This window comes from Neomonachus schauinslandi, chromosome 8 (assembly GCF_002201575.2).
Source record: "Neomonachus schauinslandi chromosome 8, ASM220157v2, whole genome shotgun sequence".
Classification (NCBI taxonomy): domain Eukaryota; kingdom Metazoa; phylum Chordata; class Mammalia; order Carnivora; family Phocidae; genus Neomonachus; species Neomonachus schauinslandi.
In genome coordinates, this window is record NC_058410.1 from 113163015 (window position 1) to 113307193 (window position 144179).

At 41.3% G+C, this 144179-nt stretch overlaps 3 protein-coding genes across 7 annotated transcripts; 2 read left to right on the forward strand and 1 right to left on the reverse strand.

The window, feature by feature from the left end:
* The first annotated feature begins 13013 nt into the window (after window positions 1-13013).
* Window positions 13014-53675, forward strand: STK38 (serine/threonine kinase 38). 3 transcript variants are annotated; one of them, XM_021684688.1, is made up of 14 exons: window positions 13014-13288; window positions 17824-17959; window positions 29345-29396; window positions 30288-30410; window positions 32166-32249; window positions 35902-36025; window positions 38310-38464; window positions 42804-42906; window positions 43734-43795; window positions 48551-48668; window positions 49723-49846; window positions 50057-50152; window positions 51110-51204; window positions 51672-53675. In XM_021684688.1, the coding sequence occupies exons 2-14, from the start codon at window positions 17829-17831 to the stop codon at window positions 51800-51802; spliced, it is 1398 nt and encodes a 465-aa protein (XP_021540363.1). In that variant the 5' UTR covers window positions 13014-13288; window positions 17824-17828; the 3' UTR covers window positions 51803-53675. The 3 variants fall into 3 exon arrangements, with proteins under 3 accessions (XP_021540363.1, XP_044773400.1, XP_021540362.1); XM_044917465.1 differs by having other exon boundaries at window positions 30291-30410; XM_021684687.1 differs by having other exon boundaries at window positions 17827-17959.
* Window positions 53676-57939: 4264 nt separating this feature from the next.
* KCTD20 (potassium channel tetramerization domain containing 20) lies at window positions 57940-73051 on the reverse strand. Of its 3 annotated transcripts, XM_021684684.1 has the most exons (7): window positions 72328-73051; window positions 69537-69810; window positions 66378-66480; window positions 65896-66016; window positions 64416-64613; window positions 62876-62986; window positions 57940-61579 (listed from the first exon to the last, which is right to left on the reverse strand). In XM_021684684.1, the coding sequence occupies exons 1-7, from the start codon at window positions 72485-72487 to the stop codon at window positions 61287-61289; spliced, it is 1260 nt and encodes a 419-aa protein (XP_021540359.1). In that variant the 5' UTR covers window positions 72488-73051; the 3' UTR covers window positions 57940-61286. The 3 variants fall into 3 exon arrangements, with proteins under 3 accessions (XP_021540359.1, XP_021540361.1, XP_044773319.1); XM_021684686.1 differs by lacking the exon at window positions 69537-69810 and having other exon boundaries at window positions 72328-72415; XM_044917384.1 differs by lacking the exons at window positions 65896-66016; window positions 66378-66480; window positions 69537-69810 and having other exon boundaries at window positions 72328-72528.
* Window positions 73052-118100: 45049 nt separating this feature from the next.
* Window positions 118101-142784, forward strand: PXT1 (peroxisomal testis enriched protein 1). The gene is made up of 3 exons (XM_021684607.1): window positions 118101-118269; window positions 136046-136176; window positions 142680-142784. Exons 1-3 carry the CDS (start codon window positions 118101-118103, stop codon window positions 142782-142784), a joined length of 405 nt encoding a protein of 134 aa, XP_021540282.1.
* The last annotated feature ends 1395 nt before the right edge of the window (window positions 142785-144179 follow it).

A 144179-nucleotide genomic window follows, 5' to 3' on the forward strand; every position in this document is an offset into this window, starting at 1 on the left:
GGCTGTGTGGCCACCATCAGGCCACTCTCAGGGATGGCTGCTTTAATCATATCCAGTGATCACTTTGGACAAAGTCTGGAAGAACATAGGAAAAACAATTTCAATGTGTGAGGAGCATGAAGGAGGGCATTCAGATCCTTTTATTTATTTTTTATTTTTTTATTTTTTATTTTTCCACTTCTTTTTTTTTAATTTTTTTTAAGATTTTATTTATTTATTTGAGACAGAGAGAACGAGAGACAGAGAGCATGAGAGGGAGGAGGGTCAGAGGGAGAAGCAGACTCCCTACCAAGCAGGGAGCCCGATGCGGGACTCGATCCAGGGACTCCAGGATCATGACCTGAGCCGAAGGCAGTCGCTTAACCAACTGAGCCACCCAGGCGCCCCATTCAGATCCTTTTAAACTAGTATTCGAACTCTTGGTACATTTGGCTGGATAGCACAATGGGTGATATACAGGAGCAGAAAGGCCCCTCCCCTGTGTCTTGCCACCACAGCAGTCCCCGGATATTAGATACAGCTCAGGGGAAAAGCTAGGGGTGTAGAATGACCCTAACATATCTAATTGCAATCTGTGATAATTGCTACTCAGGCAAAACACGGGAGACCGTGCAGACAGGTCTGGGGGAAAAAGGGAAGGGTGCCTGGGGCTGAGACTTGAAGGGTGAGTTAGAGATAACAAGGTGTTTGTGAAGGTAGAAAGCAAATATAGTCCCTGGGCTGGCATTGACTTGGTGAGCCACCCAGAACCATTTGTGAAATGTCAAGAGGAAAAGAGCAACAAAACAAGGAGAAGGGACTGGTCGGTAGTGGTGAACCCTGCAGAGAGGTCAGGCAACGTGAAGACCACTGGATTTAAAGAATACAGAAGACGCTGATGTTGACTTTGTCAAGGATAGTCTCAGCAGATGGCGGGGGATAAAAAGCAAAATTGCAGGAGGCTGAGACATGTGGGAGGTGTAGAACTAAAGATGGTAAACAGAGACAACTCTTTCATGAAATTCGGCTGCGAAAGGAATAGTAAAAGGCAGTAGGTGGGAACCAGATATGGGGTCAAAGGAAGAGGCTTTTAAGTTGGGGAGCCTTTGAATATGCATAAACATTCCTAGGAAGCAGCAAGAAGAGCAGGTAGGAGAGCAGGGATAGGGGGGTGGACACAGAAGTAAAGGACCCCTGAGGAACTAGAAGTGACATAAGCCAAAGCCCCCGTAGGAAATTGGCCTTAGTAGGAAGAGAAATGGTTGAGAGGTAGGTATCTGAAGATTTGATGGCAAAAGGTGAGGGAGCTCTCTAATGGTCTCTGTGAAGTGGGAATTGATAGGATCTGCTCATTGGGATGGGTTGCTGGGTGGGAAGGTTGGTAAAATCAAAGAATTGAAGAAGGTGGAAAAGATGTGAAATAGCTAGTAGAGTGGGTACAAATTTTAGATGCACACAAAAACCCTTCTATTTTAGTACTTTTATTCCTATTTTGAGCTCTCATTCCTCTAGGTGGCAGACGCTTCACCTCGGTCAATTCGAGAAGGGCTGACAGAGAGGCAGTCAGATTCATGGGTCTGGAGCTTAGAGAAGGGGTATGAGCTGAAAACATCAATTTGGAGTTCCTCAGAACACAGTTTGCCCAGGAGTCATTGACATGGCTCAGGGAGAGAGAAGAGGAGAAAGAGCCAAACTTGGAAGAGCTCCAACATGTAAAGGCCCAGAAGAGGAAGAAGAATCAGCAGAGGAGATGCAGAGGTAGGAAGCAAAGCAGAAGAATGTCATATCACAGAACTAAGGGAAGTGAATATTTTAAGTAAGTGAAATAAGAGGTCAACTAGGATCAGGATTATAAAATATCTGCGGGTGTCATGTCTTCTTTCTTAGGGTTGGGGCACAAAAAAAGTGAGAAGATATATAATAATCATAATGCCCACTCTTTATTGAGTCCCCAGTGCCTGATTATATTATTAAACCAAGTAATCAATCAATCAGATTCACCAGAACACACCATGTGCCAAACTGTACTGAGGACAGTGTTTCCTCTTGTGCTCATCAGGGCTCCTCAATCATTCTCATGGTCACACATTAAAAAAAAAAATATTTGGGGGCCTGAATGGCTCAGTTGGTTAAGTGTTTGCCTTGGCTTCAGCTTAGGTCATGGTCTTGGGGTCCTGAGACCCCACCCCACCCCTGCCGCCCCACTGTCAGGCTCCACGCATTCTTCACCCTGGGATCGTGACCTGAGTGGAAGACAGATGCTTAACCGACTGAGCCACCCAGGCGCCCCAGGAAAATCTTATCCTAAAAATTAGGAAGATTAAGCTTTAAGGTCTTGAAACAATCTGAGATTCAACCTTAGGAGTTAGGAGGTGAAAACACTTGTGAGTTTCTGTTTGGCATAAGTTGGCCCATAGGCCTTGATGCCTGCCCTGAATGTACCTCCTGAACAAAAGGAACCGCCCTGAGGGAATTCTGTTCCTACGATACAGTGCAACTGAAAATAGGGCTTCAGGGATGAAATCAGATTGTCAGTGGAATAATAGAGTTCACTATTGAAAAGAACCCCTTTTAGATTAATTCATTTTGCTGTATCGGTCATTGGAACATTCTAATAATCCTTAAAAAATGAGGCAGTTTTATTTGTCCTGATAGGAGAGGATTTCCAAGATGTTTCTTTCAGTGAAAAAGTACAAGGTGCAAAACAGTGTGTTTAGAATGCTGTTTTCAAAAAAGGATATATGTGGATATATGTTTGCATACGCAAAAACTATGGAAAGATACACAAGAAACGGACAATAGAGGTGACCCATGGGGAGGAGAGCTTGGTAACCAGGGATGAAGGTGGGGCATTTTCATTGTGCACTCTTTTGTATTTTGTACCAAGTATAAGTATTATTTATTTAATTAATAAAATATATGTAAATATATAAAAGATGCCTTTGGTGAATCATTTTGCAAGGTTCATTTGTAATACAAACAGCCACTCCCTCATTTGCTTTGGAAATGTTGACATTTGTGTCCTGGATTTTCTTAAAGCATGAAATACCAGAGTCTATAAACCACACCCGAAGTGTTCTAAATTTGAGGTCAACTGACAAAACCAGCCATGCAAGTGTGACTTTCCAAAAGGCCAAATATTGTCAAGAGGGGGCGAGTGAGAAGCAGGGGGCTTAATTCATGGCCAGCATGTGAGAATGTCAGAGGGTGGAGGGAGAGAGTTGGTATAATAACCTTTCTTTATAAATGGGGAAACTAAGGCTTGAATGGGAAGAGACTTGCCTGATAAAGAGATCATGCCATTTGTGTAAATAAGGGAGAAGAATGACTCTCTATCCATATCTGCATAAAGAACTCTGGAAGGAGGGGCACCTGGCTGGCTCAGTTCAAGGAACATTTGACTCTTGATCTCAGGGTTGCCCCATGTTGGATGGAGAGATTACTAAAAATAAATAAATACATAAATGAACAAGCTTAAAAAAAAAAGAACTCTTGGGGCGCCTGGGTGGCTCAGCAGTTGAGCATCTGACTCTTGATTTCAGCTCAGGTCTTGATCTCAGGGTGATGAGTTCGAGTCCCACGTTGGGCTCCACACCCAAAACCCTATTTTAAAACTTTATAAGGAGAGGTCACGTGGCCGGTATGTGGTAGAGTTGAAGTATGAACCCAGGCAGTTATTAGGGTTAGAAGTGTCTGCTGTTGGGGCGCCTGGGTGGCTCTGTTGGTTAGGTGTCTGCCTTCGGCTCAGGTCATGATCCCAGGGTCCTGGGATGGAGCCCCGCATTGCATTGGGCTCCCTGCTTAGCCAGGAATCTGCTTCTCCCTCTCCCTTTGCCTTTCCCCCTGCTTGTGCTCTCTCTTTCTCTCTCTGTCAAATAAATAAATAAAATCTTAAAAAAAAAAAACTTTATAAGGAGAGATGGGCCATGACATCCACATGACTTAAAATTCAGTTTTCAAGGAAGACATCATGATGCTATGGCCTCAGAGATAAATGAAGAATCTGGTGTTGAAACCACAGGTCAAATTCTGCTGCTTCAAATGCCAATGACTGTGACTCTCTGAATTATTTTATCACACTAAGGTTTGTTAGAGATCGTATGGGCCATCAGCTGGCTTAGATCTCATTTTTTTTTAAAGATTTTATTTATTTATTTGAGAGAGAGAAGGAAAGAGAGAGAGCACACGAGAGGGGGGAGGGTCAGAGGGAGAAGCAGACTCCCCGCTGAGCAGGGAGCCCGATGCGGGACTCGATCCCGGGACTCCAGGATCATGACCTGAGCTGAAGGCAGTCGCTTAACCAACTGAGCCACCCAGGCGCCCCTCATTTTTGATAATAAGCAGATTTGTCAGAATTGTGCAATGACAGCCCATTGCTAGTCTGTGGATTCAGTCATATGGAGAGGCACCAGAGAGCAGGAGAAAGATCAGTGGACAGGAAGTCAGGAAACCTGGCTCCAGCCAAACTGCAATTTAATGTACCCATGATTTTGGGCAACTTAATTCTTGTCCATAGTCCTGTTTCACATCTGTAAAATGGAAGGATTAGTTGAAGTGATCTCTAGGTACCCTTTTAGCTTAGATGTTGGATTCTAAAACAGTTGTTAGCAATTTAGAACTAAAGGGGAATTTATGAGATCATATTTCAAAGCCAGGAGGTGGTAACAGGCCGTTGGGTCTCCTTTTACTCCTTTGATCAGAAGCTACACAAGAACTAGCAGGTGATCTTGGCCCTTCTCTCCTATAACCACACACACACACCCTGGTGGTAACTATCTAGTTCTGTGTTCCTCAGAGCACTAGTTAAGGAAATGTTAATTAGAGCTCTATGAAATATCTCAAATACATCTATGGAATCTTGCATAATAAATGTTCCCGATGGAGAGTCACAATGCTATTAAAGGTCCTGAGAAGGCCTGCCATAAAGAAACTCACATAATTATACTTAACCCAGCATGTTTCAAACTTATGGATATAGAACATTTTGGTGTGTCCTCTCTATTTGGAACAAATGGGATTCACACGCCTTCATTTTTAGGGAATGTATGACAGTTAGGACAGTTCCGGGGCCTCTGCGAATATGGGAATATTTAGTACATCCTAAGGGAGCCTGAGAGTCTTGACTCTTGAAGCTCTCCACCCCACCAATTAAAAGAAAACCTTTCAACAGTGGAAACCTCAGGAACTGCCTTGTTTTACAGGAAGGCTCCCATCTAAGCACAATGAGGTCAGTGACATCTTATCCCTTTCACTTCTGGTTTTGATTTATTTTTGCTTTGGGGATTGCTTCTCAGCCTTTTGGCTAAGATCATGTGTATTTTTTCTTTGGGGAACTTGTTTTCATCACTCTTTTTGTTCGGCAATTATTGTTCTCTTTCTTTCCTTGCTCCATAAGGTTTGTATAAGGTCTTCCCTCCTAATATTTTCACTACCAGATGGGTAGGTGGGAAAAGTTTATGCATCATTTGGTTACTGGACCTGCCATGCTTTGCATCCTTCATTTGTTTTTGAGATTTTTCACCCTCGATTCCCAAAGAAACATTGACTCATCATGACGCACATCCACACACATACACGGGTGTGCACAGTCATTTGGAAAAAATTAATTTAAAATTTGTATTTCTTAAGACTTCTCAATTATTTTGACCCCATCATTAAGCAGTTTAAAGAAAATAAAAATCTCTAAGCAGGCAAAGCCATATGATCAAAGCTATTATTGTACTATGCATTAGCATACTTGTAAGTCTGCATTCAAGAAACAATATGAAAAGCTACGTTTGCCTTTAGTGCTTTCTTCACGTTGAGGTTTTCAGGTTTGAAGCCTAAGCATTGGGATAAAAAAGATCAGACAGCTGTGGCAGGCCCAGTCAATTTTACTAATGCTTCCTGAAGGACTGCAGCTACAAATAAATTCTCTTTCTCCTGGCTATGCATGGTTATTGGCAGTTACCACAGATTGTATGCTGTGTGAGCTCAGCACTGTCCCTTCTGCTCTCCTAGGACCGTGGGAAAGAAATGGAGATGAGAAGGCAGCTGGATGGGGCTGGAGGAGGTGCCCACTGACTCTCCTAATATTTAAATGTTATGATTGATATTTAAAGGGGAGGGGCTATGAAATTGAGTGGGAGGGGAACACTAATGGTAAACTATAAACTATGGTAAGAGAGAGATTACTTAGAAGGATGGTTAATTTCATGGGTCAACTTGGCCAGGCTATGGTGTTCAATTTGGTCAAACACTAGTCTAAATGCTGTTGTGACTGTATATTTTAGATACGATTAACACTTATAATCCTCTGACTTTATTTTTTTTAAAGATTGATTTATTTATTTGACAAAGAGAGAGCACGTGCATGAGCACAAGCAGGGGGAGCTGCAGGCGGAGGGAGAAGCAGGCTTCCTGCTGAGCAAGGAGTCCAATGCGGGGCTTGATCCCAGAACCCTGGGATCGTGTCCTGAGCTGAAGGCAGACGCTTTACTGACTGAGCCACCCAGGCGCCCCTAATCCTTCGACTTTAAATTAAGCAGATTACTTTCTCTAAGGTAGGTGGGTCTCATCTAGTCAGGCCTAGAAGCAAAGGCTGAGGTGTCCAAAGGAAGAAGCAATTCTGCCTCAAGATGACAACATAGAAATCCTGCCTGAGTTTCCAGCCTGCTGGCCTACCCTGTGGATTTCAGACTCAAGGCTGCCACATCAACTCTTGCCTGGGTTTCCTGCCTGCCAGCCTGCCCTACCGATTTAGAACTTGCCAGCTCCCACAATCATGTGAGCCAGTTCCTTAAAACAAATCTCTCTCTTTCTATCCTATTTCTTCTGTCTCTCTGGAGAATGCTGACTAACACACAGAGCTCCAGGAAGATGACCCTAGAGAAAAAAACTGGAGCTGATAAACTATGAGTTTGACCATAATCCAAGAAAAGTTTTCCAGTTTTGACAGAGAGCTTGCAGATAAATCAGTGATGGGGATTTTATTATTTTTTATTTTTTGAGAGGGAGAGAATGAGCACAAGGGGGAAGGGGAAGGGGCAGGGGCAGAGGGAGAGAGAGGATCTTAAGCAGGCTCCACGCCCAGAGTGGAGCCTGAGGCAGGGCTTGATCTCATGATCCTAAGAATCATGACCTGAGCCAAAATTAAGAGTCAGATGCTTAAGCAACTGAGCCACCCAGGCAGGCCGGTGATAGATATTTTAAAATAAAACTGTGCAAGGGGGGAAAAAACTGAGGCGATTGTTAACTTCAGGGAAAACAAAAGTGGTACAAAAAGGCAGAGTAATTATTCTGCCTTGTTTAGGTCAGTTGTAAACACTAAATATTGATTTAAGGAGAACAGCAGTGGTGGAAGTTGTGTTGAGTTCAATCGTGAGGAAAATTGAAAAATATCTTCACTGAGGAAATTAAAAAATATCTAAGACTGAGAATTGGTTATTGGCAGTTACAAAGTATATGCTGTGTAAGCTCAGCATTGTCCCTAAATAACAGCAATGTTATTTAGAAGCAAGGAGGTAAATAGCAGAAGAACAACTATGTGTTGAAAACAGCTGCTTTTCTTTTTTTTTAAAGATTTATTTATTTGAGAGAGAGAGGGAGGGAGTGAGCGGAGGGGAGAGGGAGAGAGAAAATGTCAAGCAGATTCTGTGCAGAGCTCAGAGCCCGACCTGAGATCATGACCTGGGCCTAAATCAAGAGCTGGATGCTCAACCGACTGTGCCACCCAGGTTCCTGAAAGCAGCTGCTTCTGCTGAGTGAATCTGATAGGAGTGGATGGGGCAAGGAACTGTTGTTTATCATTATAAGTCTTGTAGACCTCTTTTCTTCCCCCCCCCACGTCTATATGTGCATTACTTTGATAAAAATAAATTAAAAGTTGGGCACCTGGGTGGCTCAGTCGTTAAGCATCTGCCTTCAGCTCAGGTCATGATCCCGGGGTCCTGGGATCAAGCCCCACATCGGGCTCCCTGCTCGGCGGGAAGCCTGCTTCTCCCTCTCCCACTCCCCCTGCTTGTGTTCCCTCTCTTGCCGTGTCTCTCTGTCAAATAAATAAATAAAATCTTTTAAAAAAAATAAAATAAATTAAAAGTTATATGGGTACAATATGGAAAATTTGGAAAGTAGAGAAAAGTAAAAAGAAAATAATTGTCATTCATAATTCTTCCATTCAGAGAAAGCAACAATGTACATTTTAGAGGAACAGGATTATTAAATGAATTTGAAATTAAATTGTCAGAGCTTGAGGTTTTCAAAATATCACAACACAGATGTAAATGAACAAATAAGAACAGTATTGTGTATGTGTAATATCATAGGTATAATTACACACAGTATAATCATACACTGTATGATCCCCATTTGTTTATATGTGTATTAGAAAGTAGTCTAGAGGGACTTTGTAGTGACTAGGGCAGGCAAACAAGGTGTCTTGTGTGCACAATATAAGGAGGTGCTCACTCTCAGGTCAAGCAACTCTCAGTTGCTTCACCTGAGCTTGAGAGCCTCCTTCAATGTTGAGCCTAGGTGCCTTACTTGCCTCACCTGAGTCTGGCCATGGTAGGGACCTAGGGCTGCTGGATCATGGGCACTTTCCCTTTCTTATTTTTCACTTGGGTATATGTTCAAGTTCCTTCCGACCCCAAATGTGGTACATGGACCATCAGCATTACCATCACCTGGAAGCTTTTTTGATATGCAGAATCTCAGCTCTGCCCAGACCTTCTAAATCAGAATCTGTATTTTGTTTGAATCCTAGGGAATTCGTGTGCATGTTAAAGTTGGAGAAACACTGGGCTAGCAGGCACCAAGAACAGTTCCTGTCTTCTTACAGAAGGAATATTCAGAGACAGCTGTTGTCATTGCCCCCACTGGGTGAGACACACACTGCCAGGGAGTAAGATGCCTGTTCTTTGTGGTCTTTGACAAGAGGATGAGCTTCAGCCAGTGAAGCAATCAAAGGTCAGGCTGATGGACGAGAAACTGGTGATTTCCTTGGAACAAAGAACAATTTGGGGCAAACTTTTATTATTTTTTAAACATTTATTTATTTTTTTTAGAGATTGAGAGAGAGTGGGCTTGCTCTCACTCAGTGTGGGGAGGGGCAAAGGGAAAAGGAGAGAGAGAATCTCAAGCAGACTCCCTGCTGAGTGTGGAGCCTGAGGCAGGGCTCATCTCCTGATCATGAGATTCTGACCTGAGATCCTGACCTGAGCTGAATTCAAGAGTTGCTCAACCGACTGAGCCACCCAGGCACCCCTGTGGCAACGTTTAAAGAGAAGGAAAAGTTTAGTGGGTCTGAAACTGGGGAAAAGAGCAAGACAAAAGTGTTAATATTTGCAGTGCCTGGCTGGCTCAGTTGGCAGAGCATGCAACTCTTGATCTTGGGGTTGTAAGTTTGAATTCCCGCTTTGAGTATAGAGCTTACTTTAAAAAAAAAAGTGTGGGGTACCTGGGTGGCTCAGTCGGTTAAGTGTCTGCCTTCCCCTTGGGTCATGATCTCAGGGTCTTGGGATTGAACCCTGTGTCTAGCTCCCTGCTCAGCAGGGAGTCTGCTTCTCCCTCTCCCGCTCTCCCTGCTTGTGCTCTCTCTCTCTTTCTCTCTCCCTCTCTCTCAAATAAGTAAATAAATAAATAATCTTAGGGGAAAAAAGTGCTAATATTTTGACCAAGTAACTCAAGTCCCATGGGGATGAAGAATAACTTAGTATACTATAAGGTTGTTGGTTTTCCAACAGTTTTTTAAGATTATCTGTAATAAAACTGAGTATCTTGGGGGTGCCTGGTTGTCTCAGTTGGTGGAGCATATGACTCTAGATCTGGGGGTTGTAAGTTCGAGGCCCCTACTTTGGGTGTAGTGATTACTTAAAAATAAAATCTTAGAAAAAAAACAAAAACAAAATGGAGGTCTCTTGCTCCAGCAACAGGAGTGGGGGCACCAGACACAGGGCTTGAAGGGAAACTCCACGGATGGCTTTAAGAAAATGGCAGACAAGCCGGGCATGGGGGAAATCCCTAGCTTCCATAAGGCCAAGCTGAAGAAAACAGAGACCAGAATACCGTGTCGACCCAACAGACCATTGAGCAGGAGATATGGAGTGAAATTTCCCAAGAACTTGGAGGATCCTCCACCCCCGTCATCTTTGAGACACTCTAGTCATGATATGGATGAAGAAGAGCCACCTGCAAGATGGACTCGAGTGAGCGACAAGCTGCACTGTGAACCCGGGCACTCTGTGCGGATGCTACTGGCCTGTGGGTCTCTCAGGAGACCCCCAATTGGACTGCCAAATTCTCCAGTTTGCCCTGGGATAGTACAGCAAATTATTTGTATGATTAATGAAAAGAACACATACTTTGTGGCAAAAAAAAAAAAAAAAAAAAAGACACACACACAAAACCCACCAAACTGAGAACCTTGATTAGGTGAATTATATTGTAGTTATAACTATATGAGGACAGAGATAATACAGAATAGAAAATATAAAGGGATTGACTGTTTAGTGTTCCCATTAACCAGAAGTCAATTAATAAGGGCCCTGGATGGCTCAGTTGGAAGAGTGTGTGACTTTGGTCCTTGAGGTCTTGAGTTCAAGCCCCACATTGGGTGTGGAGATTACTAAAGAAAATAAATAAACTTAAAGAAAAAAGCATCCTGCAATATGCTATTCTCCATTTAGATTAAGAAGTTAGATTAAAAGAGAACAGCAAAGTAATATATACTCCATGGTAGACATTATTGGCTGGATCACCCAATATCCATTTCACTCCCTTTCTTTTTTGCCTGCTTCCATTACAGAATATAAAAAAAAGCTGAGTACTTGCTCTCCCAGGAAGGGTGGCCATGTGACACAATTCTGGTTTGAGACCTCTGTGAAGGTCTCTAGAAGCTGTATGGAGCAGCTACACTCTGACCAGAATGGATTCAGAGTGATTTTTCCAGGGTCTGGAGTAGGGTAAGGTGAGCAAGACACTTCCCTTGATATAAGATTTATGAGGGTGGCAAAAGACTCAGTAATCGAAATAATATTTTAATGCAGTTTAAAAAAATAAAAATTAATGCAAAAGATGCATGATGAACAAAATATCAGCATTTAGAATAAAGGCAGGATCCAACACCACCAGTAGTAGAGGGAGGCAAATAAGGCCCATTCCCGTGGGTGTAGGGTCAGATCACACTCACTTCTTCCAACTCACAGTCTGGGGTGGGTATAAGTGACTGGTGGCATTTAGGTTTTGTGCCTACTTCCTGGCCACAGGGGAGTCTACAAGAGAAAAGTAGCATATTCTGGCTGAGCTATTTTGAGGAAAACCTTAGTGTTTATTAGGGTCAGGGTACAGATAAATTAATATTGAACTATAGAGAATAGAGAATGAGATACTTCTTGTGAACCTGGGAATGCTCCAAGGAAAAGATAAGGCTTCAGCTGGGGAAAGGGGAAAGCAGAAAGAACACTGGATTTGCAATCAGAAAACGGGACTCCTCTCTTTGCTGCTTGCTTTACTAGCTGTGATAATTCAGGCAAGTCACTTTGCTTCTCTAAGTGTTAGTTACTTTATGTGTAAAAACTCATCCTATGTGACCTGCCAAAGACTTGTGAGGATGAACTGAGATTAAATGAGTGAATGGGGTTTCTAAACTGAAAAGCACTATGCAAACATCTTGCACTGTTACTAAGTCATTAAGGACCGGTAAGACTTTAACAAAAGGCATTGGGGGAGAAGGGCCTTTGGGCAGAGAATGAAGGGTGAAGTGGTTTTTGTATGAGGCGAGACAAAAGGAAACTGGGCTTTGAAGTCTAGGAAGATGAAAGCAGTCAAGGAATGCCTATGTTTTTAAGACCATTAAGGAAACAAAGCCCAGGACCCCAAGCTTGAAGGGTAAAACCAAGCTCTATAGTATTCTTTTTTTTTTTTTTTTTAAGATTTTATTTATTTATTTGACAGAGAGAGACACAGCGAGAGAGGGAACACAAGCAGGGGGAGTGGGAGAGGGAGAAGCAGGCTTCCCACGGAGCAGGGAGCCCGATCCGGGTTGGATCCCAGGACCCTGGGATCATGACCTGAGCTGAAAGCAGACGCTTAACGACTGAGCCACCCAGGCGCCCCCAAGCTCTGTAGTCTTAAAATTACTCAAGAGTGAGGCACCAAACTAGCACAAAACACCATAATGAATGACTTGCACATTTTGCTTCCTACATAGTCTTTTTGAAGGCAGGCAACCACCATATCTTACTCATCTTTGTTTCCAGGAGCCTGACACTTTCTGGTCAAGAGCACTGTGCTCCATTCTCAAGGAAAGAATGAGTGTCCAAAGGCTTGGGACCTTTTACCCGGGGTTGTACAGACTAAGCAGGTGCATAGCTTTGAAAAGCAGGTTCTTCTGTGCACACTGGGATGCCCTCCTGATGGCCTGATGTTATGAGAGCTCTCCAGATCCCAAGTAAGGTGTGTTTGTCCTTACTTTAAGGAAGAGTAAGATGGGACCAAGGGCTCTAGCCGATTTATTGCTACGATAATCAAAAATCAGGGAGATGGGGGATGACGACTATACTAGTGATACAATTTAATAGAACGGATGAGTGCGAGAATGCAAGCACACACAGATGAACAAATGAGTGCATGGCAAACTGGTTAAATCTGAGTAAGGTCTGTAATCTAGTCATTTGTATTGGTCTAGTTGGTTGTACTGTGCCAATGTCAATTTCCTGGTTTTGATATTGTAGTATAGTTACGTAAGATGGTGAGGGAAGCTGGGTGGGTGATGGGTACACCGCACTTCCTTGTATTAATTTTGCAGCTTTTTGTGAGTCTATAATTATTTCCAAATAAAGCAAACACACAAAGAAACCAGAAAACAACGGGCACCTTCCCCGAACCCAGCCTAGCCCTCCCAGAATCCGCGCCACAGCTCACACTTCTGCCCTCCATATGGCCTCCGCCGCTCAGGTAAAGCGGGGAGAGTGGGTGTGGCGGGACCGCGCACGCGCAGTCCTGAAATCCCCCGCCGCGGCGCTGGGAAGTCACGCTTGCGCAGTCTTGGCCCTTGGCCGCCGCGCCAGCCCTTCTACGCGGCGGGGGACTCGGCTACCTTGGCCCCTTCGCGCTGCCGTCTTTTCCGGCAGTTGGAGCGCTTCCTGTTGTCCTTACCCGCACCCGCCCCTCGGCCCCTGCCTCAGAGACCCTAACGCGTCCCTATCCTCTTTTCTGGTCGGCGGGGTGCTGCCGCTGGGGTTTCGCCTGTCCGCCCGTCGAGAGAGGTCGCTGGCCCGGCCGGCGTCTGCGGCTGTCCGCCGCCCCCAGCTCTTCCTCCCCCGGGGCTCTGGTGAGTGTCTTGCTGCCGCTGTCTTCGGTCCATCCCAGTCTCTCCCCCTCATGTCCGCCCGTCTCTTTTTGGGGTTCTCCCTTCCCGCCGGCGCCCTCTTACGAGCCCTGTCTTGACGGCCCCTCGGCCGCTCTCCTCAGCCTACTGACAGCCCCCGTCCTCCCGGTTTTCAGAGGCTCCGCTGTCGGTCCTCGCCACACTTCCCCAGTCTCAGGCTCCCCACCCCATTCTTTCTTTCTTTTTGTGCAGTTGGGGCGGGGAGCCGGGCTCTCTTCTCTTTTCCATGTTGCCAGCTTTGTCTGCTCGCCGCAGCCGCTTAAGTCTCCTCAGGGATCTCAGTCGTACTGGTTTCCATCTCTTTTCTTTTTTTCTGGGGTCTGAGAACCTAAGAGCTGTTGTGTGAGGCAGAGACGTGGAAAGCCCGTCTTGGGGTGTGGTTCCTTTGAGTCGGCCCCCTTCCCCATGGCTAGTCTTAGAGTACTGGGCTTCAAATAATCTTAAAATCACAGGAAAATTGAGTGACGATTTTTTTTTTTTTAAGAAAAGAGTGGAAAAGGAAAGTCGATAAGGACTTAGAGGAAGTCTGTCAGAAAGTGTGCAGAAACAGCTAGTAGGGAGATCAGATCTCCCAGTTTGCACTTTGAATTGACTAAAAGACACAAAGAGAAACTTGTTGGTTTTGAAATGTAGAGAGGAAAGTTGAAGTGAGGTAAACCTTGTGCTTCCTCTCCCTTTCAGCTCACCTTGGCTCCGAATTAGAATTAGCTAGGCAGTAGATGTCGTTTCCCTAAATATAAAACAAACACCACGATAACAGGCTCCACTCATAAGAGGACCAGAACTCTATCCTCCAACTTTGTATAGAAAACCACTTCACCTCCCAGCTCTGTCCCAATCATACATACATATTCTCAGTTCCTAGTAATGGTCAGGAAAGATGAGTGCTTTCTCAGTAAATCTTTTATAAGGTCCTTACTACGTGCATAGCATTGTGCATGAGATGGGAAAAGGATATTAAAAGTAGTGTAAGACAGGTGCTTGCTTTCCCATGGCTTACAGCTCAGGAGGAGAAATTAAGATATGTGATTTTTAAGGAATGATATCCGTGTTCATTTACCCAAATGAAAGATACTGGATTGTCAGTCACAAAGACATAAATAATTGGTGAGGGAAGGAGTATTCATAGAGATAACAGTACCATTGTAAAGTCAGTCAATCAAGGATAACCATCTAGGTTGAATAAAACAATGGTTTTCATTTAATCTACTTTTATGTTTGCAGTACCTTTGAAGATCACATTCTTTTGTTAAATTTTTAGAACTTTTTAAGATTTTCTTACCTACCTATTCCCTTATTCTGCAGAGATGGAGAATGAAATGAATAGGGAGGGGGCCTCCGGTGGCCTGTAGGTCAGGGCATGAAGGCTTGAATTATCAAAAGTGTGAGGAAAGCCCTGTGTTATAAAAAGTACTTGGTTGACCCGGTAAAACTCTAAATTGCTATAGGGCAATAGTAATTTTATCTTTTGATGAAAGGTTATTAGAATAGGCTAAGCCTTTTATGAGTGGAGGAAGGGAAGGAGGAGGAAGTTTTGAAGAAAGGTCAAAGGGAAGGATAGTGCAACCTTTGCCATTACATTAGAGACTATGTGAAGGTTGAAAATCATTCTGCTAGGAAATTTGTTGGTCTGTTACGTGAGCATCTTTGAGTACACTTAATATCCTGTTGATCTTTTTAAAAGCTTAGAAAGCCATGACAGTGACTTAAATGAGTAAAAACGTTCCACACCTCAGTATTTATATACTTATCAATGTAAATATAATTTTGTTCTTTAGTTGACAACTAAAAAATCATTAACTTGCTCAACTTACATTTATTAACCACCTATTATATGAAAGGCACCGTTTGTCTTAGGTTTAAATACTTGCATTTTTATGTTGAATAATTTCAGTTGTTAAAATGTAACCACATATATGTATATAAAAAAGGTCTCTAGAAGTGTTCAGACAAGGGAGGAGTACAAAGCACTCCCTTGCTTCAGACTTGTTTTTAAATCTGGTTTGAAAATTTCTTCACCAGACTTAGAGTGCATGTGGTTTTCATTGTGGGTGGAGGGGGTACAGGCTGACAAATAAGGAACCACACCCAAGCTTCATAAACCAGAGGTCTTTAAACAATTCTACTGATATCCTAAAAATATTTGGGTTTGCTTTGGTATCAGCAGAAACTTCCTCATAAAAAATAACATTGTAACAAATAACATAGGTAGAGCTGGGTTCACTTTCTTGAATTTGTTATTACTTACAATTTTGGCACTTCATGAATAAAAATGTTTGAGGTAGAGCCTTGATTTTGAATCTCTTTGCTCTGAAAGGATTATTCTTTACATGATTTTCCCCTGAATATCTTTTAATAAAATTGCTTAATGTTAAGCCTTTTGTCTTAGTAATAATAAGTGTTTGCTCGTTCCTTAATAGCCCTAATCTATGAGAAAATTTAAAAAGCTGCTAAGTATTAAGGGGAGAACCTTAAGGAAACTTTCATAAAGTGTACTATCTTTGAAAATAGCCCCTGGCCCCTCCTGATTTTTACTCAGCTTTATATTGGGATGAAAGGACAGACTTAGAGGCAGGTCATGTTGGAGGAAGGCATGATAAGGATAAAATATTGAGCATTATTGCCAATGCTGGAGCAAGTCTAGATTGGTGAATGGTCTGGCCAACTGTAACAGTATGGGCTGGCAAAAATATTTGGGGGAAAATGAGATTTAAATCTATGAAAAAAATGTTTTATAAGCTATTTAAACCTTGTTGGTATCAGTTTTCTCATATGTAAAACGAGGAAGTCAGGGTATTTTGTTTTTAAGATATCTTCCATCACCAAAATTATGATTCAGGTTTTTTCTTTGTAACATTGTTTTTATCAGTTTTTTGTTTTAACTTGTAAATCCAAATAACATATATTTATCAAATACTGTAAGACATGTCAGAGTACATATATACTTGTAGATGAGCATTTTAGTTACAGATTTTTTTTTAACTCTAGAAATGGTATAAATTTAAAAGTTATTGGTAATTTGGGGCATCTGGCTGGCTCAGTCAGTAGAGCATGCAGCTCTTGATCTTGGGTTTGTAAGTTCGAGCCCCACATTGGGTGGAGAGATTACTTAAAAATAAAATCTTTAAAAGTTATTGGTGGGGCGCCTTGGTGGCTCAGTTGGTTAAGCGACTGCCTTCGGCTCAGGTCATGATCCTGGAGTCCCTGGATCGAGTCCCGCATCGGGCTCCCTGCTCAGCGGGGAGTCTGCTTCTCCCTCTGACCCTCTCCCCTGTCATGTGCTCTCTCTCATTCTCTCTCTCTCAAATAAATAAATAAAATCTTAAAAATAAATAAATAAAAGTTATTGGTAATTTAATAGTAATAGTACATGCTCATTGAAGAAAATATATAAAATGTGGAAAAGCCCAAACAAGAGTAAAATGATCTATTGCATTCTTACTGCCTAGAGTTATGCCATTAGTAACATTTTGATACATATTTCAAATAATCTGTGCACATCTAGTAAACATAAATAAAATTGAAATCATGGTATATATTCTGTTTTGTAACCTTTTCCTGCGTAGATTGGAAACCTTTCCCCTGACATTAAATATTTGAACATATTTTAATTGTGCATTACTCAATTATAGGACTTTTTATAATTTAATCAGTTCTATTGTTATGTATTCAAGTTTTATCATTACAGTGCTACATTGAACCCCCTGTGTATGAATCCTTATGGGTCTTTGATTTCTTCAAGGTAGATTTTTGGATGACAAAAAATTTTACTGTGTCTGTATTATATATTCTTAATTTATGTTTATATTATGATCTTGTTCTCTTCCTTTTTAAAATTATAACATATGTATTAAAGATATATTCATGTCACTTTTAGGTACAGATAGATTTGCTTCTGACTGATGCATGTTATTTCTTTTTTTTTTTTTTAAAGATTTTATTTATTTATTTGACAGAGAGAGACAGCGAGAGGGGAACACAAGCAGGGGGAGGGGGAGAGGGAGAAGCAGGCTTCCCGCGGAGCAGGGAGCCTGATGCGGGGCTCCATCCCAAGACCCTGAGATCATGACCTGAGCCAAAGGCAGACGCTTAACGACTGAGCCACCCAGGCGCCCCACATGTTATTTCTTTATGTGCACCCACAGCATTTTATTTCCTTACTGAATTGGCTTCAACTTCCTATAACACAAATGATGGCATAATAAACATCTCCTGTAATGCACAAGTTTGTGCATTTCTTAAGAGCCTATGAGACAATTTCTTTAGGCCTAATACCTAGAGATGGTATTTCTGGGTCATAGGACATTAATATATACTTATTTTCATCAAGTATTCTGTTTGTCTGGCTTTTGTTGTATATTATATGTTTGTCCTCCAGAATACTTGTACCAATTTACTTTCCTACCAGTAGGTGAGGAGAGTGTATGATTGGTGGATTCTAACTCCAAAACTGATACCTCTTCTTTTTTTGTTTCTAGCAGCCATGGCAATGACAGGCTCAACGCCTTGCTCCTCCATGAGTAATCACACAAAGGAAAGGGTGACCATGACCAAAGTGACACTGGAGAATTTTTATAGCAACCTTATCGCTCAACATGAAGAACGAGAAATGAGGTAAAGAACTGTGTTTGAGAAAATTGTGTCATGGTTTTGGCATTCGTGTCTAGTATCATAAGACACATTCATAATATCGTTGAAAGGAGATAAGAATAGCAGCAGCAGTGTAATAGCCTATCCCATTACAATTGCTATTAACCCACTTATTTCTACTACTAGTCAATAGCACAGGGGCACCTGGCTGGCTTAGTTGGTAGAGCATGCGGCTCTTGATCTTGGGGTTGTGAGTTTGAGCCCCACGCTGGGTTTAGAGGTTACTTAAAAATGAACTCTTAGGAAAAAAAAAATAACATGGAATTCCATAGTAGTATAAAAAAATAAATTAGGCCAAATCCTTGGATTCATTGTTAAGGCAGTATGACGTAACAGAAAGAACAGCCCTTATGGAATCAGACCTGGGTTTAGAATCCTGCCTTTATTGTTTGGTAGCTATCTGAGGCCGGAGTAAGTTTCTTAGTCTTTTTGTGTATCAGTTCCCTATCTGGAAAATGGGGATAATACTTGCCTTGCAGGATTGCTGTGGGGATTATATATATAACGGATGTGAGTAACCACCATAGTGCTTCTCATATAGTAATCACTCAATCACTTGGCACTTGACCCGGTGTACACTGTTCATGTAGTAACTTGTAATTAAAATTTTATTACCCACATTTTATTATGAAAATATTCAGAAGTGCAGAAAAGTTGAAGGATTAATATGCTGAATACCCTTATATACATCATCTAGATTCTATAATTGTCATTCATTGTTGTGTTACATATTCATCCTTCTATCCATTCATTAAACCATCTTAATTTTTTGCTATGCTTCAAAGCGTGTTGGAGATTTCAGTGTTTTACTTCTGAATATGTCTCCTTGTATAACAAACAAGTTCAATATGTGTATATATATATATATACACATATATATACATGTGTATATATATACATATATATTTAAGAGAGTGTAAATTTTGCATATGGTAAAATGCACAGTCTTCCTCTAGGTGTGTTTCTTTCTTTCTTTCTTTTTTTTTTTTAAAGTAATCTCTGCACCCAGTGTGGGGTTCCAACCGAAATGCACAATCTGAAGGGTACCATTCAATGAGTTTTGACAAATGTATATACCTGTAGAACTTAAACTCTTATCAAGACATAGAACATTACCATTATCCCAGAAAGTTCTTTGATTCCTGGAGATGTTCCTTTAAACCCAGGCAACCACTGTTGTAATTTTGTTTCTATCATAGATTAGTCTTGCCTATTCCATACAAATGGAGCATGTAAACGGATTCATATAGTAAGTACTCATTTGAGTAAGGCATCTTTCACTCAGCCTGATGTTTTCAAAGCTCATACATGTTTCTGTTGTATCAATAGTTTGTTCCTTTATAGTGCTGAGTACCATTCTGTTTTCTGACTATACCTCTGTTTTTACATTCTTCTGTTGATGAACATCTGGGCTTTTTTCAGTTTTGGGCTGTTTTGAATATGTTTCTATGAACATTTGTGTACAGATCTTTTTGTGAACATTTGTTTTCAATTCCTGGGTAAATATTTAGGAGTGGAATTGCTGGATCATAAATATACATAAGTATAGGGCGCCTGGGTGGCTCAGATGGTTAAGCGTCTGCCTTCGGCTCGGGTCATGGTCCCGGAGTCCCTGGATCGAGTCCCGCATCGGGCTCCCTGCTCGGCGGGGAGTCTGCTTCTCCCTCTGCCTCTCTCTCTCTCATGAATAAATAAATAAAATCTTTAAAAAAAAAAAAAGAGTCTTAAAAAAAATATATATATATACATAAGTATATGTTTAGTTTCATAAGAAACTCCTAGCCCTTTTTCCAGAATATTATCAGCATTGTGTGAGAGTTCCAGTTGCTTTACATTTTTGCTAACAAAATGTCTGTTTGTATGTCAGCATTTTTTTTTTTTTTGAGATTTTATTTATCTGAGAGAGAGAATGAGAGAGCACGCGCGCGCGAGAGAGAACTGGGTGGGGGAGGAGAAGGGGGGGGGGGAGAGGGAGGGGAAAGAATCTCCAGCAGACTGCTGAGCACGGAGCCCAACACAGGGCTCGATCCCACAACCCTGAGGTCATGACCTGAGCTGAAATTAAGAGTCAGAGGCTTAACCGACTGAGCCACCCAGGTGCCCCTCCTGTTCATTTTCTTTATAGTGACTTTAGATGAGCAGAAGTTTTAAATTTAGGTGAAATCTAATTTGGCATTTTTTTTCTTTTGTAGTAAAACTTTGCTGCCCCCAAGTAAAAAAGATATTCTTCTATATCTTCTTTGGGAAGTTTTATAATTTAGTTTTTACATTTAGTTCTATGATCCATCTTGAATTAATAAGTGTATGAGATGGGGGTTGAGATTTATTTTTTTTTCCTTATGGATATCCAGTTGTTTTAGCACCCTTTGTTGCAAAGATTTCCTTTTCCCCATCAGATTCTTTGGCACTTTTGTCAAAAATGAAATACCCTGTAGTATGTGTGTATTTCTGGGTTTTCTTTTTTCTTTCTTTAAAGATTTTATTTTTAGGTAATCTCCACACCCACTGTGGGTCTTGAACCTACTACCCCTAGATCAAGAGTCACATGCTCTACTGACTGAACCAACCAGGTGCCCTGATTTCTGGGTTTTCTCTTCTGTTTCATTGATCTGTTTGTCCCTATGCCAGTATCACACTGGCTTCGTTACTGTAGTATTGTAAGTTTTGAAGTCCTCTAGTTAGTGTAAGTCTTCAGCTTCGTTGTTCTGCTTTGTTTTCCCCCAAGATTGTTTTGGCTGTTCTAGGTTCTTTGCATTTTTTTTTAAAGGTTTTATTTATTTATTTGACAGAGAGAGAGAGATAGCGAGAGCAGGAACAGAAGCAGGGGGAGTGGGAGAGGGAGAAGCAGGCCTCCCGCCGAGCAGGGAGCCCGATGTGGGACTTGATCCCAGGACCCTGGGATCGTGACCTGAGCCGAAGGCAGACGCTTAATGACTGAGCCACCTAGGCTCCCGGTTCTTTGCATTTTTATATAGATTTTAGAATCGGCTTGTCAATTTCTAGAGGAAAGCTTGATGGAATTATGATTATAATTGTATTGAATCTATAGATCAGTTTGGGGGAGAATTGACATCTTAACAGTATTGAATCTCTGATGCATGGACATACTGTATCTCTCCATTCTCTTAGGTCTTTAATTTTTTCCAGCAGTGTTTTATAGTGTTTAGTGTGGGGGTCTTACATGTTATTTTGTTCTTCTGTTACTAGTATTTTGGGTTTTTTTTTTTGATGCTGTTTTAAGTGGATATTTAAAAATTTTTTTTTCCAATTGTTTGCTTCTAGCATGTGGAAATATAACTGAATTTTGTATATTGACCTTATATCCTGAAACTTACTAATTTATTTATTCTACTAACTTTTTTGTAGATTCCTTAGGATTTTCTGTGTACACAATCATGTCATATTCAAATAGAGAGTTTTACTTCTTCTTTTCCAATCTATACACCTTTTTTTTCTTTTTCTTGCCTTATCGTATTGGCTGGGGTATCAGATACAATGTTGAATGTAACTGGTGAGAGTAGACATTTTCGTTTTCTTCCTGATTTAAGGGTGAAAGCACTCACTATTTCACTGTTGTGATGTTACCTGTAGGTTATTCAAGGATGCCTTTTGTAGGTTGGGGAAGTTTTCTTATGTTCCTAGTTGGCTGAGAGTTTTTTATTAGAGTGGGTGTTGAATTTTGTCAAATGATTTTTCTGCATCTTCTGCATCATTGTTTATTCTTTTAATATGATGAATTCAATGGACTGATTTTTTGCATGTTAAACTAACCTTGCATTCCTGGGGTAAAACCCTCTTGATCATAATATATTATTATTTTTGTATGTTGCTAGATTTGATATGCTAATATTTTGATAAGGGCTTTTGCAAGCACATTCTTCAGGAGGGTGTAAATCATGTTTAGACTTTAAATATGCAGATCTATATGTGGAATAGCAAAATATTTTATAGCTAGCTGCTGCTCTTTGAAATAGACAAATGCCTGCAGAGTGCCCTATGTTAGGATGATGGGGAATTCAAAGATAAATTTGCACAATATATCTCTAGGCATGCTGTTGGAAGTAGATAGTTCTTTTTAATACAACCACTGTATTGAAATCAGAGTTTCTGGTGTTGTAGTTTCAAAATAAATACTATGAATTCTGATTAAGTTCCTTGTTTTGTTTATTTACTTGAAGATTTATTTTTATTTTAGAGAGCACACACATGAACAGGGAGAGGGGCAGAGAGAGAGGGCAAGAATCAGACTGCTTAGTGTGGAGTCTGATGTGGGGCTTGATCTCAAGAACCTGAGATCGTGGGCGCCTGGGTGGCTCAGTTGGTTGAGCGACTGCCTTCGGCTCAGGTCATGATCCTGGAGTCCTGGGATCGAGTCCCGCATCGGGCTCCCTGCTTGGCGGGGAGTCTGCTTCTCCCTCTGACCCTCCCCCCTCTCATGCTCTATCTCATTCTCTCTCAAATAAATAAATAAATAAATTAATTAAAAAAAAAAAAAAAGAACCTGAGATCGTGACCTGAGTCGAAACCAAGGGTCAGACACTTAACCATCTGAGCCACCCAGGCACCCCAATTTATTTCTTTATTTTAAAAATATTTTATTTATTTATTTGAGAGAGAGAGCGAGCAACCATGCAAGCGAGTGGGAGGGAGAGGGAGAGAGAATCTGAAGCAGACTCTGCGCTGAGCACAGAGCCTGATGTGGGCTCAGTCCCATGACCGTGATATCATGACCTGAGCTGAAACCCAGAGTTGGATGCTCAACCGACTGAACCTTGTTTTGTTTAATAATAGTTGATTTTAATCCTACTGGCTCTGCCTTATGGTTCATTATTAATATATATCACATTCTCTAGGAATAGTATGACATACGGTTTTGTTTATGTTTTATTAATAAGTGTTACATTGTGGGGGCGCCTGGGTGGCTCCGTTGGTTAAGCATCTGATTTCAGCTCAGGTAATGATCTCAGTTATTAGACTGAGCCCTGTGTGGGGCTCTGTGATCAGCTGGGAGTCTGCTTGTCCCTCTCCCTCTGCCCCTCCCCCTGCTCATGTTCTCTCTGTCTTTGAAATAAATAAATAAAAATCTTTATTTTATTTTTTAAAAAGATTTTATTATTTATTTATTTGCCAAAGTGAGAGGGGGAGAGAGAGAGAGAGAGAGAGTGAGCACAAGCAGGGGGAGTGGCAGGCAGAGGGAAAAGCAGGCTCCCCGCTGAGCGGAGCCCAGTGAGGGACTCGATCCCAGGACCCTGGGACCATGACCTGAGCCGGAGGGAGACGCCTAACAGCTGAGCCACCCAGGTGTCCCAATAAATAAAATCTTAAAAAAAATAAGTGTTACATTGTGATTTACGCTAAAATTGAACCCAAAAATGAGTTGAAATCAGTGCTTTTTTGTTTTGGATTCTTAAGATGGAAACACCTTCCTAAAGCATTGGTGGTTTTGCTTTTCTTAAAGACCAAATTAATCAAAAGACAGGTGTTAGAAGAGAATGTTAAACATTTAAGAGGATTAGAATGTTTGTTTTTGGTAATTTTTGTTGTTATCAAATCATCATTATTTTTCATTAAAAAAAAAAAAGCAGTAGGGGTGCCTGGGCGGCTCAGTTGGTTAAGCATCTGCCTTTGGCTCAGATCATGAGCCCAGGTTCCTGGGATTGAGTCCCACATCAGGCTCTCTGCTCAGTGGGGAGCCTGCTGCTCCCTCTCCCTGCCACTGCCTATTTCTGCACATGCTCTCTTTGTAAAAAAAAATAAAATTAAATTAAAAAAAAAAAGAACTGTTAGATGTGGTGCCTGGGTGGCTCAGTTGATTTAAGTGTCTGACTCTTGATTTCAGCTCAGGTCTTGATCTCAGGGTTCTGAGTTTAAGCCCTGAATTGGGCTCCATGCTGGGTGTGGAGCCTATTTTAAAAAAAACAACAAAAAAAACCAAACCTGTCAGAAATGGATTTTCAGGGGCGCCTGGGTGGCTCAGTCCTTAAGCGTCTGCCTTTGGCTCAGGTCATGATCCCAGGGTCCTGGGATTGAGCTCCACATCAGGCTTCCTGCTTGGCGGGGAGCCTGTTTCTCCCTCTCCCTCTGCTGTTCCCCCTGCTTGTGCTCTCTCGCTCTCTCTGTCAAAAAAAAAAAAAAAAAAAAAAAAAAAATCTTAAAAAGAAAATGGATTTTCAGGCTTTTTCATGTTATGGGTGGAAATGTCATAGAACCTTGATAAATAAGCAGAGTTTAAATAATATGAGACAATGATAAAGAAACATTTTATTATGAGTATATAACTAGTATGTGATGAGTGGTTTGAAATAAGTATTGGGCTAGTAAATTTTGAGATCAGGTTGTAATAACTTTTCAATGTAAATACCTTGTCTGGATGCCTTTAAAATCTCTAGTATTTCTTCCACACATATGTACCTTTTGCATTGTTCTATTTATGGTAGAAATGCACTAGGTTATATCTGAAACAAAGTACTTAACAACAGGGGAGATGAAACCAAAGCCTAGAAGTAGAAGAAGGAATAAAAATCATTTAGGAATGGTTTCCTGTATGAAAGTAGAATATGAGAACATTAGGTGGGTTTAGAAACATTACAGCAAGTTCTACTGATTGATTTAAAAACAGTTAAACCCCTTGAGTCTGGTTCTGTTTGATGGTCTCCTGTTAATGCTAGTGGTAGACTATAAACTGAACCCACTCAAGAGTGCAAGTTCATCTTCTTTATTTAATCTTTGTTTTGCCTCTGATGGTATGGTTATTTAGGAATAGCAGTTCTCCTATTCTCTCTCTTACGTGATCCTAGGTACCCAGTAAATATTGATGATTGCCTAGTTATTCATACAAAAAATAATTTATAGCAGCCTGAAATCAAAACCAAGGAAGCCGACATTTTTTTTTAATAAAGATTTTATTTATTTATTTGACAGAGAGAGATACAGCGAGAGAGGGAACACAAGCAGGGGGAGTGGGAGAGGGAGAAGCAGGCTTCCCGCGGAGCAGGGAGCCCGATGCGGGGCTCGATCCCAGGACCCTGGGATCATGACCTGAGCCGAAGGCAGTCGCTTAACGACTGAGCCACCCAGGCTCCCCCGACGTTTTTTCTTATAAAATATTCTGTGTTGGTTTTGTTCTTCATGAATACTATTTTGGTGGATTAATTAAAGCCACAAAAATCCAATTTAATAGGAAGTAATGGTATGCTTCCCTCCCCTCCTGCCCCCAAATCAAATCAGAACTTTCCTACATTTTACCCTTTGAGAACCAGCACTGTCTGCTACTCCTTTTAGGTATTCTTACTCAGGTTTTCCTGTGGCTGTGTTTGGTCTGATCTGGTACTGAGTTGTAATATGTGATTATTATTAGTGAGCAAGTGTCAGTTTTACTTAAGTCCCAGAGATGAGTAAGTCTTGACCTTTGAATGTTATTCACTGACTAGATGTATCAGTCAAACCAAAGTAATTTGTTGAGATTTTTTTTTTAAGAGAGTAGTGGGGAGGAGCAGAAGAAGAGGGACAAGCAGACTCAGCTCCAAGCACGGAGCTGACCCAGGGCATGATCTCACGACCTTGAGATCATGACCTGAGCCAAAACCAAGAGTCGGACACTTGACCTATGGTACCACCCACGCACCCCCATTTGTTGAGATTTTTAAAAAATCTGTGTAAAACTCTTTTTAGGGTATTTGAGATTTTTCTCAGTTTTGATCATGGAAATAACAGCTAGTGCTTATTTCTATACTGTTTTTCCTGGTTTTAAATGTCTCATCAACAGAAATAAGAAATATTGTCTAGTCAGCTCTCGTAGAATGGACTAGCCCTTTTCTCCCATCCCTGAAACCTCTGAATCAAGTTGTGCTGTGAGATGAACGTAAATTATGGTTAGCAAAGGGAGCTAATTACACATAGTCATGAATGTGTCTTGCACATTGTTACAAACTCTGATTTTCTTTTTCCCCCCATTTGGCAACATGCATTTTATAAAGTTGCTGTGTACAAAGCACTATTCTTAGTGGAGAAGGAGGATTCAGATATGGGCCCTGCCTTCCAAAGATCTTACTGTCTTCTATGAGAAGTGGGCTCACATGCAAATAAATAGAATAGAGCGCATGGAAGGCCTTGATGGGGTGAGGTTGGGTGTGGCCTCTACGTGTGAAAGTGGCCAGTCTCTCTCCCAGAGTACTGCTCTGGAACATTGGAGTTGAGTGGAAGAATGGCTTCACCAAAGGCTGGAGTGTTAGCCAAACTGGTCTTTGATCAGAGACATACCAGTGGAGGGGCCTGCTTTTCTTTTTCATTATGAACACTTTTTTTGTTTTTTAAAAGATTTTATTTATTTATTTGGCAGAGAGAGACACAGCGAGAGAGGGAACACAAGGACGGGGAGTGGGAGAGGGAGAAGCAGGCTTCCCGCTGAGCAGGGAGCCCGATGCGGGGCTCGATCCCAGGACCCTGGGACCATGACCTCAGCCAAAGGCAGACACTTAACGACTAAGCCACCCAGGTGCCCCCATTATGAACACTTTTAAACACACACACAGGAAGACTAATACAGTGAACTCCCATATATTCATCCCTCAGATTCAGTAATTATCAAGATTTTGTTAAATTTGTTCCATTTTATTTTTTCTTGCTGTTGTGTTTTAAAGCAAATTTCAAACATCTGTCTTTTCAATCCTATGTAGTTCAGTGTACATCTCTAAAAATATGGCCATTTGCTTGTATAACTGCAGTGCCACCATGAATCTAACAAAGCAGTAATTTCTTAGTGTCATCTCACAGAGGATGTCACTTGTAAGCCTCATTTTGGGCTGTGCTTGCCATTTTGGGTGTCTTTAAGGTCTTCTTTGGCTTGGACCCAATAAATCATTACTGTGGATAATTCTGCATGATAGGTTTTTTCTGGATACTTTTTTCTAATGAAAGAATCTGATTGTGTTCAAGGAGTTGATTCTGATTACTTTCGGGTAGGTACAGAAACCAATTTAATTACACTTGCAGTCAAGCTATGGAAAACTTCTTAGTTTGAATTGAGATTTAAAATATAGTCAGAAGCAGCCATCTCTGGGACACATTGGGCACATTGTTCTAGCCCAGTCTGGTGTGGTCATCCAAAAAAATAGAGTCGGAAAGTATGATGGTGTTTGCTATTTAAGGCATAAAAAGAGCTGACCATAGTTGAGTTATAGTTCTTGCCATGATGTTATCTTTGATTCTTTTTACTCTTCTGTGCTTCAACTAATTAACATACATTCCTGAAAGTACCAACAGTACAGCCTTATCCCTCCAATACACATGCAAACAAAGATGCATATCACAAAATATTCTGGGAACCCAGAGAAGTAGGCAGACTGGAAGCCATGTAGGTGCTTTTTTTTTCCCCCATCAGGGTCAGAGTAGATCTTTTCACTTTCTGAGAGCTTAGACACAACTTGTTATATATCATCTGATTCTGTGGATTTGTAATATGATTTCTAACATGATATTAATTTTAACTAATTACTATTATTGCAATAATTATTTATTGACCAAAATAAAACCCATTATCTTTTCGTGGTCCTTTTTCTTGTGTTTCCTGTCATGTTTAGCGGCATCATTATCCTCCCACACAAGAAAGTCTAAGATTTTTCCTTTGATTCCTATGACGAATTAGTCATCTTCGTAGGACCTCTGTTCACTTCATTGTAGGTTTCCAGCCCTAGTTTCAGATCTGGACTCCATATCATCTGAATCATTAGGAGAGCTTTTAGTTTGCCTCAGTCTTTGTCAATTACTTTCCCTGCCAGTCCCTCAGCTCCTTACTGCTGACTGTCATTTTAAAATAGAAACCTCATCACATCACTCCTTTACGCACAAGCCCCTGTAGCTCTTAGTGGTCTACAGACTAAGAGCCAGCCCTTTTAGTGTGACATTTGAAGTGCTACACGCCTCCCCACATTAGCCTACAAGCTGTTGCTTCATATACTCCCTCCTTTTTTTTTGGTTAAGATTTATTTATTTATTTGAGAGAGAGAGAGTGACAGTTCGCAGAAGGGAGAGGCAGAGGGAGAGGGAGAGCAACAGCCTGGCAGCCTGACTTGGGGTTTGATCCCATGACCCTGAGATCACAACCCCAGCTGAAAACCGAGAGTCAGGCACTCAAGCGACTGTAGCACCCAGGTGCCCTGTATTCCTACTTTTCATTCTTCCCTGTCCTGCTCACATTGCCTGTTATCTGAAATGCTGATAAGGGATAGAGATCCCAGCCAATGTGCTTTCACTTATTATGCTGAATAAATGCAGGTTGTGTGGAATTGGTTACAAGGAAGTTTTTCTTGTTTCTTTTAGTTTTATCAAATCTGTATGAGACTGTAGAGCCAAAATATTCTTGGATGCAGTTTTTAAGGTGTAATACTCCAGGGATTTAGAGTCTTAAGTTTTAATAGTGGTGACAGTCACCTGTTTTGATCATTCCTGCCTCTCCCCTTGAATCTCTAAATTCTGCCTTTACTCTTGTTTATCTAAACTCTTTGCTTGTGGCAGGGAGGAGGAGGAAGATGTAAAAATAAAGGAAGTAGATTTCAGTCAGGGAGAGAGAGAAACCCTGATAGAAGAGGTTATCAAACACCAGCTGTTTGTGGTTTGTTAAGGAGGAAATACTTTAAAAAAGAGAGAGAACTTTTCATTTTGAAATAGGATTCTTTGTTGCAGTAACATCTTATACAGTTTTTTTCAAAATGGAGAACAAAGGGTGGGAATCTTTTCACTTATCTTTGTAACTGTAATTTGTTTTATTTTTTATAAAGATCTGTTTTTGAGAGAGAGCATGTGCATGAACAAGTGGTGGGGAGGGGGAGGGGGGCACATGGAGGGGGAGAGAGAGAATCCTTAAGCAGACTCCACACTGAGCGCAGAGCCCGAGCTCCATCTCACAATCCTGAGATCATGACTTGAGCTGAAACCAAGAGTCAGTCACCCAACTGACTGCACCACCCAGGCGCCCCTGTAATTTATTGTTTTAATGAGGCATTTTGAGATTTACCTTTTTTTTTTAAAAATGCTTCTTCATACACATTTTTTTTTTAAGATTTATTTATTTGAGAGCGAGAATGAGAGAGAGAGCGAGCATGAGCGGGGGAGGGTCAGAGGGAGAAGCAGACTCCTTGCTGAGCAAGGAGCCCGATGCGGGACTCGATCCTGATGCGGGACTCGATCCCGGGACTCCAGGATCATGACCTGAGCCAAAGGCAGTCGCCTAACCAACTGAGCCACCCAGGCGCCCCGAGATTTACCTTTTTTACCATTAAAAAATACTGTGTTTATATAGACTTATCAGAAAGGTATTCAATTGTTATTTCAAATATCTTTGTTTATTTTTAGACAAAAGAAGTTAGAAAAAGTGATGGAAGAAGAAGGCCTAAAAGATGAAGAGGTAATTCGTATTGGGAAATTTTTCCTTGAACCCAGCATGGCAAATCTTGTTCAGCAAGTTGTTAGCCTTGATATATAGGGTATTTGGCTTAGTAACAGAGAAACTTAGGAGGGCTGGTGTACTTCTGGATTTAGGTATTCATGCAAAGGGAAATATTCACTACTAAGTACCAGGGAGAGGAAGATTTGTCTCGGCACGGTTGTAATAAATTAACTAGATTTAGAATTCCAAGAAAAGAAAGATGAGATCACATTAAAATAAAAAAAGCGCAAATTACAGCATGCTTATGGAAATCACAGAAAAGCCTCTATAGAAGTGGAGCAAAGTTCTGAAATCATTATCAAGGCAAAACATCTCTTCAGATCAGTCCTTTCCCCAATGCCTACAGATGTGGTAGGAGAAAATATAGTTAAGAAACTGTGCAAGGAACTGAAATGACAGTGGAAATGCCTTCAAAAATAGGAATGAATCATAGAATCCAGGAAAATGGTGAAAAATACTGAAAACTTGTAGGAAATATAGAGTATAAAATGAATTCCGATGTGTAAAAAAAGACCAAACCCAGAGGGAAATTAAAAAACAAAAAACACCCTTTTATTTTATATACAGAAGTTTAAAGGAAAACATTGTTTATTCTTCCTTCATTAGAAAAGTTAGAATAGTTGATTGCCAAAGTAGGTTGGTCAGAGTCCTCAGAGGAGGCACTCATCTGTTCAGTATGGTTTGGTTATTGTGTCCAAAGGCTGGGGAGGAGAGATGTGATCTCTTAAGGGTTCAGAAGGTTATGCTTAGTCTGGCGTGGTCCTTCTTTCCAGTCACAACTAAGACTGCTGTGAAGGTGCAGTTTCAGCTCCTCCCTTTCCCACCTCTCTCTCCCACTTTAAACATTAGAAGCGACTGAGGAGATCAGCGCATGCTCGGAAGGAAACGGAGTTTCTTCGTTTGAAGAGAACAAGACTTGGATTGGAAGATTTTGAGTCCTTAAAAGTAATAGGCAGAGGAGCATTCGGTGAGGTAAAAAACCACAGCTACTTACCAGATATAAAAACACCACAGAACTTTGAAGCTGCTGACATACCATGAGCTCATGATTGTTGATAGAACTGAAATATGGGGTAGGTGGGTCAGGCATGCCAGCCCCACCTTGTAACTGCTCTTTCTGGCCTTTATTTCCCTCTCCACTGTCCCAGATCTCTGATTGTTCTTCTCTTTTGCCAGAGATGATGTTGATGCTCTAAGTATTGATCTAGAAGGAGAGTTAAAAGGTATAAGGAAATCAGTATTATTTACTGAGTGCTTCTCTCCTACAATCATGACAATAACTCATTTTATGGATGATGAAATTAAGACTCAGAGGGGATATATAATGTTCCATTGTCACACAGCCAGTGAGCAGCAGTACCAGAAGTTGGGCCCAGGAGTTCCTGATTTTTTTTTAAGTTGTTAATCACCCGGTGCTCATCACAAATGCACTCCTTAATCCCCATCATCTATTTCACCCATCCCCCCATCCACCTCCCCTTGGTAACCATCTGATTGTTCTGTATAGTTAAGAATCTGTTTCTTGGTTTGTCTCTTTTTTTCCCCTTTGCCCATTTGTTTTGTTTCTTAAAGGAGTTCCTGAACTTAAAGCTCTTGCTTTTCCCAGCATCACACCACCTCTCCGGGAGCAAACTAACAGCACATTTCCACCATTTATTTCTTCCCGCCCGATTGCTGTTGCGCTAAATGATGGCCCCAGGAGACAGAATTTATAGAAATGGGTTATACAGGGAGTGGTAGAGAGTCGGAAGTATTTGCAGGTTTGTCCCACCTGGTCTTGTGGATGCATCCTGCTTGGTCACAAGGGCAGTCTGTTGGGGAGGGTTTGAATGAGCCCGTGCAAGGTCATCTTCATTAATGGAAAACACCGGAAGTGAACGACTTACTGATGCAATAGTTTCATTAACTTTATATAAACGGAGCAGCATATTATTAAAAACCCATAGCTAGGGGAAATGTGAGTACGTACTTAGAGGCACACAGGTGAAAGATTAAATTGATTCCTCAGTGTTGAGAATCCCTGTTGGCTCGTGGAGAAAGGGAAAGGTACGGTACCACCTCTAAAAGGGCTTTCTGTTTAGTGAGGAAGGGATGTGGGACGCAGTCAGGAAAAACATGAAAAAAAGTGCAGGGAGAATAAAGCATATGTATCTGGGGGTGGGGTGGGGTGGGGGGAGGATGTGCAGGGACTTGCCAAGAAGTTTGTCTTTGGATTTGCAGACCATTAGTTTTCTTTTCATCATAAAATTATCTGTTCTTTCTAAAAACACTGGAAGATAAAAAAGAGAAAGGAAAACTGCATAAAACCCCATTTCCCTAATTATACATTTTAGGTTTTTTTTCCTTCTAGACATTTTTCCTATGCATGAGCTTTTGCTACAGTTGTTTTAAACATTGTTGTCATGGCTTCCTTATGGTTTCTGAGCTGGCTGGATGCCATGTGCCTCTGGTGTAATAGTCCTTAAGCTCGAAAGTGAGGGTTCAACTAGGGAGCCAAAGCTGTTCAGATGTGGAGATGTTTGAGAATGTTCCCAGGGCTGACTTCACGGTGTACAATAAATATATCCATTTTGGAACATTAAAAAGCACTTTTTTCTGCTTTGTTATTGCTGATTGCTTATATTAATATTATAATACTTTTTCATTTTAAATTATTTCCTAAAACACATGAAAGCTCTAGCTTGACATTGAGAACTTTTGACTTGGCATTTCTTTTATAACTCTTAGGTGCGGCTTGTTCAGAAGAAAGATACAGGGCATGTGTATGCAATGAAAATACTCCGTAAAGCAGATATGCTTGAAAAAGAGCAGGTAAACCACAATTGTAGCAGTGATTTTAGTCAGCTTATAAATTCTTTGTCACATAAAACTGTTCTTTTTATTTGAAATGTATTTTCTTATTACAGTTTTCTTTAGCACTGTCATGTATGAATATATAGTTGATAGTACTTTTTTTTCCCCAACAAAGAAGCAGTTACATATATTTTAAAAAGGACAAATAATGCCTTACGTTGTGTGGTCTTTTAAAAGTTGAAAACCTATTAGAAGCATCTGCTGTTTGTGTCTCCCAGTTGATCACAAGCTGCGCTTGTCACGAGGAGCCTGTTTTTGAGGTCACACTTGCTGTGGTAGCATGTTCCTACTGAATGCTGAGAGAAATGGTATATATATACCTTGGAACTGAGACTTATGAACTAGAACTTGGAATTTGCAATCTAAAATGTGTCTTAATATGCTTCATTCTGTACATTCAAACCAAAGTTGGGTCTTCTGAGTAGCTCGTTATTACCCAGGAGAGACCAGTCTTCTTTCTGAATGAATTTGAAAAAATCTAATGCAAACGGCAGAGCAGTGCAAATTCTCTTTTAAGGATTCAGAACACTTTCTAAAACCTAAACCTACTTTGCATATAGATTTATAAGATGCAGAAGTACTTTATGCAAAATAAAATTTTAAGTATTGGGCAGTATATTAAAAACAAGAATGCTGCCTTTCTCTAAATCTAATTTCATTCAGCAGTTTGCTTAAGAACAGTAGTGGATGATGCCTGCATATGCCTGTAAAGAATCAGGGCAAAGAGAGACCCTGTGGCAAGGAGAGCTCTGGGTATAGAGCGCAAGAGCAGGGATGGAGACCGGCCTGCACCTAGTCCCTTCTGCCTCTTGAGAGGAGACATAATCATTGAGGCTTCTCTGCCCTTCTTTTAAGTGCCAGTCACAATTTGGAGTTTTTATTTTCTCTTCAGTTTTCATGTGCTACCCATAAGCTTAACTTGCAGGAATTTCGGTTGAGAGTATCAAATACCCTGGCAGTGAACCTTCAGACACCATAGCTTATGCTAATACCAACTTCACTCAACGCTCAACAGCCCTATTTATGTATTATCTAAAAATTAGTGTGTGGTATGGGTGTAGGCCCTGAAGGAGTTTCAGTTAGTCTTGAAAAGGGAAATGTAAAACTGTATTGATTAGTCAGTATATTTTGTATTTCATAAGTAAGTTTTATTTTTACAAGACCTATTTCCTGTAGTTTTAACCAGGCTTAAAACGTTTCTTTATCAAATAATTAATGTTCAGATTCACATTGTAAAAAGAAGTGTACATCATGATTTTCCCTTATTGCTCCTTCATAGCATGTGCCAGTTGCCCAGCATGGTCACAGAGGACGATCGGAACATAGAGTGTAAAAATTTTTTGAATATTGTACCTTTTTCAAAATCATTTTCTAAAATTCTCCTACATGAGAGTAGAGGGACTTTCTGTGAGAATTAGGATTTTAAACAATGAATTAACTGAATTGTTAGCTCACCTTGCTGCTGCTGGACTCTGCTCCCTGGGTTTGATCTCACTGTTGTCCAGTTATAGTTTCTGGCCACACACACTGCCTGGGTCAGCCATCTCGAAGCGTAGTTTGTGCTAGGGTGTGCGAGGAGGTGGACCAGGACAAATCCATCACATTTGGGTAGGGCTGACAAAGTTCAGATTCAGAGCCTTATTTTTTGTAGGTAGAGGTGCCTTATCCATAGGAAAAATTTTTTGTTTCCTCTTACTAAACTGAACAGGAATTAAAGCTACTCACTGAGAGTTCAGGTTGCTATTCTGATCCATAGGGTGGAGATTTTGCTCTTCAGAAAATACATTTTAAAGGATAAGAGACCAGCATTTAGCTAGTTTTTTCAAGTGTCTCTTACATTGCAAAGTAATGTAATCTCTAGTTGTGATGCCAGGATCGTATTAGGATGGGACAAAAGACAGACTTTTATCTCTGCTTTTCTAGTGCTCAGGAGAGCAGCTAGCATGTAACTCCCCACCCCATTAAATATTTATGAAACAGGGAAGGGAGCCTCTGATGAGAGTTGCACCTCTGGTTCTTCCCTCCCTGACCCTCTATTTACCTAACTCCACCCCGAGCTGCTGTGTCAGCCCTAGAAGAGAAGGGCAGGTGTGCACAGGTGGCCTATAGCTTTCCCCTTGACACACAGAGAATGTGGCAGTCCCCATTCTGTCCTCCAGGGTCGCTGACAAGTCGTAGTAGTAGTGCCTCCCCATTTCTTTGGCTCCGTGCGGCAAGTAAAGGCCTCCCCTGCAGCCAGGAGAGCAGAGGCAGGTGGAGGTTGACCTGTATGGGCTTCGTGTCTGCTAATGCCCGGGGCCTAGCCTCAGCTGCAGTTGAGCAGGTGGCATTACTGTTTCCCAAAAGCTTTGCTTCTGTATGAAAACTGAGGAAAAGCATCTGCCCTTACTCAGCTTCTTCATGATTTCCTTACCACCCTTCTCTTCCATTTTCCCACCCTTGTATCCTAAGTAGAGATGTACAAAACGAAGTTTTCTGCAACATTGAAGCTATTTAAAAAGTTCCCAAACAATTTAGTAGAGCCTTGAAACTGCAATCTGTAAACTCGAGTGCCCTGAGGCCCGTGGGAAGAAGGAGGCAGGTTACGTGTAAGACAGGAGAGGGTTGGGAGCTGCGTTCAATGGGAAGAGCGAGTGCCTGACTTTGCCGAAGACATTCCAATAAAACAGGCAAGCATATAGGACATCGTAGCAAACAACACTAGCAACCAGGGGCCGAGTTTGCCAAGGAAGTGCCAGTTTGTGAGCTTTGATACATCTTCACCTCTGAATATAGAGTAGAACTCAAGCCCCGCGTATGTTAAGAACAAAACCTCTATTCAAGATTTGGACTGGGTCTTAATAAACATAGTCCTGATAGGACCCAGCTTTGCATCTTGTGACACTTACGTAACGGGGGGGAGGTAGGATTTGATAACATGCAGCAGTGTTTTGATTACTATTACACATTTGAGGTAGATAAGGTAAATTTGATAATAAAACATTATTTTAATGAAGTAATTCTTCCAGTTCTCCCAAACCTTTGGCAACTTGGTCTCCTTAGCTAGATAGTTTATAAGAGCAGAAAACTGGAAATACCAGAAATTTGAATGCGTAACTTTTCTTAGGTGTTCTTATATTTCAATTCAGTAAGAACTGAGCACGTACTCTGTGCACAGCAGTGAACTGAGTACTGTGGAATAGTATTCTAGAACTGTCAGCCAGGGCACTGTCCTTGGAGATACCATCGCAGACCCGAGGCAGGACTTGTTTAGAAAGTCTCATCTCGGGGATTTACTTTGGTTGTAAAAGGTTATTGGAACAAAAAGCGGTGCCAAAGAATGGTAGTTTTGATTAATCGGAGGTTCAATTTATAGCACTGCGAAAGTTGCCGTTTGCATTACAGCCGTTCATTGTTAGTTTTTTAAGCCTTTCATCACTCAGGTGTTCATGACTGAATACCTTCAAGTCAAATGCTGTCCGTTTTGATTTCATACGTTTGCCTGAGCAGAAATTAGATCTTTTGCATCATCACAATTTAATGCTCAAATAGTATTTAAATTGTTTAAACAAATATACAGTCGAATAAAGTGGAGCAAGGCTTGTCATTAATCAAATGCGTATACCTCCAGGTTGGCCACATTCGTGCGGAGCGTGACATTCTAGTGGAGGCAGACAGTTTGTGGGTTGTGAAAATGTTCTATAGTTTTCAGGATAAGCTAAACCTCTACCTAATCATGGAGTTCCTGCCTGGAGGTAATTACTTGATGATGAAAGGTCATTTTTCCTTTTTGTTCTGTGGCTTCTCTCTCACGTCAATTAACCCTCCTTTCTACTTCTAATCGTGCTCACAAAGTTGCTTTCTATATCTTTTTTAGGTCTATAAAGGAGGTCAGTAACCTGTCTTGTGCTGGGGTGCCTCTCTACAATTCTTAGTGCCATAAAAGTAACCTTCTCGTTCATTCTCATGATTTCAGATGGACATTTCTTTCTTTTCTTTTTCTTTTTCAATATATAGGAATAAAATAGGGACTCTGCCTGCTCTCCTGTCAATGGGAATCATGTATAATCAGTTACCCAAGTGACCAAATTGAAGCTATTACATTCTTTGCTTCAACTTTTTTGTTTCTTTTTCTGTAACTTATATTAATAAGGAGTGAATTTCTCATTACCTATATTAGTAGCCAGAAACAGTTTCTCATTTCTGAGATTTCAAGTTTTACATAACTCAGCATGTGTATCTCCTAAGACTGCTCCAAAGTAAACCCATAACAGAACATACCATCTGTTCTGGGAAACACAGTCTGTTTGCCAGTGAGCTGATGAGCTGTGAGCAAACTCTGGTGGGGGAAAAAAAAAGAAAACTTTTTCTCTTTTTGGTTCTATAGCAAAGCAAATACAACTGTGGCATAATATTTTGATCCTGTGATAACCTTTATTTAGATCTAGGGTCATCAATTTTTAATGAACAATTGATGAAAGTTAGGAAAGAGTCTGTGTGGTAGAATGAGGAGAGACTTTTGAACATTTAGATGCCAGTTCCTTAAATAGGAATAAGAACCAGCTCAGTCCCCAGCCCCTTGACACGTGTCTCCTCAAGCCTTACATGCGCCATCTTCCATAGCTCCTCATGTCTCCTGGACCCTGCCCTTTACACTCGGTGGAGCTGGCCTGCAGAGCCATAGACCATCTGCCTTGAGCTCTCTGATCATCTGGGCAGACTCACACAGGTGAGGCCACTCTCCTGGGCCACAGCGCTAAGGCCACACACCTACCCTAGAGCTGGCCTGAGTGCACCACCCGCAAGTCTCTGGTGTGCCTCCAGATTGAATATGTAGCTGCCAAGAGTGATGAGGGAATCCTGTTGTTCAAGCCTTGGGTCAAAAAAGAGAGCATTTTAATAAATGGTTTGATTTTTGCCTGAGCATAAAATATCCCCTTTTTTCCAAGAATACAAAAAATTCCCCCAAAGTTATAAATGAAATTAAAAAAGCAGCATGATGCTCTATTAAAACAGGTTTCTTTCTCTTTTCCCTGTTTTCTGACCATAAATGGCTTTATATGGAATCTAAACTGAATCTTTCCTGTTTCTCTTAGCTTTAAACTACTTAACACATTTTTTCTTTGCTTTGCTTTTGTCTAACCATCGAGTTAGGATCAGAATTTTTTTTTTTTCCCGCCATTTTATGTTGCTGGTATTGAGCAGAAATAATTAAATTTTGACTTTGCGGAAAACTAGGGTGTTTACCTTTTAACTGCTAGAATACTGATACTGTGTCGTACAAGTTGCATAAAGTATATTTAACTGCCTGTAATAAAACACTGGAGAAAAAACTCCACTGACCTTGGGAGGTGTTCACTCTGCACTTTGGGGAGGCAGCCATTACATATCCCAGTAGATAGCATTTTCAGTTCCTTTTTAGCTTTTGTTGACTTACACTCTGCTACCTAAATCCCACTTTTTTATTTGTTTACGTGCAAGTGTTTTGTAAGTAGAGACTGGAGAACTTGTTTTCAGCCTCCTCATACATGTAGTTTTTGTTTGGCATTTTGGCCTCTGTCTGTAACAGTGGCAGTATAACCTGTGTGGAAATGCCATTTGGTTCTAGGTATAGAGAAGTTGGCAGGCAAAGTGAAAAGTAAAGTAATTTTTTCCCCTAGTCCAAAAAATTACCCTAAGCAAATTGTGTGTGTGTGAGAGAGAGAGAGAGACAGACAGACAGAAATTTCCTTTTTCTCTCCAAAGTACAGTGGAAATCACTGCTCAGTGATCAGCATCAGATTAGGTTAAAAGCATTTTGCTCTCCGGGGCTGTGAATTTTACCTTTAAGTGTTAGAGACTACTTCCCATTTTCACCCATATTGGCAGTGTGGGGTCAGTTTCTGGAACACAAAGTGGCCTGTTTAGCACTGCCTTATGTAGGCAGATAGGGAAGACCTATCTGAAAACTGGCACTTACTCATGTATTGTCGTGTGTGTGTGTGTGTGTGTGTGTGTGTGTGTGTGTGTGTGTGGTGGCTTGTGTCTTCTTGTTTCCAGGGGACATGATGACCCTATTAATGAAAAAAGATACCCTGACGGAAGAGGAGACCCAGTTTTATATAGCAGAAACAGTATTAGCCATAGACTCCATTCACCAGCTTGGATTCATCCACAGAGATATCAAGCCAGACAACCTTCTCCTGGACAGCAAGGTACTGTGTTAGGGGAGTAGCATGCCCGATGTGTGTTTCCTCATCTGAGCAGTCTCTGCTTTACTACCTGCACCACTTGTAATCACAGTAAGGGAGCCAGAACTGCCTTGTATATTTTTCTCTTTCTTTTTTTTTTTTTTATGGGTAAGTTTGCTATTACTTCCTTTCTCTGAAAGGCATATGATTCTATAATTTGATTGAACATTCTTCTTCTTTTTTTTTTTTTTTTAAGATTTTATTTATTTATTTGACAGAGACACAGCGAGAGAGGGAACACAATCAGGGGGAGTGGGAGAGAGAGAAGCAGGCTTCCCACTGAGCAGGGAGCCTGATGTGGGGCTTGATCCCAGGACCTGAGCCCAAGGCAGACGCTTAACGACTGAGCCACCCAGGCGCCCCTGAACATTCTTCTTAACAATAAAGGACATTTTTGAAAATGATTAAGAGGAAAATTGATTTAGAAGCTTATTTTATAATAAAGCCAAAGATAGTCACCTTTTCCTAGCATATAATTAACTCTACTAATGCAGCACCTATTGGGAACCCCTCTGTTGGGCAACCTTATCCAGGAACCCAGCCAAGAACCAGGAAGTAAGACAAACAAAAACATCAACAGTCTATCCCAAAGTTCAGGTTCCAGATCATTTGCCCTCTGCTTAAAGAAGAGTCCTGCTCAACCTCTGTACTGGCCTCTTTGTATTTTTCTTTAGACGTGCAAATGAGGAGCGCCTGGGTGGCTCAGTCGTTAAGCATCTGCCTTCCGCTCAGGTCATGATCCCAGGGTCCTGGGATCGAGCCCCGCATCGGGCTCCCTGCTCAGGGGAAAGCCTGCTTCTCCCTCTCCCACTCCCCCTGCTTGTGTTCCCTCTCTCGCTGTGTCTCTCTTTGTCAAATAAAGAAATAAAGTCTTAAAAAAAAAAAAATCATAGACGTGCAAATGAGTTCACTTGCTTGGTTCTTCAACTCACAGCAAATGAGAAGAGAATCCCTGTGCTGCTAGATTGCTGACTGCTCCTTGGCAAGTCTCCCCACTGTCCAGACCCTATGTATCTATAAAGTGAATATATTGATCCAGAGAAGCTCCAAAGTCTCTTCCAGCTCTAAAATTTTAGGATGTTATGTTCTGTTACATAGAATTGTTGTCTGGACTGAACTTTTCTTTTATGTAGAACAGTGAATTTAATTCTTAGGGTATTTTTCTTTCTTGCCATTTTTTTTTTAAAGTTGTATGTTAAGTAACCTCTACACCAGTGTGGGGTTTGAACTCACAACCTTGAGATCGAGAGTCGTACGCTCCACTGACTGAGCCAGCTAGGCACCCCTCTTGCTGTCTTTTGATAATTTTCTTGTGATCTTTGAAAAACCTGAACTTTTGGTATAATTTTTAAAAAAATTTTATTTTTCTGTTTCAAGGTGGCAAGAGATTTACCAAATAATTTCTGGTTAGTAGCTTTTTTCTTCATCATAAGAATAATGTTGTAGGGCGCCTGGGTGGCTCAGTTGGTTAAGCGACTGCCTTCAGCTCAGGTCATGATCCTGGAGTCCTGGGATCGAGTCCCACATCGGGCTCCCTGCTCAGCAGGGGGTCTGCTTCCCCCTCTGCCCTCTTCCCTCTCGTGCTCTCTGTCTCTCATTCTCTCTCTCTCTCAAATAAATAAATAAAATCTTAAAAAAAAAAAAAAAAAGAATAATGTTGTATACATAGTAGAAAATAAAGAGGAAAAATACCTATAATCTTATCATTCAAAGGTAGCTACTATTTTGGTACAATAGCCTTAGTACCTTTACTGTTTGTGTCTATGATTTATATACAGTTAATATCCTAAAAGTAGCTTGGTATTCTGCTTTTAAAATGTTGATGTATATAAAATTATTTTTCTATGTCATTATGTTTAGATATACTTTTAATAGAGCACTGGCCCTACTTTATGTGGTTGAGTTCAGATGCCCTGGTCCTGTACCCTGGCTGTCTTAGTGCAGGCTTAGTTGAACCGCGTAGTCTATGTGGAGGTCCAGCAAACATATTGAAAGGCCAAGAACTTGGGCCTCAATGTAGCTGAGGAGGTGTGGGGAACCCTTTTAGGTGCACAGGTACACATTTGCTCTCTACAGGATCCTAGCCCAGCCTTGTAGAAAAATGTTCTCACAAGCAAGCTTATTTAGGTGTTCAGCCATACAGATTCTAGAAGTGAAACTGTAGATGTTTTGAGCTCCTGCTGCATACTTAGAATAGCTGTAGAATTCCCTGAAAATGTAGGCTTGAGTAGCATTTGCTCCAGATACTGCTTTTTAAGACACATTCCTTTCTTAGAGAGGTCCAGGTAAAATGTAGTTTTGAGAACTAGAAATTAAACTCTGTTCCTTGACTTGTACAAGTTATTTGCAGATCTGAAAAAAATGATACCAGGTTAGCAAGCTCAAAGCTGTCTTCGTTTGGCAGTTTACTTTGTTGTGCATGCATGCGTACACACACACACACACACACACACACGGCCAAACCTAATGGGATTTCTTCAAAACAAAACAGTGTAAAACCTGACCCATCTGAGCAGGGCTTCTGTAGCCTCCTTGTATCCTGAGAAGTTTATATGTTAAGGCCTAAAGATGTCCTGAAGGAAGGTGGTATGGAAAGACCACAAATGTTGAAGTCACTGGGGCTTAAACCTTGGCCACACCACTTCTAATTGTGCGACCTTGAGCAGTGTAGATCCCCGAACATCAGGATTCCCTCCCTTATTTTTGGCTTTACTTCCTTATCTACTTGAAATTTCACTGCCCCAAGACCACCTGCCTCTTCCTCAGGACTAGTTATGTGCCAGGCACTAGGTTAGGAGCCTTACATGCGATAATTCTCATCATTCCTGCCAGGAAGATAACATTATTTCCATTTTCCAGATGAGATCAGGGCGTTGGAAAGGGTAGGTAATCCTGGTCTGGAGAAAAGAAACATGAACTGATTTCTGGCTTTGGTTCTGCCATTTCACCAGCAAGCCATTTAACGAGTCTGAGTCATTGAAGTGAAGTGAAGGGCTTAAGAGTTATATATGAGATGACACATTTAAAGCATGGGGCCTGGCTCAGAGGAGGTGTGAGTGTTCCTTGAAGAAAATGATAAAGCCAGACACTTATGATTAAAATACAGTATAGCAGCATTTGTCAGGAACTGTGCAATAACATTCATTCTCTGTCTTTGGAATAATTTATTCCTTGGACTGTATCATAATGAAACAATTCAAGAGGAGAAGTTACATGAACAAAGATTTGTTCATTTACTCATTATTTAACAATCATTTATTGAGACCATCCTCTGTACCATGCATGGTTAGGGTTGGGAACAAAGACTCTATCACAGGGGTCTTTATCAGGGGTCCTTATAATCCACATTATATGAGAGTGAAGAATTAGAAATGCAGTAAGGATCCAGAATTAGGAGGATGGTTAGGTAAACAATGATGTACTAAGTCATTTGAATATTTTTTAAAGATTTTATTTATTTGAGAGAGAGCGAGCACGAGCGCAAGAGCAGAGGGAGGGAGAAGCAGACTCCTGGCTGAGCAGGGACACGGGGCTTGATCACAGGACACTGGGATCATGACCTGAGCTGAAGGCACCCCCTAAGTCATTCGAATTTTATGTAGACATTAAAAATGGTGATTTTGAAAACCATGTAGAAACATAGGAACATTTGAGTGAGTGAATTTAAGAAGTAGTAAAAGAGGGGCACCTGGGTGGTTCAGTTGGTTAAGAGTCTGACTCTTGATCTCAGCTCAGGTCTTGACCTGTGGGTCTTGAGTGCAAGCCCCTCATTGAGCTCCATGCTGAGTATGGGAGCCTGCTTTTAAAAAAAGGTGTGGGGGGTGGGGAGTCTGGTGGCTCAGTCAGTTAAGCATCTGCCTTCGGCTCAGGTCATGATCCCAGGGTGCTGGGATTGAACCCCATGTCAGGCTCTCTGCTCAGCAGGGAGTCTGCTTTTCCGAGAGCTCTCCCTCTGCCTGCCGCTCCCCTTGCTTTTGCTCTCTCTCTCTCTGTCAAATAAATAAAATCTTAAAAAAAAAAAAAAAAAGGAAGTAGTAAAAGTATCTTTAGATGCCATGGAGGGTTCCATTGTGTTGGGAAGTTTATATTTGGACAAAAAGATAATATGCAAAAATTGAAATACTTTTATTAGTAGTATTTAGTATAATGGATCTTTTAACATTTCATTTTTTATTTTTCCCTATAAACAAAGAAAAAAAGACAGCATACTTTATGGAGCTGTAATGGATACTGTAAGGAGCCAGAGAATATGTCTGTTCCACATCCTTGAATGTTCATCTATTACCTTGTTTCTTCCCCATAGGGACATGTGAAGCTTTCTGACTTTGGCCTTTGCACAGGACTGAAAAAAGCACATAGAACAGAATTTTATAGGAATCTGAACCACAGCCTCCCCAGTGATTTCAGTAAGTGTAAACAGTGGTGTTAGCCTTTTTATCCCTTACCTGGGCCTAGAAGAGCTGTTCGCCTGGTAACCAAAATATGCAGGACGAATTAGGAGATTCTCACAGCATGAGTCTAGAGAATAAAAATACCTTCCCAGGTGTGCCTGTGGTTTTTATTGTATGATGAGGCAAGATGAGTGCTACCAAGTAATATTAAGGCAGATGTTGAAAAGAGCCTTCTTTGGAGCTCTGCTGAGAAGGTTACTGGGATGAATACAGGGCAGGCAAGCAAAAGTAGAGGAAAAAGTCCTGGGACCAACCCCAGATTGGATTTATCCTAGGTGCTTCTTTCTGTCACGGCAGAAATTGATCTTTAGAAGTGTTATTTTCACTCCAGCACTGTTAAACCATTGAAACTATGTAGTACAATTACAGTTCATCCTGGAGAAGCTTATGCCAAAAATGTGTTCTATATTCAGAAGTCTCTGAATATGTACCAATTATTACTTTTGGAAACTTGATGGTAATTTTGAGAAATTATCAATGTCTTAGGTCCACTTTGGGACCTTTGCTACTGATGAAACCATATTCCCCGTAATTCTGATGAAGGACTGTGTCCTCTCTGGCCGCATGACCCACGTGACTGTGTGATTCTTGAGCTAATGCTAAAGATCAGACGCCTTTGATTCGGATTTACAGACTTGCTGGGAAGTGTGTTACCTAGCATTACTGATGTATGGGTGGAAAAGCAAGACTTTAAGGCCTCATGTGGCTTGAACCAGAGCCTAAAAAAAGTAGTGAACATACCTGTCTGAACTTTGATTAGGACTTGTTCTCTCTGCTTTTAGCTTTCCAGAACATGAATTCCAAAAGGAAAGCAGAAACCTGGAAAAGAAATAGACGTCAGCTAGTAAGTAATATCTGTGGCTTTTAAATGCTACGAACCGAGTATGAATAAATTTTAAAAATAGGTACATAAATTTGCATTCAATAAATGTTTACAGCATATCTATTCCTTGCTTCTAAGGTTACCTTAATAGGACACTGTCACTGCTGGTGGCACCAAAGGTAATCTTTTGAAGGAGGAAAGATAATATTAGGTTGTTTTGGTTGTGACTGTTTTAATGGAGGGCCTCATTCTGACCCTTTATGTTGGTGACAGCCGCTTTCCTTCCTGTTCCACCCGTTCCCTATTTTTATGGTGTTGTAAAGGGGATATATTTAAACTGGAGGTCTCTCAAGATGAAACTAAGTTACAGATACCTACCCAGAGCTTTAAGGCAGGGGTTCTCAAACTTCTAAAATTTTAATTCACTTAGGCAGGTCAAGACTTCAGTTCACCTGCCTCACCCTTTCCTACTTTGTGGTGGAAAAGAGAACTTGATAAAAATTGGAGAGAAATTTAAGGAAAGTGCTTTTAAGTATTTTAAGTATGTACACATAAAATTATGCCCTACAAGCTTAAAAATAAGTAACATTATTGCATTTACCTTGATGGTATGTTGGAAGTATTTAAATAGAACAAATTCACCGGTGAAATATTGTTGTCTAGGCAGACTTTTATTCTGATTCATTGGTTTATATCTGAAGTATAATCTCTATGTCCCAGGGTCTAGTTATTGGAAAATTATAGAACAGAGATAATAGAAAGGCGTATCACCGCATACTTAGGCTTTGCTAGAAACCCAAAGTGGATGAAATAAATGATGGTAAAGCTAAACTAACGGTTGTAGAAAGCAAGAATAGCAGCCGTGGAAAATGACGGCTAATTTGGAATGATGGTCACGTACATGTATCATCTAGAAATGGTGGCACTTCTGCTTGTCGGTGTATGCAATAGTAACTTGGTGGGTTTGCCAAACACTGTATTTCAGTCAGACTTCTTAGTAAAATACTGAATTAGAGTTCTCTGTAGTATCTTTAATAACTTGGTTAGTAGGTCACTGGTAAGTAGCTGTCTGTCCTAGTGAAAATGGATGCCTGTAAGGTTGATTAAGAAAGCATCAAAAGAAAGGCTTGCATTTTTTGAGGCCCATCGGTGGGGTCTCAGACCAGACCATTATTTGAGTATAATGATTTTTTTGGTCAGCTGGGCACTGGGAGAGGCATTATCTTAAACCAAACACTTCTGGAGATGTAGTAACTAAAATTCATCTTTGATATCTTTTCCTAACATTAACTTGGGGATACTTAAGGTTGCTATAGTCATTCACATGATAGTCTCCTTTCCTTAGGGACTCTGATACTCTTTTAAGTATCTGCATTCTGTATGTGATTGAAAAACTGTTTGCCTAGCTTGTTGAGGGTTAGATAATGTCAGGAACAAATTTGGTCAGATGCTTCTATTACGTCTCTCCATTGAGTAGTAGATCTTAACCTTGGCTGCACATCAGAATCACCTGGGGGACTTTAGAACCTATTGATGCCTGGGTCCTACTCCCAGAGATAGATTCAGTTGGTTTGGGGTATATAATCTGGGTATCTGATTTTTTGAAAGGACTCTGGGTGATTTTACTGTTCAGTGAAGGTTGAGACCCTCCACTGAAGGGACTGTTTCTCAAACAATAGCTCCTGCATTATTGGGAAACTGATATTTACCTGTGTTTTGGAAGATAACAAAAGGTAAGGAATCTTCTGATTTCTAAATTTTTTTAAAAGCAAGCCAAGAGTTAACCTTTGGCTGCAGTGCTTATATATATATATATATATATATATATATATATATATTTTTTTTTTTTTTTTAAGTAATTTCTGTGCCCAGTATGGGGCTCGAACTCACAATCCCGAGATCAAGAGTTGCATGCTCTACTGTCTGAGCTAGCCAGGCACCCCCATCTCTGGTTTTATAATAGAATTTTTTAGCAAATAAGATTTACTTAACATTCAGCTTTGCTGGGATAAATCTAGTTTCTAAATTGAAGGGTTTCTGTAGTTTCTTAACCTTTATAATTAGAATGAAAATAGTTCTTGAGGAGAGCACAGTCCATGTCTCAGACTTTAAAGCTTTAAAAACAACAACTGGCATTTGTATTATTTAATTTAAAAGAAAACAGTGTACAATTCTATATGGAAAAAATGGATTCCTACCTTTTAGTATACACAAAAAAAGTAGTAGATGGAAAAATAAAACTTTAAAATTTTAGAAGAAAGTATAGGGTGATATATTCATGATCTTGGAGTAAGGAAGGATTTTTAAAAAATACTAAGATACAAGAAGTACAAATCATAAAGGAAAATTTGATTTTGCTTTAAAGGAAAAAAAAACCCTTCTATATATTGAAAGACATAAACAAATGAAAAGATAAGCCACATGGTCCCACTACTTTGGAATTATGTTATAGTTCATGTGCATACCCTAACAACCCAGCAATTCTACCCCTAATCATATGGTCTGGAAAAATTTGTGCTTGTGAACCAGGAGCCATGTATAAGAATGCTTATTGCATTTTTGTGATAGCAAAAAACTGGAAATAACCCCTGTCCCATTGACAGGAAAATGGTTACATTGTGGGGTAGAATATTTTACAGCAGTGAAAGTAATTGAACTACAGCTACATTTGACATCAGGGATCAATTTTAGGAACAAAACGTTGAGAAGAAAAATCAAAGAACAGAAGACTACGTGTAGAATGATACCATTTTTACAAAGCCCCAAAATAAGGCTAAGATCTCACTTAGAGACAGATGTGGGGCAAAATTAAATTTATTTTTAAGAGCAGAGGAATGATAAACAAAATTGAACCATAGGGGTTAGGAGAGGCAGGAGGACGGAAGGGAGAGGAGTGCACGTTTAGCTCTAATGATGTTGGTAGTGATTCATTTCTTCGGTTGAACTCATGGTTATTCATTTTTATTATTATGCTTCATAATTTGATAATTACACATTTTTGGGTATATAACATATATTACATCACTTAAAAACCCTAATAATAATGATAAGCCTCACCCTGGGAGAAGTTATTTCCAATATGTAAAACTATAAAGGATTATGTCCTGAATCAGGATTAATGCCCTGGATTCATAGAGAATTCCTACAAATCAATAAGAAAAAAGATAATGCAACTAGAAAACGAATGGGCAAAGGATCTGAACGGGAATTCAGAGAAGAGAGACTTGAATGGCTAATCAATAAATGAATACATGCTGAACCTTACTAAAGATAAAGGAAATGTAAATTAAAACAGCGAGATCCCATTTCATATTCATCAGATTGGCAAAAATTAAAAGTCTGACAGAGCCAAGTGTTGGTGAGATGTGGAACACCAGGAGCTCATCCCCACTGGGGTTGTTTAAATAGGTTTAAGCACTTTGGAAGACAGTTGGAAGATGTCTAGTTAAGTTGAAGATGTTCGTAATGCAAGACCCAGTGGTACTCCTTCTGGTATATCCTTTAGAGAAATTCTTGCTCTAGTGCCCAGGAGGTGTCACAGGAATGTCTGTGTGGCTGTTGTCATAGTGAGACATTGAAAGCAACAGAAGAATGGATAAAAAAACATTGTGACATTTGTATCATGGAATATGTGTACAGCAGTGAAATGGGTGAACCAGAGCTACATGAATAAATCGCAAAATCATAATGCTGAGCCAACACGAGGTGTAGCATTGGAGTGAAACCCTTTGTTAAAAGTTGAAATATTCAGGAAGTAATGTCATTTATGCAAACATTCATACAAGCATAGCACAGCAACTTCAGGGTGGTTTTGACTTCAGTAGGGAAGGAGGGAGGGACTATCTGGTTTTAATTGTTTCTATAGTTTTGTGTCTTTGATCTGAGACAAATATGGCAGATGATTAACCTCTCTTTAATATGGGCAATAGGTACATGTATGTTGTATTGTCTGTTTTTTTCCTGTATGCTTGCAGTATTCCATAATAAACATTTTCAAAAGACAACACAGATGTTATTTTTTACCTTAGAAGTTCTGTAATATCAAAAGCGCTTAGATCAGAGCCTTCTATGTTGTAAACGCCCAAATGCTGAGCACACTGGAAGGCTTTGAGTATTGTATTGTAGTCCTGGTATATGAGAATGGATTACTTGAATTTAGAAAACATTCCCCTGAGAACGGTTTGCATAAATGAGTACGTTTGGTAAATAGACATAAATCTCTAACCTATAGGATTATGACTAGCTTGTAATAATAAAGCTTCCCTTTATGATTTTGCCAAATCTAGGAATATTTATGATAGAAAGAGGGATGATTTAGACAGGGTATTTCATTTTCAAACTGGGCTCTGCCACTTAACTAGTCCTGAGCCTATGAACAAAGCTGTTTTGGGAGTCAGATTTTATTTGCTGATAAAGTCCTTTGCTAAGTTGTGTCAGGATGAAATAGGCTCAGAAGCATATAAGAGGTACGGAGCCTGGCACTCACTGGGTGCTCAGTAAATTACGGTACTAGTTGTTAAGATGGATACCTTCGTCCTGATTGACCATGGGCTTTGGCTGTATGTAGGAAGCATCTCTTGCCTCCCTGACGAAGCTTTATTATAGTTTATTTTGGAAGTGCTCTGGCAAATCAGGTTTGCCATTAAGCTACTGGGCATCCTGCTCAGTTAGTTGGTGGGTAGCCGTAGGTGGTGCTTGGAACCTTTGGTCTCTAGAACAGAACTCTGGGCACCCTCCTGCCTGCGGGGTCCCCCTGATGTATGGTACGTGTTTCAGGCCTTCTCCACAGTAGGCACTCCTGACTACATTGCTCCTGAGGTGTTCATGCAGACCGGGTACAACAAGCTCTGTGATTGGTGGTCGCTTGGGGTGATCATGTATGAGATGCTCATCGGTAAGTTGCATGCTTTCAGAGGACTTTTTCTGTGCAGCCAGGAAAGAGTCCCATATTGATAATAGACTGTTTCATTTGGGGGTGATCGAAGCACTTTTCCCCTCTTATCTTTCAACGAGAAGTTTCCTAGGTAGAAAGCTCATGGCCGTCAAATAGCCACCTATGTCGTCTGGCTTCCTGGCATCCTGTGCTTGCTTTGCTGATCATTTACCCTGTTCTTCTTCCCCCTTTTCATCCTCTCCTAGCAGCTCTTTCAGTCTCTGGCATTTCTTAAACATTCATTGTATGCAGAGAACTTTAACTGGGCGTTGCCTCACATACTCTTTACTTTCTTGCTCTGCCCTTCCTCTCTCTAAGCCTTCAAAGCATGGAACCCTCTGATCTCTCTCCCTCTTATTCAGATGGTGTGTCTGTGTATTCAGGGGACACTCTGGGGGGTGGGTGGCCATATGCCCAAGAGCACTAGGAAAGTAAGTATGTCCATGGTGGTACTGAGTGCGTGAGTCTGTGGATGACTAGGATGGCTTCTGGCTGCGCTGTCTTCGGGAACATTGGATGGATGCCTGTGGAGGCGGATGTGGTCTGTGTGGAGGGCAGTAATATGGTCTGAGAGTATTTATCCCCTTGTCTGTAGTTCCCAAAAAGAGGCACGATGGTCACCTTTAAAACCTATGCTTTTTTCTTGTTCAACTTGTTTGCACTTTACCCATATATATGGATATTCCTAGAACAGTCATTTCTCAGTGATGTTGTTTCATCCTTTCATTTCTTCTTTGGGCACAGTGACTCCCCGTGTGCAATGCTGTATATGTCCTCCTTTCTTTTCCCAGCTTCCGTTATTAGCTGCTTCCCTTGTGGTACCAGAAGCACAGATTCACTTTGGGCTTGGGAGTTTGGGGGGAAAATGAAAAATTAGATGTTTTCTGGAATGAGTGGAAGTCATGGAGGAGGTTATGGAGGGTTAAAGAGGTATAGAATCATATTAAGGAGAATGCTCTCAGTTAGATTCAAAGTTTTGGGGTGTAAAAGCTCCGAAGTTCCTTTTTTATTACAGGCTACCCACCTTTCTGTTCTGAGACCCCTCAAGAGACATATAAGAAGGTGATGAACTGGAAAGAAACTTTGACTTTTCCTCCAGAAGTTCCTATCTCTGAGAAAGCCAAGGATCTAATTTTGAGGTATTAGTCAGAGAACATCTCCCCCACCTCCCACCCAGGTTTTTTGACATGAGTGAATTCATTTTTTTTTTTTTCCAACTTAAATTATTACCTGGGTCTGTCCCTTGCTCTCTCCCATTTCTCTCTTTAAAAAAAAAAAGGGGAGGTTATTCCTTCTCTTTTTCCAAAGAGACTATTTGAGGTATGCTGAAAGGCCTCTGTCTTTTCCAGATTCTGCTGTGAGTGGGAACATAGAATTGGAGCCCCTGGAGTTGAGGAAATCAAAAGTAATTCTTTTTTTGAAGGCGTTGACTGGGAACATATCAGGTATATCCATATAAAAACTTTCAGGATTATTTCAGAAAGGCTGTAATTTGCTTAATAGTAATTTAGAAGCACCATTATTGGCAAGCCAGGTAAGGGAAGAGGGCTTCTTCGAGATTGAGGGTCTTTTCTTGATTTTCCTTCGTGGTGAGGATGGGAGTGGGGGCTTCCCGTCAGCCATGTGCCAGGGGATATGATGAAGCCAGCAGCCATTTCCTAAGTGAAGTGACATTTGGCTTCCATGGTGAAGGGAGCACCTAAGAAGCGTGTTGCCCTTGCCCTTACCTAGGACACACCAGCTTCTGCAGTGTTGGTGGTCGCCAGCAGGGCTGTCCCTGGCCATAGGGAGCACGAGTCCAAAGGACTGAGTGGAGGCGGGAGGGGCGTGGGGAGGGAGAGTGGAGCTGGCCACGGCGGGGCTGTGGAGGGCTGTGGAGTGTGGCCAGTGGCCGCCCTTTCTACTCGGCATTCAGCAGTTGCCAAACAGAAACAGAAGGCGAAGACCTTGTCCTCTCTTCCATAATTGTGTTTCGATTTGCATTATTCTCAGTTTTACCTTCGGCTCCTTTTTGCCATATTTTTAGCTTTCTCTTGGTTAGCCCCTCTGGTAGAAGGGCAGTGCCCCGCCCGGGGTGGGGGGGGGTGTGGGCGCCCAGAGGGTTAGTTCCCCTTTTACAGACAGGGCAGGCCCTGAGGGCAGTGCGTTAACTTCAGATTTTAGTTTTTCTCATTATTTTTGTCTTTCTTCCCAGCTATGGATTATTGTTAGTTCTGTTTTCTCATTTTGTTTGGATGTGGCCAGGTGGCGTGGTTGCTCAGTGTCAGAAGCTTTTACCGGCTGCCTGCCTGTGGCTAGTCTTCCCCGTGTCAGGCCAGGGGGCTTTGTGGAGAAAGACATGATTAGCTGTGACCCACGTGATTACTAACTGTAGTAATTTCTGGCATGTCTGTTCTTGGCAGAGAGAGACCTGCTGCAATATCTATTGAAATCAAAAGCATTGATGATACCTCAAACTTCGATGAGTTTCCAGAATCTGATATTCTTAAGCCAACAGGTAACAGCACCAACAGTGCCTCCTGCTGCGTTACAAGCACATTATTTCCTCCCCCGCCAGTCTGGGGGTTGTGTTTATAGGTCAGCTAGAGGAATTTTAGTCCTTCTGGTTCTTTGTAAGTGTTTTCCCAGCGCTAATGCTGAGAGGAGCGGTGACACCCTGCTGAATGGAGACTGCTTAGCTGCTAGACGGGGTGGGGAATCACAAAGGTTTGTTCTTTCATTTTTATTTATTAAAGCTTAGGTAACCTGAAATGACAGAAATGGGGAAATAAAACTTTAAAAATATTTGTGAGAAGTAGGAGGTTCAAAGAACATAGAGAAGCAAATGTAGAAGATTTGCAGAGTGAAAAACAATTTTTCCCAAATAAAAACTGTGGTATCTTCTTCCGAATGTCATGTCCTCAGTACTGCGTAGTCCCTCGGGGTAAGGCAGTGAATCAACTCTCATATCTATTTCTTTCCCAGTGGCTACAAGTAATCACCCTGAGACTGACTACAAGAACAAAGACTGGGTCTTCATCAATTACACGTACAAGCGCTTTGAGGGCCTCACGGCTCGGGGGGCAATACCTTCCTACATGAAAGCAGCCAAATAGTACCCTTGAAACAGAATCCTCAGTGGAGCAGGAGTTCTTGGTACAACATCACGGTTTTCCTCTCACACGGTCTTTTGGAAGAGTTTCCAAGACGTTTATGGAACCCGCCAGTGTGTCATGGTAAACTCTACTGAAATGTGACAGTAAGTGGATTCTCTTCCATAATGCATCGGAGACCTGTAGAACAAAGACAACCATTTCTACTACATCGGCCATAAACAGCTGTACTGCTTCTTTAGAAGCCTCATGAGCCAATTTGATAGAGGTTTTAAAAAACTTGTTTTCCTAAGTTCATCAGAATGAAGGAGAAAAAACAGCCATTATCAAACATTATTGAGATTGTAACATAGACTTATTGAATATCAGCCAATCTCTGTGATTTTGTGACAGACATGCTTTCTGCCAAGCCCACCAGTATTTCTTTTCCTTTACAGCTACAATTTCCATAGTACTAGGGACATAAAGCAATAATGAAAGCCTCAGCAGCCAGCATTCTGGCTGAAGGAAATGATCCACCATCCTCTGAGCGGGTGGTGATGGTAGTTTCTCCCCATACCTCGGCCTCAGGCGAGTGGCTCTCGATAGCCTCCATTCGTGGTGCACTTTATTTATGGCACTAGGGATAAAGACCCTCAACCCATTGATTTCTCTCCTCCTGCCCGTCTGAAACACTCACGCTGCTCTTCTGAGTGTTGATGGGGGATATTGGCGCTCTCAGAAGACCCAAGCCGCTGGGCTTTGCCAAGGACTCCCAGGTCACGTGGAAAACCCTCCCTGTCTCTTCATGGCTGTATCAGAACATCCCTAAGATGCTGTTGCGGACCAGCAGTAGCCACAAGTGCTGCCAGCAGGAACTCGCTCTGTTCCTGGGAACACAGCAGGGAGAGTCCAGGCCGAGGCAGCAGGCCTGGAACCCTCTTGGCTAAGGTGCTGCCCCTGCTCGGTCTCCAGAACCTCCTTGGAAGTGAAGGAACCGGCCCAGTACGAACGAAGTGCGGAGCCAGCCTACAAATCCCTGTGAAGTTCACTCCTCAGTCCTTGGTGCAACTGTGTTTTGTCGTCTCTCTCTCGGTCTTTGTGCTTGTCCTCTCCGGTTTAAGTAACCATTTTGCCTTGGAATCATGATTACGGATTTTTCCTTTGCAGAGGCCTTCCTGGGGGATGCTCCTCTCCACCCTAAAGGGTAGCCTGCAGCTTGGGCTGAGCAGGCCTCTCTGCTGCGGCACTCATGAGAGACCCTCGGAATTTTAGCACCAAGTGCCTTTTCTTTTACAGCTGCCACCACCTTGAGAGGAATTTTGCTGCATCAGAAATATGTGGAGGCTCCATATTAATGCATTATTTTAAAGTTTTTGAGAACTCTGAAAGCATCATTTTCACCTGTGTGGTGATTTTGCCTGTTGCAAAGGGTCATGGCCAAGCTGCAGCTGGGAGTCTGCTTTCTACCAGTCTTGAGGTTAAGATCACCTTGAAAGTATGTCCTGGCTTAGCTATTCAGAAATGAAAAATGGGATATCAGAGTTACAGGAGTAAATGAAACTGCTTTGGGTTTTAATGTCTTAGAGGAAGAAAAAAAAAATACTAGGGAAGTATTAACTTTGGATGAAGGTAATGTTTGCCCCTTAACCTTTCATTCACGGTCTGCTAGTGAAAGGAAGTAAATGAGATTCTTTTGTGTAACTCTGTCGCTTCGTTGTATTACCAAATAGTTGAGGTTTTGACCCCCAGGTGTTTTGCAAGTATGTGTGGTAAGCATGGTAAAGAGTTCACAGGAGTGGTGATAGTCTCTGTGTGGGGAGTGGCAGGGAGGGATGATTTGTTTTAGGGGAAAATGCCCACATTTTAAACTTCTGAATAAACTGTGTGAAAACAGTGTGAATCTGATGTGTTGTTTTTTTTTTTTTTTTAATTTGCGAGAGAATGAGAGCACAAGAGGGAGGAGGGTCAGAGGGAGAAGCAGACTCCCTGCTGAGCAGGGAGCCCGATGTGGGACTCGATCCCGGGACTCCAGGATCATGACCTGAGCCGAAGGCAGTCGCTTAACCAACTGAGCCACCCAGGCACCCTGTTGTTTTTTTTTTTTTTTAAGATTTTATTTATTTATTTGACACAGAGAGAGAGAGGAATCACAAGTAGGCAGAGTGGCAGGGAGCGACAGAGGGAGAAGCAGGCTCCCCGCTGAGCAAGGAGCCCGATGTGGGACTTGATCCCAGGACCCTGGGATCATGACCTGAACCGAAGGCAGATGCTTAACGACTGAGCCACCCAGGCGCCCCGTGAATCTGATGTGTGTTAAAGCAAATGTGGGGGCGCCTGGGTGGCTCAGTCGGTTAAGTGTCTGCCTTTGGCTCAGGTCATGATCTCAGGGTCCTGGGATCGAGCCCACTTGGGCTTCCTACTCAGCGGGGAGTCTGCTGCTCTCCCCCCTCCCCCCCCATGCTCGTGCTCTCTCTCAAATAAATAAAATGTTTTAAAAAATTAATCAAATGTGGCTCGTAACTGAAAGGGGCCAGATTGCTGGTGGCTTCTTTTAACCCGATTGCAGACCACTGGAACACTTCATCACCATATTTAGGCAATGTGCTTTTCTGTCTCGGAGAGACTAGGGCCTGCTTTTTTCCTTGAGAACGAGCCTTCTGGGTTGGTTGGTATAAAGAGACCATCTTCTGTTGGCCACTTGCATGTGTTCTTCCCACCTGGCTCAGGGTTGCGGGGCAGTGGGATCTCCCCTGCAGCAAGGCTAAGGGGACACCTGCTGACAATTGCTGTCAGTTGGTGGACATTTATACAGCTGTTTACCCAGCCTGGGGTTGACCAGGAACTTCACAGGCTCCTGGAATGGGACTTCTGCTGAGCCCTCCGGGTCCACCAGAGCAGGAGTCCTGTGGGGTCCCCTCATTAGCACCCTCTCTGGGTTAGGGAAAGGAGCCTCAAAAAGAAGCAAGAAGAGCAAAGACCATCCAGGGTCAGAAGTGCAGGCGGGAGGAAGCTGAATGCAGCCAGAATGTGTGTTGTCTTTGCAGAACTTAAGGGTTTCAAGAAACATGTTGCGAACCATTGGTTTGGTGTTGGTCCTCTTCAGATAGTTCTGCTTCCTACTCTCTTAGAGGGAGTTAGGAAATAGGGCTTGAACCGTACTGCCTACTGAAGTGAAACTGAATACTGATGTCATCCAGTCTCCTCTTGATTCAGGGGTGCATCAGGATTTTCTTCAGTACTTGTGTGTTTTTTTTTAAATTTTTTCAAAGTAGGCTCCACACCCAACATGGGGCTTGAGCTCACAACCCTGAGATCAAGTGTCACACGCTCTACTGACAGAGCCAGCCAGGTGCCTAGTACCTGTTTCTTTTTAGAATTACTTTTTCAAAAGTAAGCTATGGATGAGTTCCTTTGGGATTAATATTCAGGCTCTGAATAGCAGGTTGCAATTTTAAAACTCATCTATATGCATAATAGGAATCCTCTGCCTCAACTGCTAATGCGTTTTCTCTGAATTGGTTCCTTGGAAGGTGTATTTGGGTTTCACTCTCTCCTGTTTGTAACCCCAAATGGTAGTTTATCTTGAACTCAGAGGATTCAGTGAATGGTATTTTCCTTTGCTAGGTAGTATACATTTCCCTGGAATGATCTGTGAAAGCCAACACTGACTTAAAAACCACCGCCACAATGCTTTCTCAGGCACACTTTGAGAGAGCATCTTGCCCAGATCACACGGAAGTAGCCATCATCTACAGAGCACAGTACTGGGCACTCTGGGATGCACTGGCTATGGCAGTCAGGACGCCCGTGACCAGAGGAATGACTATAAATATGAATACTAGTATGTTTTATACCTGGGATAATGAATACATGTTTCGCACAAGGGACAGAAATTGGATGAAGTGAAGTGGGAGAGAGAAATGAAGTAACAAACGCGACCGCAGTGTTCCTCCCAAAGGAACAACTCCCATGCCTCGGCCGCAGCACAAGACCAAACCTACCAGGCTCCAAAATCCAGGGCTGTAGCACCTCTGCAAGTCACCGCAACTAAGAAACCTCTCCCGGAAGCTTCCCTCAGCTTCCCTAACACCCCTAGATCAGCTTAACAGTACTGCTCCACCGTTAAGAACTTCGCAGCTAGTGCTGTTTGCTGTTGAGCCACTTGATGGGAATTCTCCACCTGCTCTGCAGATCAAGACCACGGCAGGCTCCCCAGTGCATCCCAGAGTGCCCAGTACTGTGCTCTGTAGATGATGGCTACTTCAGTGTGATTTGGGCAAGATGCTCTCTCAAAGTGTGCCTGAAAGAGCATCGTGGTGGTGGTTTTTAAGTCAGTGTTGGCTTTCACAGATCATTCCAGGGAAATGCATACTACCTATACTTCAGCCCTCATCGTTTTTGTTTTTAAAGATTTTATTTACTTGAGAGAGAAGAGAGAGCAGGGGGAGGAAGAGGGGCAGAGGCAGAGGGAGAAGCAGGCTCCCCGCCGCCGTGGGGCTCGATCCCAAGATCCTGGGATCATGACCTGAGCCGAAGGCAGACTGCTTAACCAACTGAGCCACCCAGGCGCCCCCTTTCAGCCCTCATCTTACTTGATCAACCTGCTGCACGCATACTGTTAAAACAAAAACTCTATTCTCATCTGACTTCCTTCTTGGTTCCCTTGCCACCACTTAAATGCTGGTGATCATCTGAGCAATGCCTTTGCCCTCTATTTACTCATGTGATCTCGGTGATCTCCCCAACACAGTGGCTTCAGCTACCATTTTTTGTGGTGAGGTCCTCAAAGTGACCCAACTTCCCAGCTCCATCCCCAGAACTCTAGATACCGCCGTCTGGAAGGCCTCGTCTGGAAGGCCTCGTTCGGGCTCAAACACCATCCAGAGCTCCTCTTGCTTCCCGTTGCCTCTTTGACTCTGTCTACTCAGCTGTCCAGCCAGAAACTTCTTACCCAGCTCCCATGGGTAAACATGCACAATTCTGGGGCATGGCCATCCATCCATCCTACCAGTGCCTTCGTTTCTTGAAGCAGCTACTGCAGTGACCCCTTAGCTGACCTCTTTTGTCCCTGGTCCTTCCCCTTTCAAGTCCGCTGCCTTCCCTGCTGCCGAAGAAATTCAAGCCTCAAGTCTGATCATGTCATTCTCCTCCATAAAACTCTCTTGGGTTCCCAATAGTTTCTAAAAATGAGACCAGACAACTTTGAGGTAGAAGGGTCCTTCCTTACTCTGGCTTCATCTCTGCATCACCCCACCTTCCCGGATCATTTTACCTTTGCATCTTTGCTCATATAGTTGAGTTGGCCTGGAATACCTCCTCCCTGCATATTCGTGGATCCAAAACAACTAGTATTCTTTCTTTACAACTTGGTTCATTGATCACTTCTAGAATCCTCTTGTGAACTCTCCTCATGGTAAAAACTGGCTACTCCATCCTTTTGGGGGTCCCCTGAGTGACCTGGACTGTTCATAGATCTCTTTTCCCCACAAGTATAAAAACCCCTTGGAGCAGAACTGTGTCCTGGTCATTGTGTCCCTGTGGTCATGCAGTGCTTGGCACAGAGTATACTCAGCAGGCCATCTCTTCAGAGCGTGTCCGTAACCTCCGTGCTGATAAAGGCAGGCCTGCTGTGAAGGTGCTGGCTTTAGCGCCCCTTGAAGTTGAATCACCAATAAGCTCCCGGGCTAAGTGAGCTGAGGGAACTCACTCAGGAGGCACCTGACTATAGAGTTGGGCCAAATCGGAGACATCAGAGGAGGAGCCAGAAGCTTTACAGCAGTGTTTCCAGGGGACCTGCCTTTCATTCCTGCCATGGCTCCTCACTTGTTTTAAACCAGAACATAAAAGTCGCTGAGTCCTCTTATCTTCCAAACTTACATTTGGCTTTGTGGGGTCCTACTTGGTTGGACTGAGGATTCAGGAGGTCTTGAATGTAAATTAGCCAGGAACTCAAGAAGGCAGACTATTAGGGTTCTGGAAGCTGTGAGTTATAGATAGTAGGGTGGGAAGGGCACACCCGGGCTCAAAGTGACCCTGTGGCCCCGCAGGAAAGGAAGAGGCTCTGTTCTGGGCAATCAATGTGCTGCTGCTTTGGGTCCCTTTTAACATCTTGACTTCCAGTTTTATTTTCTGCTAAAAAGAAACAACACGGACATAAATGATAATATTTTATTATAGAAAAAGCATCCCAAATAAAGGATTTCGTAAACACTGGTAGGTGAACAAGTGCAACTTTAGAAGTAAATACAAAGTAAAGAGGCAAAATCTACAAGCATTTTGCCTTTAAGAGAAAATGTAATGTTCTCCTGCAGAGGTGATCCCACCCAGAGCACGAATGTGGCTCCATCTTCCCCAGGGAAGGCATCAGGTTTGCCTTCTGAACTCGTATGTGCATTTTAACAATCTCAAAATAACGGCAAGAGGTGGCATTGGATAAATTACTAAAACCCCTTGATTCTTAACTTTCTATTGACACTCGATAAAAAAAAGACTCCATATCACACTTTGACAATTTGAGTTAAAGCCTGTGCTGATTGTTTTCTGCAAATATTTCCATCCTTCCTGGGCTTATTCCATAGTATTTTCATAGACCTGTATACATTAGATGACATACTGGTTTCTTGGAATTTAGCTTAAAATAATATTGGCTATTACATATTACGCAGTAAATGTACTTTCTAGCTTCCTTACCATTTAAATGCTGCCATCTTTTCAATACTTTTCCTCCACTTTGGAGAAACCATGATCATCTCACCAGACACATGTTAACACTCTGCCCACTCTCCAGCTCAATGCCAAATGTTTCCCAGTCAGCGATACATGATAATGATGCATTCACAAACTCCGATTCTAAATCTCAAATTCAGGTTCCTCTTGGCTTGCAGAGCTATCTGAGTAAGACCGTCAGAGCAAAATATCTTCCTCTGGAGATGGCTCTGTATAAACAGCCTAGCTTGCTTATTTAGGCACTTAGAAGAAAAAAAAAAACCCCACCAAACCTGAGTTCCACCTTTATTAGAAACCTCTCTCGCCCAGCTGGCCAGTAACAGACTCTGAAGGGAATGACTGCAACTCAGCCCGTCCCTGTGGGGACTCAGCAGTTCTGCCATCATGGAATGTCTTGGGCCCAGGAAAGGGGAGCTCCGAAACTGCAGTGATGCTGAGCTCCAGGCTGGGAGGGTGGTGGGTGCAGAAGAAAGCTCCCTCTTTACCAGAAGGGACCTGTGGGCCCCACTTTTCCCTTTGTCTCCACCATCTAGTGACACTGGCAGATTAACCTGTACGGGTTTCCAGCTCACTCACCCCATGGGTTGGGGCCAAAAGCACATTAACCCAATTGGGGAGGGGGGGAAGGGAGACGTACTTCTTGAAAGCCCGAGGAAATTAATCATTTACATAGAACAGAGTGCTAAGCACATGCCATACTTTCATACTTGGCTTTTCACCTAAGCAAGGACTAATTGGTTTTAGAGGGTTAGCTGCAGCATGTTCACACTTAAATGTTCATATGGGAAGATGGAGAACAGATGTTATACTTACTAGAGAACACAGTTCATTCAGATTTCCTTTGTGATGGCATGGGAGGAAGTCAACTGAGAAGCAGAAAGGAAGCACCATTAAACGATTATCTGGGCTGATCAACTATCAGTGGGTATGAATGAAATACTGGCATGGTGAAAGCCAAACCTGACCTCAAATAAGAATCAAGGAGTTTCACAGACATAAAAGTACCCTCTGGCTACAAAAAAAAACCTCACCCTAAACTTTAACCCTTACCATCAGCCTTACAAGTTGGATGCCAGTGGTAGTCAGAAGAATTCTCTAAGTGGGAGATGGCTCAGTTTAACCCCTTACTACTACTATTTTCTGAGTAATGAATGGAGTATTGATTTCCACTGTGATGCTGGTCACAAGCACAGAGAACACACTTCTTAAGAACATTCTTGTTCTTCACGCCTGGAAAGAACAGCTTTCGACACCCATCTGACTTTACCTTTGGAGGACTACAACTAGGGCAGTCAAAATGGAGTCACCTAACTTGCTCTATGGTATCTTACAGGAATGGAATTTAAGAAAACTAATCATGTTACCTTGAACTTGAAGGAAACTATGTACCTCTTTGAAATCTGTGATGAGTAAAGGCTCTGGGTAGGTGATTAGAAGGCCAACCTTTATCATAAAATGGGAGATTATCCCCAGACACTTAACATCTGGCTCTAGACTCTAAATTTAGTTCTGCTGTCAATAGCCATGAGGACACAAGGGAAAATGGTTCAGTACTGGGAGGAGTGATCTGGGTTGTCACACACCATGCATTATTAATACAGAGCCGACAAGATCAAACAAAATTACTAGGCCTAATACCCCTTCAACTCATCTATCCTTTGGGGATGACAGCAGTATGGTTTTCTAACCCAGTGTGATAGGCTACTTCAAAAACAAATACCCTGATATCCAAAAAAAATTCCATAGTATGAAAAGAATATACAAAGAAAAATCCTGCACTGGGACAAAGCCTGGGCAGGTGACGTTTCCCCCACCCCGCTTTACCCCAAATGCCCCCTTCCCTGGAGCTCTTAGAAGTCTTTCTATTGAGAAACAGAGCACTTGTGAGAAATTTCTGCCTGCCTCTTAAAAGCCTTTCTCAGCCATATCATCTAAGGTTTCCCAGCCACACTCACAGCAATGTGCTGCCTAGGGTGACGACCTATGGCTTCACACCAGATTCCAAGCCAGGATAATCAAAGTGGCCTGATCTGGACAGGTTCTTCTACTTGAGTTGTGAATTTCATTCCAAATGATTTCTTTAGACTCAAAAACCTTGAACCTAAAAAGGTTTCATAAATGTTGTTACATTATTATTGGACTTCAGTCGAATCTGTAGGGTTTTGAACTATTCATTGCATTAATGAAAAAACTGAATTTAAACTCTTAAGAAATCTCCTTTTGGACGTTTTGATGAGAGCCTAGTTCTTCCCAGATGCAGGTCTGGGCACAGAGGCCACCAGGAATGGCATCTTCACTGACCCCTAATGACAATCCCATTAGCGCCTGCTTGTGGAAGCTAGAGATTATCTTTTTTTAAGGTTTGGTCCCTTTGCTGCTACATTCTTTGCCTGGTATAAAACAAACAAACAAAAAAGCCAAGGACAAAGTATAAAGGATGAGAGGACTGCTTTGATGAATATGAGCCAATGGGAGTCGACTTCCTTTCCTACTTTTTGCAGTTATGCAAAGACTCTGTAAACAGCACCAGATCCAAATTTTTCAAGTTACCAGGGCTGCTGCAAAGCTGGTAGCTTATTTGCCAGTGAGTGCTTTTTCATCCCCTGCCGGAGGCACAAACTTTTCAGTAATGAAAAGGACACACGCTAATTGTGAGAGGGAGGGAAAGGACGGAGAAGCAGGTCTCCTGATACTCAGGGGAGACAAACCAAGGGGAGAACTGGCTGTGGACATCGCAGACAGAGAAGGGCTCTAAAGAGACACGGGTCCACAGCTGGCCCTAATCCTGAAAGTCGTTAGACGCCATCTGAGAAAGTGGAGCGTTCAGCCGGTCGAGTTCATCCACCTGGGGTGGGTGGTGCATTACTATCTCCTGGTCCTCTAAGACATCTTCTCCAGCAGCTACCAGATTAGTGAGGGATTTGCTTCGGACACACTGGAAATCCACATGGCGACTCTTCCCTTCTTCCTTTTCCCAGGACATCTGGATAAAGGGGCGCTGCACATAGTTATAGATTACTTCAGACCGGCCACCGGGTCTTCTCTTAATTTTTTCTTTACAGGTAGGGTAACCTGAAACAGAAAAAGGCCATTGTCATGACTCCAGGAAATTGCCCACTCTAGATTCCACACTTTCTCTTCTCTAACCACTTAATTTCCTCCCAAATTCAAAGGCTGGGGAAATGACCTCTGACCATGCCCTGCCACTCCCACCCACCTACGTGCTCACTTCCCACCTATCCAGGTTAGTAGGTCTTGTCCCTGGAAGGGAAGTAACAAAAATTCTCTCTCTTCTAATGGCAGGGCGAGAACAGCCTCTTAGTAATTTCAGAAGCCTGTACTTACTGGCAACAATGCCACAGAACAGAAATCCTGCTAGGCCATGGTGAACTCCAGTCTCTAATTCTAGTGCGTATCTCATACTGTAGGAGAAGTGGTTAGAAAGCGTGTAATGTGTAGCCTAAAGAAAAAAACAGGGAAGTTGCCTGAAATATCTGAAAAGCTATCACATGGAAATGGGAGAAATCTTACTCAGAGTAGCTTCAGGCTAGAACTAGAAGGAAGACCGAAGAGAGAGGAAGTTATCTACTAGATATATGGAAGAATGTTCTAATGGTAGGACAGTCTGATGGGATGCTGGGAAATGGAGTAATCCTTGTCACCCTGTTCCTGGGGTTTCCAGTGACAAAGGAGGGACACAGTGAAAGAGGTTTAATAGACCTCAAAAATCTCTTCCCACCTGAAATTCCAACCTAAATGAGACACAATGAAGATTGATGGGTTCCGCAGGCAAGACTGAGATAGCAAGAACAGCAAAACTCAAGAGTCAAAGACTCATGGAGAGGAGACCAGGATGGCTTCAGCATTCTCGAAGAATCAGTGTCTAAGACCTTTCTATGGAGACCACAGGTTGGGAGCCATTTGCTCAAGATCACTTCAAACCATTCTATCAATACACACAGACATTCCTCAAAGGTATACAGTGGAATTAATTCAAATTTGAGTCTCCAAGACTGTTGATGGAATGACTCTCCCACTTGGTGAGCCCACGGGCCCTGCTCCACAACCCCCCCCCCCCCCGCCCATGTCCTTAGCCCTCACTGCCCTTTATCCCAAAGCAGTACACCGGAACTTATTCCTGCAGCTGCTTTAATTTAAGCATTTACGAATGGAAATAAAATGAAAAGGAAATATAAGGATAAACAAAAACAAAACCAGGAATCCTTCACATGGGTAGGAATGTAGTGTTCATGTGTGCCTATTCTCTACGTCCTCTCGAAGCCGGGTTTTAAGGACACAAGCTGTGCCCATAGATACAACCCACTCCATGAGCCATGCAAGCTGAATACTAATGGGGATATTTATTACCTTCAATTCCAATGCGAATATTTTTCAGGCCTCGCTCCTTTAACACTGTTTTAGCGACATCACGATTCTCAATATATTTGAAGAATCTATAGAGCTTGGAGCTATAAAGAACTGGAAAAAGAAAAACTGAGTTAGTCATGGAGTAAAAACTTCTAAAAGAGGAGGGAAACGAGCTAACAGAATCAGACTAATGAAAGATATACCTGACCCTGATGCCAAAAAAAAAATCCAGTTGGATCACAGATTAAATGTTAAGTAATAGATCAAACATAAGAAAGAAACCACATGAGAAATTTTTATAGTTCAGGGTGGGGAAGACCTTTTGGGTACAACATAAAACCCAGAAGCCATAATGTAAAAACTGACACATTTGACTACTTAAAAATACAACGTCTCTGCTTAGCCAAAACCACTGTTACCAAAGCTAAAAAAAACAAAATAACAAAAGTCAACTGGGAAAAATACCTGCAACTCACATTACAAAGGGCTAATTTCCTTAATATATATAGAAAGAGTGGTCACAAATAGAGAGCCTTCACAAATCACTAAGTAAAAGACAATCCAATTCTGTAATGGGCAAAAGGCACAAATAAAGCTACAGAAAAGGAAATTAAAAGGCTCTTAAAATTTAAAAAGATGGTGAGTGTTGATCATGAAATGAGAAATGCAAATTAAAACATAAATGCGATGCTATTTTTTACCTATCAGTGTGACAAAGATAAAAGTGCAGTCAAACACTGTTTTGGTGAGGGTGTGGAAAACAAACCTGCCACATATTGTTTTGTGAGTGTAATATGGAGGAGAATTCGGCAACATTTATCAAAATTATAAAGGAACAAAGCTTTGGCACAGAAATTCCATTTCTAGGAATATTATTCTATAGAGATACACATGTGTGAAAAAGACTCCGTTTAAAAGGCTATTTATTGCAGCATCATTCATAATTTATAGTTTAAATGTCCAACAACAGAGCTAGTTAATTCCGCTCTGGCACAGTCGTGCAGTGGAACACTAGACAGCCATTAAAAAGATTGTGGAAGCTTTTTATGTAAGACACGGTGTTGAACAGTCTGTAGACTATGGAAGCATTTGAAAAAAAGGAAAAACCATGGATGTAATTGCTTATGTATGTGCACTGAATACATCTGAAGGATATAAAAGAAGCTGAGGAGGAAAACCGGGTGGATGAGGCAGGGATGGGATCAAGACTCTTCAATGTATATCCATCCTTTTGTACCTTCTGAATTGGTACATTCATTAAAAATGGAACCAGCGGAGAGAAGAGTGACACCACCATTAAATGGCCTCAATCTGGCCTCCGTCTCACCGCAGTATCCGACACCAGGGGCAGCAGCGGGAGGTGGGACAATGTCACACACTCAGCAGAGACCTCAGCCCTGCATCACGTGCCCTGATCATCCAGGTGAGTGTGCTCCTTGCCAGGTCAACAGTGACATTCATGTTGCTTCCAGGATCTAACTGCTACTCTGGGCAGCACGTCTGGTGCGGAAAGCATCTACACCATGCGGGGGGCTCCTACTTTGGGAATATTCCTCCCCCATGGGAGGGGGGTGGTCTTCATCCCAGTCCACAGAATCCTCATCCGTCAGCACAACGATGTGGCACTCTCGCTCCCCTTTCTTGGCACAGCCCACCATGATGGGCAAGATCAACTCTTCGAGGTAGTGGTCAAACTGCTTGTGAGCACCATCGTTAGACAGTTCATGCAGTAAAGCACCTGGGGAGAGAAGCTGTAGGTGAACATCCTCTCTGGCCGAATGCAGCTATTACTGGAATGAAAAAGACTATGAGGTGATGGCTGTTATCACGGAGAAGTTCCAGACAGGGGGCCCATAAAGGCAGAAAATGGTTTCTTGCTCCGAGGCGCTAATGAAGCTGATTTTGTTAGATATGTTGCACGTTTTACCACTCCTTAACTTCCTCATGTTTATTATTTATTTTATTATTGAGAGGGAGGGAGGGGTGGAGGGACAGAGGAAGACAGAGAGAGAATCCCAGGCAGGTTCCATGCCCAGCGTGGAGCCGACGTGGGGCTTGATCCCATGACCCCGAGATCATGACCTGAGCAGAAACCAAGTCAGATGCTTAACCAACTGAGCCACCCAGGTGCCCCCCTCATGTTTAATAATCCCTGAGCATTTTGACCAACTGAGGTTTTGTTAGCTATACAACGTCAAACCACGTACATTAATTCTACAAGAGAAAGAACCATCATTTGTAGGACCTCTTCTGAAGATGCTCTGAACCCCAATTTCGTGGAGTTATGGTACCACAGAAGAGGGATCATCTGAAGTTTGAGGACACCAAGGGACTTGCTCTAAGTGTGCGCTAGACCCAGTAGAGAAACCACAAGTCTAGAGAACTTCATGGAATATGCAGGGAAATGTATCGTGAACCTCAAAGAATAATTTTTTAAATAATTTCAGAAAGCCTAGGTGATAATAAGAGAATGGTGTTTGTAGTCAATCAGCTCTAATCCCAGCTTTTTAGAGCTTTGAACAAGTCAATTTCTGTCTTCCCATTTGTTAAATGGGGTTATCACCTGACTTGCAGGGCTCACTGTTGCAAGAATTAAGCAAGTTCATATCTAGAAAGCACTTAGTAAACACAAAGTTAATAATAACGGTAAAAATGATTCTATGAACCACCCAGCTAATTTATGCTGTTTGACTCTATGAGGGAAGGCTCACTAATGTCCAAGAATCAGTATCCTTATTTATTAGTTGAGACACCAAGGTCCCAAGAGGGTAAGCCATTACCTCGGTGCCTCACTGGACAAGCTAGATTCAGAACCCACCACGCATTCTCTTTGGTTTACTCCACTTCCTCACAGTGCTGTGAAGCAGGAGAGGGAATAGGTTAGTATCACGTCTCTGCCTCTGCAGATGATTTGCAGCCCACACTTGAAACTCATGTTTAGTGATAAAAAATATCAGTTGATTCCAAGCAAACTCAAAGTTCAGCTGCTCAAATGCAGGTATTAGGTATCTGTAACTTACTCAGATCTTGACATCGGATAGTGTTGAAGTCAAAGTTAATGCAGAGATAATCGCATGTATCTCTAAGGTCTGGAATAGAGATGCCATCAGGACAATTGATGATACCAGTTTTGTAATAATCCTGTAAATGGATTAAAAAGAAGAAATGTAGGCAAAGAACCAAGATAAAAAGTGACCTCTTCAACCCCCTATCCATTCCTGGTTCTGTTAAAATGGTAGCTTACTAGAACTATCACCAAGTTGGCTGACTTGTCAGCTGGCAAAGTGGCTCCTGGCTCTCTGGGCATGCTTAGTCACACCTTGATAGCTGACTGAGCTCACACAAACAAGAGGTGCTTCAAAGTTACAGGAATAGAAAGTAGAGGGAAAGGGAACTGGGAACCAGAGACCCTAAAGTCAGTAACAATCTGCTGGAACTCTCCAGGCTTCTGCCTATGCCTGCCCCTGGGGAAGAGGATGCAACAAGAAGGGCTCCTACACACCAGCACCGTTCGAAATACAGTCGCACTGATTCCTTCAGCGATCTCATACTCTCCCTTCTCGTTGGGCCGAGTGAAGTTATACTCTCTTCCTGGTCCAAACATTCTGAAAGACATCAGGCAACAATGTTAATCTTCTCCAGTCCAGCCGGATTCTTCATGCGTGAGGACTGCTCCCCTCTTCACCTCATTCTGGAAGACTCCATTCCATGTTCTCATAGTATAAACTGAAAACACAGCAGTGGGACCCAACCCCTAAGAAGCAGCTCCTTCCAGACAGAAAAAGTGGTAGCGATTGCTTGCAGCATTTGAGAGCAAGGAGAAATGAAGCAGCCAAGTCCTCAAGGATCACGGGTGGTAAGCTGCTGTGACAGCAAATGAAGTAAAGCAGCATCTGCAGAGTTGGCCCTTGGAAAATCTCTGGCATGTGTGAGGGTTGCCTCTCACGCCCTCCCCACTGCCCAGGGATATGCCGGCAGCTCAGGAAGACCGTGCATCTCCTGCTACTGACCCTTCCTGGTCCCTTCCCTCCTCCTTACTTACCTAGCTTGTCAGTCCTCAGTAGTTCTGAGTTTTGCTTTTCAACATCTAATGTGATAGATGCATCTACACTGGTGGGTGCAGATGTTACTGTTCTCCCTTTCCTGGTGCATTTTAATGCTGGAGCTCTGGGGAAAATGCCCTTCTTCAATCCACGGAGTAACTCTAATGATAGGAACTTCAGGTCAAGTAGACAGGGATGGGAGGTATTAGGCTTATCAGTGGTTTGACATAGTTTAGAGAGGCAAGCCTGCTCTGTGCATGAACGCAGAGGTCAGGAGGGCACAGGGAGATCTTGCTTTTCCTTACTCATCTTCTCCCATGCTTCCTTCCTCCCTCTCAGATCCCCTCCAGTAAAACTGGCCCCTTGACTTCCCCCACTCCTGTTGCACGTCTGAGCTGTGGAATGGGAAACCAGTGTGAGGGACAGGGCAGGTAATCAGGATCTTCAGCCAGCCTGATTTAAGTTCCCAATGGCACCTCACTGTCATTTCCTTTCTTAACCTGCTGGGAAGCCCTGCTGTTCAATGTTAAAACTGTTATCCTCCACCCTAAATTGGCTGCTTTTCAAAGGTCTGAAAAAGATTCCAAATCACATACTTTCCAAACCACTAACACCATATATAAGAAATCCATCCTGATAAAAGTGTCTTCAAAGAATGCTGACATTTTTCTGGAACGTTCTGGTTAAAGTCTAGCCAAGACAGTTATGAATCAAAATAGTGAACATGCCATGTAATGCCACTTCCCCCACCCCCACCCCTTAACTATCATCAGCAAGACCTAAGCTCAGAGTTATTTATCTGGTAGTGGTATGGATTAACATTAATCCATTTGCAATCTCTCAGCTTGTCCCACTTGTGACTAGTGGCCCACATTTTTTAGCTCACTGCCTAGGCTTACCAACACTGTATGTAACCTCAGGACAGTGCAAACCTAAGTAACTCTCAGAACTGATAACCTTAGCTGATAAACCACCTAGATAAAGAATCAGACGCTCTTGCCATGGGACAACTCATTCCTAGATTCAAAAAAAGAGGGTCACCCAAGAATTAATCTATCACCCAGAAAATCCTTGCCCCTCTCGTGATCACTGTCAGAGGCAATCTATCTCAAAGAGCCAGCCAGCGCCGAGGGAACACTGTTTTGGGGTGTGTGTGTGGGGGGGGGCAGTGGTAGCAACACCAAGACTGAGGACAGGAAGTCAAGTCTGATAAAATGTAGGGCCAGTCTGGAAAATGTTTCAATATTCTAGTTTAGTCTTAATTCAGATGTTTGAGAAATATACAGATTTCTTTCTGGTTAAAAATGGTTCATCATGAATCTGCATGTGTATGTTCAAATATAAATATATTTGAATAGCTGGATTCCATTTAAAGATTTTTTTTTTTTTTTTTTTTTTTTATTCATGAGAGACAGAGTGAGAGAGAAAGGCAGAGGGAGAAGCAGGCTCCCAAGGAGCAGGGAGCCCGATGCGGGACTCAATCCCAGGACCCTGAGATCATGACCTGAGCCGAAGGCAGACGCTTAACCATCTGAGCCACCCAGGCGCCCTAGCTGGATTCCATTTAGCCTAAAATTCAACAAATGAGTGTGGTCTGTTCTGATTTCTAAATCAGTTCAAATTAGTTCGAAGTCCTGAGTGAGGTTAGATCTTTAAGATCTACTTCCAAGTAGATGAAAATCCTCAAAAGCCAAATGTCTGTGTGTATATACACATACATTATTATTATTGTTATTATTTTTACTCTTATCCCAATTTGCTCTTCCTCATGTTAAGGTCTATGGTTGGCCAGAAGGAGAACCTCCTAACTCCCAGTCCAGGCTCCAAAAACACTTTCTGGCCAGTGCTCCTCCTTGGCAGGCTCTTCCATTTCTTAAACGCTACCCCTAAAATGCTGGAGGCAGGAGATGAGGAGAGGAGGCTAAGACTGTGTGGTCTTCAATGAAGCAGCACAGAGAATGGAACATGAAGAAAAGAGAGAGCAGTCACGACACAGTACAACAGCCAGATAGAAAGATGCAGTTTTGGAAAACTTGAATAGAGATGGAGGCATCAGAAAATGACAGCCTGACACCCACTGCCAAGCAGAGCGGGCAACGGACAGCAGCCAAAAGGCTTTCCTGTAAAACGGTTTTGCTGTTGTGTCATGTGGAACACGTGTCTATTTTTTATTAAAAGACAAAAGAAAAAAAAAAAGCCACAACTTAGATCTTCCCTTAACCCTGTCTTTGACCTGTGGAGCTCAGACAAGATTACTTTTGTGAGGGTGTATGAATTATGGCTAAGAGAGATGAGGTGTGTGACTTCTGTTTCAGAGGGAGTTTATAGAGGAAGAGGGAAGGTTATTCAGCAGATTATTTTCCATAGTTCTGATTGCACTTCCCTTTGTGGGGGCCCATTTTACTGTACTGGCTTTGTAAATAAATTAAGTACATCCCCCAAATCATCAACACATATAAGGCTTTGTATAAGCCTGCCCTCCCTGTCTCACAAAGATGTGAAGGTAGAAAAATAAGCAATGCAGGGCTTCTTTTCCTCACATCTAGTGCAAGATAAACAGCAGGTATTTCTATTCATAGAGAACAGAATGAATTTGGAAGGAAATTATCATCAATTACCTTCCCAACATGGTATCCGGATGAGCAGTGAAAATTTGTGGATTCACAACAAAACGTGTGCCATCTACAAGAAGTGTCACTTTCTCTGGCGCCTGGGAATGAACGTTACTGCCAAAGCCCACAGTGCTGTTTCCAAATCGTTCTGGAGCCATAAAGGGTTCATGGTTCCGTTTATTCCCATTTTGGAAGCAGGAGCCTTTGATGTCTTCGGGAAGTGGCATTATGTGAGGGAACTGAAGATTTGCTGGCTGAGAGGCATAGTCAAGTGAAAGGTCTAAAAGATCATACAAACAAACCAAAATAACTTGACAGCAAAAAGGCTTGGGGGGGGGGAATAAACCTCGTCTCTTTAAAAAACAACAAGAAAACCCCCAAACTTTTAGATGTTCGCAGGCAAAAAACTCTTGCCTTGAACAAGTAAGGGAAAAATAGGCTAGAGACTCATACTGGATCCCCCTGAGCTTTTTTCCAGGTTTGTATGGTGGGGAGGAGAGAAGGAAGGCAATAATGCCCATACTTTAAAATGATACAAAAATTTTAAAGTAAATTATATGCATGGCTTAAAAAAATTTAAACAGTAGAGAATTTCTGTGGACAACCAGCAAGGCCCTGCCAGACTCCATGCCCTCCCCCGGTCTTGTCTCACAGAGGAAATAACTTTTTACTTCTGTTTCCACTTCTAGCTCTAAAGAATACTCTTGTACTTCCTGTGTTTTATTTAAGGAACCTGCTACCTCTGGGTGCTGAAACTATTCCTTTTCCACATCCTTCTAAAAATTCCCAAATGTTTCTAAATTTTATTTCCCCAGAAGGGATGACAGTCTCTAATTGTCTAATGCATTACTTTTCCTAGAAATTCATATAAAAGTGCATTTTCACTATGCACTGGAGAATCCTAACATCACCAGCACCATTTCTTGAAGAGGCAGGGCTTGCCCTCAGCTGAAAGGTTCCAGTGCAAGTGGCCTTGGGTTAGGATTCCTTCACAGAACCTGTTTTTGTCCTAGTATCACCAAGGAGCCGTTTTCCTTAAGCAATTTATTTAATTTTCTAAACCTTGTTCAGTTCTGTAAAATGAGAACCGTGTTCACTCCACCTTCCTCATGGGATTCTTCTATCAACTGAAATAAAGTATGTGAGAGCACTTCAAAGTGTGCTAATACCATATCATGCAAAAAAGGTTTAAAACTCAATATCTGAGATCTGGATGTATGCAGAAGACAATTTAGGGGAAAATATTTATAAAAGTATTATCACAGGATTCTTTTAAATTGGCAGTTCTAATATATTTTAAGGTAAAAAAAGTCTCTTTTATGAAAAATTTCAAACATACCAAAGTTAATACAATATGCGTATCCCGCCACCTAGATCTGACAAGCTTAATTAACTTTTCTGTATTTTCTTCAGATCTTTTTTTTGAAAAAAGTAAAAGGTTATAGATACAACTGAATATCTGACTCCCATCCCGCACGTATTTTAAGTCTGTATACAACAATTCATGAACATGATTACTGCCCATCACTTGTGGGAAATGAGCCTGACTTTGGGCCCTTAGATAAACTGTGACCTAGAATACACTCACTTTTCTTTCCCATTTGCTTCTAGAGAAAAGGAAACCAAATCTAGACCAAACGCTTATTGAGGGTTCACATCCTACAGCTTTTGACAGATTTTCAGTGTGGCCCTGTTGTTTGCACAACAAGAGCTAAGCTTCCACACAATCCACAGGCAAGCTTCTAGCAAAGAAACACTTTCATCACCAAGATGGGCTTTCACAAAGTGCTGTTCTAAAAAATTAAAGTAGGTACCTACATCACAAATTCAGGATGCTTGATTCTGCACGCCCACCGCCCACAGCAATGAAGCAATTCAGGGGGCTGATTCCTGAAGGGCGCCTCAAGTCCTGGGAAGCGTGCGTGGGTGAGCAGGAAGGGGGCCTCCGTGCGCAAACTCTCCCCACTGGCACACGCTAGGATGGCAGGCACACCCTGCCCCTCTGCCAGTGGATGCATCTAGAATAGCACAGCCCGGTCAGAAAGACGCGGGTTCAAATGGCAGCTGCCCAACTCCTAGCGGTGTGGGCCTGAGCACGTTCTGTAAGCTTCCGAAGCTTCCTTTCCTCATCTGCACAAGGAAGAGGACTCTAAGCAGGGATCAGTAAAAGGCCAGAAAGCTCTGTGGGTCACAGTCAATGCCACTGTAGCAGGAAAGCAGCCAAAGCCCCTATGTAAACAAATGGGCATGATGGCTGCATTTTAAAACTTTATTTACAAAAACAGGCAGTGGTTTGGATTTGGCCACAGTCTGCCATTCTTTATCTAAAAACATGTATGTAAAGTTCCTAGCATGGTGAGTGCTCAATAAACAGTAACTGCTATTATTAGTGTTGCCGCTGCCTTTATTCAAAGTTAAAAAGAACCAGACAGTTTATCAAGAGCCTGCACATCCATTAACTCCAAAGTCTCCCAGTCGCGTGAAGTAAGAAGAATATTAATATCCCCATTTTCCAAATTAAGAAAGCAGAGCTCAGAAAGATTAAGGAGCTCATCCACGGTTACAGATGATAAGCAGCTGAGCTAGAATCTGAATCTGTCTTCTGACTCCAGATCCAGGACTGTTTTTCTCACACGGTTACCGCCGAGTTAGATGTGCGGGACTGACTGAGTCAGGGGGCTGTCTGTGACATGTGAGCTAAGCCAATCAGCTGGAGATGTTATTTATGCCTCTGGGTAGAGTGGACGCTCACGGGTCGGAAAGCCCTCCGAATTAAGTCGAGATCTAACCATCGTACCATCGCTCCTGGGACCTAGAGGGTAAGCGAGACTCTGAAGAGCGGAAGCAGTCAGGCTATTTGTTTCTCTCTCTTGGGCCGCAGCTGCAGGGTCATCGCTTAGGCAGCTCGCCTCCTGCCGCAGTACCCTGTCGCTCTCGCCGCCGCGGTGAACATTCATTCTTGGGTTCTGGATCCTGAACTGTCTGCTGGGCCAGAAAAAAAGCCTGGAAGACAGGAATGTGCAGGATTTAGAAAGCTCTCCAGACAGGTTTCAAGGACTTTAAGGCATGAAAGCCGAGCTGGAGAACTCACAGACGGCTCACATTCTTGTTCGGAGAAGAAATGACATCTTAAACTTATTTCTGTGATTTTATACTGGGAGGAACTGGACTTATTTAAATGGTCTTTACCAAATCACTAACAATGTAAGAATGTTGATCAACTCGTTATTTGAGAATAATTTTAAGCCGTATCCAAAACCAGACATCAAATCCACAATTTTGGCCACAATCATGATCAGTTCTCTAATTTAAATGGTAGTGCAGTAATTTGGTGGTGTTTAGATCACCAAAAGAGGGGAAGAATCCAATGGGTCAATTAAAGAAAATCTGACCATATATTAAAAATAATCTAGACATATGTGTTCCTGCAACAATTAAGCACTAGGAAATGAAAACTGTCAACAACCATAATGCTCATGTAAGAGTTGAAACAAGAAGTCACCTGCACTAAACACACAAAAAACCAAAATTGGACTTAAGTGCTCAAGTTCCTTTTTATAAGTTCTCTTTCACTTTCTGTACCTTATGCTTAACCCCAGCCCCCACCTCAAAATTACAACAACACATCATTGGCTAGAAGGCTAACTCTCCCCCAGGCAGGACAGTCATGTGAGGAACCCATAACAAGCTACCGCCTCATGCCAGGCATTTGCTCATCGGGCAGAATGGGGAGGGGGGGCTATGTGAGAAGCTTCATACCTTTCTTCCAGGTAATCATGCCCTGCAACCCTTCTATCCTTGGGGGATGCCCAACTATCTGATATATTCCCGAAGTTTACCCTACTTATTAGCACTTTCAGTTTCTACTGTACTGATTTCCACTTGGTATTCTGGTGGAAGAATCATCTTACGTCACCACCAATTTTTATGCAAATGGTTGCATGCTAACACCATTTCAGGAAGAAATTCGGTCACTAAGAGCAGGAACACGTAGCACGTAGAGGTTAAAACAGATCCCTAGCGACTGGTAAAGTCAAATAAAACCACCACTGCCCTCAAGTTTGATTCAGAAGATGTCAAAATCAGGTCTACAGAACGGGGTAAGAAAAAGATCCATGGAATTGGAAAGAGCTTATTGCCAACATATTGCCAACACTGGAAAGACCAAAAGGGGGTCTGCCTCTTTAAACTTAACTGGTTCTGAATGACAATGTTTCACTTTAACCTATAGATAGGCTTCTCAACTCTTCACTAGGATTAATGCTTAGTGGCACACACTAAGAAATCACCTAATGCAACATTTCCCAAAGTCTTCTATGAATTAATTCCTCTATAATCCTAGAAGGACAGAACAAAACTCTCTTAAACTTTGAAACCTAAAAAGTTAACTGACTGACACCAAATTCTTCCACATACACCAGAGCAGCCAGTTTAAACATAATACCACTCCCCTTCCAGGATGAGGCTTTCATTCAACTTTGAATGTGTATTTTCACTGCCAACCATGGTTCAGTTCTGTAACCATCCCCCAAATGGATCGTGGTCCTCAGAACAGATCTAAGGAAAACGAAAAAGAAAAAAGAAAAGCAAAAGCAAGCACTTCAACGATGTAGTCTCTATTGCTACAAAACTATCTTTGGCCAAAATGTAGTCCTAAAGGTCATAGCAACATATGATTAAGAAACCAAAGGATTGGGCACCTAGGTAGCTCAGTCGTTAAGCGTCTGCCTTCGGCTCAGGTCATGATCCCAGGGTCCTGGGATCTAGTCCCACATCGGGCTCCCTGCTCAACGGGAAGCCTGCTTCTCCCTCTCCCACTCCCCCTGCTTGTGTTCCTGCTCTCGCTGTCTCTGTTGAAAAATAAATAAAACCTTAAAAAAAAAAAACAAAACCCAAAGGATTGTGCTGCCCCTAGCACACTGAACAACAGCTGAAGAGACTGCTTCAGGAAAGGATGAGGAGTCAGAAATATATTAATAATGGAGCTCAGACTATATGGCCATTAAGAAAACTTAACATCTAGCAAGCAGCTCGAGCTCCACTTCCACACAGTATATGCAAGCATTTTTATACACTCTAAAAAGCCCCACAAATATATTTTTTATTTCACAGGCCTCCCACGAAGGCTCATATTTTGTTAAGTCATGATTTTGCAGACCTGGAATAGCAAAACCCCTTAGCATCATAATCAAAATCTCCCATCTTGGAAAATTTACACACAATCTTTGCTAGTGGAATTATCTCGGAGACATATTGCACCTAAAAAAAGACACACTGGTTTCTCCCAATCATCTTGAGTATTAATCCAAAATAACCTCTAGTTATAATAAATCTATATATTTTCTTCTTACTTGCAATTTCCTCTAATCAATTATTTCTGAAGAAAACAAGATAATTACATGGATCACTGTGCCATTAAGTACAATATCTTGCACTGAACTATTCAGATTTTTAAAATCTAGTTGTAATGGGGTTAGGGGCAAACAACCCTAACATGAATGTATCTCAAAAGCATAATGCTTTCAGACTGTTAATGGTACAAGGGTTATGATCTTTTATTTATTCTTTTAAAAAGATTTTATTCATTTGAGACAGAGAGAGTATGAGCAGGGAGGGGGCAGAGGAAGAGGGAAAAGCAGACCTCCTGAGCGGGGAGCCCAACATGTGGCAGGATCCCAGGACCCCGAGAAGGGTATGATCTTTTAAAAGGCAGTTACCCTTTTTTTTTTTTTTTTTTTACTTCAGAGTAAGCTGGTGAAGATGAGGTAGGAGGTCACAGAATTTGGTAAATAAACCAGTCTACCCTTCATCTATAGTCCATAACCAGATTTAGAAAGTAATTACATCTTTGCCTAACCTTCATGCCCCAAACAAACCCCAGTCTTTTCAGTCTGTTCTTATATGAAAACCACATTTCTTTGACTGTTTTAATCACCTATCATGGACTTTGGTCTAGTTCCATTATGCTTTTTTATTTATGCATAGTAATGAGAACTCTACTGTTTTCTATTAAAGGTGAACAGGTTTTCCATTTTGCTTCACACATATTCTCTGATAATACCCAGGATTTCTGGCAATAGGTTAAAAAGGGGTAATAGTGGGGGTGGGGAGAGACAACAGAGATGAAAGATAAAATCTACAATGTCTACATGAGGGGCGCCTGGGTGGCTCAGTCAGTTAAGCGTCAGACTCTTGATTCTGGCTCAGGTCATGATCTCAGGGTCATGGAATAGAGCCATGTGTCGGGCTCCTCACTCAGTGGGGAATCTGCTAGAGATTCTCTCTCCCTCTCCCTCTGCCCGCCACTCTCTCTAAAATAAATAAAATCTTAAAAAAAAAAAATTAACAAAGCTGTGGTGAAATCTTTGCACATGTTATCTTTGGGCATCTCCCCATTATATCCTTGGAATAAACTCCAAGAAGTAAAATTGATATGGAAAAAGGTAAATAATTTTTAAGTTTTGATAGGTACTGCCAGATTGCCCTCTACAAATATACCAATTGAAAGTCTTTCCAGCAGCATGGAGCATTCATTTTCCAGAACTCTTGCTAACAGTGTTTCAGTTTTATCTTTGCTAATCTGATAAGTGAAATGTGATAACTCATTTTAATGTGGTAAATTAACAAGTCATTTTCATCAAAAATTTTGCCTTTGAGAGCCTTAAAAGTTTTGGGTGGGTGGGGAAAAACAACCATGCTGGGTAGGTATTAGGTAATAGTGATTTATTCATATCAAGTTTGTCAGGCTTGACTAGAATCACTGGGTGTTTCCCAGGACTGTTCTCATCTCCCTGGAAGTCTGAGAGAATGAGGTATGATTACAAGACTACTCACTAGATTGAAGCAAAGCAGGTTCTGGCTTTGGCTTCGTTATTAACTAGCCATGTCACCAAAACATTCTTTAAGCTTCAGTATTTTCATCCATAAAAATAGAGGAGAAGGTCTGCCATTACCAAGTTAGACAAACCTTTTTCAAACAGGATGCATGGCAAAGCTCTCAAAACTCATGAGGCACCATACAAAAGGCAAGAGATCTTGGGAGAGCTGTGTCAATCTCCCTATACAACTGCTCAGTATTTATTTAGCTAAGCATGTCATCATGCTCATCCTCTACTTTTGAATATACTTATGTTCTGACTATTGTCCGGTTCGGATTTCAGCCACCTTTCTCATTTTGATTCAGTGAGCCGATACCCTGTACTGTTTCTGGAATTCTACAAATTATTTTTGGCCTCAGTTGCCTAACTCTTCATTTGCACCTGACCTTCTGTGTCTTTCCATGCCCCCTGCAACTGCCCCAACCCACAAAAACACTGTATCTTCCTCTTCTATTGCCAAGCTGTCTTTTCTTTTGCTCTTTTACTCCTGCAGAATTCTAAAACACAAAGAATAATCCTGCACTCAGGCAGTACAGGCTTATTGCTCCTGACAGAAAATATTGAGAAGACAAAAATCACCCAGAATTCCTCTTCCAGACCTCCCTAAGCATAAATACACAGATATATTTCTTTTTATTTTTAAAATTTGAAATTCTGCTGTTTTATGCTGTATTTCTCAACATACCATGATTTTGCCTGTATGTCAACAGTTACACTCATATCATTTTCAATGGTACATACTATTCTATTACATGGTTATAACCAAATTTCGTGTTTTACTGCCTTTTTCTTTTTACATTCGATCTTTACCCATATAGAATTTGTTTTGTATATAGCATGAGGTATGGATCTACCAAAATTCAAATGGTTAACCAATTAACTGCCTTAATATATTCTGAAGAGTCCATTTTTCCCATACTGATTTGAGATGTCACCTTTATCAAATACTAACATATAATAAATGCCTGATCTGGTTTTTACACTGTTCCACCAATTCATCTATTTCTGTGCCAGTGTCATGTATAATTTCAACAATCTTGCTATCATTTTTCTTTCTTTTTTTTTTTTTTTAAAGATTTTATTTATTTATTTGAGCCAGAGAGAATGAGAGAGAGAGAGAGAGAGCACATGAGAGGGGGGAGGGTCAGAGGGAGAAGCAGGCTCTCTGCCGAGCAGGGAGCCCGATGCGGGACTTGATCCAGGGACTCCAGGATCATGACCTGAGCCGAAGGCAGTCGCTTAACCAACTGAGCCACCCAGGCGCCCCTTGCTATCATTTTTCTATGTCCCTTAGCTAGAAGTTCTAAATGGTATTTTTGTCAACAGGGAAATTTTTTCTTCTAATTTTTAAAATTATGTCTTAATTATATTTTTTCTGCAATGAGCAACATGTTTTATTAGTTTAGAATTACTGTGATCAGAGTCATAGACCATTACATTTATTTTTTTTAAAAGATTTTATTTATTTATTTGACAGAGAGAGAGACACAGTGAGAGAGGGAACACAAGCAGAGGGAGTGGGAGAGGGAGAAGCAGGCTTCCCGCTGAGCAGGGAGCCTGATGCGGGGCTCGATCCCAGGACACTGGGATCATGACCTGAGCCGAAGGCAGACGCTTAACGAATGAGCCACCCAGGCGCCCCAGACCATTACATTTAATGGATAGCAACTATACACAGATTCCTTATACCAGTTTCTTACCCAGAATGTAGCTTTGTTTTTAAAGATTCTATTTTTTAAGCAATCTCTACACCCAACATGGGGCTTGAACTCACAACCCTGAGATCAAGAGTCACATGCTCCACTGACTGAGCCAGCCAGGCGCCCATTTGTTCCAACTTTTATTATAGGAAGTAAAAATTCACTTTACCTGGAAAGATTACTGCCATAACTCATTCCAATGAAATCTTAAAAATGTATTAATATTACAATTGTGCTGTTCTTGTTGAGACAGTGTTTAATCAAATTTTTAATTTCAAAGTAAAACCTAAGTTTACTTCTGCTATTTTAACACATATGAATACATATGCATTAAAGATAGATTATGCTGTCTAGGTTAATACTGCAGCTATACCAGAAGACTTCTTCTGTGCAGAAAAAGAACTCCTAATACTGCACTTCTTGAATACTGGTCAAGGTTTTTATACATGCCCTTCTTATATACTCTCCCTATGATCCTAAGCAATTAATCCCTAGTAAAGATCAACCCCTTTCCCTTAACTGCTTTATCTTTTGTTTCTATTTCTTTTCAAAGAACTAATCCTATAAAATGTTTTCCCATTTACCATACCATTTCTTAACAAAGTCTCAAATTAAGGGAAGCTATATTTAACCATACCCTATGCCGCCGCCCATATTTGCCAGCAAGTGCTTTGAAACCAGACTGCATAGTTTGGTTCTCAATTCCACCACTTATTTGCTATGTGAATCTGCGCACATGACTAACTTCTCTGAGACTCAATTTTCTCATCTGTAAATTGATAATATCTATTTAGAAGAGCTATTTTAAGGATCACAAATACTGTAGATCAAGCACAATCTCTGGCATATGGTAAACACTAAAAAAACTGTTAGCTGTTACTATTCATATAGTCAAACCTAGCTTCAAGCTTATTAAAAATCATATTCAAAAACATTTTTAAATCTCTGCTTGTTTCTTTCTTGCATTATTACCTACCTACCACATCATCCCTTATCTCAATTCCAACAGGCCTCTATCTCTGTGTAGCTGTTATTTTTTTTATATTAAGAATAACTACTGGAGGGCACCTGGGTGGCTCAGTCCTTAAGCGTCTGCCTTCGGCTCAGGTCATGATGCCATGGTCCTGGGATTGAGCCCCGCATCGGGCTCCCTGCTCCGCAGGAAGCCTGCTTCTCCCTCTCCCATTCCCCCTGCTTGTGTTCCCTCTCTCGCCTGTCTCTCTTTCAAATAAGTAAATAAAATCTTTAAAAAAAAAAAAAAAAGAAGAACTACTGGATTTTGAATATGTCCGTTTGCAGAGGTAATAAAATTCAATTATGATACCACTGTTAACTCTTAATTTCAAACATTTACTGATAACAGACATGTTATTTCTTTAAACCAAACCTGTAATTTTAGAACTAAAAACTACACAGCTTTCTTTTTTTGAAAGTAGGCTCCATACCCAATGAGGGGCTTGAACTAACAACTCTGAGATCTAGAGTTGTGTGCTCTACTGAGTGAGACAGTCAGGCGCCCCAAAACTACACAGCTTTCTAATGAATGTTTTGTATTAACTAAACACTTTTATCAGTTAGGTTTCTTTCTTTCTTTCTTCTTTTTTAAGATTTTATTTATCTGAGACAGAGAGAGCACACAAGTGGGGAGGGGGGTCAAAGGGAGAGGGAGAAGCAGGCTTCCTGCTGAGCAGGGAGCCCAATGCGGAGCTCGATCTTAGGACCTTGAGATCATGACCTGAGCCGAAGGCAGACACCCAACCCACTGAGCCACCCAGGTGCCCCTAGGTTTCTTTTTTAATCTCTCAAATTCAGAAAGGTTTCTGGTAATCTCTTCAGTTTATCAACAAATCAGTCAACATGTATAGTCAGCATATATTTACCAAACATCTACCGTGTGGAACACACATAACATTGTGGGCCAGCAATGAGGGACACAAAGGATTGAGCAACAACTTCAGGGTTGATCCTAAGCTCCCACGCTGGTTAGGTGGGGATATGGGAAAAAAATAAACTAATATATACAGAATGAGTGGTTCTAAAAACACTGGTTCGAGTCTCAGGTCTATCCTCCCACCATAGGCTTACGGTGTGGTCCAGGAATTTGTAATTTTTTTAAAAAGTCGACTCCTCAGGCAGCTCCCATGTGCATTTAGGTTTGGGGATCATAAGAGAAACATAAAAGTCACAGAGTTCATATGAGAAAATCACCTCTAGGGGCGCCTGGGTGGCTCAGGTGTTAAGCAGCTACCTTCCACTCAGGTCATGATCCTGGGGTCCTAGGATGGAGTCCGCATCGGGCTCCCTGCTCAGCGGGGAGCCTGCTTCTCCCTCTCCCACTCCCCCTGCTTGTGTTCCCTCTCTCGCTCTGTCAAATAAATAAAAATCTTAAAAAAAAAAAAAAAAAAAAGGAAATCACCTCTAGCTAGTGTGGTTGGGAAAAGGAAGTCTTCATCAGACAAAAATCTGTGCTGGGCTCTGAAGGTAAGATTTTTCGCCCCAATTTTTCATTTTGAAACTTTTCAAATCTCCAGGAAAATGGAAAAATCATTACAATCAGTACACTCATATATACCATTCAGACTTACCAATGATCACCCTGTCTCATTTGTGTGCACTTACGCTTCCTCCCTCTCCCCACACATCTTCCAAATCACCTGAGGGTTACAGATAGGCATACTTCCTATCCCTAATACCTCAGTACGCATAGTCTAAGAATTATGACATTCTCCTACAAGACACAACAGTACCATTTTCATCTAAGAAAATGAACAATTCTGTAATCTCAACATATAATCCATAATCAAATTTACTAATTTGGCCTATTTTCTCTTATAGCCTTTTTTTGGGATCCATAATCCAATCAAGGCCCCTTCCTTGCATTTGGTTGTTCTGACTCTTAATATTACATTTCCCTCCCCCCATTTAAAAAAAATATATATTTATTTGAGAGAGAGAGTACAGACAGGGAAAGGGAGAGAAACAGGAGCCCCGTGCAGGGCTTGATCTCATGACCACACGACCCTGAGATCACCACCTGAGTCAAAATGAAGAGTTGGAAGCTCAAATAACTGAGCCCCCCAGGGATACCTGAAATTGACATTTTAAAAAAGTCTAGGTCAGTTCCAACATCCTGGATCTATTTCCATATAAGTAAAACATTTTCTCTTGTCTAAACAAGAATATGACCTAGATGGCAGTTGTATCCTTCTAAACACATCACATTAGAGGCACATAATGCCAGGTTACCCCACTACAGGGGATAAGTTTGATCACTAGTTAAATGGTGACTCCAGATCTCTCTTCATTGTAGAGAGAGATGTAATACCCTATCTCCCAATAACCTTTCACCCAGTGGTTTTAGCAATCTACTGATGATTCTTGCCTGAATCAGTTATTACATTTGGGGCTGCAAAATGATGGCTTTCTAATTGTGTCATTCATCCTACATCTGCTGTATAGCAGTCTTCCATGAAGTAGAACTCTTTCTTTACTCTTCCCTTATTTCTCCTAAGTATCATTATGAACTTAAAGATTTGTTTTAATCTAGGGGTTCCTGGGTGGCACAGTTGGTTAAGTGTCTGCATTCAGCTCAGGTCATGATACCACAGTCCTGGGATCGAGCCCCACATCGGGCTCCCTGCTCCGCGGGGGGCCTGCTTCTCCCTCTGCCTGCCGCTCCCCCTGCTAGTGTGCTCACTCGCTCTCTGTCAAATAAAGTCTTAAAAAAAAAAAAAAAAAAAGATTTGTTTTAATCTCGTATAATAATCCATTACCATAATTTTCTTTTTAAATTGTCCCCAATTTTTGGTTCAAACTGCCGCAAATATGGCGGGTGGGGGTCCCATCGTCCTGTGTCATTTAACACAATTCTATTTGCTTTTGAGGCTACTTTCTGGCATAAGATTTCTCTAAGCTCACCTTTTATCATTCCAGACCTGGAATCAACCACTTGTCCCTGAAACCTTTTTTCCTTTTAGTGGGCAATGGCATTCATAAATCAGGATATGAGCACTAGCTGTCCTTATAGCTACTAAGGTGTCATTGCTTCTAGGCCATTTCAATGGACAAAGTTGGGGACTTTTTTTTTAAAACAACTATGAATTTATACTGATATTTTCAACTCAAATTCAACACTATAGTTTTTTCTTAAATTAGTGTATCTTTTCCCTCACAATGAAAATCTTGGTTCATAAACTAGTTTGAAAATTATAACATCAATATTATTACTAACAATAAAAATATACCAAATTTTAAGTGTCTAATGGGGGGGCAGTTCTTTTTGTCCTTAAAGTACATCCCACTAGGGATGTACAATCACTATGCTATGTTCAATTTATTTTTTCTCTATACGTATGTAGGTTAGGTTCATTTCTTTTTTTAAAGATTTTATTTATTTATTTGACAGAGAGACACACAGCAAGAGAGGGAACACAAGCAGGGGGAGTGGGAGAGGGAGAAGCAGGCTCCCTGCTGAGCAGGGAGCCCGATGCGGGGCTCGATCCCAGGACCCTGGGACCATGACCTGAGCCAAAGGTAGACGCTTAACGACTGAGCCACCCAGGCACCCCAGGTTCATTTCTCTTTATACTTAATATGTAAAACCTTTACATGGTTCAAAAGTTCAGGTATTATGGAGCACCTAGGTGGTTCAGTCAGTTGGGCGTCCAACTCTTAATTTTGGCTCAGGTCCTGGTCTCAAGGTCGTGAGATGGAGCCCCGTGTGGGGCTCCATGCTCAGTGGGGAGTCTACTTGGGATTCTGTCTCCCTCTCCCTCTGCCTCCCTACCCCAGAATAAATGGATGAATCTTAAAAAAAAAAAAAAAAAAAAAAAAAGGAATGCTCAGAAAAGTATCTTTCCCTTCCCTTTTCCCTCCAATCTTTCCCCATCTATTCCCTACAGATAACCAGTTTTATTAATTTCTGTTTATCCTTCATGTTTCTCTTTGAAGAAATAAGCATAAAATGCATGCATACATATAAATTCAAAATTCCATTTTTTCTTATACAGAAGATGGACCACTGTATCAAATGTTGTCTTTTGCTATTTTTACTTAACAATATATCCTGGAATTCACTACAAAGGAATGATCAGAAACCATCCTCATTCTTTTTATTACTATGTAATACTCCACTCTGTAGATGTTAATATGTAGAACTTTGATAGAGAAAAGAGGGAAGGGCATGCCAGACAGTGTAGATGGCATATAACAGGCAGGAAAGTAAGAGTGAACAAGGCCTTATTACTATATAAAAGGGGGGTGGGGTGGGAGACCAATCAGGCTAGAGTAAAGGGTTAATGAAAAAGGATGGCAGAAATCAGGGTCATGATCGTATCATACAACTCCAGGGAACCCTGTGTATACCATCACCTAAGGAGCTGTACAATGCACAACCTGGATGACTATATACAAAAACCCTGGGGGAAGATAAAGTTGAAAAATAAGATGGAGCCAGCTTATGGAGGCCTTGAATTACAAAGTAAAACAGAATTTTGTCTTGTAGCCAAAGTTTTTATATACAGAAGGCTCATGTTCAAAATGCTTGAAGATGAATGCTTCAAGATAAATACAGCCACAGATGGACTGGAATAGTTAAAAGAAGAGGCTATTGGAATTGTCCCAGTGTGAAGATCAACGGGATCTTAACAGGTTAATGGCAAGAAGGATAGTACTTAAGAAGACATAGTCCTGCCTATGTTCAAAGAGCTTACAATCTAGTTGTTGAGAAAACTCAAAACACAAGAGTTTTATAATACAGAAGAGTAATATTTTGGAATAAGAGACCTTAGTGATTATATTGTCCAGTGGTTCTCAAGTTTAGCTGACAATCAGTATCACCCAGAACTCGTTAAAAACATATTCTTGGGCTCCATTCCCCAGAGATTCTGATTCAGTAAGTTTGGGGCAGAATCTGAGAACGAATTTTTAAGCTCTTCAGGTGATCCAGTGGGCTGGGTATGTTTGAGAACAAATGATTTAGTTTAACTTTTCATTTCATGGACGAGAGACTGATTCACAGCAATATTCTTTTTGAAGAATATTCTAGGAGACTTAAAATCTTGGAGTAGAGAGGCCTTTTTAATCAAGACCCAAAACCCAAAAGCTAAAAGAGAAAAGACAAATTTGACTACAACTCCCCCTCCCCCCCCAAAAAACCAAAAACCTTTGTATGGTAAGGGATCCTAGAAAGATAGATTTGAAAAAGTGTATTTGCAACAGACTACACAGAGTTGTTATCACAATATTCAATGAAAGCTTAGGAAAATGCATGAAACTAACCTAACAGAAAAATGGGCAAAGGATGGAAAAAGAGACATACCCAAAAGAGAGTTGGTGCAGCTATATTTATAGCCTTCAAAATAGAATTTAAGGCAAAAACTACACAAGTTGGGGAAGGCATAAAATTCAAAGATGTCTGTTGGCAGACAGATGTCTGTTTCATATTTCTTCTACCTTGGAAAAAAGCCAAGGTAGAAGAAATGAGAGAAGAGATGCAGGAGAGAAGAGGACATTCCAATTCCACAGAAAGGCTGGAGCTGATTCCACTTTCCTTTTCTTTCCTTCTCCCCTATGAATTCTGAGGCCAGGCTAACAGGCTGGCAGATAAAAGCACAATGACAGTAGTGACAAGATCATAATTGCTTGGATATACTTTCCTGTCTTTTCTACTTGACATCCCCAATTTACTACCCTCAGTACCTTTTTGTCCATATAACTTATGTCCAAGAACAGGTTTTGTGCACAAAGAGACTATATTACAATTACTTGGATTTAAGTTAAGACTTAAGACCTTGTGTTCAATTTATAATTAAGATTGCCCTTACTCAGTTTCTTTTACAAATTTATCAAATTAATTAAAAAACTACTGTATTAGAAACAAAAAGATTTAAGCAATATAATAAAAACTTTTATACTTACCACCCAGTTTAAAATAGAAAACATGGTAATATATTGAATACTCTATAACCACTATTCTAAAAGTTTGGTATTTCCATCAAATATTTCAAACTATATCTACAATCTTCATATATTCTCTTTTCTTGTTTTAGCACTTCAACTGCCTACCAAGCAAATCTTTAAGTAATGAAAAAACTCTGGTAAATCCTAAAAAGTTAAACCGATGAACCTAGTTTATCTCAAGAAGTTCTTAAATATTGCTACTCAAACAGCAAAGTTTTCTTCCATCCTTAAACTAGTAATCAAATCTAAAACCCAAGTACTCAAGAACACATTCTACATTAGAATCACAAATGATTCAGCGGAGATTGTTCAATATGTCAAATTGCTACAAACCTTACATCTTAAGTACAGATGGCCATAAACTTTATTCACACGTATCATGTGCCACATATGGTTATAAGTACTTTATAAATGTTATTTTTAAAAGATTTTATTTATTTGAGAGAAACAGAGTGAGAGAGGGAGCAAGCAGAGGTGGGGGGAAGGGCAGAGGCAGGCTTCCCACTGAGCTAGATCCCCCACTGACTAGATCCCAGGACTCCGGCGTCATGATCTAAGCCAAAGGCAGATGCTTAACTGAACAACTAGCCACCCAGGTGCCCCATGTTATTTAATAGTCAAAAAACTTGGGGCGCCTGGGTGACTCAGTCGTTAAGCGTCTACCTTCAGCTCAGGTCATGATCCCAGGGTCCTGGGATCAAGTCCCCCAATTGGGCTCCCCGCTCAGCAGGAAGCCTGCTTCTCCCTCTCCCACTCCCCCTGCTTGTGTTCCCTCTCTCTCTCTGTCAAAATATAAATTAAAAAAAAAAAATCTTAAAAAAAAATTTTTTTAAAATAGGCAAAAAACTTTATGAAATAGGTGCCATTATTACCCCCATTTGATAGGTGAGGAAGAAAGAGGTTAAGGAAAGTTCCCACAGTCACACAGCTAATAAATAGTGGAGCAAGGTTTTAAACCCAGGTGTCTGGCTTCACTGTCTACTGTAAATTACCATCGTGTTACCTCTCCTTATAGGTCTGATTTACTTCCCGATTTCTACCTAAGTTGCACAGGTTTGGAGATCTAATTCCAAGCCCAAAATCTGGGGCCTGGGCATACAACCTCACTGGAACAATAATGGGCATACATAGCACCTTTTCTGTTTAAATAGTTGCTATGAGAGGACTTCTAAAACAACTAACTCCACATGGGGATTGGTTTTACAGTGTGAATTCCCAGAGTTCAAAGATCTTCGCTAATTCTGCTTTAACTTTTTAACTTTTTTACCTAAAAACTGCATAGATGAAATTCTATAATTTCCACACAGGTGTTTCTTTTGATTGGATTCAACTAGTTATAGTCATGCTAGTGACACCTTAAGCTAAGAACAATCCAAGGCAGGTAGCAGACCAGGCAAAGCTTAGGATTCCTAAGAAAAAGCCAGTCAACATATAATACAATCTCCAGGGTGAGGTTCCTAATGTCCAGGACACTCTTCTGTTTGTTAAAAACCTAAAATCCTTTAAAGGAAGAGAGATACAATTAAAGATTACTTTGGCAAACTTCCAGGAAATATCCAAGGGACATACTACTAGCAATGTCTTAAAAGGAACAGTGCAAGGCAGTGCAATTAAAAAATTAAAAAATGTATTAGTCAATACAGTAGGCCACTTTATAGGAAAAAGCTAAGTGAATGTATGGCAAGAAAGAGCTGAAGCTCTTAGGGGAGAGATCCATGGATCTGTACTGTAGCTACAGAACATGTTGAAAATTCTGGAGACAACCCAAAATCACTGTCAGAAGATGGTTCAAGGACCAGTACCAATTAGTGTCAAAAGTTTTCAGTGAATTCTTAGCAGAAATGAGGACAATGCAATATACATATACACAGACAAATCAGTCCAGTTCAAAGACACGGGACATTGACTGGGACATCATCAATCTAATAACAGGTTTGTAGGAAAAAGTACTAGCATATTAGATATATACATGATTTCAAGATATATCATGATTTCAAAAATATTATAATGTGAACTGAAGAGTTATAGTATATGTTACTGTAATGCTTTCTTGGGAAGGACAGTCCTTTGTACCTAAATTATACCTTCAATTCTTTTTTGATATTAAATGTCTTTTATGAAATAATGATGACAGAAAATGATGACCAGATTTTATTTTATTTTTTTTAATGTACAAAGATACTGGCAACCTTCTGATGGGCTCCCAATTTCCTCCCCCACATTTTACCAATCATGAATCTCAAAAAATCTGGATCCCAATAACCTTCTACCTAGGACTACAAAAACACTTCTACCAGTTTAGTCCAGGCTACCTAAAAATATCCAAAAATAAAGTGTCTTGCTTTGCTCACTCACTGAATAGCAATCCTTGGGGAACAATTTTTCTTCTTTTTGAGTTGAGCTGAAGTCTGCCTTCCTCCCCACACCCACCATGACTTCCATGCTTGGTTTTAGTCCTATTGCCTGGAATCCTTCAGAAAAATAGGTAAAATAGAAAAACAACTGCTTGAAGGCGTCAGACAACTAAGTAGCCAAGACCTGAAGCCTGGAGAGAAGCTATGATGGTCAGTTTTATATGTAAACTTGCTTAAGCTACAGTCTTAGTTCAATCAAAACCCTAATCTCGATGTTACTGTGAAAGTACGTGGTAGATGCGATTAAAAGTCTATAATCACTTCAATTAAGGAAGATTATTTTAGATAATCTGAGTGGGCCCGATCCAGTCAATTGAAAGGCTTTAAGAGCAAAACTAAGGTTTCTCTGAGAAAGAAGAAATTCACCTGTGGGTTGCAGCTTCAACTCCTGTCCAGAGTTCCAACCCACTCTTCCTGATGGTCTAGCCCAGTCCCCACAGTTCTAGAAACCAACTCCCTGTGATAAGTATCTTAACATATATATAGGTGCACCTGGGTGTGTGTGTATTTATAGATAAAGGATATATATTATTGTGATATATATACACACAGAACCATAATCCATAATTAAAACCTTTCCATAAAGAAAACTCCAGGACCAAATGGCTTGACTAGCAAATTCTTCCTTATCTTTAAGGAAGAAATTACATCAATCTTATACAAACTCTTCCTGAAAATAGAAAAAGGAGGGGGGGCGCCTGGGCGGCTCAGTCATTAAGTGTCTGCCTTCGGCTCAGGTCATGATCCCAGGGTCCTGGGATCGAGCCCCGCATCAGGCTCCCCAATCCGCGGGAAGCCTGCTTCTCCCTCTCCCACTCCCCTGCTTGTGTTCCTGCTCTCGCGATCTCTCTTCTCTGTCAAATAAATAAAATCTTAAAAAAAAAAGAAAAAGGAGGAATATTTCCCATTTCATTTTCTGAGGCTATTTTCTCTCATAAACACAAGCACAAAAATCCTAAACATTATTAAAAAAATCAGGGCGCCTGGGTGGCTCAGTTGGTTAAGCGACTGCCTTCGGCTCAGGTCATGATCCTGGAGTCCCTGGATCGAGTCCTGCATCGGGCTCCCTGCTCGGCAGGCAGCCTACTTCTGCCTCTGACCTTCCCCCCTCTCATGTGCTCTCTCTCTCTCTCATTCTGTCTCAAATAAATAAATAAAATCTTTAAAAAAAAAAAAATCAAATCCAGGTACATAAAAAGGGATAATACATTACGAGGAAGGTTGGCTTAACATTCTAAAAATCAATTAATATAATTCACTGCATTAAAAGACTAAAAAGAAGGTTTTAGATTAATAACTAAAGTAGCATGAAACAGTATTTAATTTTTTTTTTAAGATTTTAATTTATTTGACAGACACAGAGAGAGAGGGAACACAAGCAGGGAGAGTGGGAGAGGGAGAAGCAGGCTTCCCGCGGAGCAGGGAGCCCGATGGGGGACTTGATCCCAGGACCCTGGGACCATGACCTGAGCCCAAGGCAGATAGTTAACGACTGAGCCACCCACGTGCCACGATTTAAGGTTTAAAAAAGGCACGTTGAAATAAATATATTCTTAGAAAAAAAGACTGAAAATATTATTCTCCCTTAATTGTAGTGTGTGTGTCCATGTTTTTGTTTTTTAAGATTTTATTTGAGAGAGAGAAAGCACGAGAGAGGGGAGGGTCAGAGGGAGAAACAGACTTTAAGCCTCTTCTAAGAAAAAAACATTCTGGAATCGAGGGTCCTGGGATGGAGTCCCACATCGGGCTCCTTGCTTGGCAAGAAGCCTGCTTCTCCCTCTGCCTGCCACTCCCCCTGCCTGTGTGCTTGTGCTCTGACAAATAAACAAATAAAATCTTAAAAAAGAAAAAGAAAAAGAAAAAAATTCTAAGATTTTCTTGAAGAGTTCCCTGTTTCAGAAACATTTTTCTTTTTTTCCATTTTAAAAGTAGTAACACTTTTATTTTAGAGACTTTGGAATAATCAATAAAATGCAATTTAAAAAACACATATTATGGGGCGCCTGGGTGGTTCAGTTGGTTAAGCATCTGCCTCCTGGGATCATGACCCGAGCCAAAGGCAGATGCTTAACTGACTGAGCCACCCAGGTGTCCCAGAACATTTTTTTTTCCTTAGAAAAGGCTTAAAACAGTTTAAGAAAAAATTTTAGAAGTTTTAAAAAAATATTACTACATAAGAGATTTCCAAATTCTTCCACTTAGATGAAAGAAGAAATAGGTTTACCAAACAAATTAAGAATTTGCTAGATTAAATATATGGCATCGTTTCTCAAGCAGATCCTTGCTTTAAATCCAAAAGCAATGACTTAAAGCAGAGGCATGATGTGTTTCTTAGGGTACTTGACAGCAAGTATGGTTCTAACAGGTGGAAGTTAGGATAGGAAGGCAGGCACAGGGATAAAGGATGCCACTTGAGACCCAGGGCACAGGGCACTCAACAATAAGGGCAACGGAACATTCAGATTACCTGGTAATATAATTCCCTAAACAAAAAATTAAGAAAATAACAATTCGCTAAACAAATTGTTATGAGCTAAACTGTGTTCCCCTCAACATTTGTATGTTGTTGAAGTCCCAAATCCTAAATCCTCAGAATGGGACTGTTTGGAAATAAGGACTTTAAGAGGTGATTAAGGTTAAATGAAGTTATTAGGGTGGGATAGGATTTTTAAGAATAGGAAATGAGGGCACAGACGCAGGGAGTCATCTACAAAGCAAGGAGGCTTCACAAGAAACCAATCCTGCTGACATCTTGATCTCAGATCTCCAGCCTCCTAAATTTCTGTTGGTTAAGCCAGTCTGTGATACTTTTTTATGGCAGCCCTAGCAAACTAATATACAGATACAACTGCAAAAATTAAATTTCACGCTCTGCCACCAAAAAAGAGATTTAGGACAAACACATGGAAGGAATCTTATATGGTTTTATGGTAGAGACCGTGATCTTCCTATAGAACTGTAAATCACTAGCTCTTTTAAGGAAGCCAAACTTTCTTTTAATAATCTTGTCAATAATTTACTGCAATTTTCCTCTAATTTTAATAACTGTATATGCTATACAAATAAAATAATATTTAAATTTCATTCGTATTTGTTACTTCATCTGACCCTTACAACCTTCTCTATGAAACAAATAGAAAACCAAACCCTCTGGTCCCAGTCACAGATCTTTGCACTATACCCCACCCAGTATTTTCCAAAATTTTTGTAAGGCTCCACCTGTTTTAGTAAGAACAGAGATAAAGTTTATACTTATCATAAAGCCTTAGTATTTTAAGAGTAGGAAGGACAATCTGAATCTAAAGAAAAGAGTATCTTGAAATAAAAAAAGGCCAACATTTCCTGAGAATTTACTGTGTCAAGCACAGTTCTAAGCACTTTACATGAATTAACTTGACCCTAATAACCCTGAGTTAGATAACTACAACAACCTCCGTTTCAGAGACACAGAAACTGATGAGTACTTTATCCAAGTTAATAAATAAAGGAGCTAGGATTTGAACCTAGGAAAGACTGACTTCAACGCCCATATTCTGAACTACCACCCAATGAAGTATAATGAGGGCACTATTGAGCATAAATCTTAATGGCTTTGGAGGCAGGCAGATTTAAGTTTAAACAGTGGCTCTGCCACTTATTAGGGGTATGACTTTGGGCAAACTTAAGCTCTTTGTGCCTTTGATTCCTCAGCTCTATAATGGAGATAAATAAGACAATGGATATAAAGGCATTTAGTACAGTGGCACATAATAATGTCTAATTATTAAGCCCTTACCCTTCTAATTCTACTTTCATGAATATACAAGGAGAATCCAACAATGTTTAATTTGAGGACTCCAAGCAAAAATATCAAGAGGTTCTCCTGGGATGCCTGGATGGCTCAGTCGGTTAAGCGTCCAACTCTTGGTTTTGGCTCAGGTCATGATCTCAAAGTCGTGAGACTGAGCCCTACATCGGGCTCCACACTGGGCATAGAGCCCGCTTGGGATTCTCTCTCTCCCATTCCCTTTGCCCCTCCCCCACGTGTGTATGCGCATGTGCACTCGTGCGCTCGCTCTCCTCAAAAGAAAAACATATATCAAAAACTTTTTTCATCCATACTTATTTCCTCCCTACATTCCAGAAATGCATATACTATTTCATTAATCTCATTTCCCCTAATATATTAAATCAGATTCGTAGTTAGATCAGTTTTATATTGTCTCCCACAGAATACCTAATAACTTCAATAAGAACAAGTATAGTTATTCAACTTCAAAATATTCTGGACATTTCTCAAACATCTAATATTTAATAAAAATTCACCAATGTACTTATCTTAACCTTTACTGAATTTTTAAAAAGGATTAAGTTTGTAATGTCTCTTGGGATTAGAAGGTAACTGCTCTTATTTGAACTTTTACTACTATTTCAAGCTTCAGAGTCCTCATTTTAGTACTCCCACTCCATGATTTATATGGTTACATCACATTCTCCTTCACTCTCCATTTTTCCAGAAAATACTGCTTTTGTAGTCATGTGGAGGTCTCTAGATTTTCTCTACTTATAACTGAATTTCTTTCTACCTTTTTAATTTTTTTTTTTTTTAAAGATTTTTTTTTTAATTTATTTATTTGAGACAGAATGAGAGAGAGAGAGAGCTCATGAGAGGGGGGAGGGTCAGAGGGAGAAGCAGGCTCCCCGCCGAGCAGGGAGCCCGATGCGGGACTCGATCCCGGGACTCCAGGATCATGACCTGAGCCGAAGGCAGTCGCTTAACCGACTGAGCCACCCAGGCGCCCCTCTACCTTTTTAATTTTTGAAGCATTCTTCTTGAGAAGACTTAGCAGAAAGAACACTGGGCTAGGAGCCAGGAGTCCTCACCTCTGCCATCTCATCTCTCAGATTCTTTATCTGAAAAATGAGAGGACTGCACTAGATAAATTTGTAATAGGTTTCCTTATATCTCTAGGCTTCATATTTTCATGATTCTGGGTCTTCCCACTAGAAGTCATTCAGCATTCCAACAACTTTCCTAAACTTTTTACTCCAGTTAGCCAAGGAGGGGCAGACATGTTCAGATTCAGGGGTAGGGGGAAAGAAACAATAATCAGCAAGTACAGGGCTATAGAAGGAAAGACATGATATTTGTGGACCAATTAGAAAAAGATTAATAAGAGATAGGAGACAAAAAATATGTCAAAAACAGAAATCAAACAGCCTAACTCTAACCTCACCCCTACATATCTATTTAAGAGGAACTAGAAAAAGCTTTTAGCAGCAGAGGTTACTTAGCCCTCATTTCCGTTTCAAGGGAGCAATGCAACTGTGTGCCATCTCTGCAATATTGTTGCTAAAGTGGCCCCCTACAGGCTTTCCACAAAATTGGCATTACTGGGGTATTTGATGACTGAATTAGAGCTCAGCTGAACTGAAAGCTCTCATAAATGCTACCAGTACCGCTAGGTACCATGAAATCTGAGGACTCCAGTCCATGGAAATTACATGGCATTGGCTGCCCTGGTTCTAACGGGAAGACTGAGACTGAGCTCGTTGGGATGGTAAGATGTGGCCTGATGACACTGCGTAAATTCTGAAGATAATGGAAGCAGACCCCAGAAAGAAAAAGTACAGATTAATAGGCACTGGCTATCTCTAACCCAAGACAATATCAGAATATGTATGAAAGTCATTTCCTACCCTGGTGTCAGAGTCCAAGAAAACACTAGCTTAAGTTTCCGTCTGGAGAGGCCAGCTTCTTGGCTTATGACTGGTTGGAGGGGAGGGGAGAGTAAATCAACAAACGGATGACGGAGTTGGGCAGTTGTAAAGATTCTCAGGCCAGCCCTATGGTGGTGTTGCTCAAAGTGTGGCATAACACCCCAAGGAAGGGGGTGCCTGCTTAAAACGCAGTTTCAGGGACTCATCACAGATCTCGAGAATCAAATTTCTGGGAGTGGTACTGGCATTTTTAAGGAGCAAACTTACATTTGAGAATTACTACCCCAGAATGGGAGTGGGGGTGGGGGATGGAGGGTGGCGGGTGGGGGTGGGGCCGGGGATAGGAACTGAGGTGAGGTTCTCTTGACTCTGGATTCATTACATTTGACTACACCATTTTGTTTTGGGGACCATTAAAAAAACCCCTCAATTTCTCAGGTAACAGAGGCAGCTAGTTGTCTAACAGTTCACAGGGGCACAATGAAAGCGCCTGGAAAATGCATTTTCACAAACTGGTTAAAGAGTTCCTCCAAGGCCTTGTTTACCGTGTTTGTTTGTTCACTGGTTTCTTGTTTAAAAATAAACCGGTCCAACCCAGGAATTTTCAGGAAGAATCACAAATTCCAAAATAGAAGAGGTTTTTGTTTTTTGATAGTGCAGAACTAGGCTTGTAAACCTGAAGTCACTGTCCGCTCTAAAAAGGGTTTCACTTAAAAGAAGATCCCCGGTTAAGGCTCTGCCCAACTCTTCTGCCCTCAGAGCTACTAATGAAAGCCAGTAATTTGTGGGTGGCAGAGAAGGAAGACTCTGAAGCAGGGGTGGGGCGCGAGCAAGACGCACTCTCCGCTCCAGAGTTTGACAAGAGGCCGGAACTACCTGATTTTTAATGAGTTCCATTAACTGCCAGGGAAAAAGGCGTCTGCAAATGCGTTATCAAGAAACACTCCGCGGTTACCGTCGTTTCTCTGCCGGCGGGATGAAGACACCCCAGGCTTGCACAAAACAGTCAAGTTACACTTTAGCTGTCCCCCGCGACCGCCTTTACGATTTCCATATAAGGTGACACCCCCTTTCCCGGATTGTAAGACTTTATCGTCAGCACGAAAACGGGCGGCCGAAACCCACTTGCGGACATTTTTCCTCGCGATGATTTTAGTCCCGCGGCCTTTCAACTGGGGTCCGACCCGGCGGGCGTCCGCCCGAGCGGCGGCCTGAGGAGACGGCCCCCCCCCCCCACCCCCCCCCCCTCCCCGACACAAAGGCAAAGCCCAGGCCCTGCCCGCCGCCACACTCGCCCTACCGGGTTCCGAGCCACACTTACCTGACGCTCCCCGAACCCGCCCGGGAGGCGCGCGCACACGGCGCCGCGAGAAGCCGCCGCGGGGACCCGCCGTGCCGCAGCAGCGCGCGCCCCCCGCCTTGGCCGGCGCGGCCACGCGGCTGAGTCAACCTGCGCTTCACATTAAGAGTCCCCTCGGCGCGCGGGGCACGCCGGGAAGGCTGGGCTCCGGACCCTCCGGCTGGGGTGGCCGCTGATAGGTGCCCTCTTTCTTTCCCGACACGCCCACCCGCCCGAAGGAGGACGCTCTCGCACCTACACTGCTGGGGTGGATTCGATTTCTGAGCTGCGGATGCCCCCTTTCAATTATTAAAGGTAGTTTACCTGAGTTGTAAAATAATCTCGCGCAGCCCCAGGACAGCTAATGCTCAAAGAAGATTGTGGAGCACCTCGATCTCTCCACGCATTTGGGGAGGGGGGTAGGTAGTAAGAATAACGGAGTTCCTTAAACACGTTTTGCTTAGAAGCCCCTATCCTGGGTTTGCATTCTGACCAAAGCAGGAAAAAAAAAAACACCCACATTTTTCTCAAACTTTGAATTAATGAAACCACATGGTAGATATAGCAAACAAAGTTGAATTACAAATTTTAAATCAACCGGAAGCAAATTATTGGAAAATTGGTGTGTTACGAGTAAAATATTTCAACACTCAGACATATTAACGTATGGTCCATGTCCTATAAAACGAGTGCTGAAAACATGAAGGAAATAGTATCAGTCCTTATTGTCCTGATTTCTAGTGGCTTTTGTATTTTTTAAAAGTTATAAAGTTATACTTATTATGCAAACAGTTTTATTTTAAAATTGCTGAAAACTGGGCACCTGGGTGGCTCAGTGGGTTAAGCGTGGGACTCAGTTTCTGCTCAGGTTGTGATCTCAGGGTCGTGGGATCGAGCCGGCGTAGGGTTCCCCGCGGGGGGGGGGGGGGTCTACTTGTCCTCCCTCTACTCGTCCCTCCCCTCTCATAAATAAAAATAAAATCTTTAAAAAATTTTGTTGAAAACCATGTAAATTAATAGCATGATTTCTTAAATTCTGAGTCAACTTTTTTTGTTGTTACAAAAGTCTCTAGAAACTAATTTGAGGCCAAAGATTAGGATTAGAGTTGAAGTGGAAGGAATATGAGGAAATTGTTTTGATTCTCATTCTAATAGGTTGCAAATGGTTGCTGGATACTTGTAGAGCAAAACTGCGTTATCAGGGTCAACAACTTTTTTTTTTTTGAAGATTTTATTTTTATTTATTTGAGAGAGAGAGAATGAGAGAGAGAGCACATGAGAGGGGGGAGGGTCAGAGGGAGAAGCAGACTCCCCGCCAAGCAGGGAGCCCGATGTGGGACTCGATCCAGAGACTCCAGGATCATGACCTGAGCCGAAGGCAGTCGCTTAACCGACTGAGCCACCCAGGCGCCCCTCAGGGTCAACAACTTTAACTTTAAAAACTGAAGCTATACATTTTTTTCATTATAATTTGACTTTTAGAGGTCTTCGAGGATCTTAGGATCCAAACTTTACCATCAAAGTAACCTAGAGGATTGTTCAAACTAATATCTTTATTTCCATTTCTGTAAAGTACAATGTTATGCCTGAGGGCAGAAAAGAAGGAAAGGAAGAAAACCTTCTTGATATTCCTGCAGGATAGTTCTTGAAGCAAATTCTTCCTTTCTGGAAAGTTTTCTCTGTGCAGATTTGTAACACAAAAATCTGGCACAAAGATCAGACAATCAGGCTAATGACTGTGTCTTTTAATTAATAGTTAAGACTAAATTGTTCTTTGTCTCTACTTTCATGTAATGAATAGCATATCAGATCTAGCAATTTTTGGGGTAGACACCAAGGAGATGAAGTATGAGAAATATATATTCATAGAAAGCACTGGTGTATGCTGATTTTTATCATTCATTTGTAAGTTAATGCCTCTCCAAACCTGAATCTCTCAGATGCATTTGTATCTGAAGCTGAAACCCTTTCTAATGTCATATTGGCAGACCTGGAATTTTCCATTGCCATAATGGCTAATTCAAAAGGCAGTACAGTTCATCCGATTAACTGTGTTAAGTCTCCTTGAATATGCTGTCTACTACCAGCAAATATTACAAAGCACCTTTTCCAATATTTCACATCACTTCTCAACAACCCTGGGGGATAGATTTTATTACTCAGATTTAGAAATGAGGAAAACAAGACATAAACAAGTTAGTATCTAAGTCATTAAACTACAGAGTGGTGCTGGTGGGCTGAGAACCTGGATCATCTGACCCCCAAATTCTTGCTCAGCCCCCACTGAGCATATGGCAATTCTCCCTAATTGCTTCCAGGTGAACTCCTGAGCACGTCCATGAGGCACCTTAAATGCCTTCAGCTGTCAACACCAAACAACTCCATCTTAGAATGAAAATATTTTTAAAGTAATAGCTGGTATCAGTTATTGAATAAGAAATTAATTATCCTTTCTACATCATATGTAGTAAATGTAAAAACGATGCAAAAATTCCAAGATTTCTGAACTCTCAATTATATTTGCATTTTTTTAAAAGATTTTATTTATTTATTTGACAGAGTGAGACAGCTAGAGAGGGAACACAAGCAGGGGGAGTGGCAGAGGGAGAAGCAGGATCCCTGGGATCATGACCTGAGCCGAAGGCAGATGCTTAACGACTGAGCCACCCAGGCGCCCCTATATTTGCATTTTTTTAAAACTAAATGATTTAGGTTATATGATTTCTAGATCACTGCAGACATGTAAAATGAGACTTTTTGAAAGACTAATCACTTTCATTTGGAAGTCCAAAATTGTGCTCAAATATAGATGTAAATATTTAATTTCTGACTTTCTAGAGGGGGGCTGGAACCCTGCAAAATAGATTCACAAGAATCCTTTTTCCTTTACTCTATCAGTTCACCTTTGTTAACAATCACTTCATGAAAGCCGCAAAGGCTAATGACCAGCTGGAAACAAAGACTGGATCTTGAAAACACAATCAACCAGAGGATCATGAATTTTAAGTTTCTAGTGGCTAGAATTTGCTACTGGATCTTTATTAATATACATCTGCTTAAATACAACTTCAGTGAACCTTATAGTCTCATTTATAATGTCTCATCTGCAAATTCAACAAACACCTAGCACAATCCAAAGGTATAGGATCCCAAGAGAATTATGTAGATAACGATTGCGGGATTTCTCCTCTAAAGGAACTTTCAAAAGTTAAGTTTGGTTATTTGGGTAATCAAATAAGAGATAAGGGGAAGTGAATCTAGATAAAGTATTCCACTATTAAGTAAAAGAGAAATGATAGAATATCCCAGTTTTTTAACTCCCTGTGAATTAATAGGTATAGGCATTATGCCTCAGCAGCTCCTAAGATCATAAAAAGAGAGCTGGACATTTTGTATCTCCTGAGGGAAGACCACACCACCACTTAAAACGCTGCTAAAGAGATCGAACCTAGATCTGATGCAGACTTGAGATCCAGCTGCCAGTTTGTAGGAAACACAGGAGTATGTTGAACTGTGCCATGATCATGCAATCTGCAAAGTCCTGACGGGGATACTACAACTCAAAGGGTCTCCATTTTTCAAGCGATAAACCGTTAAGTTGGGGGAAAAAAAAATGACTTAAAAGATTTCAACAAAATTTTTAAAGTGTGTTGTATGTGTTGCGGGGAGACTATACTATCTGGGGTGAACATTTGGGTGGAGAAACCATTAAAGAAAAAAAGTGAAGGTGATACTATAAAGGTTAGGATCATGGTAACTTACAAGATGGTGATGGCAGGGAGTGATTGAGAAGGGACGCTTACTTGGAAGGAACTTCTAAGGGGAGGTAGCAAAGTTCTGTTTCTTGACCTGGTGATGGTTAGTTACAAGGGTGTTTGCCTTAGAATAATTTATTAAGGTGAACATTTCCTTTATAGTGTCTTCTGTTTCTGTGTTTTATTTTATGATAAAAAGATTTTAAAAAGGTTGGAGGGGGCGCCTGGGTGGCTCAGTCGTTAAGCGTCTGCCTTCGGCTCAGGTCATGTGGGATCGAGCCCCGCATCGGGCTCCCTGCTCAGAGGGAAGCCTGCTTCTCCCTCTCCCACTCCCCCTGCTTGTGTTCCCTCTCTCGCTGTGTCTCTCTCTGTCAAATAAATAAATAAAATCTTAAAAAATAAATAAATAAATAAATAAATAAATTAATTAAAAAAAAAAGGTTGGAGGGACAGGCTAGTCCTACCCAAGAGCTGAAATATATTTTCTCCACACCTAGCTATTTGCAAATGTATCCATTTGGTTTCCTGGAACATTATTAAGGTGAAATTATTTTTAAAAGAAAAATGCTTTAAAAAACCCCAAATCCTTGGAAAGACAGTCCACATTGTAATACACTTTTGAATTTTATTTAGATATTATCTTCTTTTAGAAGGTAATGGACAAGTAGGTAGTAGAGTGTATTTTGAGTGTTAGAGAAAAGGTGAATGGAATGATGAAAGATAAGGAACAATTTCTTGAAACTTAATGGTGGGGTGCCTGGGTGGCTCAGTTGTTAAGCGTATGCCTTCGGCTCAGGTCGTGATCCCAGGGTCCTGGGATCGAGCCCTGCATCAGGCTCCCTGCTCGGCGGGGAGTCTGCTTCTCCCTCTCCTGCTCCCCCTGCTTGTGCTCTCTCTCCCGCTGTATCTCACTCTGTCAAATAAAAAAAAAAAAAAGAAAGAAAGAAACTTTATGGTTAAATTCCAGTAATGGTCAGGAGAGTAATCTATAACATTACCCATAGAGACTTTGCCAAGGGCAAGAGCTCCCTCCCTTACCCACCCACATGTGAGGACAATTCATCTCAGAATTCTATGACTTTTTAAAAGGACATAGAATGCTCAGCTTGAGATTCAAGAATCAAATAAACCTCTGTAAATAGAAGTACTGCTGGGAGTCAGAATGGAGGAGTCAGAAAATGTAGAAATATGTTAACCTGGGGCTTCAGCAGAGGCTGGGTGTAAACTGATAACATGTTTATCTCTCATTACTCCTGTTACAGTTTACAAACAGACTCTGACCTTCCAAATCCCATGTACCAGCTCTGTCAACACACATTGCTTCTGTTTATGAACACAAAAGTCTCATTCTTGAACCCAGTATGGAGAATGCTGGGAATATTTTTTTTAACTTCATACGAGTTTGTTTTTTTTTTCCTAAAGATTTTATTTATTTGACAGAGAGAGACACAGCGAGAGAGGGAACACAAGCAGGGGGAGTAGGAGAGGGAGAAGCAGGCTCCTCACTGAGCAGGGAGCCTGATGTGAGGCTCGATGCCAGGACTCTGGGATCATGACCTGAGCCGAAGGCAGACGCCTAACGACTGAGCCACCCAGGCGCCCCAACTTCATACGAGTTTTAAATGAACTGCACCTGAAAAAGAAAACAAACAAGGCCCCAAAATATACATTCTTCAAACTAGGGTTTGAACCAGTAAACTTTAGGCGTGCAAAATAGACTCTAGTTACCCACTGAGGCACCATAGAAAACTAAGAGATTCTCTTATCTTACTCAAATCCTACCTCCTCCTTTCCCCAAATGTTCAGTAACTGATATAAGGCAAAATCTGTTTACCAAAGCATGTGTGCTGGCCCCTTACCTCCACTCCTTGGGAAACTTTATAATGAAAAACAAACAGGGAAACCTGGGTGGCTCAGTTGATTAAGCATCTGCCTTCGGCTCAGGTCGTGATCCCGGGGTCCTGGGATCGAGCCCCACATCGGGCTCCCGGCTCAGTGGGGAGCCTGCTTCTCCCTCTCCCACTCCCCCTGCTTGTGTTCCCTCTCTCGCTGTGTCTCTGTCAAATAAATAAATAACATCTTAAAAAAAAAAAAGAAAAACAGACAGTAAGATAAATAGGAACTAGGTAGATTCAGAAAGGTTTCTTCTGCTTGTTAACCAAGAGCCCGAAGTGTTCTTGTTTATTTGGAGTTATGATGCAACTTGGAAGCACATCTGTGTTTGTGAATGTACAAAGTACACGAAAAAGGAAGTACAAAAACATGAAGTGATATCAGATTCATAAGGCAGTATGACGTAGTGAAAGAAAACATTGGAAAAAGAGCCAGATGACCTCAGTTTGAGGCCATTCCACCAGTTACTGGCTGAGCAAGTCATGCATAAGCTTGGGTTTCCTAATTTGTAACATGATAACTGACCCACCTTTGCCTTGAGGTTGTTATGAGGAAGAAAACATAGTCAAAATGTATGCAAAAGTATATAATCTCAAACACTAGAGAAATTCAAGGTACTATTAGTATTAATGTTATTTTTTTACTTAAAACAATTTTTTATTGAAGTATTGACTCTTAATGTCATATACACACATTCCCATCCAAACAAATATTATCTTTAAAAGGAACACCCAAAGACTTATAGATAAAGTTGCCCTTGTTAATGTATCAAATATACTGCTTTCCTTAACATGCAGTTTGAGTGAAAATAAACTTTTTTTTTTTGAAGATTTCATCTATTTGACAGAGAGAGACACAGCGAGAGAGGGAACACAAGCAGGGGGAGTGGGAGAGGGAGAAGCAGGCTCCCCACTGAGCAGGGAGCCCGATGCAGGGAATCCCAGGACCCTGGGATCATGACCTGAGCCGGAGACAGACGCTCAACGACTGAGCCACCCAGGCATCCCGAAAATAAACCATGTTATGATGACAAAATAGTTGCGGTATTTTCTCTTTTTATCCATAATCATTGGTAACAATTGAGTTACTTTTAAAGAGAATTTAACGTCTTTTTTTTTAATTTGAAATTTTTATTTAAATTCAGTTTAGTTAACAATAGTGTATTATTAGTTTCAGGGGTAGAATTTAGTGATTCATCAGTTGCATATAACACTCAGTGCTCATTACATCAAGTGCTCTTCTTAATACCAGTCACCCAGTTACCCAACCCCCCTCACCCACCTCTCCTTAACATCTTTTCTTAAGAGGGCATTTGGTTCTCTATCTGATGTGTGCTTTCTAGTGCAGTTTTTAATGGTGCAGTAAGTAATTGCCCTCGTAGATTCTTATTTTTAAGGGTTGCATGCATGCGCGCGCGCACACACACACACACACACTCCCCTGGCTGAAGGAATTACAGGAAATTACTAACTCAGCCCTTCCTCAGCCACTCTTTGATTTTTTTTTTTTTAAACGTAAGCCCAAAGTAGGGCTTGAACTCACAACCCTGAGATCAAGGGTCACATGCTGTTTCGACTGAGCCAGCCAGGTGCCCCCAACCACTCTTTTTTAATCACATGATAGCAACATACAAACAAGGTTGAAGAGAGCAATTTCAGAAAGTTTGTCTTTGGAATACTACTCAGCCATCAAAAAAATGAAATATTGCCATTTGTGACGATGTGGATGGAAGTAGAGGGTATTATGCTAAGCGAAATAAGTCAGTTAGAGAAAGACCATTACATGATCTCACTCATGAGGATTTTAAGAAACAAAACAGAGGATTATAGGGAAAGAGAGGGAAAAAATAAAACAGGATTAAATAAGAGAGGGAGACAAACCATAAGAGACTCTTAATCAGAGGAAACAAACTGAGGGTCGCTGGAGGGGAGTTGGGTGGGAGGATGGGGTAACTGGGTGATGGACATTAAGGAGGGCGCGTGATGTAATGAGCACTGGGTTGTTTTTTTTTAAGATTTTATTTATTTGACAGAGAGAGATAGAGAGCACAAGCAGGGGCAGTGGCAGGCAGGGGGAGCCGGAGAGGGAGAAGTAGGCTCCCGGCTGAGCAGGGAGCCCGATGTGGGACTCGATCCCAGGACCCTGGGATCATGACCTGAGCCGAAGGCAGACGCTTAACTGACCGAGCCACCTAGGCGCCCAGCACTGGGTATTATATAAGACTGATGAACCACTGACTTCTCTACCTCTGAAACTAATAATATATTATATGTTAATTAATTGAATTTAAATAAAAATTTTAAAAAAAGGAAAGTTTGTCTTGCTCCCAGTTTTGGAAGCACTTAACACTTAAGTTTAGATAGCAGTTTGGGGTATTCTCTCTTATTCTTTATTGTAAATGCTGGTAGGCCCTAAGATGTTGAAAATTAGTAGATGTTTGGGCCTTGGAATGGAGACATTATACAAGTATCCTTTGCTTTTTGAAAGTTTGAGTTATGCTACTTTGCTTTTACAAAAGACCTACATTAGTAACTGTTTTGCCAACTGAAAGAAATCTGAAGAGGATTTTCGTTTTTTACAAGAAAAAAGGCAAAAAGCAAAAATAGCACTCAGCGTTTGTTTTGCAGTAAATTGTTGAAGCAGTGTGCACCTGAGCACAAGTTTCTTTCCGCCGAACTATGCTCAGCATCTCGGCATCAAGGTGCCATGGCTTTGAACTGTGTCTGTGAGCATCTGTGCTTTATCTCAATTTATTTTGTGCTTTTGTTAGCAAGATGTGTCCTTAAGGTATCAGGAAAACTTAAGAGAGGTTATTTGCTTGGGTCTGGGAATGCTCAAAAATTTTTCCACATAAATTACTGGTGATTTCTTCTTCTTTTTTTTTTTTTTTAAAGATTTTATTTACTCATAAGAGACAGAGAGAGAGAGAGGCAGAGGGAGAAGCAGGCTCCCCGCTGAGCAGGGAGCCCGATGTGGGACTTGATCCCAGGATCCTGGGATCATGACCTGAGCCGAAGGCAGATGCTTAACCATCTGAGCCACCCAGGCGCCCGATTTCTTCTTCTTTATGCCATCTTGGGTTATGAAAGTTTTCATAAGAATGCTCTACTTTCAGGTAGTGGGGGAAACCTGTACTTAGAAATTGACTTTGAGGGCGCCTGGGTGGTTCAGTCGTTAAGGGTCTGCCTTCAGCTCAGGTCATGATCCCAGGGTCCTGGGATCGAGCCCCACATCGGGCTCTCTGCTCAGCGGGAAGCCTGCTTCTCCCTCTCCCACTCCCCCTGCTTGTGTTCCCTCTCTCGCTGTCTTTATCAAATAAATAAATAAAATCTTAAAAAAGAAATTGACTCTGAGAAGGAGTCAGATGAGAGAAGGCTGATCAGGGATTAAAGAGATCAGGCATCTGGTACCAGCCTGGTCACCTGTGGGTCAGTCATTAGCTCTATGTCTCATTTCTTTTTGTCTAAAAGTTGGGAGCTTTTAAGGGTGCCTGAGTGACCCAGTCAGTTAAGCATCTGCCTTTGGCTCAGGTTATGATCTGGGGTCCTGGGATAGAGCCGAGCCCTGGATTGGGCTCCCTGCTCAGCGGGGAGCCTGCTTCTCCCTTTCCCTCTGACCCTCCCCTCCACTCGTTCTCTCTCTTTCTCACTCTCTCTCAAATAAATCAATAAATCTTTTTTAAAAAATAAATTGTAGATCAAATGATAGCTGCCATTTATTGACCACCTTCCATAGGGTAGTGTTAAAAGATAAACTGAGGCACATTAAAAATTTTAAGAGTTTACAGCCATAAAAAAGAATGAATCTTGCCATTTGCAACAACGTGGATGGACCTAGAGAGTATTATGCTAAGTGAAATAAGTCAGAGAGAGACAAATACTGTATGATTTCATTCATATGTGGAATCTAAGAAACAAAACAGATGAGCAAACAAAACAAGCCAACTCACAGATACAGAGAACAAACTGAAGGTTGCCAGAGGGGAGGAGGGAACACATGAAATTGGTGAAGGGGATTAAGAGTACAATCTTCCAGTTATAAAATAAGATGTGGGGATGTAACATAGAGGGTAGGGAATATAGTCAATAATATTATACCAACTTTGTATGGCGACAGAGGTACTAGAGTTGACAGTGGTGACAGTAACTAGAGTTACTGGGGTAACCATTTCATAATGTCTGTAAATATTGAATCACTGTGTTGTACACTGGAAACTAATACAGTATTGTATGTCAATTAGTCTTCAGTAAATATACATAAATTAAAAAATTAAGAGTTTATTTTCTAGTAGAGAGGAGCTCTGAGGAGTTGTAAAAATGAAAGACTTACAGGCAGAAAGGAGGAGGAACAAGGAAGTTATTACTAGGCAAAACAACCGGTTGGTTGTTGCAAAGTTACTTTCCTTGAGTGGGTTTCAGGGAGGTCTATTAGGCAGATTACCTCACTAGTGCTGATCCGTGATTCCTGATTGACTGGTTTAAGATTCCATTCCTGAGAGAGCCAAACCTATAATTAAGTCTCCATTTGGTGACATGGAACTTAGCATAAGCAATTCCATTTTGGGCCTGTTGTCTTGTTTTTCACAAGTAGGCAGATAGTAGCTCTAATTCTCCTAGCAGCCTGGCAAGACAAGGTTTATTAGTCCCATGTTACAGATACAGAAATCAAGGCTCAAAGAGATGAAGTTAGGGGCGCCTGGGTGGCTCAGTCGTTAAGCGTCTGCCTTCAGCTCAGGTCATGATCCCAGGGTCCTGGGATCGAGCCCCGCATTGGGCTCCCTGCTCGGTGGGAGGCCTGCTTCTCCCTCTCCCACTCCCCCTGCTTGTGTTCCCTCTCTCGCTGTGTCTCTCTCTGTCAAATAAATAAATAAAATCTTAAAAAAAAAAAAAAACAGATGAAGTTTTTTTAGGTCACATTAGGTGAACTCCATGGAACCATTTTAGCTTTGAAATTCTGGGATTACTGAGAAAATCCCACCCTTGAGTTTCATGTTTCTGTTTTAGAAATTTCATCGTTTGGGATTCAGTCATGAAATGCCAAATGTGGAAGGGGCCTTAGAAATCATCAGTGTCAGGTTTTTCAATTGTTAAGAAGGAAACTAAGGTCCAAAGAGGATGAGTGATCAGCCCATGGTTGTAATTTATTTTTCCTTCTGAGTTTGCCTGTAATGCTCATTGTAACCTGATTCTACCTGGGTAGAAATATATATAGGGACGTGTGTCAGGAGGTGGAATTTGGCCTGGGCTCCAAAAGCTTCTTAAAGATGACCTTGGTTATGTGTGTAAATATTGTCTGTCCAAATAAGCAGGATTTCCAGGACCTGAAGGTCACTGGAGGACAGTCCTTTTCGTTGGAGAGGTATAAATTGAGGTAGTGAAGCTTTCATCTAGGATCACGGATCACTGAAAAGTCAAGAAAGAATCATACATAATTAAAAAGCAACTTAATTTAGCTGTTAATGTGTCATTAGAATAATCCTTAAAAAATTAAGCACAAGTATAGATCTATTTTTACATTTAAAAATTAACACTAAAAACAGGATACATTTCTGTAAATAATGAACTTTCAATAAACATTATAAGTATTTATTATGGCTAGCTAAGAGGTAGAATTCCCATGGAAGGAGGAGAGAAGAAAGAAAGTGGGAGGCAATACTAAGTTAAAGAGAAAAAAAGGGAAGAAAAGGAGAGAAACATGGGAAGAAAACTTAGAGCTAGAGAGAAGGAAAAGAAGAAAGAATGACTAAGAACAATTAGGGAAGGAGGCGCCTGTGTGGCTCAGTCAGTGAAGCATCTGACTCTTGATTTCGGCTCAGGTCGTAATCTCAGGGTTGTGAGATGGAGCCCTGAGTCAGGCTCCATGCTCAGCCAGGAAGTCTGCTTGTGGATTCTCTCTCCCTCTGCCCCTCCCCCCCCCTGCTGGTGCATGCATGCTCTCTCTCTCTCTCTCTCTCAAAAAAAAAAAAAAGATTATAAAATGCTGGGACAATATAGAGAATAAATTATTTTAAAAAATAGGGAAGGAGAAGGAGGAGTCAGAGAGGGAGAGAAAAACGAAGTGGAGAAAAGGAGGAAGCTGGTCTTAGAAGGGAGAGAAAGAAAAGAACAAAGAAGACTCTCCCAGGAGAGATGAGTTAAGAGGGTTCCTTTTTTCATCAACAAATGTTTATTGCCTACTGTGTGCACTCAAATAAATTCATGTCCTAGGAGAAATACAAATATGCGTTACTCTGCTGCAAGGAGAGTTAATGATTTTATTTCTTTAGTAACCTTTCCAACTTCTGAGTATGAAAAGTAATTTATGCTCATTTAGAAAATTTGGAAAATAGGGAATAGAATAGAGAATCTCTAATTCCCTTTCTTTGGGAAAAGGGAGGGGGAAGAATCCCTAATTCTAGCCTATTGACATTTTGCTGGCTTCTGTTTTGCATTCTTTCTGGTGCTCAGTTTGAGGGGCAGCAGCTACCCAGAGAAAGCTCTCCTGGAGATGGCAAGAAGTACAAAACGGCAAACAGAGACACACACTAGGCCCCTTCAGGTCCAGATTGGAGCTAGCACACTGTCATTACTGCCCCAGTCTCATGAAGCTATTGATATAGATCTAATTTTATATCATATAAAAAGTAGAACTACCTAAGTATAACATAAATTTATAGTTGTACTTTTACCTCTTCTGGGATAATGTAAGGGACTTAGAACACTTTGAAAGTCACTTTTTAATTTTTATTGATTTATTTTATTTTTTAAAAGATTTCATTTATTTATTTGTCAGAGAGCAAGAGAGCACAAGCAGGGAGAGTGGCAGGCAGAGGGAGAGGGAGAAGTAGGCTCTCTGCTGAGCAGGGAGCCCGACGTGGGGCTCGATCCCAGGACCCTGGGATCATGACCTGAGCCAAAGTCAGATGCTTAACCGACTGAGCCACCCAGGCATCCCTGAAAGTTACTTTTTAAAACAATTCTGTTGTCATACCTTGTCTTCTCTCCTGGAATGACATGTATGGTTAATAGGAACTATGTACAAATCCAATTTAAAAAAAATCTATATAATACCCTTCTCATAGAGGAGAATGAAAGGAAGGTAATTTACAATAGCAGTTACCATAAAATAATATGTATTTCAGTAACACTACTCAGACGTAATACAAGAGAAGACTCAATTAAGTAGTCATTTGGTTGCACCTATACGTAGAATCACTGGGACTGTGACAGCCACAAATATCGTCTGATAAGGTGTGTTACATTAGGAACTCGATTACCATGTGTGGTGTTGTAGTCTGATTTGGTATTCTGATATAGTAAACAAATTTTGCTGAAGTTCAGAAAAACAACAATTAAAGTATGTTTCTCTTGGTTTCTCTGAATTTATGCTGTAATGCATTCTTAGAAAATCCAGTGTATATAAAACCCATGCAGAAAATCTTTGGATTTATATGTGAAACAGACTTAAGTTCTAAGTATGGATAATAATCCATAATTATACATGGCTTTTTTTAACCTACATGAATATCCAGAGGAGCAGTACAAATATAGCATATAGGTTGTAGGACAATTTTTTTGTGGGCAGGATCTTGGCAGACATTGGAGTAGGTCTATGGTACCTGACTGAACCTGTTAAATCTGAATATAACCCCCTGTTAATACCACTGTACAAATATGTGACAACAATTTCAGCAACACCCTGTAGGGACTGGTACTGCCCACAGTGGAATCCACTTATATATCCTGTACCATAAAGGTTTTGCTCACAATTGTACCTACCACAGTGCCTGGCACATAGTAGGAGTTTAGTAAAATATTTCTTTAGTGATTGAACATAAGGGTGTTCTTTTCACTTACACAGCATTTTTCATCTTCTCTAGGATAATGACTCACAAATTCAAATTTCCAGCCCTGATATCTCTTCTGAACTCCAAATTTGTCTTGGCAAATGCTCACTTAACATCTTTACTTGAATGATTTTCAGAGACAGCATTGAATATATCCAACTTAGCATTTCATGTCACCAACACCCCTCTCCCAAATAAAACCTACCACCAAACAAAGCAAAATATTAATTCTATGCTGGAGTTCCCTGGTTTAGTAATGCCACCATAATCCACTTATTTGCTCAACAAAAACTTGGGCATCTCCCTATCATCCTGTTTTCTAAATTTTTTTTAAAGAGTTTATTTATTTGAGAGAGAGTACAGAGGCAGAGTGAGAGGGAGAAGTGGACCCCCGGCTGAGCAGAGAGCCTACTGCAGGGATCGATCCCAGGACCCTGAGATCATGACCTGAGCCGAAGGCAGAAGCTTAACTGACTGAGCCACCCAGGCACCCCTCATCCTGTTTTCTAATCAATCAATTCTACTTCTTCAGTCTACTTCTCTCCATTTCCACTGTTAACCACCCTAGCAGATTACTGAAATATAGTCATCTCTTGCCTGCTTGCAAACCCCCTGCATTCAGTAGCCAGAGTGGTCTTTTAAAATAGAAATCTGGTCCTGTCATTCCCTTATTTAAATCCCTCAAATAGCGTCTCACTTCTTTTATTTTTATTATTATTTTTTTTTTTCAAGAGAGTGCGAGCAGGGGCGGGGCAGGGAAAGAGGGATAGAGAATCTCAAGCAGGCTCCATGTCCAGCGTGGAGCCGCACATGGGGCTCAATCTCATGACCCTGAGATTATGACCTGAGCCATAATCAAGAGTTGGAGGCTGAGCCATCCAGGCGCCCCATCTCACTTCTTTTAAGATAAAATCTAAAACCCTTAGCAGGGCATATAAGGCCCTTCATGATTTGGCTCCTGCCTCTATATCTTTCTTTTTGGGGGCTACTTACCCATTATTCTTCAATCACACTGGCTTTCTTTTGCTTTGCTGCTGCTTTTTTTTTTTTTTTTAAGATTTTATTTATTTATTTGAGAGAGAGAATGAGAGAGAGAAAGCATGGGGGGGGGAGGGTCAGAGGGAGAAGCAGACTCCCTGCTGAGCAGGGAGCCCGAGGTGGGACTCGATCCCGGGACTCCAGGATCATGACCTGAGCCGAAGGCAGTTGCTTAACCAACTGAGCCACCCAGGCGCCCCGCTTTGCTTCTTTTTTTAAAATTATTTTTTATTTTTTAAAACTAATCCAGGCACATAATTTAGAAACCAATCACTGCTAAATAATTTATTACAGGGGCGCCTGGGTGGCTCAGTCGTTAGGTGTCTACCTTCGGCTCAGGTCATGATCCGAGGATCCTGGGATTGGCCCCACGTGGGGCTCCTTGCTCAGTGGGAGGCCTGCTTCTTCCTCTCCCACTCCCCCTGCTTGTGTTCCCTCTCTCTCTGTGTCTCTCTCTGTCAAATAAATAAATAAAATCTTAAAAAGAAAGAAAGAAAGAAAGAAGTAAACTAATAGTGATGAAAGCAGGGATTTGGGGGGAGGAAAAAGATTTTTGTAATAAATTTTTTTTTAAAGATTTTATTTGTTTATTTGACAGAGAGAGACACAGAGAGAGAGGGAACACAAGCAGGGGGAGTGGGAGAGGGAGAAGCAGGCTTCCTGCAGAGCAGGGGGCCCGATGCGGGGCTCGATGCGGGGCTCGATGCGGGGCTCGATCCCACTGGGATCATGACCTGAGTGGAAGGCAGACGCTTAACGACTGAGCCACCCAGGCGCCCCTACTTCTTTCTTTTGATGAGCCCTTCCCTTCTCTGTGTTTTTCTCTCTTCCACCCCTGCAATTCCTATTATTCAGATAGTGTACTTTCTAGATCCTCTAGTCTTATCTTTTTCTTCTTTTGTCAATATGTTTGACTTTTAACAACTTCAAAGATGGTTTTCAACCACATAAAAATACTATTCAGAAGTTAATCTCCCTAAGCTGTTAAAAGAAGAATAAAAAGAAAATTATAATATTTCAGCTGATACATTTTATTACTGTAGTTAAAAGTCTAGCAAATTTTAGCAGTTGATTGAATAGAGGCTATTGCCGCTTAACTAAATATAAATCTTTTCAAATCACATACATTTAAAATATTTTAATTCTTTTTTACATACCTTAATTGTCTGACTGACAAGCCTTTCCAAGTACTTGTGCATTCATTGTAAGCCTAATAAACTTATAAATATGAGTGATTGTTAGTTCTGTTATATGCCAAATTCTCTTGGATATCCCAAATATAGGTTTGATTTCACTTGACCTTTATACACCCAAACTGTTTCACTAAAACTAAGGAGGATTTCAGTTATATCATTAACTAATTTTCAATCTGATTAGGACTTATGATAGCTACCTCACTTTTTAAAAAAATATTTATTTGACACAGAGACAGTGAGAGAGGGAACACAAGCAGGGGGAGTGGGAGAGGGAGAAGCAGGCCTCTCGCTGAGCAGGGAGCCCGATGTGGGGCTCCCAGCCCAGAACCCTGGGATCATGACCTGAGCTAAAGGTAGGCACTTAATGATTAAGCCACCCAAGTGCCCCAATAGCTACCTCATTTGACTGGATTCAGCCAATGTATTGACTGCTTCATTCTATTTTGAACTGTTTTCAAAAGAGGCCACAACTGAAGGGAAACAAAAGCAAAAATGTCCCAATTGCAAAGGCTAAAGAAATAAAACAACCAAATGCAATGTGTGAACTTTGGATCCTGGCTTTAAAAAAAAAAAGGGACTTCATTAAGATAAAAAGCTTTTGCACAGCAAAGGAAACAGTCAACAAAACTAAAAGGAAACCTACAGAATGGGAGAAGATATTCACAAATGATATATCAGATAAAGGGCTAGTATTGAAAATCTATAAAGAACTTATCAGTTCTTTATATATATATATTCAACACCCAAAAAACAAAAAAATCCAGTCAAGAAATGGGCAGAAGACATGAACAGACATTTCTCCAAAGAAGACATACAAATAGCTAACAGACACATGAAAAAATGCTCAAAATCACTCTGCATCAGGGAAATACAAATCAAAACCTCAATGAGACACCACCTCACACCAGTCAGAGTGGCTAAAATTAACAAGTCAGGAAAGAACAGATGTTGGCAAGGATACAGAGAAAGGGGAACCCTCCTACACTGTTGGTGGGAATGCAAGCTGGTACAGCCACTCTGGAAAACAGTATGGAAGTTCCTCAGAAAGTTAAAAATAGAATTACCGTATGACCCAGCAATTGCATTTTTAGGTATTTATCCAAAGGATACAAACATAGTGATTCAAAGGGGCACATGCAACCCAATGTTTATAGCAGCAATGTCCACAATAGCCAAAGGATGGAAATAGCCCAGATGTCCATCAACTGATGAATGGATAAAGAAGATGTGGTGTATGTATACAAAGGAATATTACTCAGCCATCAAAAAGAATGAAATATTGCCATTTGCAATGATGTGGATGGAACTAGAGGGCATTATGCTAAGTGAAATAAATCAGACAAAGACAAATACCATATGATTTTAAGAAACAAAACAGGTGAATGCAGGGAAAGGGAAGGAAAAATCAAGTAAGATAAAAACAGAGACGGTGGGAAACCATAAGAGGAAACAAATTGAGGGGAGGTGGGTGGGGGGATGTAACTGGGTGATGGGCATTAAGGAGGGCTTAATGAGCCTCCTTGATGTAATGAGCACTGGGTGTTATATGCAACCGATGAATCACTAACTTCTACTCCTGAGACTAATAATACACTATGTTAACTAAATTGAATTTAAAACATTTAAAAAAAATATGTTGTGCGGTAAAAGAACACACACAACAACAAAAGAGGCCACAATTCTTAGAGAATTAACATAAAGGTCTATAAAATTTTAGATCACTCTCATGACTTTTATCCCTAAGTTTTTATTATGAAAAATTTCAAACATAATGAAAAATTGAGGATATGTATATTCAACACGGGTATAACCGCTACTTAGATGCAATAGTAATCAGCATTTTGACATATGTACTTTATTTTTATAACAATTTATTATGAAAAATTTCAAAGTTGAGAAAATAGTACGATCAACACCAGTATATCCACTATTTAGATTAAAAAATTGTCAACATTTCCCCATATTTGCTTTATCTATTTATTTAACTATTTTGCTGACCTATTTGAAAGTGGTAGATAACATGATATTACACCCCCAAATATTTTAAAATGCAACTCCTAAAAATAAGGACAATCCCTGTATGCCTGTAATAGCATTTTTGTGTCCAGGAAAAGTAACAATAATTCCTCAATACCATTTTTTTTTAAAGATTTTATTTATTTATTTGAGACAGAATGAGAGAGAGAGAGAGCACATGAGAGGGGGGAGGGTCAGAGGCAGAAGTAGGCTGCCTGCCGAGCAGGGAGCCCGATGCAGGACTCGATCCAGGGACTCCAGGATCATGACCTGAGCCGAAGGCAGTCGCTTAACCAACTGAGCCACCCAGGCGCCCCCTCAATACCATTTTTTATAGCAGTTTTTCTTTTTTTTTTTTAAGCCAGGATCCAAAGTTCACACATTGCATTTGGTTGTTTTATTTCTTTAGCCTTTGCAATGCCCTCCATCTGCGTACCATTTTATCTCCTTATAAGACTAATTTTTTAAAAAAGATCAGCCAGTTATTTTTGTAGAATGTCCTCATGACTTTTTCTGACTTGTATCAATTTCCAAGTTCATTCTATTTCAGAGGATTTCTTTGTCTTTATCGTTCAATATATAATTTTTTACTGAATTTTAATGAATTTTAGTATTTGTAATTTTCAACTGCTCTTCCTTGCTCTTAGACTATTTCTTCTTTTAGCATCCTGTTCTTGTTTCACAGATACAATAATTTTCTGATGATACTATAATTTCTTTGAAGTATTTTTTTTAAAGATTTTATTTATTTGTCAGAGAGAGAGTGCACAAGCAGTGGGGAGTGGCAGGCAGAGGGAGAAGCAGGCTCCCTGCTGAGCAAGGAGCCCACATGGGGCTTGATCCCAGGACCCTGGGATCATGACCTGAGGAGAAGGCAAACGCTTAGCTTAACCGACTGAGCCACCCACGTGTCTTTCTTTGAAGTATTTTTATGCTCCCTGCATTGTCTCTGTTTTTTTGTGATTCCTTTTCTCTCCCTGAATCTTACATGTTGGAGGTTTTTTACTTTTTCATGTTAAAGTTTTCCCTCTGGTATCTGGTGATTTTTATCCATTCAAATTTTAAGAGTGAAGTCCTAAAAGCTGAGCAGAAGCCCTGAGTGTGTGTTTGAGTCTTGTTAATTGAAGGCTTTTCCTTTGGGGACCCCCAAATGTCAGTATCTGTGGCTCTTTTTTCTGGCATGGTTCATTTTTTTTCCTGAGAAGTACCCTTTATTCTTTGCTAGAAGTAGAACTTGGTGGCAAAGTTCTATGTCTGAGCAGAAGAAGCAGAAAAAGCCTCATTTTCAGTTTCAGACTTAATTCCTCTTTTTTCAGTCAGATATCTCACTCTCACTCTGATCTATGCCTCGTGTTGCCACATCTAGAACTCCTTTGGTTTACTTTCTCTAGAGGTGACATTTCCCATTTCCTGCAGAGGTAAAAGCAGTAGCCTGATTATATCAGGTGGAGTGGGGACGTGGGGATCTGTCCACGTATTAAACAGCTTTTCAAACGAATCTCCCCTTTCAGCATTACACTCCTCCTACCTCCACTCTAACTTCCCTCTGCACTTTACTTATTTCTAGTTCGTCAGTCTTTCCAGGGCTCCTCAGGGTGACCTGCCTTGCTTCTCCTTGGTTTCTCCTTCTCTAACCACTTAGGCTTGACTTTCCTTGAGTCTGCTAAGTCCTTCACCACCCTCAATCCATTTTCAATTTTCAAGTATTGTGGTTTGGGGTGACTACCAGTTCAACTACCAGTTCAATAAAGATGGAACCTGTATTTTCTTTTTCCTTCTTGTTATTTTTGAGAGAACTGGTATGGGGAAGATCTCAGCTATCTTGAATTGAAAAGTCTCCACTGTTTTTATTTTTAGTTATTCAAGTGCCTTGAAGTCTTTACTGCCTTTGAGCTTTTGCGTATGGTGTTCTAGCTCTCTGAGACATTCTTTTCCCCTCCTTCCTCTTCCCTCTTGGCCAATTCCAAGTCATCTTTTAGGTCCCCGCTTAAACATCATTCCTAGATGAGTCCCATTTGACCACCCAGACTAGGTTAGGCTCACTCCCTAGAATATATTCTCATAACACCTACCATGATTCTAATGAAGTATATATGTCTGCCTCCCCTGCTAGAAGGGGGGCCATTTCTGTCTTGCTGACAGCTATATCCCCAGTGTGTAGTGCAATGCCTAGTTTAGTAGGGGATATATATAAAATATATAAATTTATTTTTTATATTTATATTTAATATATATATATTTTAAGATTTTTTTTTAATTTGCCAGAGAGAGAGCATGAGCAGGGGCAGTAGCAGGCAGAGGGGGAAGCAGGCTCCCCGCCGAGCAGGGAGCCCGATGAGGGGCTTGATCCCAGGACCCTGGGATCATGACCTGAGCCGAAGGCAGATGCTTAACTGACTGAGCCACCCAGGTGTCCCTAAATATGTGTTTTTCATTGTTGATCAACATATATTACTCATTATAAAGATTTGTAGTTAGGGGCACCAGGCTGGCTCAGTCTGTAGAGCATGCGACTCTTGGTCTTGGAGTTTTGAGTTCAGTCAAGCCCCATGTTGACTGTAGAGATTACTTAAAAAAAAGTAGTTGGATTTACAGTTGCTACCATCAATAAGTAGTTATTTAGAGTTTCATGATCTTAGTTGTTATGATTGTCTAACTATTATTATAGAAACACTATCAAATGGACTCTTGTCCATCTCCAATTTACATGAACACTTTTAAAATTATAATATACTGATAGTAATATGTACTCAGATCAGCATAGTGTATAAATTTTCTATTTCTGCTGCTATAAATTACCAGAGACTGAGTGAGAAAAACAATACAAATTTATTATCTTATAGTTCTGGAGGTCTGAAGTCTAAAATGGGTTGGTAAGATTGCCTTCCTTCTGGAAGCTTGAAGAGAGAATCCGTTTCCTTGCTTCCAGTTTTTTTAGCTTCCAGAGGCTGCCTGTATTTCTTGGTTCATAGAATCTTTCTCATATCACTCTGACCTCTGCTTCCATTGTCATACCTCCTTTGCTGACTCTGACCTTTCTGCCTCCCTCTTATAAAGACCCATATGATTGATTAAGTTGTGCCCAGATAACTCAGGATGATTAGATATTTCTCAACAGCTTTAACTTAACCACATCAGCAAAACGCATTTTGCTACATAAGGTAAAATATCCACAGGTTCTGGGGGTTAGGATGTGAACATCTTTGGGGGACCATTATTCAGCCTACCACACATAGACAGCAAAATGTAAATCCATACACGAATTAGTTTCTTCAAGAAATGATAAAAACTCACTCATATATACTTTAAACTTTGTATCAGAACAACTTCCAAAGTAGATAACATAATTTATTAAGTGAAAAATATCATAAATATATATTGAAATAATAATACAATAAGCCAATGATTATTAAATAGACAACATACATCATCAGCTCAGTAGCTGCCTCACTTCCATGTGCATATCCATTATCATGCTTTCATGAATCCTGGGATTTGCTCTGGTAGGCACGCCATTTCCTAAAGGCAATTATCTAATTATACAAACAACTATGTAAAAGAGCATAGTGCTTTTCTTACATATATTTAAAAATAAATTTTAGATGGAAAAATATAATTAGCATTGATTATTTTTCAATAAATATCTCTTAACATCCTGCAGAATTGTTTGGGAAAAATTATAATAAAAACCTATTTTGGGGATGCCTGGGTGGCTCAGTCGGTTAAGTGTATGCTTTCGGCTCAAGTCATGATCCCAGGGTCCTGGGATTGAGCCCCCACATGGGGCTCCCTGCTCAGCGGGGAGTCGGCTTCTCCCTCTCCCACTCCCCTTGCTTGTGTTCCCTCTCTCGCTGTGTCTCTCTCTGTCAAATAAATAAGTAAAAAATATTAAAAAAAACCCAAAACACCTATTTGGGGAAAACCAATTCCAGCATTCTCGATTGTTTATTTTGAAAGACCATGGTTAGATATTTTATTCTCAGTTATCTAGCAATGTCATGTGAATACATAGTACAAAGTGACAATTTCACAATGGGCTGATGGGTAAGACTATCAGCTGGCTCTTTCAGATAAGAACCTCACTCTGGGGGTGCCTGGGTGGCTCAGTTGGTTAAGCATCTGCCTTCAGCGCAGGTTGTGATCCCAGAGTCCTGGGATCGAGCCCCATTTTTGGCTGTCTGCTAGGCAGGGAGCCTACTTCTCCCTCTCCCGCTGCCCCTCCTGCCCCATGCTCTCTATTTTTCTCAAATAAAAAAATAAAATCTTTAAAAAAAAGAACCTCATTCTGTAACTGTGTCTCAACTGTCGACTTTGACTAATTTAGTAATGTAATAATTCTATCCAGGGCCAGTTTGTCTGTGATGCATTAGCTGGAGAGCATGTCCTTTTTCCAAAGGAAAGTTTACTTGAGAAATCAAATTAGGATCAGAAGGTTGTCTGATGCATATAGTTAAAATGTCAAGCTGTTAAGATAGGTGAAGGGGATTAAGAAGCACAAACTTTCAGTTATAAAATAAAGAAGTCACAGGATTAAAAAAAAGAGAACTGTCAAGCTGTGCAAGGTGCCAAAAATGCCCAGACACCCACAACCCTTCAACCCACAGCTCCCTCTTCCCTAATCTGGCCCAGATTATAAAAATCAAAATATTCAAGTAGCATTCTGCTCTGGAAAATGTAGTGACTTTGAAAAATAATGAGGCAGAATTCTACTTGCTAATTCCCACCCCCTTTTGGTTTGCATAGCTCAGATAACTGCTTATTGCTTCTCTCAGTCATTTTGTTTTAGTTCTTGCTTCTTTGTCTAAAGCTGCAATGCAGCCGCTAGCCACATGTAGCTACTGAGCACCGGAAATGTGGCTAGTCCAAACTGAGATGTGTTGTAAGTGTAAAATACATACTGGATTTTGAAGACGTACATTAACAAGAATGTAAGATATTTCATTAATAATTTTTTATATTGATTACCTGTTGGAATGATAATATTTGGATTTCTTTTGGGATATGTTTGGGTAAATAAAACATATCATTAAAATTAATTTTACATGTTTCTTTGTACTTGTTTAGTGTAGTTGTTAGAAACCTTAAAATTACATATGTGATTCACATATTTTTATTGGATAGCATTGATCTAAGGCTCCTGAAGACCTCTCCTGTTACTTTCTTTAGTTGTTCTTTATTGTCTGACTTCTCCTAACCATTCCTTCCCTTTCCATTAACTGCTTAGATTTAGATGGTAAACTAGAGAGTGCAACTGTGGCCAACCTTTAAGTCAAGAGAATTAAGTGCACAGGGAAACAACGAAAGTCTTAGTTCAATTCTTCAATGTATTGGTTTAGTGCTGCAATATTAGAAAAAAGGGGTGTGGGTGGGAGAATAGTCTTCATTAGAGTCTGTAGAGATGGACTATGTGTATATGGAGAATTAAAGAGAGAATACAAAATCATATACACGCAAGGAAGTAGGACCAAAAATTATTTCATACTCAACCCTCCCCATCTCTAGGTTTTTAATCTATTTTCTTTTGGCTATGCTAATTCTTCTGTGTTTTTCTATGCATACTTATTTAGACTGCTCTCTTAGTAGAATGCAGCTATTGAAAAGATGAAGAAAAACTGCCTGGAGATGAGGATGTGGGGTGGTGTTGCAGATCTAAAGACCAACAATATAGAAAGATGTTTATCTAAGCTGAAAAAGAACCTAATTACCCTGTTCCATTTTCCACTCAAAACCATAACCCTTAGATATATATAATAAAGGCTGCTTTTGTATTGTTAGAACACCAATATTCATCAAACACACTGAATATATACTGATGGGGAAATTCTCTGAAGATGTATTTTTCAACAGGGAAAACACATGAAGAAAAAACATGATACCATTGTTTGTGAACCTAAAGAACTTCTGAATCCCTCTCCCAAAGTAACAAATTGTTGCAAATCCCTGTGGGTGAAATACAGTTTTCAGAGGGAGTACATGACCCGACTTGTCAGCTCCCAGCCAGTTTCAGCCATGTCAAGGAACCCAGGTAAGATATTATTTGTGTTAAGCTAAGATAAATATTCTACTTAGCATGTATTTTTCTTGGTATCGAGGACATAAAATTGGGCCTTAAATAGATTATTTAAACATTAACTGTAAGAAGATAGTGGTAAATCTATTCATCAATGTTCTGAGGTGGTAAAAATCTAAAACTGGCTTTGCCTCATAAATCTCTTAGTGTCTGTTAGCTCTGAATTGTTGATGTGACAACTCATGAAGATGATCCTAGATTAACTAAAATAGATCAAATTTGTCTTTTAATACAGATTTGTCTTTAACTTGACCTGACAATGTCTACATTGTTAAGTAGAGAAAATTCAGTTTAGGTTCCTCTTTGATTTTGCCAATATGGGAAAGAACATGAAGGAAATACAAACTTCAATTTTTGTTTTGCAAAAATTTGCATGATTCCTAAATGCCCCTGAATGTTGGGGAAAATTTTTTTTTAAAGATTTTATTTATTTATTTATTTGAGAGAGAGAATGAGAGAGAGAGAGCATGAGAGCGGGGAGGGTCAGGGGGAGCAGCAGACTCCCTGCTGAGCAGGGAGCCCAATGCGGGACTCGATCCCAGGACTCCAGGATCATGACCTGAGCCAAAGGCAGTCGCTTAACCAACTGAGCCACCCAGGCGCCCCTGAATGTTGGAAAATTAAAGACTCGTGTTTTGAAGGGCATTAGGGTATTGGGGTTAAAGGAGTTAAATTTATGGGGGTTTAGACTTTTAGATTAAGAATATGCTAGATACCTGAAAGGAATAATTAAAGCTAATCTCAGACTGTTCTTCAGTTTTAAAGGAATTACATGCCACTGAGAAAGTGGAAATTTCAGGCATCCTGATAGTCTCTTGCCACATATCAAATAAGATACCTGTTTTCCAGAAATAGCTGAATTGACTAAAATACCGAATTTTAAAATTTTTTTTAATTTTTTTTTTAAGATTTTATTTATTTATTCATGAGAGAGAGAGAGAGGCAGAGCGAGAAGCAGGCTCCCAAGGAGCAGGGAGCCCGATGCGGGACTCGATCCCAGGACCCTGAGATCATGACCTGAGCCGAAGGCAGACGCTTAACCATCTGAGCCACCCAGGCGCCCTAAAATACCGAATTTTGATCTGTGCAGGTGTCAACAATGATTTCTCAAAGCCTGAGATTTTTGCCACCTATGAATACCTCCTAGGACATATATTTTGTTTTTTAAATTGCGATGTGATCCGTACACCATGAAGTTCAACCTTTGAAAGGGCAAAATCCAAAGGTTTTTAGCATATTCATAAAGTCGTGCGATGGTTATCACTATTCTGGAACTTCTGTTTTATTGTAAACTTTTTCCAGTTGTTTCCACACTCAGCTATTACCATTTGAGCCTCACAGAGTCCTCCTCAAGCACCTTCTGAGGTGCCCTTTGGGCGGTCGCCACATTTAAACCAAATTAGTTTCACTTCAAAAGCAGAAGCAGGGTGAAGAATAAAGCTCCTACGTTTGAGTTATAGAGTAACAGCCAACAACCTAATTTACGCTCGTTTTCCCGCCTAGAACTCTCGTTTTACTCTGTATGTAAAATCTTATTTGTGACGGGTGTTTCAGTCCGGTGGGCCACCGGCGTGCGTTCAGGCACCGCCAAACAATTAGAAACAAGGGATCCGTCAGTGCGAGGTGGTGGCAGACACCAGCCTCCTACTGCCCTCCCGTTCTTTTCCCCGCGCAGGAGGGGGCGGCGCGTTTCTCCCCTCATATTTTAGGGCATTTAGAGGTGTGCAGACTGAACGCGGCGGTGCGAGAGGGCCCTGGAGGTGTCAGAACGGCGTCAAGAACGCCAAGCCGCAGGGTAACGGGAGGCGCCGAGCAGTGGGCTGGGGTGCCCGGGCTCCCGAGCTGCTTCTCGCTTCAGAGGCTAGGAGCGAGCCCGGCGCGTCACCACCCGCGCGGGAGACCGCTCTGGCCGCCGGGAGCGCCGTGTGCGCCCCTCATTGGCCACGGCGGGCCCACGTGACCTCTGCCGCCAAAACCGCGGGGCGGAGCGCGCGCCTTCCCGCCGGAGAGGCGGCGGTGCGAGAGGGCCCTGGCGGTCGCTCGGAGGACCTGCGGATGCTCTCTGGCTGGGAACCTTCAAGAAAAAAAGGAAGGGGAAAAAAAAAAAGGGACACTTGGGTGGCTCAGTCGATTAAGCGACTGCCTTCAGCTCAGGTCATGATCCCAGGGTCCTGGGGTCGAGCCCCGCATGGGGCTCCCTGCTCAGTGTGGAGCCTGCTTCTCCCTCTGCCCCTTCCCCTGCTTGTGTGTGCGTGCTCTCTCTCTCTGACAAATAAAATATTTTTAAAAAGAAGTCTTAAGTACTGCTCCACGTAAAACTCCTACTGAGGAAGCTGATTACTGAGAGGTCCCCTTATCCCCTCTTTGGCTTTTGGACACAGATTGAAAATGGAAATCACCAGTCATTATTCAGTGACTCGCTGAAGCCAAAATGTGTCTCAGTTCCTTTGGGGAAAGAGACACGTTTGAACGTGTAACTCTTTGGAGAAAGAAAACATAATTTTTGTAAGGGGAACTTGAAGCCGCCTTTTCTTAGAAAAGTTGAGGGGATGCGTAGGATCTTGGGAAGTCCAGAGAAACCATCCTGATACGTCGTTTAAGGGAAATTAGAAACTCCTGGGAAAACAAAACTTAGAGCCAAAAGAGGGCTTTTCCACTTCTAGAAATGTAATAATTACTGGCAGGAAAGAGCAGAATTATGTATATGTGTGTGTGTATATGTATGCATGTAGGTGTATAAGTAGTTTAAATGGGGTATATTGATTGTAGAAGTCAGTAGAGAGTCCAGTTATTCAGCCTCTTTCTCCCTTTGAGAGTGCTTGGATGCTCATTTTTGCCTCTCTCTCTTTTCTTCTAAGTCTCATCAACTCTCCCCCTCTTCCTCTAGATGGACATATTTTTTACTCGTTCAAAAAACAAAAAAACGAGGGCCTACTAAATTCCAAACACTGTGCAAGATACTGAGGTGACAGTGGTGAGCAAAAACATTAACAGTCCCTTCCGACCTGAAGCATACAGTCTGGTAAAGGAGGCAAATAGTAGTCGATTAAACATACTAATGTTAAATATAATGTGATAAGTGCTAAGAAGAGGTCCAGATGTTATAATGGGGCTTTGACCTAGCAGGGAGGTTAGAGAAGGCTTCCCTCAAGATGTAACCCTGGACTGAGACCTGAAGGAGTTAATGACAGTGGGAGTTGCAGGCAGAGGGAGCCCATTGGGCAAGGGAGAGCTGATAGCCTCTCCTCTTCCAATGACTGCCCATTTCACTCATTTCCACTACACATAAATTAATCTTGCCTCTAGTTATCAAAGACACTTCTTTTTTCTTTCAATTGTTAAGTTCTTAGGGAGTAACTCATAACTAATAATTATTGTTATCGACAACGTATGTACAATAGGTAAGTATGCAATATACACATCTAATATACATTATCATCTCTTGTTTTATATAATAAAAGCATGCAAAGATTTTCTTTTTAGGATTCCATTTATTTGAGAGAGAGAAAGCGAGAGACAGAGCACAAGCAGAGGGGGAGGAGCAGAGAGAGAGGAAGAAGCAGACTCCCTCCCGGATGAGCAGGGAGCCCACAATAGGGCTCAATTCCAGGACCCCAGGATCATGACCCGAGCTGAAGGGTGACTGAGCCACCCAGGCGTCCCAAAACATTCAATGACTATAACAAAATTTAGAGTATGATGTATCTCAATAGAACTAAAAGCACTATAGATATTCACAGTAGTGAGCGATCACATTATTTTGGAAGATTCAAAAAAGCCATATTGAGAAAGTAATTTTTGAGATGTGATTCAAAGGTAAAATTTGGTCAAACAGAGTAAGAAGGATGGACAGAGAAGTCGAGATATATTCTAAGAGCCTTGAAAAGCACTCCAAAGAGTTTATAGAAACTAAATAGAAATGTTTTATTTCACTTTTAAGGACTTTCCTGAGGTGTTTTTTTTCTTTTCTAACGTTTACCTTGGAAAATTTAAAATCTACAAAAAAGTTGCACACATAAGACTATGGTTAGTCATATACCCTTTGCATGAATTTACCATTTTTTGGTGGAGGGGGCACATTTGCTTTATCTTTTTATCTCTCTTTCTCTCTACATTCATATACACACATACTCACGAATGCAAGTACAGATGATTTTCTTTGCTACAAAGGAAGTTGTAAGATAAAGCTGTAGATCTACTAACTTCATCTCTAAATAATTCCATCTCTAAATAATTTGTCTCCTAAGAACAAAGATTTTTCTGTATAACCACAATACAAGACTCATGAGATACATTTTTTATTTTTATTTTTTAAAGATTTTATTTACTTATTTGACAGAGAGACACAGAGAGAGAGGGAACACAAGCAGTGGGAGTGGGAGAGAGAGAAGCAGGCTTCCCGCTGAGCAGGGAGCCTGATATGGGGATCGATCCCAGGACCCTGGGATCATGACCTGAGCTGAAGGCAGACACTTAACGACTGAGCCACCCAGGCACCCCTCAAAATTTAATTTTAAAAGTATCTCATGAGTGGGGCGCCTGGGTGGCTCAGTCATTCATTAAGTGTCTGCCTTTGGCTCAGGTCATGATCCCAGGGTCCTCGGATCGATCCCCACATCGGGCTCCCTGCTCAGCGAGAAGCCTGCTTCTCTCTCTCCCACTCCCACTGCTTGTGTTCCCTCTCTCGCTGTGTCTCTCTGTCAAATAAATAAATGAAATCTAAAAAAAAAATTAATTAAATTTTGAGTATTTATGTTACATTAATAATAAATGAATTACTGATTTTAAATGGCTTGCAACAGTGACTGAGACATTAAGTGCTGTATTAAGTGTTTGCTTATAAAAACACATTTTCATGGGTAAACTAAAGAATATGAAAATTTTGGCATATGGTAAAAAGTCTTGCATTTTTGTTCCCCGTCTCTTCAGTTCCCACTCTGAAGACTCCTTATTATAGGCAAACATTGTTCTTGATTTTGGGGCATTCTTTATGTAAATAAGAAAAATCGTGAATATAGATTTTTATACCCCCTCCCTTTTTAGGGAAAAGGTAGCATACAACGCACACTGTCCTTGTTTTTTCAGTTAACAATACGATTTGTAGATCTTTCTGCATTAATACTTGCAGAGTGTCATTCTTATTTACAATGGCATAATATTCCATTGTGTGAATATAACAATTTATTTAAATAGTTTACTCTTTTTTTTTTTTTTTTTTTTAAAGATTTGATTTTTTATTTTGATAGAGAGAGACACAGAGAGAGCAGGAACACAAGCAGGGAGAGTGGGAGAGGGAGAAGCAGGCTTCCCGCTGGGCAGGGGAGCCCGATGCGGGGCTCGATCCCAGGACCCCGGGATCATGACCTGAGCCGAAGGCAGACGCTCAACGACTGAGCCACCCAGGTGCCCCTAAATAGTTTACTCTTGATATACATTTAGGTTGTTTCCAATCATTTAATATTGAAACCAATGCTACAACAAATAATTGTACATATTTGCATTTGTAAAATTTGATAGATACATTGCCCCCCACAGAGGTTGTACCAATTTCACTCCCACCACTAACTGTGGGAGTATCTTTAGGCTTTTGATAAGGTTCTATACCAAGAGGTAAAATATGTGAATGTGAATTATTGTTGATATTTTACAAGTTTAAATGAAAGATCTGTCTTCAAGAGAAACTAAAAGGGCTTTTCTTAGGTAAACTTATAGAATAGCCAACGTTTTTCATCTAACTCTAACCTTATTTTCTGTCCCTTTCTCTCCACCCCCTTATGCAACTGCATCTTTATAATCATAATAATATCTGTTGGGGACCTTCTATGTGCAGGGCACTGAGCTAGGTCTCAGAGTTATGAAATAGATACAGTCCTCAAGGAATTCACCACTTAGTTAGTCAGACATGCACAAAATATAAATAGTTATTATGTTGAGTTCCAGAATGCAAAACACATCTCTCTCTTTGGCACACTTAATCCTTTGTTGCATCCTATCTCCATGTCCTTCCTTTTCTGCCCCTTTGCCTACCCAATTGAGCTACCCAAGTCTTGTTGGCTTCTATATAGCTCCTCATTTCTCCCATTGTGCATTACTGAAATGTATCCAACGTGTATTCCATCTTCCTAATGCAGATACTGGATTTTATATTTCCCAGGTGACATTAATTGATCAGTTAAACTAATAGATGCGAATCATTATGCTTTTGATCGGCACAGGCAGGGTTGGCCCTAAAGCCATTATGAAGTACGTGACCTCCATTTGGAGAGTCTCCCTACTTGGTTGCCCTTTCTTCTCTCTGGGCACCTTGTCTCCTGAGTGAGCTCTCAGACCTCACTGGTACCCTCAAATAATCCTTGGTTGAGTGTCAACTAATCATTAGGGTGTTATTCCAAAATGGCCTGAGATGAGAACGTCATTAATGTGTATAGGTTTCATGATACTCTTGAAAACAACAATAGAAACTGAAATGACAGGCAGAATGGTTGCAATTTTTATCAAAGGGCCATATATTTCACCTACTACGTAAGCCACCTTCTTAGGGGCTTACTCTTGGCTGAGGGGAGTTAATGCACTGAGACCCTGGCCCTCCCTGCCTATCTTCTCCCTCCCCTTCTCTACCCTGTTGTAGGGTTCAGGAACTCTGGGGGCCATTGCCCTCAGAGCAGTTTTTTTTTTTAAAGATTTTATTTTATTGTAGAGAAAGAGAGATAGCATGAGTAGAGAGAGGGAAAGAGGGAGAAGGAGAAGGAGAGGGAGAGAATCAGACTCCTCGCCCACCATGGGGCTCCATCCCAGGACCCTGAGATCATGACCTGAGCTGAAATCGAGAGTTGGAGGCTCAACCGACTGAGCCACCCAGGCACCCTCAGAGCTCTTTACTTTTGAACCCAGCCAGGCAGCCATGGCTCAGTGGCATCTGGCAGTAGGAAAGGGGGCCTGTGAAGTAGGGTGGGTACTCTCCAGTGCCCTTAGACACTCTTCCCTTTGTCTTTTCCCAGTCAGCTCACAGCCTGGCTGTCCCCTTGTGAAAGATTTTTTTTCCAACTGTATCACCCTGCATAGGTTATGCACTTTGTACTCAAGCAGAAGTGGTTCTCACTGGCTGCCCAAAGCATTTAAATGTGTGGAGTCAGGTAATGATGCTGTGTTTTCGGGGTGCCTGGGTGGCTCAGCCGTTAAGCGCCTGCCTTCGGCTCAGGTCGTGGTCCCAGGGTCCTGGGATCGAGCCCCGCATCGGGCTCCCTGCTCAGCGGGAGGCCTGCTTCTCCCTCTCCCACTCCCCCTGCTTGTGTTCCCTCTCTCGCTGTGTCTCTCTCTGTCAAATAAATAAATAAAATCTTAAAAAAAAATGATGCTGTGTTTTCGTTGCATTAAAATTTTTTGTCCAAGCACTCATGTCCATGAGAAAAAATCAACTAGTACTAGAGATGTTGTGGTCAAAAGGGCCTATGCCTGGCACATAGAAGGTCTTCTACATTATTTGTTGAATGAATGAATGAATAAATGAAGGCTAAATTAGTATCCAGCCTCTCCTTCCACCTCCATCCCCATCCCACTGTCCCATTTCCAGAAGGGAAACTCTCTAACTGGCTATGGTTTCCAGTTGTGCCGTTTAGTGAGTCTCAGTGCTGTATGCTAGGATCACCTGGGGAGTTTAAAAAAAAACACCAATGTGTAGTTTTATTCCCAGACCAAAAAAATTGTTTTTTTGTTTTGTTTTAAGTCTCTAAGTTGATCATCATACGCAGCCACAGTTGAGAACCACTGTTCTAAATAATGTGTGTTTATTCTTCTATCTCTTGGTTTATCAAATGGGTGCCATCCATTGATTCTTTTTTCCCCCATTGATTCTTTAACATGACAAATGAGGTTTAGCTCATTACTATACCCTCTCTTCTCATGGTTGATAGTTAAATTATTATTATAAAACTTCTATTTGTTGTCTTTGGAAACTTCAGTAATTTAAACTCCTCTTTCTTATTTCATAATTTTCAGCACTATCACATGACTCCCCATTTTATAAGACGTAGATACTAATTTCCCTATCCTCTTGCTCACTCGGCCTTCCACACCCTGCTATTTGTCCCTTACACTTTTTAAAAAATTTTTATATAGCCGGAGTTGTTAGCATTTACATTCTGGCCACCAGCCACAAGCAACTCTTCCATGCTTTGTCTATCAGCTGAGTCTAAAAGTTAGAAACCAGTAAACTCGTTTTACATTTTTATACCTATGTAAATATTGCCTAATACCAAGTTCAGTGGGAATAGCTAAGATATTTAATATAAGGCTTATTATATACCTGGCACTTTATGAACATCAGTTTTTAATATTCATAATAATCATAGAGTCTTTTTTAACAAATGGGGAAACTGAGGCCCAGAGAAGGTAAGTATCTTGCCTAAGAACAGGACATTAGAAAATAACTGGGCCAAGCCTTGAAGCTTCCCCTATGGGAGGATAGGATAAAAATTTCTTTTCTTTAGGTTCAAGGTTAGGACACCTACCAGCTGGAAAGAGAATGCCCATCAAGTATATATACACATGTTTTCTTTGTCTTTTTGGGGGAGGGAGGGGTGATGGTTGTCTTTAGCTCCTATTATTATACAACTCTGGTCAGCTTTCTTTTTTCCATTTCTGTTAGTGACTAATTTCAGCCACTTCAGGATCCCCCTCTTTCTCAGCAGATGGTGTAGTTTCCTGCTTCGTGTACAAAACTGATGTCGTTGGGGTAAACACCTGAATCTCCTTCTCCCTTGCCCTAGACTTCTTTATCTGAACGTCACATCTTACCTCCTATTCTACCTCAAAGGAAGGGCGCACCCGCACCCCTCACCTTTGATTCAAAGTTAATCTTTCCATGTGCTTTCATTCTCATTTCTCCTAAACCTCTGGGACTTTGCCTCAACAATTTGCTCTTCTCTATCTTCTATTTCCATTATTCCTGCTCTAATTCCTCTCCTCAACCTACAAAACCCGCTCAAGACTCTCAACCTAGAAAATTCCTTCGACAAACCTCTTCCTCTTGCTACTGTCTGTTCTCTCTCCTTCCTTCATCAGGGCACCCCTTGGAAGGGTAGTCTATACTTCTTGATGCTTCATCTAGTCTGGCGCCCCAAATTCACACTTCACTGTCGTGCAAACTTCCTTTTAGCCTTCTTGCATGACCCATTCTCTTTTGCTATACTTCAATCCTGGGTGACACCAACAGTCCTTTTTAAAAAGGGCAGTTTGTCCTTTGTGAGAGACTTTGAGCCTTCCTGAGATTGATCAGTAGTCCCGCTAAATTGAGGCAAACTGTTTTGAAATTATCACTCAGCTCAGGTATTGTTAGCCATTGAACATTCAACTGTAATACGTTTACTTGATGAAGAAAAGATATGTCCTGTGAAATGAGGCAATGACTGTTGATTTTGCACGTGACAGATTTAAATGTTCGAAGTGGTTGAACTTAAAGCACTAGCTAATGGCTTCAAGCTCTCCTAAAAAAAGCTCCTTTCCTCAGCTAAAAGAAAAGGTCGCACTGAGTTTGAGGTGAGGCCTTGCATTCTGGTAAAGGTGGTTTGTCTCTGCAGAGGGGAGGTATGTGTTTTCTAATCTGGAAGCAGATGTGTCGGCATGTCTTCACACTCATTTCTGTCCACCCGTTGTGTCAGCATCCAAAGGTAAAAGGTTGTGCAAGACTCTGGGATTTAGGGGTGGTGGCTCCCAGCAATAAAATCCATATGTACTGGAATGATTTTTTTCCTCAAAGTAATCACCCATGAAACAAGGGACGAAAGCTGCAATTGCTTAAAATTTTGCCCAGTCATATAGGTAGAGTACCATGAAGGTGAACACAGAGAAATACCCTGTTGAAAGGAACTAAAAAACAATTCCTTCATTTTCAACTTAAGCCACATTAAAATTTGCTGCACATTCAGACCATAAACTTCCTGTATGACCTTTTATTGTTTTCTGGACTTTCTCACTGCCTTTCCTTCTCTTCTGTCACATGATTTATAGTTTCCATTTCTTTGAGTTTCCCCCAATTTTCAGCCATACCAGCTCTTCTACTAAATCTCCCTTGCTCAGGGGCCTGCCCTTCTAGAGCTGTTCTCTGGCTCCATCTAGTCTCTCTCTGGGCCTCTTGCCCCACTGTCATCCTGGGACTTTCCTTCACCTGGATTGGATTCACCTTCTGCTAAATCTTCTGTCTTTCTCTTTCTTGGTTTAGTCATACTCGGTGTTACTGGGATACTCCCTCAGGAGACTTCCTAAGGAATTCTGCATGGGAGAAAACTTCCTGAGCCCTTGCAGATCTGCAAATGTCTTCATTTGCCTCAATTCTACGTTGAAAATATCTTTTATAAAATTCTTGAGGGCAAAAATGCTTCCTTTATATTCTAGTATTCATTGTTGTTGGGAAGTCAGTGGCCAAACTAATCTGTGTTTCTCTTTGGAGATTTTTAGCATCTCTTATGCCTAGTGTTTTGAAATTTTAATATGGTCTGGAGGTGAGGTTTTTACTTCCCTATTTGTTGTTCTGAGAACTTGGTGGGGCTTTTGTGTGTGTGTGTGTGTGTGTGTGTGTGTTGCGGGGGGGGGGGCTTTCTAATCTGAAGTTTGGTGTCCTTCAGCTTTGGGAAGCTCTCTTACACTGTTTGCTTTGAAATTTCCCCCCCTCTTTCTCTTTTTCTGGCACTCCGATAAATCAGATGCTCATCTTTCCATATTTGCCCTCTACATCACCTTTCTCTTCTCTCATATATTTTTCACTTTCTGATTTTTTTCCCCCGAGTGATTTCCTTTGACTTTATTTTTTCAGAACATCCATTGTATTTTGAATTTTGGCAATCATATTTTTACAATTGGAAAGATTTTGTTCTAAGATTGTTCTTTCTTCATAGCATTCTCTTTTGTTTCTTGAATGTGATATTTTCTTAAATCTCTCAAAATATATGCATTAGAATTGGCAAATATTCTCTTCCATTCCCTAAATTACATGTATTCTTCAGGATTAGGGTTTTTTTTGTTTTTCTGGTATTTCTCTTGCATTCTGTGGTCCTTTTCAATTGCCTAGTGATCCTTTATTTTAAAGAAATATGGACTGGGTAGCTGGTGTGGGTTTTTTCTGCTGTTGTGTGAGTAGGACTGTTTTCTTAGGTGGTAACAGTAACTAACACTTATGTAGTGTCTATCCATGTTCGGGGCACTTGTGCAGGGTAAATATATGAACTCATTCAGTCATCTCAACAACCTCTCTATGAGGTAGTTACTATGATATTTCATTAGACTTAATAATTACATCAATTGTAAAATATAACATCATTTTCTTACACTAAGAAGGTAAATGTTGTTTAAATATGACATGCCATAGATTATAAAATACATTCTGATTTTGGAGGCATTAAAAAATCTTAGGGTTGATGAAATAGTACATTACTATTCTCATCTTACAGTTGGAGAAACTGAGGCACAGAGAGATTAAATAACTTGTCCCAGGTTACATAGTGTTATCTGTAGTGGATTTTACATTTGAACCCAAGTGATCTGGCTTCAGAATTTTACCACTCTGCCTAACTGACTCCTCCCCACTGAGTGGGGACTCAAATGGGGGCATAGGAGGGCTCTGAGTTGGGGGGACTTTAGGGAGATGAGTTAGGAAGCTCACTTTCTAGCCCCAGGTCCCCCAAATGCTACAACAAGGAGACCTTTAATTTGAGGCACCAACATTCATAAAGATGCTTTAGCATTCTCCACAAGATTTGTTCTCTTCCATTAGAGAAGAGCGGTCTGGGTTTTTTTGCCTGAAGTTTGTGTGAGGTATAGTGGCCTGGGGGTGTCAAGGGTACCATGTGGTACAGCTGATCCCCATCAGACTTCTGGTCAATGTGGGGTCTCCCTCTCCCAGCCCTGGGGTTTTAGTGGAGTAAATGGGCTTCCAAACCTCAGGAGCTCCTGTGGTGTGGTCTTGGTGCGCTCTCTGCCTGGCTCATTTGTCCATATCTTGTCTCATCTGCTTTCTGCCTTCCAGAAACACCTATAGATCTCTCATCTGCTGTTGACCTGGTCTCCCATTCTTTTCACTGTTGTGGTTTTATTCTTTTTTTATACATTCATTTTGGTGGTGTCTTGGGAGGGATTAGGGGCAACGGGAAGCCAATGCTTGTGTCCAGCCTTGAGCCACAAGTCCCTAGATCTCAATTTTTAGTGAACAAAATCAAGATTATGAAAGCATGATCACCATAGGAGAAATTAAAATATTCACAGCAGAGAAACACTTATAAAACCTTAGAAGCATGTTTGCTGGAAAGTTTTTCTAAACGCAACTGAAGGGACAGGTGGTCAAAGTTTCTTATGTAAGATTCTCAACACACAGCAATATTTTTTAAAGTGCCAATACATTGAGGCTTATTATATGCTTTATGAAGGAATTATTCTTACAAAAAGAGTAACCACGTGATTGTCCCAAATTTCCCAGTAGGCCATTTAGACTATGATTTTATTTTCAGAACTCTGTGTGGATATACACATGTATACAGTCACACAACTTTTCAGCATAGAGCAAGATACTTTTTTCCCTCTGGATATTAAAAATTCGATACTTGGAAAATACAGAGTTTTACTTTTATGTTTAATTCATTTTGGTCATCTTGTCATAAGACTTTTTACTTCTCCAATATATGACTGTTTTAGAGCTTTGATTTAATAATTTCCTTCCTGTAACCTTATAATATTTCTTATAATATGGTGGCATAGCTATTTTGCTGTGTAAATGTGTATAGGACAGGGATACCGGTCTCTCTTTAGTCAGCAAATAATGCTGACTAAACAGGTTGAGTACAGCAGAGCCTTGAAGCCATTTTGCATTCAACTTTTAAAAAAAATATTTTATTGGGCGCCTGGGTGGCTCAGATGCTTAACTGACTGAGCCACCCCGGTGTCTCTGCATTCAACTTTTAAGAGGAATAGGTAAATGACCAGAACCAAAACAAGAGCCACTAGTACCAGGAACCTAATTTTTATTTTATTTTATCATTTAAAAAATATTTTATTTTTATTTATTTATTTTTTAAAGATTGTATGTTTAAGTAATCTCTATACCCCGCATGGGGCTCAAACTCACAACCCCGAGATCAAGAGTCACATGCCCCACCGACTGAGCCAGCCAGGTGCCCCAGTAACATAATTTTTTTTTTTTTAAGATTTTATTTATTTGACAGAGAGAGAGAGACAGCGAGAGAGGGAATACATGCAGGGAGAGTGGGAGAGAGAGAAGCAGGCTTCCCGCTGAGCAGGGAGCCCGATGCGGGGCTCAATCCCAGGACCCTGGGATCATGACCTGAGCTGAAGGCAGACACTTAACGACTGAGACACCCAGGCGCCCCCCTCCCCCCCCGAAACCTAGTTTTTAAATTTCACTTTCAAAGTCTGTCCTGAAGCCAGTTTATAGCCAACACAATTTCCTAAGCAGTTTTTCCTACATTTGACAGCTCTGGACAATGATAATTGATACGGATATTGATGATTATTCGTTTGGTTGCAGGGAAGAGAAACCTACTCCGGTCACCTCCAAAAACCTGTGGTTGCTGGTGAGGATGCTTATGAAACAGAACTGAACTTGGAGGGGTCAGGTTCTGAGGCAATTCTGGGGCCAGTCTTTTTTTTTTTTTTGAGTTTTCCTTTCCTAATAAGTGTCTGTTCGCTTAGTTCTTCTCTGTCAACCAGGTTCCTCCATCTCTCCTTTCAATGTTTCCTTGCCCTTCATAATTTTTGCTTGCAAATGGATTTGACTTACCCTAGGCCCATCATAATCCTGTAGCATTCCTGGTCCTGCTGCCGATTTTTCTCTTAGTCTCCTGAACGTTAAACAGAGAGGAAGGGACCCTGTTCTTTTTCAGGGCAAGGTTCTGACTACCTGGCCAGCCAGTGGATTATATGTTCTTGGGTCAGTTATCCCATCTCTGATCCAAACAGCTGTGGCCTGGGGTTGGAGTGGGGACATGGAAGGAGCTTGATTGCTTAGGCAACATGGCAGATTCTTTTGGAAGGGGGTGTGGGCAAATCAGACAATGATTGGCATCTTTAATGAAAGGACCCTAAGGTGTGTTTCAGGATTCAGAATCATCGTCATCAACACACACATACACACACACAGAGTCATATTCTGTATACCATCGTTAACCAAGTAACATTGCCCATCAGTACATTTTAGAAGGAAATTTCCTTTTCTTTCAAAAAGATTTTTTTTTAAGATTTTATTTATTTATTTGAGACAGAGAGAATGAGAGAGACAGAGAGCACATGAGAGGGGGAAGGGTCAGAGGGAGAAACAGGCTCCCTGCTGAGCAAGGAGCCTGATGCGGGACTCGATCCCGGGACTCCAGGATCATGACCTGAGCCAAAGGCAGTCGCTTAACCAACTGAGCCACCCAGGCGCCCTTTCAAAAAGATTTTATTTATTTATTTGAGAGAGAGGAGAGAGCCTGAGTGAGCGAACGTGAGCGGGGGGGAGGGATAGAGAGAGAGGGAGAAGGAGAAGCAGACTCCCCACTGAGTGTAGAGCCTGATGCGGGGCCCAGTCCCAGGACTCCCAGATCAGGACCTGAACCGAAGTCAGACGCTTAACCAATTGAGCCACCCAGGTGCCCCGAGAAAGAAATTTTCAACAAGCATTGAAAAATGGTTAGGAAACACTGTTTCTCCTGATTCCCCCTTTACTACTCTGACTATTCCTTCTCAGTCACTTTTGTGGGCTTTTGCTCCTTTGCTTACCTTGTTAACCATTAATCTTATCCATTAGCTATATAAACTCTGAAAGATCTCATCCACTCCTGCATTTTTATTGAATAAAGAAATTAAACTCTTGGGCGCCTGGGTGGCTCAGTCGTGAAGCGTCTGCCTTCGGCTCAGGTCAGGATCCCAGGGTCCTGGGATCCAGCCCCACATCGGGCTCCCTGCTCAGCGGGAAGCCTGCTTCTCCCTCTCCCGCTCCCCCTGCTTATGTTCCCTCTCTCGCTGTGTCTCTCTCTGTCAAATAAATAAATAAAATCTTAAAAAAAAAAAAAGAAAGAAATTAAACTCTTAAATCTTTAAGTTCTGACATCCCTTGAGCTTCAGATATATACCTTTTTTTTTTTTTTGGCTTCAGATATATCCCAGATGCCCGCTAAGATGTCCTACAGGTATCTCAAATTTATAAATGAATTTAAATTACCATCTTCCTCTTTCAACCTGCCTCCTCTGCCTTCTGTACCTGTCCTCCCTTGACTCTCATTCTCTGTACAGGCTGATGGTGCCATCACGTTTCCAGTGTCCTGAGCTGGAAAAGTAAGAATTTCCTTTTCCCTCACTTTTCTCAGCTAATCTATTGCCAAATTCCAGCCTATTCTGCTTCCTAAATATTTATAGAATCTGTTCTCATCACTCCACCCCTGTTGGATTATTTCCGGTTAGTGCTAGTTCAGGCTCTGTAGGCTGAGGTTTAAGAGCATGGACTCTGCAACCAGGCAGACCTGGGTTTAAATCCTGCCTCTCACACTTACAGCTTTCAAACCCTGGGGAAATTACACAACCCCTCTAAACCACCAGTCCACAAAGCTGGCTGCCCATGGGAACCACCTGAGGAGCTTTAAATAAAATACTGATGCTTGGCTCAACTGATTTCACTGGAATGGAGTGAGGCCTGAACAGTGCAAATTTTAAAAGCCTCCCCAAGGGATTCCAAGGTGGAGCCACATTTGAAAGGGGCTGCCCTAACCCACAGCTCTCTCTCATTTGTAGCATGGGGTAATGACTGCATGGGGGTCATTGCGAGAGAGTAGTCAGTAAGACAATGCCCGTATGGTCTGGTGTGTGGTAAGCCTGCTAGTTATTGTAAGGCAACTCCTATCATCTCTCTGCAGCACTTTGCAGTAGCCTCTTAATGCATTCCCTGCCTTAAGTCTTACCCATCTCCACTCCGATTCTGGAGGGAAAGAGCTAGAAGCAAATCTGATCCTGTCATTTCCTGCTGAAAACCCTCCGGTGGGTCCCCTGCTCTATTGGATAGAGTGGAAGGTCTTGTTTGCCACTCCTCCCCAGCTCGCCCCACCCCCATCTCTCCCTTCTTCTGGCTAATTCTTCATCCTTCATTCTCCACGACTGAACTCAGTTCTCTCATTTTCTTTGGGACCTCTGCCCTGACTCCTCTGTGTAGACCTTGCTCTTACTACCTATAACATGTTGAATTGTAGTTTGTGTCTCTCTCCTGCTAGACTTCGTGAGGACAGGGCTTAGTCTCTCAGTACAAAGCCTGAAAAATCAAAGTCCTCAAATTGTATTGAAACAAAATAGGTTCGATGCAAAATTTGGCGCATCTATGAAGCCATACTTCTATCTACTTTAGCCCAAATTTATTTCCTCCTCCTCTGTATTCCTGAAGCACTTGGTAATTGTTTCATCCCTAACCAGTGGGTTGTAAGCAACTTAAGGACAGAAACCTTGTCTTTATTCTTTGTAAACTCCCCAAAGCAGCCAGCACAGCAGTTTACTCATAGTGTTGCTTAAAAACACTCACCGGTTGGGACGCCTGGGTGGCTCAGTCGGTTAAGCGTCTGCCTTCGGCTCAGGTCATGATCCCAGTGCCCTGGGATCGAGTTCCGCATCAGGCTCCTTGCTCAGCAGGGAGCCTGCTTCTCCCTCTCCCTCTGCTGCTCCGCCTGCTTATACCCTTGCTCACTCTCTCTCGCCCACTCTCTCTCTCTCTAACAAACAAATAAATAAAATCTTTAAAAAAAAACGCAACAGAACACTCATTGGTTGTTGGAAGCAAATAAGGTTTGGAGGAACTCATTCAAGGATCATGGATATAAGCATGAAGTAGAAAACTCTGTTTTACAAAACTATAAAGATATAGACCTGCCCTGTCCAGTACAATCACTATTAACCGTGTTTGCTTCCTGAGTGCATGAAATGTGGCCCGTTGAGGAACTAAATTTTAAGTTTTATTTATTTACAATTTATTTAAGTTTAAAAACTCATGCTTGATTTCATTGTTGGAAAACTTTTAAGTATGTTTGGAACAACTCGGATGTATGAATCTACCTTTTAAACTGTAAATTGCGGTCACCTGGGTGGCTCAGTTGGTTAAGCAACTGCCTTCGGCTCAGGTCATGATCCTGGAGTCCCAGGATGGAGTCCCACATCGGGCCCCCTGCTCGGCAGGGAGTCTGCTTCTCCCTCTGACCCTCCCCCCTCTCATGCTCTCTCTCTCTCTCATTCTCATTCTCTCTCTCAAATAAATAAATAAAATCTTTTAAAAAAATAAACTGTAAATTGCATGAAATCCAAATACAGATCAAGATTTTGCACTTGGAAAGCAGGATAGCACCTGGATTGAGATGTGCTATAGGTATTTGTGCTGGATTTGAAAGATTTAAGTATAATAAAAAGAACGTAAAACATATTGGTAATAATCTTATATTGATTACATGTTTAATGGTAATACTTTGGATATACCATCTTAAGTGAAACATATTACTGATGTTACTACTAGATGTTACTACTAGAAAGTTTGAAATTAGTATGTAGTTTGAATTACATTTTTATTGAACAGAGCTAATCTATTCCAATATAAGACTTTGCTTTTCTATAATCATTGATGGTGAGATTTCATCCTTCTCATTGTCTAAGACAGTTTTTAGTGACTAATGGTGAGTGATTTATAGATAGTTAATAATCTCTTTTGAACTCTTTTCTGTCCATGTAGATCATGATCTGCCTTCTCAGCCCAAGGAGAGTAGCACTGGCCAGAACCATCACCAGGAGGAAATAATCCACAAGTTGGCCATGCAGTTGAGAAACATCGGGGACAGCATCGATTGTAGGATGGTTCAAGAGGTGAGTCTTTGGTTTCCCCAGCAACGGCCAGTCAGGTAGTGAGAAGAGCAAACAGAACAATGGCTGTCAAGTGGCTGGGACACCCAGGAATTAGCAGAACACATGGATTAATAACGTCCAGATCATGAAACATTAGATCTGAAAATTGTGAACCTGAGTCAAAGCCAGTATTTGATCTCACACTTGCTACTCAAACTGTGGTCCATGGACAGCTAGACAGCAGCATCATTTGGCAGCTGGTCAAATGTGCAAAATCTCAGACCCCAGCCTCAGGGCTGGAATCAGAATCTATTTTTTTACATACACCCCAGGAGATCTACGTGCACATTAAAGTGTGAGAAACGTTGCTCCACACCCTCAAACTGGGGTGCATATTAGATTCAGCTGTGCGGTTTTAAGAACCACAGCTGCTTGGGCGCCAACTTGAGAGATTCTGATTAATTGGCATGAGGTGTGGCCTGGGCATCAGGCACTTTAAAAGCTTCCCAGCTGAATCTAATGCTCAATCAGGGAGGAAAAACCTCTGCCTTAGTGGTGGTTTTCCTCCTTGAACCGTCCAGAGGTGATGATCTAAGCCCTACTCCTGCTGATTTCTTTGTTTCTCCTGATTAGGAGAGAAGGCAGTGGAGAGAGAATGATGTGTGGGCTCCCTGGTGGGGGCGGGGGATGGGGGACTGCCCTCAGAGCCCAACTTCTTCTTCTTCTTTTTTTAAAAGAATTTATTTATTTATTTATTGAGAGAGAGAGAGAGAGATCAATCAGGAGCAGGGCAGAGGGAGAAGCAGGCTTCCCACTGAGCAGGGAGCCTGATGCGGGGCTCGGTCCCAGAACCCCAGGATCATGACCTGAGCCGAAGGGAGACGCTTAACAGACTAAGCCACCCAGGCGTCCCAGAGACCAACTTCTTTCCCTCAAATGGACCTGTCCTGTGATGAATTCTTGCTCATCGCTGCTGCTGCCATCATGCTGGCTTCAGGGGGTGCCATGTCCTCTTTTATGGTCTGGTCCAAAGGTGGACAATACTCAGCCTTTCCCTCAGATAAAACATTCCCTGAGACAAAACGTGAACAAAGGGTCAGAGAATAGGCTGCTGTGAAAATCAAATGAGATAATCCGTGTAAATCACTTAGAACAGAGCCTGACCCACAGAAAATGATCACTAAATGTTATCTCAGCCAAAAAATTAATTTGTTTTCTGCCTTTGCCGTCTTCATAGTTGGAGTTGACCACCTCTTTGCTGTGGATCATTTATCACAGCATACTCCCGATAGTCACCATTTTCCTTCTAGGCTACAGTTTCTTCTGTAGGAAAGTTTTCACTGATGACTGTACTTTGTGAATTCTAGGGAGGTCCTTAGCTCAACGTTCCTGCATCTTTATCTCCTAACTCTGAGTGCTCTAATTTTTTTCCCTGAAGAGGAGAGAACAGAGGAGGACAAATCACAACACCTGTTTTCTGTATTTGCCTCAACCCAGTCAAGAGGGCACTGCTCTACGTAACCTCCTATTCCATTTTTCTCCCTCCCTCCCCCCTCTTCCTTTCTTTCTTTCTTTCTTTCTTTCTTTCTTTCTTTCTTTCTTTCTTTCTTTTTCTTTCTTTCCGTTTGAAGTTGTAATTTACTTATGTCTTAAATTTATGCCTACAGCTTAATAAGTTGACACTGAACTCCCCCAGCTTTTTAAAAAATAAATAACTTTATGGAAGAATAAAATTCACATACTGTACAATTCACCTGTTGAGACTTTACAATGAATGGTTTTCAGAATATTCACAGAGCTGTACAACCATCATCAGAATCAACTTTAGAGCATTTTTATTGCCCCAGAAAGACACCCCAGACCCAATAGTTAATAGTCACTTCCGTTTCCTCCCGTTTTTGCTCCCAGCCCCACCCAGCTCTTCTGTCTCCACGGATTTGCCTATTCTGAATATTTCATGTAAGTGGACTAATACAATATGCCGCCTTCCATGTCTGGCTTCTTTCACTTAGCATGTTTTTTTCAAGGTTCATCCATATTGTAACACCCATCAGTATTCTACTTTTTCTTTCTTTTTTTTTTTTTTTTAAAGATTTTATTTATTTATTTGAGAGAAAGAGAGAGAGATCAGGAGCAGGGTAGAGGGAGAAGCAGACTCCCCGCTGAGCAGGGAGCCTGATGTGGGGCTCCATCCCAGGACACTGGGATCATGACCTGAGCCGAAGGCAGACACTCAACCAACTGAGCCACCCACGTGCCCTATTCTATTTCTTTTTACTGCTGAATATTATTCAGTTGTATATATTATCTATTCATCAGTTGATGGACATTTTGGTTGTTTCAACTTTTTGACTGTTATGAATAGCAATGCCATGAACATTTGTGTAGAAGTTTTTGTGTTGACATATGTTTTCAGTTCTTCGTGGAGCATATCCAGGAATGGAATTGCTGAGTCACAGGGCAGCTTTATATTTAACTTTTTGAGGAACTTCCAGACAGTTTTCCACAGTGGCTGCACCATTTTACATTGTGGCCCAGCAGCAGGATGTGAGGTGACAGTTTCTCCACATCCTTGTCAACATTTGTTGTTAACTGTCTTTTTTATTATAGCCAGCCTGGTGGATGTGGAGTCTCATTGTGGTTTTGATCTGCACTTCCCTGATGGTTAGTGTTGTGTATCTCCTTATGTGCTTATTGCTCATTTGTGTATCTTTGGAGAAATGTCTATTCACATCCTTCGCCCATTTTAAAGATTTTATTTATTTATTTATTTGAGAGAAAGAGAGAGAGAGAAACAGCATGAGAGGGGAGAGGGTCTGAGGGAGAAGCAGGCTCCCCACTGAGCCGGGAGCCCGATGTGGGACTCGATCCCAGGACTCCGGGATCATGACCTGAGCCGAAGGCAGTCGCTTAACCAACTGAGCCACCCAGGTGCCCCTCCTTCGCCCATTTTAAAATTTGGTTATTTATCTTTTTATTATCGAGTTGTAGGAATTCTTTATACATTCTAGTTGTAAGTTCCTTATCAGATATCTTATCTGCACATTTTCTCCCATTTTTACTTTTTTGACGGTGTTCTTTGAAGCACAGAAGTGTTTAATTTTGATGAAGTTCAATTTATCTATTTTTTCTTTTGTTTCTACTGCTTTTGGGGTCATATCTAAGAAACCATTGCCTAACCCAAAGTCATGAAGATTTACATCTATATGTTCCTCTAAGAGATTTATAGTCTTAGCTCTTAAATTTAGGTCTTTGATCCATTTGGAGTTAGTTTTTGTATATTGGTATGAGTTAAAATTTCATCTTCATTCTTTTGCGTATGGACAACCCAGTTGTCCCAGCACCATTTGTTGAAAGGACTATTCTTTCCCTATTAAATTGCCTTGGCATCCTGGCCAAAAATCAATTGAGCATAAATGTGAGGGTTTATTTCTGGACTCTCCATTCTGTTCCATTGATCTATATGTCTATCCTTATGCCTGCCCTAGCTTTGCCTGCAGCATTTTACAAAGCTGGCTTTGCCCTAGACTTTTAAAGATATCTTGCCCTGGACCCCAAAATTGCCTTTTTGAACACCTTTAAATAGAGCACAGTACATTTAAAAAATAATTTTAAAAATTCCTCCAAAGTTTGGTTCTAAAATGTTCAAGGGTTCACTCTGCTGCTTGAAGACTCAAATCAAGCAACTTCAACAGAATTTCAAATCTGGAATGATATATTTCATATATAGTCATCATTTGTTTTCCTTTGTACTCTGTTTAATCAAGTGGTCACCTTGATTCTCCAGATGTCTTCCTGTTTTTGGTGTATTTAAAGAAACTTTTATTCTTGCTGTTGGAACTCCCTAGCAAGGAGCCCACTTAGCTATACTTTTGTCTGCTGAATGGATTCTCCTTGAGCTGCCACATAGCTTGATTTCTTGTCCTTTTCACTTAAGCATGTGTTCTTTGTTTTCAAATAGGCCTTGATTCTCAAAATAGCATCTTCTGTTTCGCTATTTAGGGGTTTTGAGGGATTTTGGTTCAAGGACCTGGTCTTTTCTTTTTCTTTTTCATCTGTGGCATGTAATTTTCCTAGATATAAAGTATGTTTTGTTTTTATTATATATTTTAAAGATTTATTTGGCAGGGGGAGGGGCAGGGAAAGAGGGAGAGAATCTCAAGCAGACTCCACCCTGAGTGCAGAGCCTAATATGGGGCCTGATTCTGCAACCCTAAGATCACGACTGAGCTGAAACCAAGAGTTGGATGCTTAACCAACTGTGCCACCCAGGCGCCCCTAAAATATGTTTTAAAATAGTCTTCCCGTCACTTTTAGGATCTTAAATATGTCTTTGGGATTTTTTTCTCCATAGGACTCTCTCCTTCTGGGTTCTAGAAACTGTGCTCCCCCCAACCCCATCCCTACAGCCTAGGAGTGGCAACAGCTCACACATTACGAGCCCAGGGAATTGCACCACCCCGTGTGTCCCCCACCTTTGTACATAGTCTCTTTATTTAACTCTCCCTGATTTATCCTAATTTGAAGTGTGCCATCTGTTTCCTCTGGGACACTGACTGGTACAATAATGCATATGGAATTTCTTAGTTTGTTAGAAAGAGGGGAGGGAAGCTAACATTTACTAAACAATTTCTTCCAGGTACTCTTTGAAAGACTTTTACGTGTTTCATTCAATTCTCTCAATAATTTTATGGATTAGTGGATTAGTATTTCAGGAGAAGGAGTTGAGGTTCAGAGAGGTTAGGTAACTGAAGGTCACTCAGCAATTAAGTGGCAAAACTGGAATTTACATATATGTAAGAATGAGCATCAGATGAGCATCACATGCTCATGAGCATCTGACTTGGTGCTCCATACATTTTCTCATCTACCTTCCTGGAAGAAGTTCATTCAACTTTCCTAACTGATATCAACTTTAAGGGGAAATAATCCTTTAAAGATTCCCAGTTGCTGACAGGACAAAGCCTAAATTCTTTAGCTTGCTACTATTGGTTTATTACTCATTTATTCATTCATTTATTCAACTAATATTTATTGAGCATCTACTGTGTGTCAGGATCTGTTTAAGTACTGGAGATATGGCAGAGATTAAAAGAGACAAAACTGGGGCACCTGGGTGGCTCAGCGGTGAAGCGGCTGCCTTCGGCTCAGGTCATGATCCCAGGGTGCTGGGATCAAGTCCTGCATCCATCGGGTTCTGTGCTCAGCAGGGAGTCTGCTTCTCCCTCTCCCTCTGCCCCCCTCCTCGTGTGTGTGTGCTCTTTCTCTCAAATAAATAAATAAAATCTTTTAAAAAAATAAATAAAAGAGACAATACTCCCGATCTCATGGAGTTGATATTCTAAAAGGGAGACAAACTATAAGCAAATAAAGTATATAGTTTATCAGACACTGATAAATATTGTGGAGAAAAATACAGCAAGGAAAGGAGTGAGGCGTGTTGGGGGATTTAGAGTTTTAAGTAGAGGAGGGAAGGCCTTACTGAGAGGGTGACTTTTGAGCAAAACCTTGACAGAGATATGGGAGGGAGCATGGATATCTGGGGGCGAGCAGTGGGGGCAGGTGGAAAGCAAAGACTCTGAGGCAGAAGTGGATCTGGCATGTTTGAAGAAGAGCAAGGAGGCGGTGAGGCTAAGGCTGAGTAAGGGAAAAAGTAGTAAAAGAAACAGTCAGAGCAGTGGTGGGGGCAGATTAGGCGGGGCCCTGAGGTCCCCAGGAGGCCTGAGGCAGAGCCATTGGAGAGCTCTGAGCAGAGGAGGCACCGTTCACAGCCCCCAAGGCTTCTGTGTTGAGAAGAGACCGCAGGAGGAGGGGCAGGGACGGGGAGACCCATTTGTATTGGACCCTCAGCCTTCTCTTCTCTTGATGTGGTGGTAAGTAAGGAAACAGTGGTGTTTCCTTACTGCTCCACAGACCTGCTGTGCTCTTTGTCGCCTCCAGCTTCACTCATATTCAACCCCCCCCGCCCCCACTCAGCTAAGTCCTATCCTTTCTTCCAACCCCAAAGCAAACGTCTTGCTTCTTTGAAAGGACTAAGGAAGTGCTCTGCAAAGCCAGAGGAAGAGATTATCAGCCCTGAAAAGAAGCCCTAATTTGCTGATGGTTAAGATGATGGGAAAACACCTCTAGAGGAAAACTTCCCAAGGCTTGTGGAGGATGTGGCCATTACAAAACAGACGGAGATATTGTCCTGCTCATATGACTCATAAATCCAAGGAGTTTGTGGCATTCATTGAATTAATCCTTCTTCTCTTAAGATTTTATTTATTTGTCAGAGAGAGAGGGAGAGCACAAGCAGGGGAAGCAGCAGGCTGGGGAGAAGCAGACTCCCCGCTGAGCAGGGAGCCCGATGCGGGGCTCGATCCCAGGACCCTGGGATCATGACCTGACCTGAAGGCAGACACTTAACCAACTGAGCCACCCAGGTGTCCCTCACTGAATTAATCTTAATATTGAATTTCTATCTTTGGATTATTCTACTGTTGTTTTTTAAAACCTCTCTCTCTCGCTCTTGTGTTAAACAGGATCTTCAACAGGAAGTCAGGGAGGCACTGGCTCATTTTGTCTTGCTTTTCTTTGGAGGAGTTCATGTGTTGCTGCGCTTTCTCTGGAATAACCACTTGATGTAAAAGGAATGCAAATGCCAACTTCTGCTTTCCTCCTGTCCTCCGAGAAACCCTGAATCCTACTGGAACAGATGGAAGAAGACTCTTCTCCGTCTCCCTCTCTTTTTACCCATCAGTGTTAGTTCATGCCTGCTTTGTTGGAGAATGGCAGACTCCCTGGCCGTTTGTCTGTGCAGAGCGACCAGCTATGAGATGTTTGAGATTGCCTGCTGAGAAAGCCCAAGGAGGCCCTGCCACTTAGAAAACACCAGTGCTGTGGATGGTCCCAGTGCTCCTTATAAGGAAATCTTAAGCATTTTCTTCCATGAGGGAAACTGGATCTAACCCTCAAAGAAATGGGTGCTTTCTCCTGGCCCTTCCCGGGGTACCAGGCCCTCCAGCCAGCTGTTGGCCCCACCCTTCTTGCCTGTGTCCAGATCTGCAGTGCCCTGTTCTTTTACCTCTCTGTCTACCTCATCGTCCCTCTCTTCCCCCTTTTTGAAGTATTACAAGGATTAAGAAAGTTTGTGGTTATAAACTATAAGTTCTATATATACATTTTGAGTTCTTTGTAGGAAGAGTGTTATTTAAAAATTAATAATTTAAAAAATGAAATAAATATTGTTATTTTTTGAGCATGAAATACCTGTGCATATTTCTTTTTTTTTTTAAGATTTTATTTATTTATTTGAGAGGGAGAGCGGGGGTGGGGGGCAGAGGGGGACAAAAGAACGACAAGCAGACTATTTGCTGAGCCTGGAGTGGACTTAGGGTTCAATCTCATGACGCTGAGATCATGACCTGAGCCAAAATCAAGAGCTGGATGCCTAACCAGATGTGCCACCCAGGCATCCCAATACCTGTGCATATCACTCATATAGGCTCAACATTTTGTAGACTTTGATTATATTATGTAGCATTGCCTTTGTCCTTCCAAAGGGAAAGGTCCCCATTTTTTCAGTTTGTCTCAGGCAATGCCTATACAGTTCCTTCATTTTTTAGGTTTTGGCTTGCTGGCATGGAAAGGATGCTAAAACATCTTTCTTATTTATTTTGACTCTTTTGATAGGTATTAATCAAAACAATATAAAAAGGTTTCCAATGAAAACTCTTGCTCTTATTTTCTATCCTGAATCCCAGGTATGTCTAGTAGCTTGTTACATATCCCTTCAGAGCTTCTTTGTACAAATATATATATATTTACACACAAAAGGTAGTATGTAGTACACATTGTTCTGTACCTTGATTTTTTTTTGCTTTGCATGGTGATCAGGCAGTATTCTAGTTGTCTTACAAATGTTAACTCATTTATTCCTCATAGCAGCCTTATGAGACAGGTATTATTATTAGCTCTCTTTTACTGTTTTTTTGTTTTTTTTTTTAAGATTTTATTAATTCATTTGACAGAGAGAGAGAGAG

Excerpts from the sequence above, each read along its gene's own strand:
- STK38 (XM_021684688.1), top strand. The coding sequence starts at position 17,829 with ATGGCAATGACAGGCTCAACGCCTTGCTCCTCCATGAGTAATCACACA. Across the intron at positions 29,397-30,287 it reads AAGGCCTAAAAGATGAAGAG|AAGCGACTGAGGAGATCAGC; the intron begins GTAATTCGTATT and ends TTTAAACATTAG. Across the intron at positions 51,205-51,671 it reads TGATATTCTTAAGCCAACAG|TGGCTACAAGTAATCACCCT; the intron begins GTAACAGCACCA and ends TTTCTTTCCCAG.
- KCTD20 (XM_021684684.1), bottom strand. The coding sequence starts at position 72,487 with ATGAATGTTCACCGCGGCGGCGAGAGCGACAGGGTACTGCGGCAGGAG. Across the intron at positions 64,614-65,895 it reads TATCCGATGTCAAGATCTGA|GTGCTTTACTGCATGAACTG; the intron begins GTAAGTTACAGA and ends TTCTCTCCCCAG. Across the intron at positions 61,580-62,875 it reads TATTCGCATTGGAATTGAAG|GTTACCCTACCTGTAAAGAA; the intron begins GTAATAAATATC and ends TTTCTGTTTCAG.
- PXT1 (XM_021684607.1), top strand. The coding sequence starts at position 118,101 with ATGAAGAAAAAACATGATACCATTGTTTGTGAACCTAAAGAACTTCTG. Across the intron at positions 118,270-136,045 it reads AGCCATGTCAAGGAACCCAG|ATCATGATCTGCCTTCTCAG; the intron begins GTAAGATATTAT and ends CTGTCCATGTAG. Across the intron at positions 136,177-142,679 it reads ATTGTAGGATGGTTCAAGAG|GATCTTCAACAGGAAGTCAG; the intron begins GTGAGTCTTTGG and ends TGTGTTAAACAG.